Source organism: Chrysemys picta, chromosome 15 (genome assembly GCF_011386835.1).
Source record: "Chrysemys picta bellii isolate R12L10 chromosome 15, ASM1138683v2, whole genome shotgun sequence".
Classification (NCBI taxonomy): Eukaryota; Metazoa; Chordata; order Testudines; family Emydidae; genus Chrysemys; species Chrysemys picta.
The window spans coordinates 26953707-27079612 of record NC_088805.1 but is presented as its reverse complement, the minus strand read 5'-3'; the positions used below and the strand labels follow the sequence as shown (position 1 = coordinate 27079612).

Genomic DNA, 125906 nt, shown 5'->3' with positions numbered 1-125906 from the left:
ACAGATCTTATTAAAGAAATTAGACCTTCAGCGGGTCACACCCCCTATTTCATCATATAGACCTACCTCCTCATAGGACATATTCTAGAATGTGGTTAAGCACTATAGCTAAAGGGCACTCCAAACTGGGATACTAATCAAAATGATTAATACAAGATTTCTTGTTTCTTATTTTTCTTTCAATTTTGAGTAGTTCTTCTCTTCTTTACTTCCTGCTAGTGACAGATAGAGAAAAGAAACAAACAGAGAAGGCATTTTCTTCTTTGTCTTAAATTATCCATCTAACATATCCACCATTTCCGACCCACCCTATGTAAACAAAGTATTGACCAAGGTGGGGTTATGAATAAGTATCTAAAATTGTCAGAGCTATAAAAAGTTCAAGTTAACACATATTTGTACTTCCATAGCTTCTGTCATCTATGGATTTCAAGGTGCTTTACAAACATTTATTATCTCAACACTACTCTAAGCTCATTTACAGATGGAATTATTCAGGAAAAGCTATTCCTGAATAATTCCACATGTGGACACTCTTGTTTCAGGACAAAAGTGCCTTGCTCCTGTTTAGTTGTTAAGCTAAACATGAACAAGGAACTCTTGTTCCAGAATAAGAGTGTCCACACATGGAGTTGTTCAGGACTAGCTTCTTCTGAATAACTCCATCTGTAGACAAGTCCTATGGTACAGGTAGGTTACTATTTTTATACCCATGTTAGAGAGAGGGGAACAGGCATGGAGAGGTCTACAGTATGTCTTCACTGCAGGGTTAACTCAAGTTACCTGCACGTGAGTAACTTCTCTTGAGTTAGCCTAGTTTCAGTATAATCTTCAAACTGCTGTGTCTGCACTGGCGCTGCTGCACTCATGTGTCTGTGTGGTAGTAGGCCAACTTGAGTTAAAAGCACGACCGCATTGGAGCTAAGGGTTTCTGTGTGTGAAGGGACAATACTCAAGTTATAATTGAGTTAACTTTGCCATGAAGACAACCTTTTAGTGACTTACCCAAGATCACACTGTCAGTAGCAGACTGAGGAATAGAACCCAGCAGTAATGCCTTTCAGTCCCCTTCTCTGACCATTAGATCATGTACCCTCCCAATGTACAGGTCATTACAGTTTCAGAACTCTTTTCCTATCAGGAATTGGTTGGGGCAACTCTACCAGTCTCAATACCCTGAAGTGACAGTTTTGAATAGCTCCAGATCTGTGAGCAGAAGGAAAACAGCTTGCAGCAGATGGGTGAACAGGTTAAGATACAGGAAAAAAAAGTGTTATTTCATACTGCAACCAAATAACCTAAATGGGGAAAATGTCAAAGGAAAAATGCATCTTCCATCTGCTCAAGGCACAGACCTTATTTTTAGTTTGAGGCATTTTCTATTGTAGTGAGGTTGCCTTGCAATCTTTCACATGTAAGACTTTAAACAATGTTGAGTTTATCATGTCACCAACTGCAGTAGCCAATAGTTACCGAATATAAACTTGGGTGTCTACTTTCTCCAAGTCAATGCCTCACTAATATCTTTAAACATAATAGTCCCTGCCTGTTGGCTTGATTTTTCATGGGGAGGGAGACAGAACATTTTGTGTTCGCTTATCTTCTACAGTGATGAAACAGGAGGAGTGCCACAATGTGAAACCAAATCTACTGCTATTAATAAAACATTGCTTCCCAACCACAGAGAAGTAACTTGTTTATTTACCTAAGCTAGAGAGATGCCTCTCTCTGACCTTTCCACAACCTCTGTGCCTCAACTAGGAGCAGATTTCTCAGACCTGGGGACCTTTTTGGATAAACTAAATTTCAAAGAAAAAAATAACAGATCTAAGGCTGTGTCTTGAGTAATATGGAATGTCACAGAGAACATCAATATTCAGAAGAAAACCAGCCACTAAGAGAGTCCATGATCAGCTTTCATCACTTGAAGTTGTTACTGTGCCCTGCACAGGGATTACTTAACCTCCCATGGCCGATTTGCACTCCTTACTGCAGGACAGTGCCACATTCAACTGACCACAGCCAAATGGGGGCTTACTAATTGTCACTACAGAGTCTTCTTGCAGAATCCAACGGCGATGAAGGCTTTACTGTGTGTAGAATAAAGGGGAAGATTGGATAAGGAGGATTTCCTTGCCTCTGGTGGTATTCATTCACATCTATGGAGTCTCCCAAAGCATTCCTGCTGGAGTAAGGCGGGAGAGACATGATTTTTATCCCTGGCTCATAAAGAGATTGTTTGATTTGGGACAGCACTCCAAAACAAATTATGTTCAAAATATTTCTCCAAAGGAGGCGATCACCAAGCCCCATTAAAAAGGCATCATTCTCATTAACACCTGCAATTCATTCAGTCTGAACTCAGGCCAGTCTATACTAAAGAAAAGTTCCAGTTATTTAACTAGATCTTAAACCAGTGCAAACCATAATGTAGATGTAAATTTAAATTTGTTAAATCATCATTTAAATTTGTTTGGCTTAATTTGGTAATTTGCCAATGCCCGTTAAATTGATTTAAGTAAGGATTAAACCATTTAAATGCATCAACATTAGAGATTTGCATGTGTTTAGCTAGATGGATTTATAATTTATTTAGTTAAACTGGTGCAACTTCTCTAGTATAGACAAGGCCTAAATCAATGGGAGTTGCACCCACCTAAGCCACATGGGGGCCTGCATCTGACCCCATGTTTTTCTCAGATCCCTGGATCTTAACTTTCATGGATACAAATTCAGCTCTGTTGCAACAACAGTAACCTCAGTGGGGGTGGGAACAAGGATGGATTTGGTTCAGTATTTTCAGAAAATCAGATTTAACTCCCTCTTTTAGAATGAAACTACGTAAATCCCAAATTTACCTTAACCAATATCAATCACTTATTTATAGTTAAACACGATTTTCATGCATTATCTGTAGGGCCCTACCAAATTCATGGTCCATTTTGGTCAATTTCACAGTCATCGGATTTTAAAAATAATAAATTTCATTAGTTCAGCTATTTCAATCTGAAATTTCATGGTGTTGTAATTCTAGGGGTCCTGACCCAAAAAGGAGTTGTAGGGGGGTGTCGCAGGGTTATTGTGGGGCAGGCTGTGGTACCGCTACCCTTACTTCTGCGCTGCTGCTGGTGGCAGTGGCACCACCTTCAGAGCTGGGCAGCTGGCTGGGATACCTGCTCTGAAGTCAGAGCCACCGCCAGCAGCCGTGCAGAAGTAAGGATGGCATGGTATGGTATTGCCACCCTTACTTCTGCACTGCTGCTGGCAGGGTGCTGCCTTCAGAGCTGGGCGCCCGGCCAACAGCCACCACTCTCCAGCCTCCCAGCTCTGAAGGCAGCACAGAAGTAAGGGTGGCAATACTGCGACCATTCTAAAATAACCTTACGGCCCCCCCTGCAACTCCCTTTTAGGTCAGGACCCCCAACTTGAGAAATGCTGGTCTCCCCTGTGAAATCTGTATAGTGTAGGGTAAAAGCACACAAAAGACCAGATTTCATGGGAGGAGAAATGGTCCGTGGCACGTTTTTCATGGCCGTGAATTTGGTAGGGCCCTCATTATCTGTATCCTTGGCAGCACCCAATTCTACTTGCAAGAAACTTTGCCCTTACTTGGCCCATGGAGTGCTACAGCCAACAAGCAGGATAGATGCAAAAAACTTTTCCCCATCTCCAATATCTCCAGACTTCTTCATGAAACAGCAGGACAGAAGATGCTTTCAAGCTGGAACGAAACATACAGCTCCACTCATTCCACCAATAAGTCTAATGCAAAATTCTATTCCACTTGAGGGGCTACCAATGCTGGGACCTCTTCATTTTAAAACCACTGATTTAACTTTAAAAGCCTCCTCTTGCATTATTCTGCACCTGACTTCTCTTGTTTTAAAAAAGTTGATATAATTAAAAAAAAACAACTTTGTACTTTTCACCTGAGAATCAAAAAATAATTTAGAAACATCAGAGTAGTCTTGGGGTCACTGTGAGGTGTTTTTATCCTCGTTGTACGGATGGGGAAACTGAGGCCCAGGGAAGGGAAGTAACTTGCCCAAAGGACACAATGTGAATCAACAGCTGAGCTAACAATAACAGACAGGGGTCCTGATCCCCAGTCCACTGCTCTAATCATTAGACACAATACTTACTCTCCAGAAATAAAATCCCCCAAATACTGCCCTTAACTATACAGTTGCTTGCAGGGATAAAAGAAAATGTCATCCATTATTCTAGACACTACTTTATGCTTTTGTAGGCACTGGATTAGCAATGACACATCCCCAAATCCTATTTAATGGCTTTGGGCTTGGGCACCTTGTCTGCATTTCCCTGATACTCAAGTCTGTTCCCATCTGACTGATCCTGTCAGTGACTTTACAATACTTTTTGTGTCACCAGAATTGTTGCTAATACCCAATCAAATTTACCATACTAGCCTCTAAAACTGCACTCACTGCTTTGCATGCTCAGTTGCAGGGCCGGCTCCAGGCACCAGGCACCCAAGCACATGCTTGGGGCGGCACCTGGTAAGGGGCAGCGGGGGGAGCGCGGCGCAGCATTCCCGGGGAGGGGGGGGCGTTCCGGCAGCTCTCGGCGGGGGGCGGGGGTGGGCTCTGGCGGCGCGGGGGGGGCGTTCCGACAGCTCTTGGCGGGGGGCGGGGGTGGGCTCCGGCGGCGCTGGGGGGCGTTCCGGCGGCTCTCGGCGGGGGGCGGGCTCTGGCGGCGCGGGGGGGGGCGTTCCGGCGGCTCTCGGCGGGGAGCGGGCTCTGGCAGTGCGGGGGGGCGTTCCGGCGGCTCTCGGCGGGGGCGGGCTCCGGTGGCGCTGGGGGGCGTTCCGGCGGCTCTCCGCGGGGAGCAGGCTCTGGCGGTGCGGGGGGGCGTTCCGGCGGCTCTCGGCGGGGAGCGGGCTCTGGCGGTGCGGGGGGGGCGTTCCGGCGGCTCTCGGCGGGGGGCGGGGGTGGGCTCCGGTGGCGCTGGGGGGCGTTCCGGCGGCTCTCGGCGGGGGGCGGGCTCCGGCGGCGCTGTGCTGCGCGGCGCTCGGTGGGGGGGGGCAACGCGGGGCTGGGGGGGGTTCTGGCGGCGCTCGGCACGGGGGGCAGGCTCCGGCATGCGGCGCTCGTCGGGGGGGCGGCGCGGGCGCGGTGCTGGAGGGGGGTTCCGGCGGCGCTCGGCGGGGGGGCGGCGCTCTGGGGGGGGGGGTTCTGGCGGCGCTTGGCTGGGGGCTTGGGGGGCGGCGCTTTTTTTTGCTGCTTGGGGCAGCAAAAAAGCTAGAGCCGGCCCTGCTCAGTTGTTTGCATCTACAACCACACGAGAAAACTGGGAAATTTGGGCTTGTTTGGTTGCACAAAACATATTGGTACAATTTTAAAAGTTGGGTGGAGGCTGACTGAAAATTTGGAACATGGGGCAAATCTTTCTTTCCATGGACAAATTCCAAAGGGCACTACAAATCACCACAGTGATTTGGAATGGAAGGGGGTGGGGAGTGGATCTATAATTATATGGCTCCAATAACAAAATTCCTAAATGGCAGATGGAAGGCCCAGTGGCTGCGGAGTCTACTGTGGTCCAGAGGTTGTTGTAATGGCCACAATGTGGCTACACTGCTGCTCCTTGAGATTTGTCAAAAGGAGTATCCTCGCTCTGAGCCTTTTTATTCAGGTTGTATGCCAGAACTAGGTTTTGGTCCACAATGATGAATGTGATCTTGCACACTGAATTTTCCATTGTAAACTGGTTCTTTAGAGGAAGATGCCCAAACTGGGAAGCATGTGGAAAGCTCCAGGATAAGGATGAGGGTTGACAATTTCACTCCTTCAACACAATGGAACTTTCTACTATGAGGATAAAGCTCATCTGTGAAGGAGACAGAGCTTCCTCCAGGGCCAGTCCAAGATCGTGGAACAAACTCCCACAGAAACTAAGGACCATCACATATCTCACCACCTTTTGCTCTAACTGCAAGGCATACTTCTTCGACCTGCCTTCGCTAGCATAAACATATAGTAGCATGTACACCCCCCCGTCCCAATCCTACCAAAACAAAACATTACACTGCAAACGTAAGTCTCACCCTCGGGAATGGATGAATGAAAGAATGAACCATACATGCCAGATGTTAGCCATATCACTCAATGCACTACTGGAAGGACCGAGGGTAGAATAGAATAGAATGTGGATTTTTCTGGTTAGGATTCTGTGGTCTCAAAAAACCGCAGACTTGCTGCTCAGAGACTTTCTGGTGGCCTCTTGGCTGCCTCCAGTCCCAAACATGTGTTCATCTGGTATTGTGCCCACTCACAAGTTGTTCAGAACATTGGACTAACTGGCAAGTGCCAGACAGAGATGATGCTTTTAGACAGAATAAGAACACTGGTGACGTAAACAGGCTCTAAATCGAGAGGGGGTGGATTAAGGATAAATAGGGCACAGATCCAGCAAAATGTCACCATTCCCCTATGTCTGCTACCTGCACAAAGTTCTCCAGACAGCCCCTTCCCTTCCTCCTACTTCTGAGCTTCTGATCTTCCTTCCAAGTGAGACTGCCCAGTGTACCCCAGCTCACAAAGAGTTGTGACTGACTTTCTGAACGGGTTCTTTGGTTTAGCTGAAAATAATTACATGATTTTCTTTTGAAGAAGGTTGTAACTTTTTAACTGCACCTGGATTGAAACCTAAGCGTTTTATTTTTGGTCACAACAAAATGGGACAAACTCCTGGTACAACTCCAATGAAGTTAGTAGCGTTACCTCCTGGCAGAATTTGGCCCAACATGCCTAAAGCATCCTTTGGGATGTTTCAGCTCTAAATATTAGGCAACTGGAAGCATCTGCAGTTGCCAAGTGTTGTGATGTTTGGCACTGGCACGTGGAGCATCCCAATGGATTTTTGAAATGAGCCAGGTCTCTTCTTAATAGGTCTTATCGTTGTTTTCTTGGCTATTGCCAGGGCTATGAACTTCTGGATTAACTCCGAAAAGCCTGGGAACAAGCCATGTTTTCAGTGTTGTCTAAATGTCTTTGTCCAGTCAGAGGAAAATTAATCTAGTGTCCTCAGTTTAGAGTCTACAGATAGGAGGAGGAAAGCATATAGTTCTTAAAACAAATAATTTGTTAGCTAAGGATTTCCTGGATTTTTCTGCTTTATTTATACTATGTTCTGGCTTTTTTTAAAACCATTGTTTAAGTTCCAATATTATTTATGGAAGCCAGGCCATTGCTGTTTCCAGATCTTACCATAAAAAAATCAGGTCACAATTTCAATACCTGGTTTAAATTTCTGTCTCAAATTAATCAGCTAAAGAGGAAAAACATGCTATGGGTATTTAACCCTCTCATACCAAATTCTGAGCTGTGGACCAGATCCTTGACCCCAAGTCTGATAGCACAAAGGAGACAGAAATTTGTCCTAGAGAGAAAACTGAAGATTCCCCCAATGCAGGGGAATCTTTGGCTGGTGTAGAGCTAACTAACTATGCTTTCTTACCACCCACTACTCCAAACTGCATGGAGGACTAGAGGGGATGGGACACAGTGGTTCGTGCTCCAGCTGATCCTCAGCTGCCATAGCCGTCCATAGGAGACCACTACAGCCAGCATAATTTAGAACTGCCTTTAGGGGGCTCTATCTGGGGGGAAACTTCAGCCTCCAGCCAGACTGTCATCAAGAGAGCAAAAAGCTGGGTTAGACTTCCCTTCCTTCCATTGTCCTAAGCTAATTCTTAGCTCTGGTGAGGATTGATCCTTTTAAGTGTAGTGTAAGATCATCACTGTGCAATTAAAGCAGAAAGGTCCTGATTCACCGCTGCCTCACATCTTGGGCAGTCATTTACATCTGCACAATTGGGTGTCAAATGCTACTATTCAGATTTCATAGTGAATTACATCAAGATGCAAGGTGTTGGTGAATCAGGTCCAGAGAAAGTAACCCACTGCTCCTATCTCTGTATACAGCTTCACTAGCATGAGACCCAAAACATGAAACGCTTCCTGCATGGCGATCCTCTATGAATCCCAACTAAGCTGTGCAGAATTTGAAGTGTGTTTTCTTAGGCTCTGTGAAAGGTCACTAAATAGCCAAAATGCATATTCCTCTTTGGACTATGTTGTAGTAATTGAGTCTTTGAATCTGGAGAGGCAGTCAGTTTATTAACTCATAATAGACTCCTGGGTCCTCAAAGCATCTCTGTTGTGATCACTTAGATATAACCACATGGGGCCTGTATCTAGGTGCTCTAATGGTTCTTTCTTCATCTGCCACAAAATGGGGAGTTCTAGATTTACGGTTGATGGAAGAAACATATTTTATTATTACTTTTCTCTTTTTCATTCCTCATAATTGGCATTTTTTCAGAGGGACTGTAATGCAGGACATTTTCAGAAGGACTGTAATGCAGAGCTAAATCTTTTATTGTAAACAAAGAGGTAGATCAAGCAGTGTTTTTTTTAGCAGGAACACAGCCAGTTTGTTCCAGTACAACAGAACATAGACAGGGTCCACAGAGGAGAGAAAGAGGGTAATCCCATGAATTTAAAGATGCTCTTAACATAGAAAAAGAAGACGGGGAAGGCTGAGACCCGCTAATTCACCATCTCCTTGCGGATCACATGGGTATGGGATATATCCATCTGATCCTGAACAGATTATCTTGATTTAATTCTCCACAGGAAGGAGGGAAAATCCAAATTCCCTGCCAATATGTCCAGGGGCAAAATTCCTTCCTGTCAACAAGCATCATACACTGAGGAAAGTACATGTGTGATTTCCACTGTATTCTTTTTTTGAGTTACGAGTGTGGTTATAATCTGAACTTTCTGTTCCTGTTTCTTTAATATACAAGTTCTGCATTAATAATGATACTTTCCCCTTCTCTACTGCATGCCATCCATGGATCTCAAAGAGCTTTGCAAACAAAGAATAAGCATCACTATGCCCCTGTGAAGTAAATATTGTCCAAGTTTAACTCCAGAAGAAACTGAGGCACAGAGCAACTGATTTGTCAAAGTCACAAATATCTGTGGCAAAGCTGAGGAGAAAACACAGATCTCTTAACTCTGTCTTGTGTATTAACCACTAAACCTTGATCCTTCTTTCTAGCACAACATGAATGTATTCTCCTTTGAAAAATATATAAAAGAGCATACAGCACACTAAACATAACTTACATACATTTTAGAGAATTAATCTAACATCACCACAGATCAATCAAGTCACAGAAAACACATTTTCAAGATGTCAAGAGAACATTTAAGCTTTTGGCACTAGATGTTGGGATTTCCCAATGCTTAATTCTAGGACAAAACATATTAGTACTTAGTATCAGGAAATCCTGACTGCCAGTGTTGAGAGGTTAATGAGATAATTGTTTACATTAGCTGTTTATTACTCCAGTATCACTTCCTCACAATATTAATGGGTTATTTAATCCAGGAAGGTCAGTGAATGACTCTTTAATACTTTCCAAAAAAGTCTTGTTATTTTTTAAAATGAGTTTTATCAGTAAAGAACTGGTTCTACACCTATAGGCTTCCACTGACCCTCATCCTGAAAATGTCATATGTCACTGTAAATTCCTGGAGATATCCCCCACTGGTTCCTGATTACAACAACTAAGTAGAGACTGGCCCAGAGAGTTAATTCACAATTTGCACTGAGCCCAATGTGTGCTGGGCCAGGACTTCGGGAGTTTAGTTATTGCTGTGTGAATACCTATGCAGTATAGATATGAGCAATAAATATTATATTTATGTATGTCCCTATTCAATCTCAGTACCTTCATGTAAGGAGTGCCCAGAAACCTGAGACATAACATCCATTAACTTGAGAGTGAGATTCAGTTACATCAGTTCACAGGTGTTTGCGTTAAGAGCCTATTCAGTATCGATCCACTACATCACTTGCAAATGGTATGATAGGAAGAATTAGACCTAAACTGCATGTAAAAGTTGGATAAAAACATGCAGGGTATAGTGTAAACTGACATAGGCCCCAATCCCGCAAGCTACTCTCCACAGGTAGACCCTTACAGCCATGCAGAGCCCCACTGAAATCAATGGGACTCTGTATGGCTACAAGGATCCACTTGCACAAAAGCCGCTTGCAGGATTGGGGCCATAGGCAGAACAGGCCTGTATAACTGGCACAGCACTGGAAATCCTGGTATAGGCCCAGGATTTAACTTAGTGGGTAGTGGAATGTACAAACATGGTGCAGAGATAAGCCTGTGGAATTAGGCTGCTGGCAAGTAGCAGCTGAGAGCTGATTGAATACAACAGATTGAGCTTTCACAACTGGACAGACGGGCAACAGATATTTAAATGGAATATTAACAGTTTTGCTCCTAATTATTTCCAAACCTTCTAGCTCATGCACACTCAGCATGAAGTGTATTTTGGCCCCAGTTAATTATTTTCTATTTTTATATGATCCCAGCTAAGAGAAAACTAAATGGTTTGTTGGGCGTTTCAGCCTATTTTAAATTATCTTCACTTTTTTTTTAACACTCCATTTTCTTCAAACTGCCACTATTTAAACAATAAATAAACTTCCCATACAAATGTTTACTTCTCCCCATCCCATGTAGAATTTAACCTCAAAAATTAAAGTGGTCTTAGGTCCAGAATGGGTAATATTCAGTCCTGGACCAGTGACAGCTGCAAAGCCCAATATCTCATGACATTGTAAAGCTAAAAATGGAAACTTTATGCCATCTGAAACGGGAGATTCCTATCTTCCCAATGAGACAGCATTTGTTTCTATCCCTGCAAGGTCCTAAGATATCAGAGACTTTAAATCTATTACACTTTTATTATAGAAAAGCGTTTTAGAAGTTTATAACATTTTATTAGTTATAGATTTTCTTTACCACTGAAACTCATGCAGCTGGACTCATAATAACAAAAACACCTGGTCTGTAGCTGGAGGGATTAAAAAATTACCAGTGAAAAATTTAAATCTCTCTAAAACATCTATTTTTCTATAAAATGTGTTGTATGTACTTATTACATTATGTATGATATAGATTGTATTGGTACACATATGCGATGACCTGCATAAATCATTTGTAGATTCACCATGAATGAATAATGGAACCACCCCAGAATGATGCAGTTAAAATCTTTTCAACACACCTGTATTCCTTTATATAACAAGATTTGGCCCTGTGACATCCCCTCTGTATAAAGCACTGGAGTGGGATTCAGTAATTCTGGATTTTATTATAGTGTGTGCCACCAGTGGTCCCAATCCAACAAAACACAAGCAAAGTTAAGCACATGCTTAAGTACTTTGCTGGATCATGGCCAATTACATCAGTGTAATTTCAATCAGAATCAAGGGAAATTGCACTGGTGTGGCTGAGAGGATAATTTGGGCCTTAAATTCTCTGTGCCTTGTTTTCCCTGACTGTAAAATGCACACAATATTACTTATTTGCTCTCAGTGTACCTGTGAAAATAATTGCTTGTAAAGAACTTTGAGATACTTGGATGAAACATGCCGTATGACTGCAAAGTGTAATTATTGCTCACCATGAATTCAGTGAGGAAAAAATCAGAGAAAATAAAAAATGTTTCAGATATGTAAAAATAATCCTGACTCATGATTTGCTGAAAATCATCATGATAAGATGATAGATTTCTATAATTTATCTTCTCAGAAGTCAATAGTAGAGAGATCTACAGCAATGCCAACTAATCTGATTGCATATGCAATGAGTATATCCTGACTGGCTCCAGTTATTAGTCATCTCCCAAAAGGTGAATAATAAGGTTTGGTTTTTTCCCTTAATCTCTAAGTATATCTCCCCTTCAAAATGTTATCTTAAGCAGAATAAATGTTAGACTTTTGAAATTCATGACTATAATGGAAAAATGTGCAGATTTTTCTGATGAAAACATCCTGAACAGTTACCAAAATGCAGCTACACGTCCCCTATTTAATTTAGTATTTAACAAAATAGTTATTGTAATTAGAACAATTTTGACCTAGGTTGTGTAGAACCCTTGTACCAGAGCTCAGCACAGTTCGTGCAGATGGACAACATCATGACAGTCAACCAATGATTCTGTTTGTAGATAGCATGATGTTTGTACAGCATCTAGCACAATGGAGTCCTGGTCCATGGCTAGGGCTCCTAGGTGCTATAACAACAACAATAATAATAATGAGATTCAAGTTGGCATGCAGGAACTAGTCACACTGATGTGAGATATTAGTATATTCTTAATATACAGAGAAAGACCAGCCTCTTGCAGCAGGAGATCCATGAATCTGCTCCAGATGTACAGCAATTCCCAGAAAGCAGAGTTCCCTAAAATGCAGTGGTGATGCACAGGCCAAGATCCATAAAGTGTAACCCCCAAAAGATGTTGTGTGCCATGGCCCTCATTAAAAATGACATTTCCAGGAACTATGAAGTTCTGGGTTCTAGAACCTAAAACCTGGGCCAAGTCACTTAAAGGTGACCTGAAAGGAAAAAATAATTGGACTCATATCCTTTTTTGCTTCTTTATGATGTGTAAAGAGGGTTGGGAAGTTGGTTTTGTTGTTGCATTTTAAAAGATTCATTTTTCTGCTTGTCTTTTACATTAGCAATTCCAGTTTTGTCCACTCTGGAAGAATCTATGGCAACTGGAGAACTAGTGAAATTATGACGTTGCAAGAGCAAAGACAGTCAAAATAAAGCAATTAGGAGAGGAAGAAATTCTGAGTCAGATTTTTAAAAACTCTTTGTTTCTTGTTTGTTTTTTAATACCTACTTAACTTCAATGACATGTGTACTGCAAAAAGAAGTCTTTACTATTTTTCACTCAACTTCTGTTAATATGAGAGAGCACACAATAAACAAGCACCAAGCCAATCAAGAGGTCCTCCAGCAAAACAGGTGGAAGATCAGACTTGATTTTCCTGGTATTTCAAAGGAAAAAAACAAGCTTCATATTTTTAATATCCTTTGGAGGTTATATTTCAGTCTAAATTGTCTTCTCAGTTACTTTGGTGCAATTCCCATTTAAGTCAATAGAAATGACACCAAGGTAATTGAGGGCTTTATCAGCCTTTTATGTCCTCTTCACAGAAGGCAGCAATAATATATCCTTCCTTTAAGAAATCCCCAGGACTAAGAGATACTAGGACCAAGAAACATAATCCTCAAGATGGACCCTGCAGCAACCTAATTTTGATATTCACCACAACAGAACTCAATATCTGCTTGTTATTCCTTTGTTATCAAGAAAGGAAGAAAATCCTCTGAAGAGAGGATGGAATTTAAACGAGAATGTTAAATAATTATAGTAATTGAACTGACTCTTCTTAATTCGAAATAGCAGAAAATGAAACTACCAGCACTGCCTTTGCCCAGCACTCGCATCCAAAGGAAGAGCTGCAGGCCAGTTATTTGGATGGCTCAGAAGGAATGAAAATAGACAGAAACAGTAACAAGACATGATTTGAAATAAATCACTCAGAAGCAAACAAAGAAAAGACTAACTGAAGAAGGCCATGCTTTTGGGTGACAATCACAACTCCCTAGGCAAAGAATTATAGACATTTTGCAGCTAAGTGATCCCATCAAAGAGTCTGCCTTTCTAGGAAGGACACCTCTACCCCAATATAACGCTGTCCTCAGGAGCCAAAACATCTTACCACGTTATAGGTGAAACCGCGTTATATCGAACTTGCTTTGATCCGCCCGAGTGTGCAGTCCTGCCCCCCCGGAGTGCTGCTTTACCGCGTTATATCTGAATTCATGTTATATCAGGTCGTATTATATTGGGGTAGAGGTGTATATTGCTGTGACGGGTTGGATCACAGAAACCCCCTTGGGAGCTGCCACCCGATGTGCAAAGACTACCCCTGCTTCTGTTTTCCCTGCCAGCTCAGGACTCCAGCACCCTGTCTTGCTGAGCCAGACACTCCTGTTTGGCTCCAGACACAGATCCAGGGTCTGAATCACTTGGCCCAAAGCTGCAAGTTTACCTGAAAACAGCTCGCAGTAGAGTGCTTGTCTTTAACACTCAGATGCCCATCTCCCAGTGGGGTCTAAACCCAGATAAATCCGTTTTACCCTGCATAAAGCTTATGCAGGGCAAACTCATAAATTGTTCGCCCTCTATAACACTGATAGAGAGATATGCACAGTTGTTTGCTCCCCCAGGTATTAATACATACTCTGAGTGAATTACTAAATAGAAAGTGATTTTATTAAATACAGACAGTAGGATTTAAGTGGTTCAAAGTAGTAACAGACAGAACAAAGTAAGTCACCAAGCAAAATAAAATAAAATGCGCAGATCTATGCCTAATCAAACTGAATACAGATAATTTCCTCACCAGTTCCAGAGTGCTTCAGTAAGTTTTTCTCAGACTGGACACCTTCCAGGCCTGGGCACAATTCTTTCCCCTGGTACAGCTCTTGTTGCAGCTCAGGTGGTAGCTAGGGGATTCTTCATGATGGCTCCTCCCTCTCTCTGTTCTCTTCCCCCCTTTATATATCTTTTGCATAAGGCGGGAACTCTTTGTCTCTCTGGGTTTCCACCCCCCCTCACTGGAAAAGCACCAGGTTAAAGATGGATTCCAGTTCAGGTGACATGATCACATGTCACTGCAAGACTTCATTACTCACTTGCCAGCACACACATATACAGGAAGACTCACAGGTAAAGACAGCCATCTGCAGACAATGGGAGTCATCAAGATTCCAAACCATCATTAATGGTCCACACTTTACACAATTACAATAGGCCCTCAGAGTTACATTTTATATTTCTAGTTTTAGATACAAGAGTGGTACATTTATACAAATCACATGATCATACTTAGTAGATTATAAGCTTTGTAATGATACCTTACAAGAGACCTTTTGCATGAAGCATATCCCAGTTATGTTACATTCACTTATTACCGTATTTTCTCTAAAACCATCTCAGTTACATTATATTGACTTATTATCAAGTTTTTATAAAACCATATAGACTGCACAACGTCACAATTGCCACCTAGCATCTGTATAGGTGAATAGTAAACACCTGTATGTGGTATCTTCTAAGATACCAGTCACTCTCATAAGACCAAATTATTGGAAATGGAAATGGAGCACAACTTGAGTAAATGGACTTTGCTCTGCATAAAAATGTAACAATGCTGAGGGATGGAAACTTCTCCCTCTCCCCTAACCAGGGTGTCTGTGCCAGGCAGAAGTTGTTACTATGGAAGTAGTACAGGATATGAGTGGACTGAGGAATGAATCTCACTGTAATCTTCATCTCCATGGTGAGTCATACAGAATAGCTGTGCAAGGGGCATTCAGGTTTTAAGCTACTTCCATAGACCCAAGTAGCATATCTTAGGATTTGGCTCAGCATCTGATGGAGACCAATAGTGAGTATGACTTGAGAAAACTTTTCTGGTGGAAGATGAGTATTCCTCACAGTCTCTAAGAGAACTTCTTTAAGGAAACATAAGTGATTGCTACACCTTGGGCTGTGCATGGTTTGATGAGACTATTAACTGAACCTGCTTGTTTCTGTATGGATAAAGCTAAGCAATGGGTGTCATTCAACAAAAAATAATGGGAGTGTTCTGTACTGTAAGTATGAAGTAGCTCGTACTCGCATCCCATACTCCAGCTCTTGTGAACAGGTGCTGTATGACAAGTCTTTATCATCCATAATGAAGAGAATTTCTTTCTTTCTTTCTTTCTTTCTTTCTTTCTTTCTTTCTTTCTTTCTTTCTTTCTTTCTTATTAACATAATATGAAAACCCTGTGATGTGTAAAATAGTCAATTTCACATTTGGGAATAGTATATGAACTCAACATACTGCCCTAAGGCTTGTGCTTGAGGGAAAGTCAACTTTGCAGATAGATGACTGAACATGAAGAAGTGAAGTCAGAAATGTGAGGAACTTGTTGACATGGCTAAATGTGAAAATAGATGGGAGTTATTAGGTTGATAAAAATAGCATTAGGAGATAGATGTAGAAGTAAAATGATACCAAATCAGAATGGTGATGATTTACACTCACTTTTCACAGGTGTAAATAACTACATGAGCACTACGCTAGTCCAGTGCTGCCACTAGACTCCCCAAGTGGAAAGCAGGATAAGCCCACAGCAACAGCCAGTGCAGCTGAGTCAGCCTGCTGCACCCATTCAATGGGTGGGACTTCCAAGATGCCCTGGAGAAATCCTGTCTGTTCTAGCTGACATGGCCAAAATTCCTCTTTGGGTACGAATGCTCCTTCTTCACTCCCTGTGTGGCCAAATGAAGCTACAATCTGGCTCTAATTTTGCAGCTCGTCTCAACAGGTAAAGAGTTAAGAGTCCTAAGCTTTCCTGGTGCAGTGGAACATACATGTAGCAAGAGCTGTCTTTTGGCAGTTGTTTTCCAAGAGAGACAGAATAGCTTTTCCTGGGAAGACAGGCTGTCTGAATATATCAGTAGCTTACACCCAGGTTCACTTTCCATTTCAGCCAGAAATGTGAAACAGATCCCTGAACTTCCAGTCAGGATAAACCAGGACAATATTTCCTAAGGCCTCTTGCTTTGTGTTTCCACATACAGGAAAACAAGACCTATTTTCTCTGCAGTGAAGCAAATTCTACTCCTTCCTCCATTTTGCAATCCCATTGAAGTCAGTGATGTTGCACAGATGTAATCAGGAGCAGAATTTTGCATTGTCAGTTTACTCACATGCTTCTTCCACTACATATAATAGAATGAGATCACTGAATATCTCCATCCACTCCAGCTTTTAATTTAATCATCCTGTACTATCTCTCCATATTTATCTGTCTGTTTGCCTATCAACATAATGTCTGTGAAGGCTGTAGTGGACATATTCATATTAAATCAGCGCCTTACATTAATAAAGACTGCCAACACTTGAAGAAGGAGCCATAATAATCTAGAAGGAGTCTGCATCTGCCATGCATTTGAACTTGTTATTTTGCCCATTTTAAAGGTAATTAATTATGTAGCTTGTTCACTTTTTCTATGAGCTGTACAGTTACAGTACAAATGTGCTCATTTCCCATCTGAATTTTGTACGGAGATCAGAGATATACAAAGATACACATGATACATCCAGAACGAGTGTCTAGGGAAATCACAGAACACCTCATTTCCATTACACTGTTGTACATTAATTATTTAGAAAATCTTTAACTCCGTTGATTATCTGTTCTAAATGTATCTAGGGTCAGGATTAACTTGTGAAATATATGTTTTCTTGGCCTTGTCTGCATTCAGACTAAAAGCATTCCAGCAACAACTTGGTAGATTGGTGGTTGCTAGAACATGTTTTTTTAGCATAGTTTGCCTTACCATTGTGGACAAGAATATTTTTTTGAAAACCATACAGTGAATGTATTACAAAACCATGCTTTAGAGTATTTAGGGTGAATGGTGAAAGCACAGGATGAAAAGCCAAGAGACCCAGTTTCTGTTTCCAATTCTGCCATAGACTGTGTGACCTTGGAGACGTCACTTCATTTCTCTGTACCTCAGTTTCCCTTCTGTAAAATGGGGATGATAATAATACTAATCACCCTCACAGGGGTGTTGTATACCTTCATTAATTAAGGTTTGTAAAGTGCTTTGAGATTCTTGAGTAAAAGGCACTATGAATGCAAAGTATTTATTATTTATATTATCATATTATAGCAATCTTACTAGCATGGATCTAATTTTAAAAAAAGACTGTCTACAGTAGGAAAACCATACTAGAATACTTCTAGAAACAAGAATGTTATTTGCATGGTTTCAACCCTAGTGTGGAGAAAGCCATAGAGTTCTCAGACTAAGCGATCGTAGGTGGTGAAAATGAATGTCTTTTCAATAATGTTTTCTGACCCAGGAGTTATAAGTGGCTCCAGGAAAACCTAAATTCAAGAGTTTTAAAAGTGCCTCCAAAGAGGGTTAGGTATGACCCAACAGTGTGTTTTCCTCAAAAGAACTGAAAAAAGCTGGAGTAAAATAGTCTTTTGCAAACACAGATTCTTGAAATAGAAAGGGTACTGAAGGTCAGAATTCCAGTTAGCACCTAACTTCCATTGACGTAGATGGGAACTATGCACAAGCAAAAGAAAAAAACATGTCTCATAGTCTGGAAGCCCTGACCTCTGACAGATTCATATTAAGAATTTTGTTCTTATGGGGACCAAAAACTTCTGCTGGTCACTTATAAGAAGAAAGCCCCTGCAACCACCGCTTGTTATGAAGCACCTATATAGATTATAATGGAAGGTAGAAAAAAGGTCAGAAAATGGAAACACAGAAGATCAATGCAGCAGTTTTTCCACTGAAGAAAGATGCCCTTAGGCTTGGCCTGGGAAGTTATATTATTAGAGGTGCATAGCAGCCCAACAGTTCCTTATTATTTTCTGACCTGAATCAAAGTAGTTTGGAGACAGGTGCAATGCCCCCAGGAAAGACAGGGGAGGGTGGCAGAAATGAAGTAATTGTGTCCATTAATCTTACTACAAAAATGTTCCCTTTTGAGAGCAAAAATCATGTGTTTCATTATAGTGTCAATAATTCTAGCAAGGATCTTTGATGGATCAAATTGTTAGAATTTAATTATCAAACCAAAAAGAACATTTGTGCTGTGATCTCTGACTAATTGTATCTTATTTCAGGGGACGGTGGATGGAATAAAGAAGGTTTTTTATCTTTTGCATAATTTTTTATTAAAATATTTTAAAAATAGCATGGAAGGTTTAATTAATAAATTCTGTTGCTAATAAAAGAGACTGTTTGATGACATAGGAGGATTTTGTCTACATCTGAAAACCCAAGAATGTCACTTCATTATGGATTTCATGCCGCTAGTAAATAAATATGTATGAGTTTGAAGAAAATACTCCACAAAGTCCATTTAAAATTATTCCAACTAGTGCCATGCCACAACAATATAAAATAATAATAAATAATGTCCCATTAGTTCCCAAAGAATGACTGAAAATTATGCAATCTCCAGTGCATAGAAAGGCTTTTAGATCCTGCATTTTGCTGTTTGCCTATAGTAAGGGTACCTGCAAGTCCTTCTTTTGACCTGGAAAGCTCACAAGCAGTTTGAGTTTCCCATTTGATGTTCCCTATTAGGCCATTCTTTGTGGAGTGGGTTTGCTTGTTGTGTAGTGCCATAAGACTATGATTGGAACCTGTGACTGGGTAGAGAGTTGCTTGAAAAATCTTTTTAAGAGTAAGCAATTTTAGGTGATTCCTTATACCCAAGGATCTGCCCTTGAAAGGCTCAAATCTAAGTGGCCATGAAGTTGTTACAAAAATAATACTTTGCAGTTCTATAATGCCTTCCATCCAAGATCTCAAATCACTTTATAAACATGAATGAAGCCTCATACATCCCAATCAGGTAGGTAAGTATCACTTTCCCCATTTTATAGATTGTGAAACTAAGGCACAGAGGTGCTAAGGGGGAGCTTTTCAAATAAGAGTTAGGTGCCTATCTAATGAGAGTTACACACTTAACTGACATTTGTGCCTTTGATAATCTTCTCATAAGTGATTTACCCCAATTCACATGGAAAGTCCTTGGCAGAGCCAAGAACAGAACTCAGATCTCCTGAGCCTTTCTTGGTCCTCCTGGGCTTTTATCAAAAGACCATCCTACCCCCCATGGGCCAGTTTCTGGAGCTGTTGCACATTTTAAAGATAGCAATCAAGCTGATTTCCCTGTAAGAGAAATAACATGACCACAAAGTAAGGGCAAAATTCTCCTCTCAGATGTGTGTGACTGAACTCGGCTTCCTATATGTGCAGATCTCCCTTTGACATCAGTGTTAGAACAGACAACAAGATTTTTCCAAAGAGGAACGCTGAGGTGGCTGTGGCAGCTATTCCAATGGAGTCTTCAGTGACAAGCCACAAAAATAAATTAAGAAACCTATTGAGCCCGATTCTGATCCCTTACTCCCAGTTTCACTGATATTGGAATCTGGCCAACTGTCTCTCTTCTACTTACACTGTCAAGGAGGGAGACAGCTGTTCAGTGCAGGAACAATGATCCAGTTCTAGAAATCTCCTGACTGCAACTCTATCCTTTGTATTCACAGTCTTTGGGCCTCTGTGGTAGTGAAATCCTACCAGCTGCTGATCCAAGAATACGCACTGCCTACCAATAAAAATTATAAAGAAAGAAATCAACTAACTTAATTATTCAAATTCAAAATCACATTTAATCACTGATAATTTTTCTACTGGGTTTATATAACTGTTTCAGCTTAATATTTTAAGCATTTTGCTGTTTAAGCTATAAGCTATTTAAAGGGGGAGGAAAAAAATCCTTGACATATTACCATGAAATCAAAGAGCAAGCTAACTGGAAAAAAAATAGTTACTATATTTAAACTGCATTATCCTATCAGAGAATTGCAGTTCTCAAACCATTCCACTTCGGTATAGCATTTTTGTGGCATTTTAATATGTTTTGCAGATTTTAAGAGACTGTAACTGTACAACATTTTTAATAACAGTAATTTAAGAGGAAAAAAGTAGTACAGTGGGGGTCAATGCCCTTGTTTTTCACTCACTTGACTTTGAATCTAACTCAATAAACAAGTGAGATGAGTTTGGTGGCCTCTACCGAGACTCTAGTGGGCAATTAGCCAGCCTGCAAAAATATCACATAACTGGCATCGTTTAACACAGTGGTAAAACATTGTCCATGTCTGCTTAGGAGAGGCCCAGCCTAAAATAGAAAGGGTATTGCAGGTCAGGTCAGGATTCAGGTGCATTGGCTGAGCTCGCTAGGGATTTGTGTAGTACCCTCCTGCTCTATGCTTAGCTCCAGCCAAAGATATTAGTCTCTTTATTTGACATTTGAGCACCATAATGCACAGTGGTTTTATGTATGGAAAGGACAATCCTTAATATAACCAGCAACATCACTGCAACTCTGCCTTGCAGCAGTGTGGATGAGTGAATGTTACTGCATTTCAAGGGCCAGATCATGCAGTCCTCACTCAGGCCAAATTCCCATTTACTTCAATTAGTAAAGACTGCAGGAGTAGTTTTAGTGTTGCTGCCCTATCCCTAGGCTTCTTCTCCTAATATATTACAGTAAAAAAGATAGAGGGCAAAGTTCACGCATAGTGTACTTCTATTAAATCAATGGAGTTTCACCAAGGGTTAAGTTATCCCATTTAGTTGTGTTTCTTTCTAAGGTATCACTCTGAATACACACTTTAACTTCACTTTTTGTACATGGTGAAATAAATCAGTTTCCCTTTACCTTCTAGATGGATGGTGTTGCGCTCTGCACCTGCTGGACAAATTAATCCGCTTGAAGTCTTCACGTTTGCACTGCTTAAGGAGTGCTTAGGTGCCTCTCCACTGACTTGGGCTAAGATCACCTTCTACCATGTGAGGGGGATACATTTCTTGGAAAACTTCATGAGGTCCCAAAGTACGATCCTTTCAGAAGCTGCACCTCAAATGTGCAGCTATCCCAGGCTCTCCATGGATCTTGGGGGATCTGCACAGCACAGACATCCCCTCCATACTATTCTTTGGAGCCCCCGGTGCTATTTGTTCCCTTGCCACATGTGTACCTTGCCCATCCACACATGTGAAGGGGAAGGTAGAAGGTGCATAGATTGGAATTTGGTCATTAAAGCTGTAGTGAACCATATTCAGTTCAGTAGCTTTAGAGAAAGAGGATGACACACAGAGCCACCATCAACCCATTCATGTCCCCCAAAACTCACAGAGCCCCAACAGTCCACAGTTTGCACCATGGAACTTCCATGAGATCAAAGGAAGAAAGAATGAGGTGATGCCACTTGGGCTTTAGTCTCAGTTTTACATATATCTGTTTCCTAACGGTGCAAAAGAAATTGGGGTGGGGGGACCAAGTCTTGCAGTCATGTTGAATGGGGGATATCAACAGGACAGGTTAGGGGGAGCAAATTATACTTTAAATTAGTGAGTCCTATAGGACTCAGCATCACCTAGCAGGGCTAACACCTGTTAACAGGTATGGTCCTCAGAAGCCCACTGCTATCCTGTTACACTGCCCTTGCCATGTTTCAGGTTCATTAAAAGATGCTCACATGAGGTTTTTGGAGAAACAAACACACAAAAGGTAGTCTTATAACTACTTGTAAAGATATTTAACAGGGAGGAATCATTATGAAGTATGATCTGATTTTATTTTTAATATTTTTTTATTGGGGACATTGTTACTGATGTTACCTTTTACTGATCTTTGAAAGGGAGGTAAGAAAATGAAGTGCAATCTTTTCAGAGATTTTGAAGTGTTTCTGATGCGTGAAGGTGAGTGTGTATATCTAGTGTGTTGAGAGTACCTGTCATTCATATATATATATGAATGACAGGTACACTCAAGACACCATATATATAAAATACTATATATATATAGTACTTGTGGTCTGCGCCATGTGTCAGATTGCTATATGTTGGCATGCTGTGTTGGTGTGAGGTGTATTGTATTGGCAAATCGGTCAGTGTGTTGTGTGTGTGCCAGTTTGGGATGTGTTTACACATGTGGTTGGTGTGTTGTTTGGTGTCATTGGCGTGTGTCAGTATGAGTTGTGTATATCAATTGTTTGTATCATTCAGTATGATGTATGCACATTACATTGGGAGCATATGTTGTGGTGTGTTTGGGGTCTATGTTGAAATACAGGGGCATTGGCCTGTATCACATATGTGCATGTATGTGTCAATTGATATTGAATGGTGGAGTTTGTATCAGTTAGGTCTGTGTCATGGATTGGTCAGTGTATGTGTGTGTGTGTGTGTGTACTGGTGTGGGGTGCCGGTGTTTTGTGCTTTTTTTGGGTGTGCTGATAAGTGTCAAGTGTATATTGTGTGTTAGGTATTTGTCTTGGCTGGTGTCATGTGTGCATAAAAAAATTGAGGCAAGTAAAAAAGAACTGAATACAAGACAAAAAGTAAATTGTAAAATTGATACATTCTATATCTCCCTAACACCTCGTTTGTCCTCTGTCTGAACACTGTATATTTACATTGAAAACTTTTTGGGGGTCAGCTACACTTCTGCAAACAATGTGGCACATTTCAGCATAGATCAGGGGTCTCAAACACGCGGCCCGCGGGGTTGTTTTCTGCGGCCTCCCCGCTCCCCCAGGGTTTACCTAGAGTGGCTCCAGCCCAACATGCACCAGGGCAGGGCAGGGTCCCTGCTTGCCCTGCCCCCGCGCCGCTCCGGGAAGCGGCCGGAATGTGGGGAAGGGGGGCACAGGGGTCTGTGTGTTGCTCTTGCTTCAGGCAGCACCCCCAGCAGCTCCCATTGGCTACAGTTCCCCATTTCCGGGGAATGTGCCCCTCTTCCCCCAAGTTCCAGCCACTTCCTAGAGCGGCATGGGGACAGGCAGGCAGGGAGCCTGCCCTGCCCCCAGTGCATGTCGGGCTGGAGCCTGCCCCCTGAACCACTCCTGCAGCCGAACCCCCTGCCCTGAGCCCCTGCCACACCCCACAGCCCTCCTGCACCCCCTGGGAACAGGAAGAGGGCAGAGTTGGGGTGGGGATTTCGGGGAAGGGGTTGGAATGAGGGCGGGGCCTCATGGAAGGGGTGGAGTGGGGGCGGGGCCGAGGGCAGCGAGGGGGAGGTGTCGGTAATGCGGCCCTCGAGCCAATGTACTAGTCCTCATGTGGCTCTCGTGGTCATTTGAGTTTGAGACCGCTGGCATAGATATAATGGCTAGAGGAAATAAGGGAGACATATCCATTGCAACTTTTTATTCTCATGTTGACTTCCCCCTCAATGTGGCTGCAGGACTGAGGTATTTTCACTGCAGGTCCCACACAACCTTTCTTATGTGATTGCACCTCTGCACTTCGGGTGCTTCAGAATTAATAAATAATAATGTATTAGTGATGGTGCACATATTGTCTATATTGGTGTTGAGTATGTGTGTACAATGTGTGGTGTCAACTCGTGTGTGGAGCAGTTTTATGTATACATGTATGAATCAATATATATATATACATGTTATATTGGTTGGTGCTGAGTACTTGCAGGATGTGTACATTGTGTGTGGTTGTGTGTTGTTCGGCATGTAAATTCACACTGTCAGTATTGTGTGTCATTCAGGGTATGTCTATACTGCAATCACAAGTTGTAATTGTAGCTTGTGTAGACATACTAGAGCCAGCTTTAACTAGCTAGCTTGGATACCAGAGCAATGAACATGTGGCAGTGCAGGTTAGCCACCTGCATAATTACCCAGGGTTCTGTGCAAGATTGTCCAGACCGCGCTGAAGCCTGTGCGTCTGCAACGTCAGTGCTCTGATACCTGAGCTAGCTAGATTAAAGCTAGCTCACGTATGTCTACACAAGCTGCAATCATGCCCCGTGATTGCATTGTAGACATACCCCCAGCATCAGCTGGAGTTGGTGTGCGTCAGTCAATGTCATGTATTATATATTACTTGAAGTTGGAGAATTATTATGTGGTGTGGGTATCACTGTTAACAGTTAGAGGTTGGTTGGTGAGTGTTGGTCATTGATACTGTGCATGAGGTAGTTGGTGTGTGTTAGTTGGTGACACGTTGCACATGTGTGTCCATTTCTAGGTCAGTCATTGTTATGTGTGTACATGTGAACCAAAGGTGTATATGTGTGTGCGTTAGTGTTGGGATGGGAATTGAGGCTCTGTAAGGGGTGTTGAGTGGATTAGTGGGGACCTAGTTAATATTGGGATAATGGCTGGGGAGAATCAAGCTGGTGATGGGCTGGGGGCAGGGAGACACTTTTCCATCACACCTCCCTCTTTGCTCCACTGGTCCCCTTTCTCTCACCTGTGTTGCCTTCCACCCAAGCTGGGGATCCTGTCAGGATGGGAGCAGCCCCCCCCAACGTGCTGGGTGGGGCGGCAGAACAGTGGAGAGCCCCTCCACCGGGCTGGGAGCCTGACAGAACAGGGGGCAGCTCCCTGCACTGTGCTGGGGGGAGCCTGTCAGGACGCAGGGGGCTGTCAACACAGGGGCTGTCAAGACAAGGGGCAGTCTCCCCTCCCCCATGCTGAGGGCCTGACAGAACAGGGGGCAGCCCACCCCTGCCGTGCTGGGAGCACAGGGGCCGGTCAGGACAGGGGTCAGCATCCCTGCCCCACTCCACGCGGGGGGCTGAGTCCTATCAGAACGGGGGCATTCCTAGGGTGACCAGATGTCCCAATTTTATAGGGACAGCCCTGATATTTGGGGCTTTGTCTTATGTAGGCGCCTATTACCCCCCACCCCTGTCCTGATTTTTCACACTTGCTGTCTGGTCACCCTAGGCATTCCCCACACCGTGCTGTGGGGCTGTCAGGACAAGCCCCCACGTGTCGGGCCCCGGGTCCTATCAGGACATTAGGACAGGACAGTCTTCCACCCGCCCCGACCGTAATGAGGTTCACGCAAGGGCAGGGAGCTGCCTGGGGGTCACGCCGGGCCAGGCCGCCAGCCCACTGGAGATTGCTCCCGCCTCCCAGAGCAGTGGCCAAACGACGTTTCTCCACCCCGGCCTCTCTCCTGCGCCCGCCCGCATACTTGTACCAAAGGCATGGGATACGGCGCTCCGCAGAGTCGCGGTGCGGGCGGGCCCCTTTGCTTCTGGCGTTTCGGATCCGGGTTGGTGCGGGCGGGGCTGCTCCCTCCTCCCCGCTCCCTGCTCCCGGCCAATGAGCGGCGTCCACATGCTGCGGCCGCGAGAGGGGCCGCGGCGAGCTGGCTCCGATAAATTCTATTAGAGCAGCCGCCGCTGGCTCAGCTCGCGCTGGGGAGGGAACGGAGCAGGAGGAAAGCAGAGCACCGGCTAGCCGGAGACAGCGGCCTAGGCTCCCCCGCCCGCTGGAGAGCGCCGGGAGCGGATCCCACCCGGCCGGGCTAGTCACACTCTCCCCTAGAGGGACGAGGGGGCAGTTAACGACCCCCAGGGCAGCTACGCCCCCTAGAGGAGACAGGGCATTTCACACCCCTCAGAGGAGAGCGGGGGTGATAAATTACCTCATTACCCCTCTGAGCGGCGAAAGAGACAATTCCTCTCCGTCTGAGGAGAAAAGGGGACCGCTCAGTTCCTTCCACGCGCGCCCCACAGTGCCGGCGGGGGCGGTCGTGACCCTAGCACCCCCCGCAGCACCTCTCGGAGACGGGTGGGAGCAGGCGTTGGCCTGACGCCTGAGAGAAGGGGGGTGACTTTGTCTCGTGGCCCCCGAACGGCTGCCGGAGAAGGGGGTGCAGCGGAGCCCCTTGTCTAGCTCCGCGAGAGGAAGGGGGCGGTTGTGTTCCCGCGGGGTGGGGGCGAGTCCCCCGCCGGTACGGAGCCCAGGGGGGTGCAGGTGCTGTGACCGGAGAGGAGCGCTCCTCGGATCCCTATTGTTGTCTCGGTCTATGCTGGTAATCACCCGGGGGCGGCTGGGGACCCGTAGGGGGAGAGAGAGAGGCACCGAGCGGGCTGAGTGGCGGGTTTGCTGCTGCTGCTGAGAAGAAGGAAGCGGAGGAGAGACACCATTTGCCGGCCCGGCCATGGAGAACGCTCACACCAAGACGGTGGAGGAAGTTTTGGCTTATTTCGGCGTGAACGAGAGCACTGGGCTCAGCCTGGAGCAAGTCAAGAAGCTCAAGGAGAGATGGGGCGCCAACGGTAGGTGAAGCAGCCCCCGCGCCCGCCGCTGCCGGGGGGATGCTGCTGCGTGCTGGGATCCTCTCTCTTCCTCTCCTCCTCCTTCGGGCCCTGTTTCAAGGCCTAACCGATGTGTGCAAAGCCGGCATCTGACTCAGGACCCGGAATAGGAGCGAGGGAGAGAGAAGATGGCTGACTTGAACTCCACCTCGTGGGTTTCTTTTATATCCTAAGCGCTCAGGGCTGCTTCAGCATGGAGGGTGCCACCTCCGTTTCCTTTCACCTTGGTGGGAAATAAGCTTCGACCATTAAATAAAGCGCATGCTTTTTTCAATGTGCCCCTTTTATTATTTACTTGACCTTCATTTTCTTCGTTATTCCCAACCGTCCCACCCAAGCATCGTTCTTTTGACTTTTGAAAAAAGGTGGGTTTTTTTTGTTAAAAAAAGAAATGTTCAGAAGACCGCGCCGCAGAGCTTTATTTTTATAGCTTTCTTTTGTGCCAATTGTTTTGCAGAACAGGCTGACAGAAATAATAGCAGGTGGGGAGACAGCAATTCCTAAATAGAAAAATGAGATTGTGAAGTATTTGGATATACATCTTATATTTTGGTTAAGTGGATGTGGAGGGAAATCCGTGTTCTGCTGAAGTCTGAAAAACGTTTGAAGCCTGTGATCCTTTGTATGCAGCAGTACCAGAAGTAACATAGCAGGCATGAGTGATGACTTGGCTGAATTGTAACCTTACTAGATTGCTGCTAAAATGTATTTGACATAAATTGCGGCATTAGCGAGGCCCATTCCAATTCTTCTTGTTAAAAGGAGGTACTTTAATTACATTACTCAGCATTGCCTTAAAATCTGAATTTCCTATATACATAAAATCGGGTAGAATTTAGTTTTGTAGCATCTTAGCTAGCTCAGAAATAATCTTTAATGATGGATGCTTTATAGTAGCTAATGTAGTTATCTAACAGTCTTTTCTCTTTGACATGCTCCTTGGGAAAACCTATGCTTCCCGCAGAATTACCCGCTGAAGAAGGTAAGCAAGCTTGTACAATCTTCTAATGTTTCTTATCCATACTTTGCATCTTTCTGTGTATATTTAAGATGCAATATGTCTGCCTTTTATATCTTGCAGGAAAATCCTTACTTGAGCTTGTGCTTGAACAATTTGAAGACTTATTAGTTAGAATTTTGTTGTTGGCAGCTTGTATATCTTTTGTAAGTATAAAATGTTTGTTTTTTCAGACTTTTCACACATTGAACAAATGAGGCTACTGTATATATATATTGAAGGACAGGGTTATTCCTTAAGTTATTTTCTTGCTTATACTAGTTCTTTTTATGATGTGGAAAAATAAATTGCATGCTGAGTCTTAAATTGGTTATCTTGCTAAGCTTAACTTTTGCATGTTTTAGACATTGATTTTTCCATATTCACTTCATGTATGGTGTATACTATTCTCTTCTTTCTTGAATACAGTTAAACTAGACATACACAGACCTATGAAAAGCTTACATATAATCCATCATATTTTTTGTATACCTACTTGAAATGGGATTTCCCAACCTTTCTTTTTGTTGTTGGCTTTTAAAACCAACCTTGATTACGCATTTAATGGGTCATTCTTTTTGCTTTTGAGTTAATCCTTATCAAGCTAAATGGATGATCATTGGAAGAGGTTTTTGGATACAATGCAAACTGTAAATAGAATTTGCATGGGGAATATTTCAGTTGCCTTCCCTCCCTGATAATAGCAAGGTGACAGTTGTTGCTTTTGACAGTGACAAGAATGATGACGACAATGATGGCACCATTGTTGACCAAATTTGGTAACTGACCTTTGGATAGTCTTTTTGTAAAGTGGACCCCTCATCTTGCATACAGGATTGAAAGGACAAGAAACACTAAATGACCCTGGTTTTTGTTTTGTTTTTAATGTATGCTTAATTGGATAGTTTCTTTATGCAGTGTGTATGGGGTATATGGTTGCTAAGAAACTGGAGAAATGAATTGAAGACTAAATACAGGAGGAAGGTGATGGGTCTGCATATGTTTTTGACAAGTTGGAGAACAGAATGATTGGTTTCTATTTATTTAAAAAAAAAGTGCAGAACATTAGAGATTGTTAGTAAAGTCTACCAAATAGACTTTTACTTCCGCCTAAGGAATTGTAGCTTAACTCTGTGACCAGAAAAACAGGTGTTAGTCTTTTATAAGCTAAAAGAATAAAAACGTGGATTTTGTGCTGATTTCTAGTTTTCTGTCCTTCTGCCAAAGTTCAACTAATCATGAATATAGACTGAAGCAAATGATCAGTCTTAAACTAAGACTATTTAAAATAAAAAAAGAGGATGGTTATCCCCTGTTGTGCCTGATGCAGTATACTGCGTTGTTGATTCTGGGCCAGTGAAGGCTTCTGATATCACAAAACCGACACACCGTTTCAAAGAAGAGGGCCTCAGTTTTGGTATATGTGTATATAATTGCCAGCCGGCCAAGGACTGGCATTGAGCTTGCCTGTGGAGACAGACACATTCTAGTCACTTTGATATTTCCTTGGAGAAAACGTGGCTGGCAGTAGCAATTTTGAGAAATGGGTTAACATCTAGTTTTTTGGTGGGGGCTAGAGTTTTGTAAAGGGTCTGAAAGTTGCATCCCTCATGAGGGTAGAGGAGGAAAGAATGATCGTAATAAAGGGTACTGGAATTTTATAGTGCACGAGTTACTACTTCTAGAAATTTATATCCCACTTCATTTCCAACCAAACGGGTGAAGGTAAAGATCAAATTCAGCAAATAAGAAATTGTCTAGTGAGCTGACTCCATATTCAACCCTGTGCTAAACTGACACAGGTCAAATAATGTACCTGGCCAAATGTACTTTGCTAGTATGTTTACTGAACTTATTAAACAATTAGACTAGCCTCCTTTTTCCAGTTTGCTGAAATTATTCTGCTAAATTAGGCAGTCAGTGTAATACAGGGTACAATACTGGATATCTGGGTTCTCTCTTCAGTTCTACCACTGACCTGCTCAGACCTTGGGCAAATCACTTCAGTTTTCTATGTCTCAAATTTCCTCAACCTTAAAAACGGAGATAATCGTTATCCTCCTTCTTGGAAAACATGTTAAGCCCCTGGCCTGAAAATCAATAGCTAAAATAGAAATGCAGCTAATAATTTTTATTGGAGTTACTTTATAAGTAGTTCACTCTTTTTTTTTTTGTTTGCTTTTGGGTTTTGTATTGGGATCAAAGATAACTTGTAATTTCTTCTGTTTTTTCACTTGTGGTTTGACTTTGAGTTCTGGTAACTTTCACGCAACTGTGCTAAGTTCATACAAATTTAGAAATACATTTGTTTCTATAAAATATTCAAGGTGATCGACATAATTTAAACTCCGATATTCGTTCTGAAAGCACTCATTTTCAAGTGTGAAGCTTGTGGCCCATAACTGCCACCCAGGGAAATTTAAATGTTACGGGGAAAGATAAATTGTGTATACAGTTGAGGTAAAATGAACCTTTAGCATTGGATTGCTGCATCATGAGGATGATTTAACACAATTTATAATGTGTAATCATTGATAACTGGACGGGCTAAGTCTTGAAAAGTTAATGAGGCTTTGTAATACTACGACAACCACTCTACAATAATATGTGAAAATCACAGGTGTTTTTAGGTTATGAGGAGTGTACACAGAGCATATTAATTGATTTTTAGTTTTAAAATGAGGTGCATCAGGGTAGCTTTGGTCTTAAGTTAATGTGTAGGGCTTTGCTTTTTGGGATGTAATATAATTTTGGGTGTGTGTGTGGGGGGGTGTTTTTAGCAATTTTTGAGCTATATTTATATATCTACAAAAATTGGATTTGGGGTGGGCTTTCTCTTTGCATATACAGTACTGGGGTGAGTAATCTATTTGTGATTTTTCCATATTGCTCCTTAACGTAATACTGTATCAAAAACCACTACATTAAAATGCACTTGGGAACCTGTAATGCACACAAGCAGAGTCTACATGAACCAATTAATATGCAGCACATTCATGTGCTTTAGAAATCACACCTTTTGTAGTCTGCATTTCTGCTCCATGTAGGCCAGCCCTAAGATACAAGGAACCATTTCTGGTGTTTTTCCAACGTTTATTGGGTAAACACAAATTTGTTTCTTGTGTTGGGGATGCGTTAGGAATGTCTTTCAATTAAAACTGAAAATCAGAAGCTCTGGTTATGTATAGTTGAGTCTTTGGCAGCACTGTTGGGTTTCTTTTGAAGTTAATGGACTTCAGCAGGAGTAAGATCAGAACCAAATTGCACAAACTTGGATTGTGTGTTTTCAGTGACCCTAAAATATTTTCTGTAAACTTGTTGATCTGTGAGACTGTTACGACTGTAGTGCTTGGATAACATAAGGCCTTGTATAGCAGTAGCAATAAGTAAAGTTAAGGTTGCATAATATCTGCTGTTCTGATCCTTGTTTTCAGTTTGAAACTTTCACCTCAACTGAAATTTTATGGAACTGGTCTTTGTCCAAAAGTTAAATGTTCAGAAAGTTTTTGTAACAAAAATGCTTCTAATGCCTTTGAGTACATGTGTGAGGGAAGAGGAGAATATACTTTGCAAAGACTGTTGTTGTTGTTGTTTTTTTTAAATCTGAAGATTCTTGTTTGAATGGCATTAGTGCTGAATCACTTTAGAGATTGAGCGTTGGAATTGGGCATGGAAATAGTCCTGATTGTGAAGTGCGTTTGAGTGTTCTGGTGAAAATGGGTTTTGTGTTGAGAGTTGTCTTTGAAAATTACACCGTGCCTTCAAGGAGGCCTGGCAGGACATGTGTGCATAGCTAATTATTTGCGCAGTAAAATAATAGCTAATTATTTGTGCAGTAAAAACCTTAATGATGGCAAGTTTTAATTGCGGCAGAGCTCCAGAGAGGCCTTTGTTCATTCACTGCTCATCTTGTAAGGTTAAAAACTGCACAACTCCTAAAGTTACCTGGTGGACCTTGCAAGGTAGATGGGATAGTGGGTTCCTTACCATGAAATATTTTTTCTTTGAAGAGTGTGCATTATATATTGCACATGAACGTGTGCGTGCACATGCCATTTTAAAACTCGTTATGTTAAGGTTGCATGTGTAAGCACTCACGTAAGGAATTGAGAAAGTTAAGCTTGCACATGACACCTTGCCTTTGCACCTTTATGCAGGTGCATTACATACCTTTTCTTAAATATCATACAGTAACATTAGTGGTTCTCAAATTGTTTGTACATCAACTGGTGGTATGTGGGCTGCAGTCAGGCAGTACACAGGCTGCTGTATAGTATTGACATCATAACCCATTATATCTGTACTGATTTAAATTACTAAGATGGTATGACAAGTACTTATTGAGTTGTATATGTGGTATGCTAGATCTCAAAGTCAGAGAATTGCTGTTCTACAGCCTTAGATGCACATACTCTTGTAACATTTCATTCTTGTATTCGTAGACCATTTTCATTGTCCATATTCCTCCAGTATATCTCTAATGACTTAAAATACATGTCTTGGAGAGAAGAAAATTTAAGTTATACACCTGATCCTATAAAGGAAACTATAGGCATGGACCCTTCCCAGAATGTCTTATTGGAATCTGTAAGACTTCACAGGGATCCATGTAGGCAGCACCAGTGCCTTAGTTCTGTTGTGGTTGCAATTCAGAGGATGAGCCAGTTATTTTCTTGTGTATTTAATCTATAATATTTTGTATGAGACTGGTTTACTCTGTAATGTCATCTAAATGACTCTAATAGACTGACATACACAGATGAGTATGCAGTGCTTTTCAGAGTGCTAAACGTGTATCTAATATTGTAGAAACATGTTTGATAAATAGTAGATGATCACTTAGCGTATTATAATACATGTATACATACAAGAGAGCAGAGTTAATGTAATCCACACAACCCCAACTTTAGCACTTCCTGAGTTTTATACTTTGCCATGCAACCTTAATATTTTCCTAATGAATTGTGATAGTTTTTCGTACTGGACACAGTGTAGTCTAGGGAAAGTATTTATAACTGGTTGCCTAAATTAGAGGATCATGAAACAAGCTAGTAATAGCCCCTTTATACCAAATCAGACTTACAGGTGGGTGCTCTGGAAACTTGCTAGGTACAGGGTTAGATTAAAGTTGTATATTGTGAATGTAGCCCAATAAAGATGTTCCTTATACATACCAATCAGGCCCATGTATAGACTGATCTTTTAGTCCTCAAGCATGCAAAACTGCACCATTGAAGTAAATAAGAATTTTCTGTGCAAGGACTTCTGGGTTGTCCTAAAACATCCTGAGAACAAGCTAACTGTTAGATCTGGAATAGTAGTGACTAATATGTTGCATAAGATAGGGATAGTGTTGCTATATTACATTGGCATGCTGTCAGCAAAATTCAGATTACGCAGTGTCACCTAAGATATCATCTGATGGGAAAAGATCACAGAGATTTAAGAAGTAATTTATGTAGCTTTTAAAAATGTTCCCTTGTAATAGGGTGCTGTAGCTAGGTAAGAACTTAAATTGCCAGATGCTTCTGTTTTTTCTTCTGCTACCATTAAGTATATAGCAAAACAATTGTATATTCAGAAACATGGGGCAGCACATACTAGAGGTAGTTACAGTCTGTTAACTCAGTAAAACTTTTCAATTTCCCTTTATAATCATCACTGAGTTTTTATTTTTCAGTAACAGTTAGCAAGGAGAGTTTTGATCTCATGAGTGACGGAACTAAATTTGGGAGAAATGAAAGAATCTTAATCTTTGGTTGGCAATTCCTTTGTGCATGGAATAATTTCTTGTTGAGACTATTAAAAAGGGATATTTTATTTGTTTAATTTTAAATTAAACATATCCTATCCAGTAAAATAGACACATTTGAATCAAAATATGCATTTTTAACCGAGTCTAAACTGTACTCTAGAGAAATACAAAAAGGATAATGGTAATCAGGCACTGTTGGTTTGGCCAAACTATAGTAAATGTTAAAAATCTAAATGGCCTGGGAGAACAAGCTTTTTATTCCAGGAACATTGCATAGGTAAAAGGAACCCACTTTAATTGGTCTAAGACCTTTTATTGGTAGGATAACATTTGATTTTCATATTTTGCCTCTAAGCTGCCATTCTCAAGTAAAAAACTTGCCTCTTGGCCACTGATAACAGAATCCAGTTTGTCTAATGGATCAGTAGGTATAATCTCCCGAGCAATGGATTTCATCCCAGAACTTCCACTCTTTGTATACTGTATTCTGTTTTTGTTGTTCCCTCCATCTTTCCTAATATGTTTGTCTCAAATGTCTAATCTATGTGCTCTGGTATTAAAAAATACTGAAACAGTGAGGCTTTTTTAGGAGTACAAATGCTTGCATAGCATTATTAATTTAATTCTGGTTTTTCTAACTGTTTTCATGACCATTCTGTTTATTGCTGGCTGGCTTACTGGAGCATCCTCTGCTTCTCTTAGTCACCCTGAGCCACAAGCATTCTTTGCTCGTCATTGCATGTGTAATTTTTAGTCTTTGTGTATATTTCTTTTAAAAAGTCCCATGGCCCCATCCTTGTTAAACTTTGCTTAAGAGACTTCTGCCAACAGTTCAAACCAATTAAATATGGCTTGAGCAATCAAATGAAACATTGTTGAATCAGAGTTGCCCTCTAGATTTGTTCTCACCATTCAGGTGTCAGGGCAGTATGTGTATTAGATATTTCCCTTCGTCTCCAGACTTCCTTTCCACTTAAACAAAAAAAAAAGCAAAAGCACATTTTTGCTTTTCTTTGCTTTTTAGCCTCTTAGGTATATAGAATTTTTTTAAAATTTAAATTTTATCAAAAGTATTGTCTTAAAACAATACCATAATGGTTGATCTTAATCATGTTCATGGTTATGCGTGCTACAATGATTTGATTACCAGATTTCTATCAGTAAGGGTCATTATATCACTGGACCCTCTGTCTTTTTCTTTTTCTTTTTTTGTTTTGTTTAGTATATTGTAAGATCCTGAGGTTTGCTGATGGAACTATTTGCCACTATAGCAAGGCATTTGTACAGTGGCTAGCACAAAGGTGTCCTGGTCCGTGACTAGGACCCTAGGCAATACAATAAAACAAGTAATAAATAATTATAGATTCTGTTATTTTCCAAACTTTGGTTTCTGTTGTTCCTCTATTTAGTAAAGCAAAAAAGATGTTGGTAATTTTTTAAAAACTAATGTGTTGCTATTTATCTGTTCATCCCTGATCACTTGCTAGTGCTTATTAAATCTAGGCTACTATACAGTTGTTTCATCAAATGTACATAAAGTTATTTTGACACTCTCCCATAACCTGTTTTGACAGAAGATCAGATACTTGCAATTGAATGACTCCTGTTTTAACTTTTTATGGGTACAGTCACTAGAGCATCTTGACATACAGGAAAATTCTCTCATTTTTAGTTCCCAGCAATTATTCTTTGCTAACAAAAGTCTCTTGCTAATTGTAGTTTGAATTAATAGGTTCACTTAAATTTTACTCTTGTCAAATGTTTTTGAAAGGTCCATGTTTTGGGAACTGAAGTTGTTGGACTTCTAAAACATCTTAAGGATTTTGATCTGGCTATCGGCTTGATTTATGGTATCAGTACACCTGTGGTTAAGACTTAAAACAAGCTGTCATATTTGCTCTCTTATGATCTCTGTCTGAATTTCGGCTGGTCTCTTAGAGCAGAGGTTGGGATAGGCCTTCCTCCAGACATATCAGGTCCTCTGATGGCGTTGTGCATATGACTCTAGATGGCACTGTGCATTTTGATGGATTTCTGTTAAGCTTGCACAGCATTATACAAAGTCATTGCCATCTATACGTTAATCTGCTTGGTACGACATGGTGTGCACATTTAATTGTAAGCATTGGCCACAATCCCAGTTTTACTTTTGCTCTTATTACAATGGATTGTTGGCTTTGTTTGAATCAATGCCTTACTGTTGTTAATAGTCAATGAGAGTTGCATGGTTGTGTGTTTTTTGTTTGTTTTTAATCAATATATGTACTTGTGTGGTGGGGCTGTGTAAACTACTACAGACACAAAAAAAGGGGGGGTCCAATCAAATAAATTTGAGAACCACTGTCTTAGATACTTGATACTATTGAGTACAGGTGTACTGATACCATAATCATAAACCTAGAAGTTTCCCTTACAACATTATATTGGTTCTTCCTGAGACAGCCAGATCTCCATGTGGCTTATCTAATATGCTGAAATGAATGTTGGAAAACGCTTGCTTTGTCATTGCTTTATATCTTCAAAGCAGGATTAACTATTCCTCATAGGACCTCCGAGATGTATTTTTTTCATCGTGCATATGGTGGAGACTGACACAGATGCTAAGTGGCTTTACCAGGGCCACATACTGGCCTCATATACACTAGGATAATAACATGTTAACTAACCACTGTTGCAGTTCCACTGGTTGTAACAGTAGTGGAGGCTGTCTGTAGAAAGAGCTTGAACACCATAGTTAAAAACACTAGAGTTCCATCCAAACTGCAGCCTACACCATTGCTACCACTGGTGGAGCTGCAGCAACAGTGAATTACAGGTTGTAGATGCAGTCAATGAGTCCGTGAAAGAGCCTGGGTTAGAACTGAAGACTAGAAGCTAGGAACTCCTATGCTCTTTCCTCTAGACTATACACTCCTCTAATCTGAGCCTAACCCAATGCTGCCTTGCCAGTTACAATATTGGACATTTCCTCTATCCTAATAAAATCTGCTCTCATATTGGTCTTGCTTGGTGGTTCAGATTATTTCTGTTCAGGGCTCTCGTGCTGTTGATCCTTCATCTTTTTTAACATCCTGGAGTGTTTCACAATTGAGCAATAGTTCTAGTGCAGCATGATAGCGGAATGATGTTGTCTTTAGTAACTGCTTTTTGGCCTACTTGGTAAGGTGCTTCTGAGTTGGTCAGTGACTCATAATGGTGTTGCCTGACTACCGGCACTAATTATTTCTACACATTGTTCCCATTTATTGTCACTTAACAGGCTTCCTGTTGCTCAACATGTTGACTAAAGAATTAGACTCTGTCTCCTTAGTTATTGCAGAATTTTGCCTGAATTTATTCAATGAATAGGCCTTTTCCATATGTACCTGAAGTGCTTGAGACTGGTAAATAACAAAGTCTAAAGAATCCCCAAACTTCATCTGAAGCCTTACAAGTATAGAATCATTAGGTGCCTTGTCCTCCTGCTTGGGAATGTAATAAAGCTGAACTGAGGAAAAAGCCACATTGTTAGATCTTTACATAAACCTCCCAAGTTGATTTAGCTCCCATCCCTACCCCGCTTTTTAATTAGTTTTTTGCTTTCATGATCTGCCATTTTAATGTGACTGTTAGGTACCCTGACAGGAAAGCTTAAGAGGAGCACAATAGGCAAGCATCCCTCTAAGCATTCCCTCTAAGCTACACAGCTGTGCAGCAGGCTATCAAAGGCCTCTCCCCTGGTCCCAGTCCCGGAGCTGCTGCGGTTGGGGGGGAGGAGGGAGGAGGAGTCTCTCTCTCCCCACTGCAGCCCTGGGGCAGCCTGCACCCAAAGCCCTCATCCCTGGCCCCACCCCAGAGCCCACAGCCGGAGCCCTCACCCCCCCAACTCTCTGCCCCAGCCCTGAGCCCCCTCCCACATGCTGAACCCCTTGGCCCCACCCCCGCCACACATCACCTCCATATTGGTGCACATAACAAAATTCATTCTGCACATGGATGTAAAAAATTAGAGGGAATTTTGGCAGGCATGTTGCTTTTTCCAACTCTCTCCCGTTTTATAGTTCGAGTTTTTATTGAAATTCATCTTTATCACCTTTTGTGCAGTCCATTTTTTTTAAATGGGGAAGAGAGGCATTTCACTTTGTAGAATAAGTATTCGTAGAAAATCCCCACCACAAACTGATAATGACTAAAGGGGGGGAGGGACTACCATTCGTTGATATCGTCAATTAATGGCATGGTTCTGTGCCAGAATACAAACCAGTGGCCAATCAGGCAAAAAGTCCAATCAGATTAGAAATATAAAGTTGCAGTAATTTTTTAAAATATGTAAATACCTTGCAATGCCTCCTACAAAAGTGCCATGTGAATGCCTTTTCTCGCTTTCAGGTGGCATTGTAAGTAAGAAGCGGGCAGCATTATCTCATGTAAATGTAAACAAACGTTTGTCTTAGCGATTGGCTGAACAAAAAGTAGGACTGAGTGGACTTGTAGGCTCTAAAGTTTTACATTTTATTTTTGAGTGCAGTTATGTAACCAAAAAAAATCTGCATTTGTAAGTTGCACTTTCACAATAGAGATCGCACTACAGTACTTGTATGAGGTGAATTGAAAAATACTATTTTATCACTTTTACAGAGTAAATATTTGGAATAAAAATAATATAAAGTGCGCACTGTATACTTTGTATTCTGTGTTGTATTTGAAAATGTAGAAAAACATCCCAAAATATTTAATTAATTTCAATTGTTGTTCTATTGTTTAGCAATGCGATTAAAACTGCAATTGGGATTTTTTTTTAAATGGAATTAATTTTTGTGTGTTAATCACATGAGTTAACTACGATTTAATCGACAGCCCTGGTGATAACGGTATAGATATTTCTGTAAAAATTCTAAACTCCATGTTTTGTGTAATATTGTCGTGTGTATGTGTGTATATCTGTTGTATTTAGATTAACTGTGATTTCTCTTGCAGGTTTTGGCCTGGTTTGAAGAAGGTGAAGAAACAATCACAGCATTTGTAGAACCTTTTGTAATCTTACTTATATTAGTAGCTAATGCAATTGTGGGTGTGTGGCAGGTAAGCAAACATATTTTTATAATACCAAACCTCAGAAACCCTTTAGGCTCTTGATTAGTAGAAGTAGATGATGTCTGTACAGTACAGATTTTATAAGTAGTATAGGCATATGCCAAAAGTACTATATACATTCTTAACATTGAATTACTCGGAACCAAAATCATCATGTGAATTCCGACATGAAGTGTTGACCCAAAGCTAAAATGGAAGCTACAGAAATGTTAAACATGTGGGTAGACTAAAACACACAACACCGAATACCTTATGGATGTGTTTGGCCATAGGCTTGCTTTATATATCTTTCAGCATGTTAAGAAAGAGGTTGTTCATAGTAGAAGCCATTCATGAACATTGCTATTAAGTTTTAAAAATTCATGCTGTTCTTGAACATTTTTTATTTGCTGTTGAAACAAATATTAATCACTCTATCCCACTGTTCCCAGCCAATGGGAGTTGCGGAAAGCAGTGGCCAGCACGTCTCTGCAGCCTGCGCCGCTTCCTGCAACTCCCATTGGCCAGGAACGGTGAACTGTGGCCACTGGGATCTGCGGGCAGCTGTACCTGCGGACAGTCAATGTAAACACTGTCTCGCGACCTGCCAGCGGATTACACTGATGGGCTGCAGGTTGCCCACCGCTGTTTTAGAACTTAACCTAACTATGGAGTCACCACCAGGGTGCCTCCATAATATCGTAGCTTAAAGCCCATGCAGTTGATAGGTTTGGGAGTTGGACTAGGTAAACTACTATCTATGCAGTTTTTCTCATACAACCAATGAAATTGTTGCATACAAATAAGATGTAGAGCAAAGTTGGGGATTGGTGGTTACCTCAGATATACAATGGTCTAGGACTCTTAGGCATATATCTATGCCATGATTACTGGAGCTATACACCACACAGGTATAATTCATGAAGTCAAAATGGCTGAGAACTTAAAAAATTGGGCTCTAACAGACTGCAAAACTCAGTGATTCAACCTATTGATATTCTGAACAAAGATCTTTCAATCATGATTGTAGCAGTTTCCATCACTTCACACGGACTCTTATATTCTAGACTGCCAATCCTGGAATCTTATTGTATGGATATTTGCTATCTGCATTCTATTAAACATACAAGCTTAAATTTTAGTATTCTCTCTTTCAGTGATCTTTCTAAATGTAAGGAGAAATGTGAATCTATATTCCATACTACAATGAAAACTTGAATCTTCACATTTGTATTTAATAAAAAATATAGGTCCACTACACACAGTATGCATTTCTAAATGTGGTGTTTTGCATCTCTGAAGTTAAGTAGGCAGTATTGTTTTACTTGGATTCAAATAGCCAAACTAGTTTACTTTTTTATTTAATTTTTATTTGGCTTTGATTTTAAGGCTTTGATATGGAGAGTTGAGTAGTTACAATTTCAAATTCATGGTAGTATCTGACTAATCTAAACTTTCATAATTTTCAGGGTTTTGAACTAAATGTCCAAATTCTATTGGAGATCATCAAATTTAACAAAGAAGCAAAAAACTTGACTTCTTAGACAGGGATTTCAGTTGGCAGCACAACTCTAACTTTCTGGTTAAATGCTGCACAAAACAATTTATCTTAAATTACAAATGGGTAAACTCTTATTGGGTACGTCTTTATTTTATTTTAGAGGCATGCTCATAATAATATAAAAATATTAAATACATTACTTTGCAGCTGAAAAAATGTTCAGGGGGTCAGTGATTTTTGACAGTTGAAGGGAAATATTGTACGGTGACATGCAAATGCTGCTGCAGATTTTACCTTTGGTCCTTCAAACTTTTCCCTGCTAGATTAATTATAAAGTTTTGTAAACCTAAGTAGTTGAAATATTTTACAACTTTAAAGAGACACTGTAGTCAGCATGTCTCAGATAATGCATATTCTTGTGTGTTGTACTATGCCTATTTTTTTGTGATGTCAGATTTTTCAAAAATGTGAATATCGCAGGTGCCACAGTTGAATACATATGTATGCAACATCAAATAACTTATGTGGAACATACCAATAGAGCAGTTCCTTACACTTTTTCCTCTCACCCTCAAAGCTGACGTGATGTTAAATAGTGACATAGTACTTGTTCTTTTGGAAGCTTTGTTCAAGTTTGTCAAAATCTAGGGTCTTTAACTTATTTATTAAAGTAGTATCCAATTAAGTTTGTATAGGCACTGTACATAGAGGTAGACCAAAATCCTGCCACAAAGAACTTAGTCTTAAAAGAGTTCTTTTCCTAAAAAAAATTACCAGGAATATAAAAGCTCTTCCTCTAGTGTTGGATTGGAATAAATTAATACTTCATGTTGGTTTAAAACTCCCCCCACTAAATCTAGTGAAGATGGGGGAATAAAGTTTAGTGCAGGTTAACAAGGCAACCATATTTATGCTTTGTGTTTTACCCCACTGTAGAATGCATGCACAAGTCTAACTTAGCAAGAGAAAAAGCCAATGTGTAGAAGAATACACTTGTTTGTTTGAAGCATCCCTAGTAGACCAGCTTTTTCCTTTTAGTATACATTGCAACAAGGACTCTGCTATTAACTACACGCCTCAAAAGCAAGTATGACAAAATCAATTCAAAGAAAAAAATCCAAAGTGTATAATGGGCACTCAGCTGCAGGCTGTAGATCAGAAACCTACTGATTTCCATGCTGAAAGAATCAAAGGCATTCTTGGAACCATTTAGATATATTTAAATGGTTACACTTGTGTGATGATTTGTTTAAAGCTATTAAACCCCCAAGAGGCTTGCACTGAAGTCAGTGCACCTACATAATGCCTTTTGACTTAGATTTGTGAATAACTTGTACATTTGGAGAATTGTCCAAGAAAAATTAAATTCTCTTACATTTATATAATAGATTTAAAATAGCTCTCCATCATGAGAGCATTTACTCTAATGGAAAACAGCCAGTAAATTCTAAATGGTTTGTCATTGCTGCTATATTCAAACTTTTCCTGTGCTTTTATTTAAACAAACAAGACTCTTGTGAATATAAAGTCTTTTTACATATATAGTTCAGTAGATATGTTCATTGAAATTAATGGAATGTGTGGGTAAATCCACTGCACTGCTTTGAAAAACTGTCTTCAAAGTTAAGATTGTAAGATCCTGCGCATTATCAGCCTGACTCTGTCACCACAACCTCCTAACCAAAAAAACCCCCACAAAAACCCTTCTGATCTGCTTTCTCTATAAAATTACTTTCCTGTAATCCCTACCAAATTTTTTTTTTAAAATCAGTTAAGAGTTTACAGGTGAATCTTTTTAATTCACTCCATGCAAAAAAACTTTTCTTGTTTTCTACAGGAGTCCTTAATGAGAACTAGTGCATAGGACTACTTTGTTACCAAGTTAGAGTATAAGTGTTTCTAGTCAGTTAGAGCAGAACTATGAATGTATTAACTTCTGTGTGGCAGAGTAAATATTACAAATTCTGCATCATCTGCCTAATCTAAACCTTCTAAAATAAAATCAAACGCTCTTTCATGTGAAGAAATTCTTTAAAATATTTTTGCACTAAAATATGATGCCTCATCAGAGGCTCTGAGTTCTTGTTCTTGGCAGTTGGTATCTTTACACCTACACACCTCCCACTTTAAAAAAAAAAAAAAAAAAAAAAAAGTGTAGGGTACATCATGATGACAGTCATTGTGCCACCTTTCTCCTCCCCTTCAATCCCTGCTTTTGACTTCAGTAGCTCCTTGCAGCAGCATCACTGGAAGAAGGTGGCAGTCCCCCCCACCTCCCATACCTGCTAAGGAAATAGTCCGGGTGAGTAAGGCAGTGGTCAGGATGGAAAGAGCTGTGTCCTGCAGGTACTCTTGTATGCTGAAAAGTGAGAATCTAGGAAGGTCTTGCCTGGAGGGGAGGGCTATGGAAGTTGCTTCCTCTAGCCTGCTTCATCACAGCAGCTACTTTGTCTTGGAGTAAATCCCAGTGAGGCTAATGTAGTTCTCCAGTACAGAATCTCCATACCTCTCCTCCCAGTGTGGTCATTAAATACTAGACTCTTCACCCCCCCCATCCATGGAAAGGCAAGTAACAGAATAATCAACGTACATGCTATTGTAAGAGGGGGATAGGTAGTGGTATCTTCTGACCAGCCTTGGTACTGGCACTTCCTATCCAGTAAGCAGGGCCGGCTCTAGCGTTTTTGCCACCCCAAGCAGCAGAAGGGGGAGGAGGAAAAAAAAAAAAAGCCGCAATCGGCGGCAGCTCTACCGCCGCTTCATTCTACGGCAGCAGTTCAGTGGCAGGTCCTTCGCTCTGAGAGGGAGTGACGGCCCCCCCCACTGGACGTGCTTCCCCCCTCTTCATTGGCCGCCCCAGGCACCTGCTTGCTACGCTGGTGCCTGGAGCCGGCCCTGCCAGTAAGTTCAAGAGAAGGCCACTTTTAAACTGCCCCCTGTCCCTGGTAAACCAGAAGGGAGAGTTGAAGAGGAGAGATTTTTGAAAGCGAGCAGACTTTCAGAGTGATATCATTGAATTTTGATGTGAGGGAGCTGTTATGTTTTAGGGCTGAAACTTTCAAAGGTGCCTAATTGAAATTGGGCATCCAGTTCTCCTGATTTTAATGGTAACTGGGTCTCCAGCTCTCTTAGGTAGTTTTGAAAATCTCAGCCTTGGCTTCCACTTTTTGTTGGCAATTTATAGGGAAGCTAAAAATCCTCACTTGCTCTTTAGGTGGGGTAAGGGTTAGAGGGGCATTTATTGCCTTGCCTTTTTTTGTCCTTACTGTCACAAGTGGGGAGCAAGAGAAGACTGCTATCCCCCATAAAAGTAGTTGTTGCTTCCGCTAGATGCCATTTATAGGGGTAATTCTGTGGACTTTCAGTAACTTAATTTAAAAAATAGAACAACTTTGTGTACATTCTATCACTTGGAAATTTGATATTTTCCCCTTTGCAAAATCACTGCTGTGGGTAGATGGATTATGATGCTGTATTATTGATATGAATATTTACTCTAGAGGAATAAAATTTGCAGTTTAACTTCAAGATTTCTTTTTCCAGTGCATGTCTCCGATTTCTAGGTGCTAAAAGTCCAAAACCAGAAATCATTGGATCTGTTTGAGACCACGATAAAATCAGTGTAGGAAGAAACTTCATATGTGGGCGTGTCATCTGAAGTCTGACTTCCTGCTTCTCCATGTCTCCCTCCCCCACAAGCATTCTCCTTAAATGCAGAGAAAACTTTAGTTGGTGGTGGATATCTTTTTCTATGGAAGATGGAGGGATTATGCTATATACTATAATTAAAAAGATGAAAAATGTTTACACTCTTCAGTGCCTGTATCTGATTCTCGGTGATTCATTTATTCAAAACCATCAATTTCATACCGTTTTAAAATCTACAATATACTCACTCACATGCACATGTAATAAAAACTAGCCTATCCTAATGCAATAATCCCTACATCAAAACTTTTTCTGTTACTTGGTGATGGGTTGAAAAATTCCAGAAGTAAATGAACTTGTGCAGTCAGAAAAACTGCAAAAAGATTGAGTTTTTAAAAGAACAGAATAAAAAAAATAACTAAATAACTTTAATTCATTGTCCAATACTTGAACATTGTAATTCAACACAAAATAGAAATATAAGAGAATAAATTTGAGGCTATCCTGGGTGTATTGGATATAAAGAGATGTACTGGGTAAGGATGTAGTCACTATGTTCTTTGTTGGAAGAAACTTTAAATATTTAAATTAGTCTGTCTTTAATTGATTTTTAAAAAACATTTCCTCTTTCAGCCCTTTAAAGTTTTTAGATAATACTAACAGAGAATCTGGGCAGGAGCTCTGTCTTAACTCTCATGAAACTTTCTCTGTCTTGTTTTCTTTTTTGTTTTGTGGGTGATGGAGATGCAATTGTTGTCTGACTTTATATTAAAAAAAAATAGGATTCTGGATATTTCTGAGAAAACCAGCTTGGAGAACTAGATTTAAACTTTTGAAGGGCTGACTTTAGACCGTGAAGTAAAATTTCTTTTTGGCAATTTCAAATATTAGATTTGGGGGGGGGGGGGGGGGCGCTTGTTTTCTGATGTGGCATTTATTTATGTCTGATGACCCATGTATCTTGTTCTCTAAGATGGAATTCATTTATTGAGCTGCTAACTCTAAAGACTGAGTTAACTATGATAGCTTCTATATTTGATTTGATAATTCTTGTTTCTTTGCCCCTCAAATTTAATAGGGTCATTGAAACTTAATAGACCTCAGTGCCTATCTGGATATGCAGAGTTACCTATGCTCATGAGCAAGAGCTTAAATTCTGCTTTTCATCCAGTGGAGAGGGGAAATGCCATGGGTTTAGGCCATACTCCCCACCTTCCTTACACCTAAGGTAGCTCGTAGCTGCTAGTATATATGGCACCCCCATCTCTTCTCCTGCCAGTTATTTCACAACATTCACCAGATCAGCTGCTGTAACATTTGTAGTTCAAGGTATTTCATTGCCTGCTGGAACTGGTACTACACATGAGCAATCAGTTGTGTGTTACCAGCTGACAAATTAGGCTCTAATGGCTCATGGTTTGAATTTCCAAAGATAATTGTCTGCCTTTATACAATTCAGACATGTACTAGCTGAGAGAACCCTTGGCAGCTGGTGTAAGTCTGGAAAAGTTGGTTTAAGTTTTGTATACCCAAAAGCATCCTCTTTGAATTTCTATACTCAACAGGGCAGACTTAAGATGTCTGTACTAATCTTTTTCTTAATTTCTCATCATAGTACTTCCACTGGTGGTAACAGCAGTAGAGCTCAGGGAGATAGGCTGCTGGTGTTTTACTGGTTCTGTCATCTAAACCTAGACAATACTATGTTTATTGGTCAATCTGTGCTAGTGCCACCTGTGCTACTGCTACCTCACTGCTCTTTTTAGTGCACTAGATTGGTCAAATCTAGGACGTGTGTATCTATTGAAGCTGGGAATTGCGCCTCCCAGCTGCATTGTAGACATACCCATAGATGCTTTAAGAAAAGAATAAAGTTTAAGGTCCTTGTCATTTTTAAGGTCCAATCTTCTGTAACTCATTCATAGCTTAATTATGGAAAGAAGATTCAGGTGGGTTTTTTTGTGTGTGTATCGATGCTAAAAATAGTTACAATTTCTGCTCGTACTCTTAAGTGCGTTGCCTTCTTTTCTGGAGCTCCAGCTTTGGCACTATATCTGGGAAGTTGTAGGTACTTTGTTGGCAAGTAATGGGTGTGAAATGTCATGTAGTGTCCTTACTTTACAAGTGCGAAGAAAAGAGCTTTTGGACAATAGTTATTTCCAAGCTAGATAACAAAGGAGCTGTTGTAAGTGGATATGTCCATGCCTCTTAATCTGACATGGTTCAAATGTGGCACAAAGACCTAAAGGAGGGATACAAGAACAGTATTGGAGAAAGTTTAATGATTGGATTTTTTTTCACTATCTTAATTTCTATCAATAACTAGTGAAAACACCAGACTGATGTGGGATGGATGTATATTTGAGTCTCAGAGGAGGTATTCTATTTAATAAAGCACAGCTGAACTAGGGTAGAATCATTTAGTTTTAATAGATGTTCCTGCTGGAGTGTTGCTTTGCATCAAAACATAACCGTATGATCCCTTAATATATAGTTTGCATGATCTCCAGCTACCAAAACATAATGGACGTTCTGGAGAGGTAACTGCAAATTTCAAGGCAATGGCTTCTAGATGTTTAAGGGCTCACTAATATCTGAATTCTATTGTTGTGCTTTCCAGACTGCAACTTCACTTGGAAGTTGCAACCACATAATGGGGTGGGTCTAATAAGTATCTTCTATGTGAATGAACATAGAATAACTAAGTAAATAGTATTCATGTAATGCTACATGTGGAAAACTAGAAGGTGACTATTCTAGTTGTCAGAATTGACAGTACCTCTAGCTTTTAAAACCTCACATCTTATTTTTCCTCTTTCAGGAAAGAAATGCTGAAAATGCTATTGAAGCTCTTAAAGAATATGAACCTGAAATGGGCAAAGTATATCGACAAGACAGAAAAAGTGTACAAAGGATTAAAGCAAGAGACATTGTCCCTGGTGATATTGTGGAAGTAGCTGGTGAGATACCTTTTATTAATAATACAGGTTTACATATGTCTAAAGGGCCTTGGTTAATTTTAAGAGTTTGAGGCCCTGGGTGGGATTTTTTAAAAAGCACGCATAGTGCAAGTTAGGCACCTCATTTATGCATTATTGAAAATTCGACCTCCTCCATTCATCTGTAATTACCTTACATTAAATGAGTACTTCTGTCTTTAAATTGTCTTAGGTTACTATTACCTTTTAATTGGTAGACATAGTAGCAAGGACATCTTTTGCTTTTAACTGGATTACAGGTTTTTAATACGTTTGGTTGGTTGGCTTTTTTTCCCCCTCTCCCGATTGCTGTGTGGAAAACATACAAACTTTTCTCTAATCTTCCCAATGTCACCATTTTAAATGTTGTTTGTAATAGCTGGTAATTTTCAATTTTTTTAATCGTCCTTTTTAATGATTAAAAAATATCTGTAATAAAGCAGGGTGGCTTCTATTGAAACACTGGTATTCAACTTCTAATCTTGCATCACTTCCTAAAAAATACAAGTAACATTCTCTCTACTTTGGAGAGACCGCTATCTTGTAAGTGAAAATACATTGTGTTTTCTACTCCTAACTGGACTATCAATGGGTTTTTTTCTTTTCTCTTTTTTTTTTTTCCCCTTTGTTTTAAGGATTTTGCTACTTAGTTTCTGTGCAAAGTCTATAGGTGGATCTTGTTGAAAATACGTCACAAATAGTTGTATTCACATTTTTGTAGGCCTTACTGGCAGTCAGATGGTTATCCTTATAAGATAATAAATTGATATACAGCTTAAATTTGTTCTGATCTTTCTTCCCATTTTGGATTTAGTTATTAGAGTAGCCATCCAGAGGGGAGATAACTATGTACCCTTAAAGTTAACTATCCTGCTATTTTTAATATGCAGGGAAAGTGTGCTCTCAAAGTGAAGTTAGCATTGGCTCTTGGCCCAGCTTTTTCTCATTCAGAATCTTTAAAATTCCCCAACCCTGTCCTGAGCTTGTCTTGTATATGGTAGCATGCAGTTATAGTGATCTTAGTTAACAATAATTGATGTTTCTGTGGTATGCCGGAATCCCCAGTCTTTTTAAGTGCTGTCTTTCTTTCTGGGACCCTATCCCGGTCGATGATTGACATTCTCAGTGCCTCTATTTCGGAGACATCCATATATCAGCCAAGTGTAAGATCATCATCTCCTTCAAGAGCAGATCTCATAAAAACAGTACCCCATCTACCTCCATGTCTTGGTCACCGAAATCTTGAGGGATACAGACATTTCTTACATTTTGCGGTAGGCAGAGACCATTACCAGTATTGTGTCCTACCCTCAGCCTCTCCACCATGCCAAGGGTCTTATCAAAATCCTCTCAGCTGTCACAACCCATTTTTGCCAGTTGAGAGTACAGTTTTTCCCTACCTGGACAATTGCATCCTGAAAGGTTAGATTTTATCGGCATCACTGAGGACTCCACCACCACCAGAGCATACTTGTCCCAGGACAGATTTGCCACTATGTCCAACCTCATCTCAACAATACAACAGAGCCCACAAACCAAAACAAGGGCATGCCTGCAACTTCTGGGCCATATGATAGCCTTTGTGTTTGTGACACCCTTAGCAACACTACACTCTGGGTGTCCTCAGGCCTGGCTGAGAACTTTCTACCCCTCCAACAGGCAAGGCCTGTCCAAGGAGTATTTATACTTCTGAGGGTCATTGGTTCTCTAAACTGGGAGAAGGATCCACAAAAGGTGTGCGTGGAAGTTCCGTTCTTGGAGTCTCCTCCCACAAGGGTACTTGCTACAGACACTTCATGATAGGACAGGATACACACTTCCAAAACCTTTCAAGACAGGGCAAATAGATCCTTCAGGAGGTAATCTTCCATATTGGTGTATTGTAATGAATCACTTGTCAGCACTTTCGACCCATCATAAGGGACCACCCAATCAGAATACTCCTGGACAACAGAGCAGCAACATATTATATCAGTCTTCATGGAGGAGCAAGATCCCAGTCCTTTTGCACTGAATCCATAAAACTATGGAAATAGTGCATATCACACTGCATACAGATCTCAGCAGTTTATCTACCAGGACTATAGAACACAGTGGCGAACTTCCTTGGCAGGCTTTTCATCATCAACCATGAGTGTGCGCTGAATAATGAGGTATTCCAAGAGATGACTTACCTGGGGTCATATACAGATGTCTCTCTTTGTGACATCATCCAATGTGGCGTACAGAGGCTTCTGCTCAAGAGGAGGGCATGATCACAACTTGATGGGAGATGCTTTGGTCATTCTTTGGCCTCGCATATTGCTGTACTCTTATCTTCCCCCAACTCCCTTCCTGCTCAAGGTTCTGAAGAAATGGAAACACCATCATGGCCAGGACAGGTATGGTTCCCAGGGCAGGTTCGCATGTCTCTGTGACCGCACTCTCCATCTTCTCCTGACAGCAAATCTCCTCAGGAGTCAGGATCCATCACCATCCAAACTTCAGTGCTTCACCTCAAGCCGTGGCTGCGATATGGCTCCCTGGTGTAGAGCAAGACTGCTCCCCAGAGGTACAGACGGTATTGCTTCATAGCAGAGAACCCTTGACAAGGAAAACTTACCTGCATAAATGGAGACGCTTCCAGACTTGGTACAATCCCCGATCTGTGCCTCCGCTAGTCTAATGCACATTCTCAATTACCTGTTCAATTTAAAAACCATGGGATTATTGAGTTTCACCTAACTGCCATCACAGCTTTTCACTCCCCCATGAGAGGTTTTCAGACTTCATCACTACCCCCCAACCACTATGCGGGTTATCAAAGGCTTGTTCGACCTCTTCCCACATGTTAAGGAACCAGTTCTGCCATGGGACCTAAACTTAGTCCTCAATGTGCTGAGGAAATCCGCCATTTGAACCAATGAGGAACTGTTCCCTCCTTCATATGTCCCTTAAGACTTCATTCCTCATAACCATCAACTCTGCCAGGAGGGTTGGGGAGCTTGGAGTCTTTAGAGCTTCACCCAGGCTTTTCATCTCATTTGCAGAATGTATGAAAGGACAGACTGTCTCAACCAAAAGACTGCACCTTGTACAGTAACTGGAGTCCTTTGAGATGTGTGTCCCTATGGGTGCCCCACTTCCTTCCTTTCTGCCTTGGAGTCTTTCACTGAACTTTTGTGGTTGAGAAAGAATTGGACTGGTTGCAGGTCTGCCCGTTCTCTATATACCCTCATATCCCAGACATTGTTGTGCTCAGATGCAGGGACGGATCCCCAGACACTACTGAGAATATCTCCAATCTGGAATGCACAGGCACGCAAACTCCATGATGTGGAGTACCTATAGGGACACTTGGCCAAAAGCAGATACAAACGTCAAGTGCTGATTATATTAACTGCTTTAATAGACCATGAAGCAGCATACTGTCTCTGGATTTCAGTTAGTGTCACTTTTCTCTTATTTCACTTTCTGTACTTCTGGTGTCATTCAGACTTAAACAGAGGCTTTTTTGCTGTTAACCTCTCTTTTACAAACTAATTGGGAATGAAAAGTTCATGAAATTGAACATCTCAAAATTAATGAGTATGGTGCACAAGTGGGGCAATATGGTGCGATGCAAACTGATTTCCATTTCATTGACGGCATCAGAACATGAAGGGATGTCGATTTGTTCTTTGACACTGCTTTCCTGGTTTTTATTTATTTCTTTTTTAAACTTTCATTGGGAAAAGTGGTTCATATAACTGATTGTTCGTAAGATGGGTATTTGTAAAATCAAGGTTCTGTATTAACTTGTTTCAACAGCAAAAAGTCACTGATTTTAATTCTTTTTTCTCAGGGGGGGCCACACAAAAGTGATCTAGACTTTGGGGCTAGAAGCTTACTGCAGCAATTTTGGACCTGACTTGAAGTGCCAGAAATAGAATAGTAATCTCTGAAAGCAATTTGCTTTGTCAGGGGACACATTACTTTGGTATTATACTGTAAAGAATTATTAATAGAATTGCAAGTGGATAATCAGCCTGAGGGTATGTATTGTAGTTTGTAGCATAAGGAAATACTGACTGATTTTACTGTATTGCCAATTCACTGGAGTGCAGGTGAAACTGAATTGCTTGTTTTCAACTGAGCAACTTTTGTAAAGTGGAAAAGCCAGAGGGATCATGTTACTTGACTCTTTTTGTCCCTGTGAGGGGGGGGGGAAGGGGGACTCTCTGAAACTACACATGGAACACCTGCGGAGCCAGCAGGCTTTCCACAGCACTACAAGATCTCCTTTCTGTGCCTTATTGACTCTAGTGGGGGATTTCTCTTAATAGAAGGCAGTAGTTGCTAGATTTTTGCAGTTGGAACAAAATTAACTTTTCCGAATATGCCAACTGCTTGAGGATTCTTCAGGCAATACTGCTCAAGGCCATAAACATGTTCTAGTATGAAAGTATATATTGGTGGTTAAAATGACACACTGAAGTGCAACTTGAATTAAAAACAAAATATCTTCCTGGCTCCTTAAATGTTAAATTGTGCAATAATTAGTTTTATTGTAAATCTGGTCTGATTCATCTGACATTTGCAGGAAGGTTCACATCAATTTCAGGAAACCGAAACAGACATCAGTACAGGACATCAGTGTTATGGGAATGTTTTGAATCATTAGACGTAAAAAAAGCAAATAGTTTCGTACTTGTCCACTTCTCTCATGACATGTTGAGGTTTGTTGAAGATATATTTAAGCAAAGGCATGCATCATCCAACTCTGTCTTCCCTGAGCACTTCGAACTTTAAGTGAAAGTAGTCTTGCTAAACTTGATGTTGCTTGTTTCCTTGGCAATGATTGATGCACTCATACTCTGTTTGTTTATTACAAAATCTGTCTGGAGATCTGAGACTGGGCTGTAAGTGACGCTCTCATTCAAGCCAAAATATCAGAAATAATGGGAGTATGACAACTAGACTTTCTTGAATCTTTTCTTTAGCGGAGGACAGACTAGAGCTTTAAAGACCTTGCTTTCAAAAGGCATGATGTGCAAACACATGTATTTGCAAGCCTAATTCACGTACACAGTTGCCACAAATGTGCAAATTGGGTATTGTGGGCACAACCAGCTATGCATTTAGGGTCAGCTTTTCTAAAAGCATGCCTACTCAATGACTCTGATTGCTCTCGATAGGAGTTGCTGAGTGCTGGGCTCCCTTGAAAATCCAACCCCAATTATGGAGGCCGAGCCCTTCTGAAAATCTGGCCCTAATTGGCTAAATTTGTAATTGCAGGTGCAAACTAAGTGCTCAAGTACATACTCTTACAATTGCAGTTGTGTACCTGAACTGTTATACTTCTAGAGACCTATTTTTGCAGCAAACGTTAATCAGAAAATATGGTCACTAAATTATTTGAAGCTTTTGCATGTGTTCATGATACAAGATTACTGTGATGAATGTTTGGGTAGGTGGTTGTCTTTTATATGGAGGGTTTAATGGTGTGGTCCGGGTTTTGGTTTTGTTTCATTTCCTTTGTTTTTGTGTATGCCGTCCCCTACAGTAAAATTTAATCACTCTACCCAATCAAGAATAGCAGATTGGATACTGAGTAACTTTTTAAAGCACTGATTTAAAGTGCTAGCTAACTTAAGTCCTTTTTTGTTCCTTATAATAGCTTTATTCCAACCTTTGATACCTAAATAAACATAATTTCACTCCAGAAGCATGTTGTTGTTTTTTTCCCCTCCTAACAATAAAAGCAAAGGGCATGATATAATTTGGAGTTTAGGAGTAGGAACATCTTTTTAAGAATTATAGTAGATAATCTATTCAATTCAATTAGTGTGTCACTTATGAACATAATTGCACTAAATAGGCATAATTCGACAGTTATTTTGCATTTGTAGTTGGACATAAAATTGATATTTGGCTTTTATACATTGAAGATTATTAAAAAGGAACTTAAAGAAGTGATCTGGGAGAGCCAAGTAGCTGCAAATGTCAACAAATGTGATACCTTACTGCAACTACTGAATAGCATGCATGTACAGGTACCAACTGGAATACTGTTTTGTGCCCCCTTACTGTAGGAAACTCATGTTAAGCTTCTTGGTAGTTGTTTACAGAACAGTATATTCAAACATTAGCAAATGTTTTAAAATTTAGTCACTTGTCGCATGATCATATTGTTTAAGTCTGATTTGCAGAACAATCCTCTTATAAATTGTGACTTAAGTACTCTGAACTCTCAATGTGTCATATTTTAAACTACATGAACATTAGGCGTTAGAGTCTGTTCATAGAATCTTTCTTGACTAATACTGCTTTCAGCTGCTTTTCCTGGATATTAGCAAAAATTATTTAATACATTTTGAATTCAGGTGACTACAGTAGTTATGATGAACATCCAAGATCTCTCCCCTTAGGGCAAAGGCTTAATACAAAAAGCTGTAAGAATATTATATATGCTTCAGCATAATAAGAGTTCAGATATGGGAGCTATATAGTCTGTACTTTTAAATAGAAGAAAACAATGCATTAAATTGTTTCAAACAAGGGAAAGCTTTTGGGCGGGTAGACAAGAGCAATACTATGTTCCATAGTTAGTGTCAAGATTTGGAGGTGAGAGGAACTGTCTGCATGCCTCTGTCTCAAGTGTAAGAGTATTTGGATGGCCTTTGACATGGTGTTTGCAAAAAGATGACCATGTAGGGAAGTGACAGAGCACTTCATACTGGGATACATATCTGGGCATGGAATTCTAGGCAGAGTGCCAATGACATTTGTATGTCCAGGCAAGCGTGTCTCACCATTGAGTGGCGTAAATAACCAGGTGGTAGGTTTCTCCGATATGTCAGTGGCATCTAAATTAGAGAGACTTTCTACAGGTCTTTCAGTGTAGAATAATAATATAGTTGGCACTGCATGGTAGTGACTAGCTCTACAATATCCTTTTGTCAAGACAAGTTCTGACTCTAAACAGTCAGTTTATATTTGGGCCTGACTTGGACAGAGATCTTGTCAGGAAGGTGTAGATTAAAATAACATTTAAAAAAAAAAAAAAAAAAGGTAAATACTTGCTTAATTTACTTTATAAGAATGATTTGAAAATTTTGTAGAACTGAGGTGTTTAAATGAATAGTTCTCTAGTGAAGTTTGTTGTGGGCTAGAAGGTTACCCTAAAGACCATGAATGATAGATTACATTACCACTCTTGAATTAGACACACCTAGAAATAGATGGTTGAGGAGCCAACTTTTTTACAATCACTGGGAAGGATGGAGAGGTCACTTACCTATTCTTGTAATTTTTTTTTTTCTGTATTGATGGATTTCTGGAGTCACCCGGGTGTCAGTTTACAGTAGCTGAAATACGTTTGGTTTCTGATGAGAGGGAGGGGGCTGAGAGACTAGTTTAATATCCTTTCAGAATGAAATAAAGTGAGTTGAAGAAAAGGAAGGCAGCTGATTAAGTAAACTTAGAGGCCAAGTGAAGATGCTCTTGGCAGGTGAAACAGTGGAGACCATGACCCACATGTTTATATGCTTGAAGCCTCTACAAACATTAATTTTTTAAAGCAGTATCTGTTTCATGAAAACTACATCTTTCAGAAAGGGTTCAGCAGAGTTAGTGGAAAATAGGCGTAATTTTGTGAGACATGGACACATTTATGTGGGAGCCTTTTAAAAGCTCATTAAAAATAATAAAACTTTATCTTGCTCTATTATCACAGTAACTGAATATCAGATATCCGTAGAACTGAGTTAATGGGTTTGGGACATATGCCTTAAGGTTTATTCACTGACTTCTGGTGGGCACAGTTCTCAGTACTCAAGTGTTGAAAACAAACTTGGTGTAGCTTAGTAACCTAGAGTTGACGAATAGAACAAATATCCAGATGTTATCCTCAAATGGCTTTTCAACTTTACAGCTCTGCTATAGAACTTGTCAGTTTTAAGACAGTCAAGCTTCCTGGAAATTGCATCCTTCTTGCTGAGTAATTGCTGTCCATTTTAATAGACTAAAGTTTTTTTGTTTTGTTTTTTATTTTATTCAAAATGTTAAACTTAATTTGGTTTCACTATGCCAAGTGATGAGTCTGATGTTTAACAGGTGCATTTTGATACAACTACTTCAGTTGTTAAAGTTTGGGGTCCATCTGAGCAGAATCCTCCCACATGTTGCTCCATGGTTGCAAGAGCCCAGTAGTCCATCCACCTCTTTTCAGTATGACCAGTGGACATTCCACCGTGTTGTAAATCCACTCCCCCCTGCCCCCCATACTCCTGCATTCTCCCATGCATGGAGTCCCTGTGTGGGCTCCTGGGATTTCCTCTTCTTCCCTCACTTCTTACTTAACAGATCCCCCTGTGTTTGCTGTTGGGGATGAGCAGGTTTTAGTCCTTAAAACTTATAGCAGAATCAGTGAAATGGTTGATGTTCTTATTCAGCTCTTTTAATCCTTTATTAAAATAAAATGGACTATACAGAGAATACTACTGTGATGAGTTGGATTTCTGTGCAGCAAACATACTTTATCTATCCATTCCAGCATATTAAACCAATCTTAATATTTAAATGAATAAAATTAATTAAGAGATGCGTAAACTTGAATTGTATAAAAGTCCAATATTTTAAAAAGCTATTTCTAAGAATATCCATTCTGGAACAAATCAGATTACATCCTGCTAACTCAAATAACTCAATTAGTGTTTTAACTCTTGAAAACTGATTACTGATTGTAGTGTATGTACTATTTAGTGTATGTTTTAAAGTATGTTGTAAAAATGCCTGCTGTAATGAGTTCTCCTAAAAGCAGTCTCTAAACAGCTTTCCAGGTGCATTCAAACTGTAGTAATATGAAATGAATCCATCAATCTTTGTACAGTTCAGGGCATTTGGGAAAAGATTTGCAGTTCACCTTTTAACATTAGGAGTGCAAATCATCTAGGCTTTTGTGGCAGAGCATTTTGTTACAGCATTGTTGTGGGGTTTTTTTGTTTTTTGTTTGTTTGTTTGTTTGTTTTTTAACCATTTATCTTATTTCTGTAGAGCACTGATCTTAAGTCAAATATTTATTCTCGGAAGCTAAATATCTGTAGAATTGACAGATGTTCAGTGGATAATACCTAGAGTTGTCTGCACACCCTTTTAACAGAGCATTTGTGTCAAAGCCAAAATGTTCTAATATTTATGGGGCTGTTTTGATGCATGGGATTTGAACCTAACCTCATTGTCCACTCCCACTGAAATCAGTTGAATTGTATGAGGTTGAACCCATGCAGAAAGATTAGTGTCACTTCCAACACACATTATTTAAGAATTTATAAAGGGAATATTGAATTTAAATGCTTTTTCTAGGTCTTGCTGCATTTCCCTTGTGAGTTACTGAACTATTAAGCAGAGCTAGAGAGAATGAGGCTGACTGGTGAGATTCAGAACTTATCGGCACTCGTATACCCTGAATAGAATTGATGCTTCAACAGGGCACAAACAATACTAAACAAAATTCTTGAAAAATCAAGGTAACTGTTAATACCATAATACCCTGGCACGTTTTATTAGGGTAAAGAAAACTTGCTGTTCAAAACTTGAGTACGCTGATAAAATATCAGTTTACCTTTCATTGTCTGAACACATACAGTACTTTGTTAATAGATGTGACTACTGTTTGATGCTGCTTCAGTGCTGAGTTGTGCCAGTGTCATCCATTTATCTGGTCTGGCCTAAGGTGAATCTGAATTGTTCTCCCCTTCCTTATTCTGTACTTCCGAGAAAGTTAAGCGGTGACTTGATTAGCCTATAACTACCCGCATGGGTAACAGAAATTTGATAATAGAAGGCTCTTCAGTTTAGCAGACAAAGGTATAACAAGATCCAATAGCTGGAAATTGAATCTAGATAATTTGGACTGGAAATAAGCAAATTTTTGACTGAAATAGTAAATAACTATTGGAACAATTTACCAGTGGTGAAGAAAGAGGATTCTCCTTCACTGGAAAATTGAACTAGAGTATATCTTTTAGAAAAACATCCAGTCTCGATTTACAAACAGGAATTAATTCCGAGAAGCCCTCTGGGCGGTATACAGGAGGTCAGACTAGATGATCACAGGGGTCCCTTCTGGCCTGATACTCCTGAACAAACGAGCTGCTCTTCTGTCACTAGATTATATTGGTGATTGCTTTAGGGTTCCAGGTAATATTATATGTGGGTTCTACCTTCTCCCTTTCCCCAAAATCCCATCCCTTTTATATTAAAACACATACAGTACTCAAATAGGATAATCAAACTTCTGTATGCATTGTATAAGTTTAATTGTAGTATAATTTATAAATAACACAGGTAGAAAGCCAGTACAGATGGTAAATGAGAAATTTTTTTTTGGATATTATCCTGCCTGTATTATTCAACCTAAATGTAATCAGCACCTACTGCTATATCTCTGAAACATATGATGTTTTATTTGTCTGCATGGGTAGTAATTGCAAGCAATATTAGCATATTTAGAACTGAAGGGACTGTGATTGTTCATTATTGTACTATCCCTCCTTCCCCAAAAGACCACATTTTTGGTGGCCTTATTACTTGATCATAAATAGTCCAGGTTCAGTCTTGATATTCCCTCTGCTCAGACCTTCCATATTCATACATGACTTTTCTTTTTAGGAATGAGGGGAATAATTAAGTTCACTCTCTTGTGAAAGGTTATTGTACAATAGTGGGCAAACTTAAGTTTTCTGGTTTTGACAGTTTCTGCAGTTTAACAGCATTCACTAGTCTGTGTATAGGAAATATTTTGCAAACAGCTAGAATATGCAAACATGAGAGACTAAAGCTGTTCCCTATAGCGTGTAGGCATAGAATTGCTTTTTATACAGTAAAGACCACAAAGATTTTTTACTTCTAAAAGCTTAAAGATCCCCACACATATTCTGTGATTGTTAGTTTTAGATGAAACCCGTAAGAGGGAACAAATTTTTTTTTTTTTTTAATTGATACCATGGACGCTTAAACAGTCAGAATTAATATGGGCCTAGAATTGTTAACACTGAGTATAAATAAAAAAAGAAATATTTATGATGGTACTTGGCATATTTGAGCTTCTCTGCCGAGACTGAAATGACTGAACTATTTACACTTAGCATTGTAAATAAGAGGTATTCTTTTCAAAAGGCTTCTTTTTATTCCATAATGAAATCAGTGTTGCTGCAACTTCAGGGATTCAATATGCTGTTTTGTCATTAGTGCACTCAGACTAACTGGCCATTCAACTTTGAGGATTTGTGGGATTTTTTTAATATTGTATGAAGTACCTAGGCATGCAAACCTTGATTCTTCTTGGCAAGCTTTCAATTCCGGGATAAGAGACATCTGGTTAATTGAACACATTAACAGCTCTGACTATGTATCTTAAAATTCCCTAATGTGTTTGAAGATTGTCTAAATACATAAAACAAAATCGCTTTCTTGGGGGCCATTATGTTTTGTAATGGTGAAATGGCTGTTCCTAAGGTGTTTTGAACGTCCAATCCCTTTTCACTGTAAACCAACGCTAAAAATAGAATATCTGTCTGTTTAAAATATGCAGAATTTGGGAGATAATCATGGCTCCCCCACAGTCTAGTGGAAGTTTATTAGCTTGACTCCAACTCAGTATGTACCCCAAAAGTGTAATGTGGGTCTGGAATTCAAACTACAGTTCAAATAGTGTTAATATTCCCTTTTAGGCACCATCTATATTGAACTTTAAACCTGTTCAGACTAACTGTTAAATACATGGTTTGCTAGGTGATATTCTAGCCTAGAATACTATTAATCTCCGGTTTGAATAGACTGGAATTGGGAATTTTTTTATCCAAAGCATTGCATTAACGAAAATATTTTTTTCTGGGTAGAACATGAAAGTGTGGTGGTAGTGGGAACCCTCAACTGATGATGGAATACTTCAGTGCTGGTTTTACTGTAATCCAAATTCATAGTGACCTACAGATGTTACAGTTGGTGATCTGGATTATGTCTGATTGATTGGTGGTTTTAGTCCAGTTCTCAGAGGAGCCTTCGCATTGACTGTGAACAAATATGCCAATTCTGAATGTTTGTGGAAACTGGAAAAACCCTCTCTTCCCGCAGGGTGGCTCTTCAGGTTGAGGTACGTTGGCGGGGAAGTCCGTACACTCAATTGTGTTGTGCGTAGAGACATTCGCTCTCTACGTTGGCCAACCTGGCATCTTTAAATTGTGTTAGTTCCGTACATCTTTTAATTTGTCTTTAAACAACACCCAAGACCTTTGGGGTTAAGGCTGAAAAACTTTGTCTGGGGGTGTATCAGTAAAATTCTATGTCCTGATTTGAAAATCTCTCAACGTAATAATGCTGCAGTCTTCAACCAATATGGGCCTGATTGAAATTAATGGAATGTCTCCCATTGACTTAAATGATATGGGATTGCAGCTTGTATCCTTGATCATCCCCAACGTACCTAGATATTGCAATTGATTATAGTTGTTACTGTTTATAGAGTCAACATTTTTACTTCTGTCTCATAGAAAGTCCCTTCTCTATGATCTCAAAATCAGAGATCCCAAGCCTGCAAACATTTGTTTAATTTGAAACATGGGAGTAGTCCCATTGACTATAATGCTTAAAGTTACATTTGTTTGTAAATCTTTGCAGTACTAGGCCCAAAGTTAATCTGACTATACACAGACAAAGCAAAGGGAGGGATGAGGATGAGATGCAAAATAAACTAGGTAACCTGAAAACCAATTTTAAACTTGGGAATAAAATACAGTAAAAGCAAAATAGATCAACTGTTACCAATAATTTTCTCACAATCTTACATTAATGAGCTGAAATACTCAGTAATTTCAGGTACTTAAAAGTTAGAACCAGATTCTGATTAAAGCTCCAGGATCTGCATATCTGATGAATCAATATTTTTAGTTGCAATATGAATTTGAAATTAAAGCTGGCCCAAAAGTTTTGTATTTAAATCTGAATGTCCTAAATTGTCCACCTCAGTTCAAAACACACACACACACACACACACACTGAGTTTAGAGCAGTACTTAAACCTCTTATTATTTTGGCTAATGATATGTTTTTAAAAACAAGTTTCTTTATTGCACATCAGAATTTGTATTAAAACTTTGCTGGAAAATATTCCATTTTTTTGGTGGCACAAAGAGTAATAAACTTCTGAGCAAAATCCTGCTTTCTTTACTTATAGAACCCATTTTGAAGTCAATGGGACTGCTTGTATGAGCCAGGAAAGCAGGATTTGGGCCAATATCTATAAAGAAATGATGCATAAATCAGTGGTCTAAAACCACTATCTCTAGGTCTAGGTAATCTTTCAGTCTTCTGGAGTGAGGCATTGTAATCCTACAATCTACTTTTGGAACTAAAAACCACACACAACTGTAATTCTGATTTTCTTTCTGGGGAAAATAATCCAATTAAATATAATAGTAGCTTTAGATGTTTGGAGGAAATTTAGTGGAATTCCTCTCTCTAACACATAGCCTAGTCATTTCTATGTCCTCTCACTTTGTGGCAGTTCTGTAGCAGCCAAAAACTGTTCCAAATACTTTGTGTTCAGGTTTTTGTTGGCTTGCTTCAACCCTAGTTTATGGCCTAGGTTTATATCTTGGTCCTTCTGAAATACTTGTATTGTTTCTATGGATGATTTGAAACCAGCTTATTAAACTTGGTTTCTTTCCAGTGTTGAATGATATAGAGGAAGGAAGCTACCAGTGACTTTGAGACATTGTGTATACTAGACCTTTTTTGCCCCAAAAAATTCTTGTGATTACTACCAGAGTTTAAGTTGCACTGGTGGTAGTGTAGTCAGTGCTCCAGATGGCTACCAATGTCTTAACTATCATGTTGACTAGAACAGCTCAGAGGAAATGCCTAAAAAGGTTAATTTTATCATAAAAAGGTTTTGCATTAGTGTCCTTATGTAAACTGGTTTGAACCTTGATTGTGGTCTTCACTGAAAGAGAGTAAGAATGGGTGAGTGAGAAATGCAGTCTTGTAACTTGTTTGGGGCTGTCCATCGGACTAATTTTGTGTAAACTGCATTACATATTCAGAGATGTGACTGTGGTCTTAAAATGCAACAAGCTTTGAATCACTTCTGCTTGTAATCTAAACTTCCTATGTTACTGGCCATACAGGTGGATTTGAATAGATGGAGATATGGACACTGGATTAGGAATTGAAGTCCTGAGTTTTAATGTTGGCTCTGCCACTACTGGGCTATGGCGTAGAGCAAGTCACTTCGTCTTTCTGCATCAGTTTTCCTGTCTGTAAAATGGCAATAATACTTGCCTATCCCATGTGGATGTGTGCAGATTCCAAGTTCTGCACCATCAATCATCAAAGAGCTATGTCAATTCTATGTAATTTTTAAAATAAATCTTTTAGCTTACTTGCAGGATAAAAAAGTTTGTGCTCTAAAGGAAGAGGAAGAATTGGAGGGTTGGGTTGTGACTATAGAGGAGGAAACAGAACTCTTCTAAATCTATGTTCTGTATTGTGGCACCTAGTACAACTTCAATGTTTTGTGCACATGGTGTCTGTCTTAAATTCATTTGGACAGGCTGGCAAACTATAGAACAATGAAATGTTAACTTGGTCACAATACCTTTTGCCTAAAACAATTGTTAGTGACTAGAAGTAAATATTTGTTTCATGGATTAGCAGGTCATTGGATATCATTAATCTAGCAGACCAAAGCTCTGTCCTGACCAGTTTGCTGAACAGTTTATAGAACTTCAAAAGCAGTAGATAAAGATACTTCTTTAAGTATATTTTCCTTCATGTTCTTTTCAATTAAAAGAAAATGTGCTGTCTTGTTTTTGTTTTGTTTTTTTAAGTGCTGCTTTAGATGGTTACAGTGACTTTCTGTGTACATGTAAAGTTCTGGGTAAAGAGATCCAGTCTTCTAATATAGCCTTGTCAAATGTATTAGTACATTTGAGATACTAGTAGATGCTCAGCTGTTGAAAGTACAGCAACAGTGTACGCATACAGATTGACGAGACCTATACTACTTTGTACTTCTGTTCTTGTGGAATTGTGATAGCTGAAAACCAGCTGCTATCAAATGTCTACATATAAACCTCATCACGACATCCGGGGAGCATATTCAAATAGTTTTCCCATTTTTGGCCTTGGTCATTGTTTGTCTAATGCTATTTTCTCTCACTGCTCAAGGGCACTGTAGCTTAGATTAGTTTTCACATGCAATAATGGTACAAAATGGAAAATGAATTTAGCTATTTATTGGCCTTTTTCATATACACAGATGTGATGGACTTTTTGTAAATTAGTGTAGTTCTTCTAAGTTTGTCACCTGAAGGGAGACTTTTCCAATTAGCATTATTTTTATCCTTGTGAGCAATCATGGAGAATATAGCACAGAATTAACTTTTTTTTTTAAATTGGGCTTTTACAATTAAAAATAGTGTTCATTTAGTCCTCCTTCTCAGATCCTACCTCTCACGCATGGCCTTTCTGCTTATTAACTGGTATACACTGAGTAAGGTTGTAACGTTCTTGCTGGCTTATTGACACTGTTACTCTCTTTATGTGCACTATTGCTTCTAGTTGCATAAGCAGTTCCTGCAGGAATTGCAGCCTGCTTTTTTACTGCAGGGACATACTAGAAAGGGACTGTTGTAATGATTCCATCCACTGACAAGATCAGTTCTAACTAGCTAGTAATCAAAGCATTCAGATTCTTCGTTTCCTTCAGAACTTGTATGCTTTATTTCACAATAAATGAAATTAGAGACTTTCCACATTAAGAATAGAAATGGACTTGATACAAGTATTATACTAACCAATTAGAAATTGTTAAACACAGCATATAAAGAGATGTACAGAAATGTGAGTTAGATTAACAAGTTTCAACAGGTTTATTTGCCTCCACAAACCAATTTCTTGGGCCGATTCACAAAATGGTGGTGGTGACAGAGCAGCTGTTCATTTTGCTGTGACTTGAAAACCAGGAATAACAGAATAAGAGGGAGTAGAAAGGGGAATGAATTTGGGATTAAAAAACCCAATGAAGATGCTGGGGGGGGAAACAATGAAGATGCTGGAGAGAATAGCCAGCTACATAGCTCTGGGCTCATGCTTATTCTTTAGCATCTTCAGGAGCATCTTCCCTATTTACTGTCCTATCTTTGGCTACATTTTTGGAAAACTGTTCCTGGCATAGGATGGAAAGGATTTTCTCAAATGTTTGCATTAATATCTAGTAGGTAGAATATATAAAGTCAATCCCAGGACAGAAAATATCTCATGTGAATGTCATCACAATTCACAAATGGGGATTCAGAACTTGGTATCTTAATGGTTAGCTGATCATATTGTTATGAGGCTATGGAAAAAATAAGCCAATATACTATTCAAATCTAAAATTGACCTCTGCACTGTATGACCATGTTTAGAATATAGCATTAGAACTTTGCAATGACTAGCATATTTGTAGGAGTGCATTACATTCACGATTGGTCCCTAACAAGTGGGTACAGCAGTCTTTGTATTAACTTCAAATATTTTCTTTTAACTTTGAAAATTCTCTGTATTTTTCCCATCTTTGGATTGCTGAGGACTAACTTTAGCTATTTCTTTTGTGCCAAATATGATACTGTGTAAGCAAAGAATTTCTGGAGGGGAAAGTCAAAGCCAGTAGCCAATATCGGTGCCTGAGAACCACAGTAGTTTGTGGGTTTTTTGATACATGGAAAAGTTTTGAAATGTATATTCTCCAGTTGCTTCTGGAACTCATTCAGCTTCTAGTAGGCCATGTTCTGTCCATACTATCTCAAGGTGTTCTGAGAAGTAACTTCATGGAAACATAAAATGTGTTCATTTCTGTTTTTCAGAGACTTGTACCAAACAGATTTATTTATTTAGTGCTTATACAAGTCTGAATTATTTTAGCAGTTCAAAGTGAATTTTATAACACATTTGTAGAGAATATTGCAACTTACAAAAGCTATAGGAAATGCTGATAGTATCATTTAACTGAACACTTACTGAGCAGTTATTCAGCAAACACCTAAAAAACTTGTTGATATAGAGTGATTGCTTATAAATCATTACTGAATAACTAAATTCTCTAACTTTGTTTTGAATCCATAGTTGGTGACAAGGTTCCTGCTGATATAAGACTTACTTCTATCAAATCTACAACTCTAAGGGTAGACCAATCAATTCTGACAGGTAGGCTGTATCATTTTTGAGTTATGTAAGTATATGTTTAGAATTGGTTTTGATTCACTGTCAGGCCCAAGTTGCTTAAGTAATGTGGTTTGCTTGGTTACTGTATCATAACGGCCAACGGCTGTTGAACAATATGATCTTGCAATCTCATATTGCAATGATGAACATATACTACTAAATACTTGGCTATATAGACTCAACTTGTGGGAGACTAATGAGTTTTCTTCTTTATGGGGTTTCTGAAGTTTTATTGGGATTGTTGGCAGATACATTTATGTAAAATGAAACTACATCAGAGAGGATACCATAATTGGGGCTACTGATTTGTGGCCAATCATATATAAAAATATGAAGTACTGGGTTATACTAGCAATTGCTTTGTGCAGATGCAAAACCTTCGGGTATACCTCCACTGCTACAATGATCAACCCCCTCCCCAACACATAACACCCCTTTCAAGATCCATGGGTTCTACACATACTTACCACAACATGTGATGTACTTTATCCAGTGCACTAAATGCCCCAATAGCAGTTATGTGGGTGAAACCAGACAATCATTACACTCTCAAATGAACTCTCACAGGAAAACAATAAAAGACAAAAACACCCTATCACTTGTGGGTGAACATTTCTCACAAAACAATCACTGTATCTGACCTATCCTCAAAGGAAACCTGCAAAACACTTTCAAAAGACAAGCCTGGGATCTTAAATTCATAACTTTGCTAGACACTAAAAATCATGGACTGAACAGACACACTGTTGTAATAAGCCATAAATCCAATCTGTAACCCCCTAACAAACCCCCACCCCGTTCCTTTCCTCTGGAGGAGTGTTAACAGGTCACTTCACCTTGAATGTTTCCTTGAGGTCTGTTAATTACTTATGCTAATCTGTTCAAACCTTGTATTTAGCAGTGATACTTTATGCGAGGGTTTCCCAGACCTGAAGAAGAGCTCTGTGTGTAAGCTCGAAAGCTTTTGTCTCTGTCCAACAGAAGTTGGACCAATAAGATATTCCCTCACCCACCTTGTCTCACTAGCAATTGTTTGCCATTTATGGAGTTCACTCGGTTTGAACGATCAAGCATTTTCTGTGTATTACCCAGATATAAGTAACTTTTTTTTTTTAAAGTTACGGAAGCTCATATTAAATGAAGTATGTTATGCAACATGTGATACTGTAGTACTCTTAAATGCTGAATCTGCCAAACATCAGTTTTCCTCGTTTATAAAAGCAAATCTGAATTTATTTTTTGTTTGACTTCAGGGGCCTGTCTTGTGCATGGTTTAACAAAATTGTCTTATTGACCTTATGATAGCAAACATACAAAAATTCAGAAAAATGTGGTCAAACACCCTGAGTTCTGAAGACCCTATCACTTGTTTACACCTCTCCTTTCATGGCTACACAGTGGTCAAAACCCTTTGTTTGAGGTATGGGGAGTTTTACATAATATATAAACTTTTTAAGACTTTGTTATCCAGATTGACCTAGGATGACGAGAAGCAGAAACTGGGGCTTAGTAGAAACTCTTGCTCAATTTCTCTTCAAGAGACCCTAGGTTTCAATAAAATGAATTTTTCCTGTCTGGGTGAATTTCTAACTACTAAGGTGGTTTTTTCTTTTCTGGGTTTCTAATTTAGCAGAGCAGCCAGACTTAAGAAATTTCACCCTGATCAGGGAGATGAAGGGGAGTGTCTTAATTAAATGGTACTGTAGTGTGTTTCTTCAGGATTCACACACAGTGAGAAGCTCCTCTGAGCTACAACTTCTACTTCTCATTGACCTAGCTGTCAGTCTTGTAACTGAAAGAGAAAGTGGTAAGCTTGGAAGTGCTGAAAGCTACATAAACTAACGCTTTCAAAACTTGCTTTGATACTCAGTCCAAACAGTGGCTTGTAAAGATGTTTTCATTTTGAAAATGTGTACTGAACAAACCTTATATAGTATGCTATAATCTGCTATTAGTATGGCCCTGGAATCCAGATATTACACTCTACCACCTGAGGCTTGTGATAAGCCAGATTTAACACCTTAAAATCACAGGTAACTCAATAAATGCAATAGCAACATGTGGCTTTTATGAGAGATTGACCTTGCAAAGAAGTGCATTCAGCCATGTGTAGATTTCAAAAACATACTGTCTAACTAAGGACACTGTTCTCGTCCAAACCTTCCCTCCCCCCACCCAAGTACTGATTGCGTCCTGTGCTCTTACGCCCCCTTAAAACTGTTTTAAAGTACTTGAAAACTTGTACATTCTAATCTATAGCTTTTGTGGATTAATTTAAAATTAATAAGTGGGAATAATAAGTAATAAGAGGAAAAAGGAGGCTAGAGTGTTTCTGGCAGATGCCTAGACATCTGGACATGAGCCCCACTTGTCCATAGTCCATTCAAGGCATGTAAAAATGATTTGGTTGTCTTTTCTCAACAGCAGTGAATGATTAGACAAATGAATTAATAGTTTATCTTCCTTTTATTTTGGATTTCAGTTTTACCTAATGTCCCTCTTAATCCTTCCCAACATTCATAGCTTCATTATTTCGGCCTCTGTAGTGACTATCATCCTCTGAGGCTGTAATGCTTTTCTCTAGGCTGTTCCTTTTCCTCCTCACTCCCAACAAAGATGATAGGCTCTTTATGCTCAAGGACAAAGTCCTGGGCTATAATGAATAGCATTGGGCAGTCTGGTAGTTTTGATTTGTAACACCATTAAGGGGGAGAGGGGAAGGGTAAATCCTGGAATATAAATGTAACCTATTAACTGTCACCATTTTCTTCTTCATTGGCCCCTTCCACTTCTCTCTAACATATTTTATTTGATCAGTTTCTCAAATTTGAAGGCAACTAATAAAACTTAATACAGAAATTTGAAAATATTAATATTAGCCAGTCTGAAATATGGCATAACACAAAGTTACTGTAGTGCTAAACTGGCCTCTGAAATTTGGATGATTTTTTTTTTTCCAGAAAACTCATTCTCTGTTTATCCTATTCCACCTGAGATAAATATAGAAAGAAAACGAAAGCTTTTTTAAAAAACAAAATGTTGTTAGTGTCAGCTACTTAAAATGGGCTGTTTAGCTCCCTGCTTTCTCTTAAAATAAAGAGCCTGGCTTAAACTCTAAATGTTACTTAAACTTTGGAGGTACTTATTCCAAAAATATGAATAGCTTGCTTTATGTATGCTTTTTTTAATGTGAATTCTCATGTCACTGAAGTATATAGTATTGTATCTGTCTGGCTTTTGATTATATTAATCAGTCCAGTTACTTTCCTGATGCTTTACAGGGAATTATTCTTAATTATTTTGCAGCCTTTTATAGAATTTTATATCGGAACAGCAAGCAAGAAATTTCAGTTGGTAGATCTTAGTTGAATCACTTTTGCAGTGTCCAAATTCAGTGTGTACTTTTGATTAAGGAAAAAAACAAACGAATTTATTTATAAAGAGACCAACTGTTCCTCTTTTCATAAACAGAGGATTTATCTTAAAAATAAGATGCTAAATGTAACTAGAAACCTTTCGTCATGAGGAAACTGTTCAGTACCTAAGTTTAGTTTACCATCTAGAATTTCTGGGCAGGAGATCAAAATGTACCTTTCAAAGGTGGTAATGAAGAATACAGTAGATTTATATGCCCTTTTCTAGTTAGTGTCTTAGATCTTTTCTTTGACATTTTATATAGGCAAGAATAAGGTCAGATTAGATTAAACTGCTCTTGTTCAGAGAACCAGCAGACAAGTGCATTCTTTACTGAAGTTACAGAACCTTTAGGGCTAAGACTAGGAAGAAGAATTGTAGGAAAGAGAATGGACCTTAATCTAACAGGATCTTGTATGGACTCCTACCTTCCATTGGAATTAATTTCTTATCAATATTTTCAGACTCTATCTGAAAAATCTTTTCTGGTAGTATTTGTTGTGTAAACCCACATCAGGCATAGGGTCTGAATGTTTTAAAATCTTAAAAATGGATGCTCCACTGAAGGAAAACCATGAACTCACTTGTGTATAAATTGTAATTCTTCCCTTTGAGTCCTTTTTAATAAAGCCTTAGATTTCAATCTACTTTAAAAGAAACAGGAAGTGTGGCTATGGAAACCATTAAAACTTTATTGAAATGCTATAAGAAAAGTATATGCAAGTGCCATGACAAGATAAATACAATTTTAAGGAGTTTAAGCTTATACCATATTTTCTATTAGATCAGTTTACAAGTAAAGTTAAAATTACACATACGAACTCCCATTAACACTATAACCTTTATTTAGGTGAATCTGTATCTGTCATTAAGCATACTGATCCTGTGCCTGATCCTCGTGCTGTGAACCAAGACAAGAAGAACATGCTTTTTTCTGTAAGTAATTTTTTTTAAGTTATGAGAGTTAGTGACTTACAGCAATATAGAATTTACCAAATGAACGCTAGTGGAGCTTTTTAAGTCTTAGAATTTCAAGAGTTATTCAGGTTAAATAACACTATAAATAGTATATACATGCTACCTTTGCTGTACTCTACCAAACATAAACTGCTGTCTGCAGCAAGCGCCTCAGATTGATTAGAAACCAAGAGGAAATCCTGTCTGCTTTATTAAAATGAATCCTTAAGGAAAGGATTTCTCAATCCAAATAAACTCGAGAAATTTAACTTCTACTTTTGGTGCAGAAATTTGCATACATCCTAGAAAAACATTTAAAAAAAAAGACTTTTACCAGTGTGTGTGCACTTGGAAACTAATTGTGAAATCCATGTCATTTCACCTCTTAAGAACTAGCAATATTTCATAAAGAGGAATGATTTGAATTGAGCTTCCCTCATTTGTATACTGTGTCTGAATATTCAGTGAGAACTAGAAGCTTAATTTTAGTCTATGCACCATTTCATTGCTTCATACAGACTGGACAAAAAATTTGAATGCTTTAGGATGCTTAAGTATTAAATAGTAAATGAATGATTATAGGTTATTGGTAAACTTTGCTTTTCAAGGTCTGATTCTGCCATTCTTTCTCTCTCTGAATATATTCATGAAGGCACCCATTTGAGCCCAGGAATATTCGGTGCGTGTACCAGGTGGCAGAATTGGGCTCGAGTTAGCAAAATATTAAATTCTTTCCTTGCGATTTAAGGGTGACCACTACCATGGCTGTAAGCCCATTGACTTGAGTGGAGTTGTGCTTGCTTACCCAAGGACTGAATTTGGACATAGGTCTTAGAAGAATTTTGTCATGCTGCATGTTATGAGTCAATATTAATAGTTCTTCATTGGCCCATCCTTTAAGGAAAGTCTGCATATTTGGATTTATTGGGGAATATTAAACTTAAAGAGAAATGTAACTGAAACTCCAAGCAGTCTGGACTTATTAAGGTGGTTCTTATGAAATATAGAAAAATAGATATTGTAGGTACAAATGGCTAGTCTGGACATAGAAATAGATTGATTCACAAATGTTAACATGGTTAAGGGAGGCAACATTTTTTAGTCTTGCCTACTTAAGGTTTTAGGACTTACTGGTGTTTGATGTAACATTTTAAACTTTCTATGCAAAGAATTTTTTCACTCACTTCCTACCTGCTGTTTTAATCCTCTTTCCTAACTTTCAAAACAGTAAGGAAGCTACTCTGGTGTTAAGAGCACATTTGATTTACTGATGATCTCTTGGTAAACGTGACCCTGCTAACATTAACCCTTCATAACACTATCACTCTGTATTTCCAGTACTATACTGCATGAACTAGATCTTACATTTACATGATGGTGATGGCAATTAATGTTTGTAGTAGGCTTTTTGTAGGTGGCTATCTATCTTGTACTCAGAGCAGGTGGCAGTGAAAGCATTGGGGAATCTAGCTTAATCTACTAGCAGCTTCTCTGGAATTGAGTCTTGAACAGTTTAAAAAATTAGAAAAGCAGGTGTATTTCAAACTGATAGCATAATATATACAGGTCTCCCACTCATTCCTCTTCCCCCATAGAAGCTCTTTTGGCTTTGATGTTTAGCTAGAAACAGACACAATTGTTAATGGAAAGCTCCTTGACTACACAGTACTTTGGCTTTACTTTTAGTTTCAAGCTTAAATGACTGTTACAAATTGTTACATTAAATGACTAAGATTTCTTTAACTAAAAGAGTAAAAATTCTTCAGTGTATCCATTTTACTTCATATTGTGTTATCACTTTTTCTTATATAATTAGCTTCCCCTTTTGTTTTATGTGGATCTTCCACAGGTTAATAAGGAACATACCTTTTGGTAAGGGTACTCGTGCCCTTTTAAGGACTAATGTATACCACCTTACTGACCTCACAAAGAATGGCTGTCAAAATAGAATCCAAAATAACTTATCAAGAACTGATAACAGTGAAATATGTGAACCACATGAGCATTGCATCTTAAATTAGCCAAAATCAGAGAACAAACTTTCAGATAGAACTTAATGTCTTAGCAGAAAAAGTTATCTGTGAATCTGATATGCAACAGCTCTACTTCAATATTGTCACAGAACGACTTACGAATCTCTTTTCCCTTCTTTTTTTGATTCCATTTTAGGGGACTAACATTGCTGCTGGTAAAGCTATGGGAGTAGTTGTAGCAACAGGAGTGAACACTGAAATTGGCAAAATTCGTGATGAGATGGTAGCTACTGAACAAGAGAGAACACCACTGCAACAGAAACTGGATGAGTTTGGAGAGCAGCTGTCCAAAGTCATCTCACTCATTTGCATTGCTGTCTGGATAATCAACATAGGTCACTTCAATGATCCAGTTCATGGTGGCTCCTGGATTCGAGGCGCTATCTACTACTTTAAAATTGCTGTTGCTCTTGCTGTTGCTGCTATCCCTGAGGGTCTGCCTGCTGTTATTACCACATGCTTGGCCCTAGGAACCCGCAGAATGGCCAAGAAGAATGCTATTGTTAGAAGTCTGCCATCCGTTGAAACGCTGGGTTGCACGTCTGTTATTTGTTCTGATAAGACTGGTACTCTCACAACCAACCAGATGTCAGTTTGCAGGGTACGGTGAATTGATTAATTTATTCTGCATTTCCTTTATTCCCCCCCCCCCCCCCAGGTTCTCTTATTAAACGTTGCCTAAATTCTATTCCTATATAAAACAATGTAATCAGCTTTGCTTTTATGCCGTCAAAATCTTGCTTTATTTGCTACAGTACTATTCCACTTTCAGTTCAGCTTTTCACCACGTAATGTTTAAGATTTTCATCTTTTCTTTATTTAGTTATGGCCAAAAATAGCTGTACCCACGCTTGATGGGAACGTTTTTCATTTGCAAATACCTTTCTCTTAACTGTCTTATGCCACACAGTTTTAAAAACAGGGCCATTTTCCTTAGGACAATCTGTCCACACGTCCAGAAGTATAGAACAGGTTGTATATCAGAAGGCAAGTGAATAGACATCTTGCTTTATGAAGGTGGGCCCTTGGAGATCTTTATAGAGTGAGAGAATGCTACAGACTATGAAGTGTTTAATATTCTTATACAGTCTGACTGTACGCTGTTGTTCCTTTTGATTTACTTCATACTGGGCATTGTTGCTCCTAACTCTGTACTGACTCTCAGACATCCACTCTAGCAGATAGACATGAAAAAAGAAAAGGGGCAGCGTCAATGGGAATATGACCAAATTACAGCAACTTCCATGTCCTATTAAACTGTCCCCTTTACCCCCTTTCTAACTTTCACCTCAGTTCTGTAATTCATCAGCTCTTCCTCACTGAGGTTGCCTGCACTAGCAAAAATGGGATCCATAATTCACCACCATTGCAACTCCAAAGGTGGAAGCTGTAATATAATAGATGGGGCTCAAGTGAGCACAGGAGTTTTCACCACCATATAGCATCAGATCCTATGAAAGGATGTACCTCCCTCTGTTTATCCCATCTTCTCTAGCTTTATACCTGAATATTTCAAATCTATGCAGTATTTCAAGTACACTGTATTGTAAGATTCATTTGGTAGACCAGAATTCAGATCTGAGATGCCTTCAGATATGAAAATCATGCACTGATTCAATTGCCAATGTCACTTTTGATACTAGACGGGAGTAAAGCAACTGACTGATTTTGTTCTTCAAAAAATAGTTTCTAATGTTGATTAAAGTAGTATACCATAGGGTTACTATCCGTCCGGGTTTCCCCGGACATGTCCGGGTTTTTCAGCTTTAAATGGCCGTCCGGGGGGAGATTTCTAATCAAGAAGAAATGTCCGGGATTTCCCCTTTCCCCTCATGCAGAGTGCGGCGTGGCTGATTGGACGCCTGGCCTGATTGAAAGCCGCTCACAGCCACTGGGGCCTCTAGCAGCCAGAGTCCCTCCCCCTCCCCCACTCCCTCCTGCCCCACAGAGCAGCACGGCAGTGTTTGAGTCCACGTGGAGCCCACAGTTCTCCCTCTGCCGGGTGAGTGGGGGGAGCAGGGCAGGCAGCGGCGGGGGGGCGCAGAGGCTGCAGGGGCAGGGCAGGCAGGAGGCGCAGAGGCTGCAGGGCGAGTGGGGAGCAGGGGGCACAGAGGCGGCAGGGGGGTGCAGGGGGCACAGAGGCTGCAGGGGCAGGGGGGTGCAGAGGCTGCAGAGCGAGGAGGAGCAGGGCAGGCAGGGGGTGCAGAGGCGGCAGGGCAGGCAGGGGGCGCAGAGGCTGCAGGGCGAGTGGGGAGCAGGGGGCACAGAGGCGGCAGGGGGGTGCAGGGGGCACAGAGGCTGCAGGGGCGGGGGGGTGCAGAGGCTGCAGGGTGAGGAGGAGCAGGGCAGGCAAGGGCATAGGGGCTGTGGGGCGAATGGGGAGCAGGGAAGCACTTAGCAACCCCCAACCAAGATCAGAGCGGGAGGGAGGAGGGGGAATGCGGGGTGCTCAGAGGAGGGGGCAGAGTTGGGGCAGGGACTTTGGGGAAGGGGTTGGAATGGGGGCAGAGAAGGGGCGGAGTTGGGGCAGGGCCGGGGGCGGGGCCAGGGCCCCGTGGAGTGTCCTCTTTTTTTTAAATGTTTGAATATGGTAACTCTAGTATACCATAACTGCGTATTATTGTGCTGCATGTTCAATTTCCAATCTTTCATGCAGCCCTGCCACTTGGAATTCTGAACAGGAATTTACTGGAAATAGTATTTTACAAGTTGATACGTTTCTGATTCTGATGAAGATATTTCTAATCTTGAAGGGTAGTTAAGTGATTATCAGATATTAGAGCTACTGTGCTGGCTGCATTACATGACCTCAAATACTGTTCAAAATTACTGTACCAGACCAGAATTTTAAATGTATAAATGTGCTATAAAGATTTGGGGAACCTCCCCTTCCCCCCCAAAAATCCAGAAACTCTTAAACATTATTCTATTTATTTATTCTCACTTGATTAATGGCAGGTTTTTCTTCTTTCCTTTTTAACAAGATTGCTAGTCTTACACAGAGTTAAGTATTGTAGTGTAGAGACAAAGCAGCTGCTCATTAGTATTCTGGAGGAGGTTACTTGCAGTGGTATTGCATAACTGCCCTAGCCTTCATAGGGGTCATTTCATCACTCAGGTGCCAAAAAGCAGAGCGCTTCCATGTTCTTAAGAACATCCAGATACTTTCAGATTCATTTATAAAGGTTTCTTTTGGAATGCAATATGAGTCCTTTCTGATATTTAGAAAGCGGAGTGTTTTGGATCCTATGCACCATGATTCATTCATGTTTTCAGAAGAATCAAAATCATTAAAATTTTGCAACTGAAACTTGTCTACATTAAAGTATGGCAAACAAGTGGTACGGCTACCTCTGACTTCACTTAAGGAGGCACTATGCTTAGCTTTTCAAGAAGCCTTTGCCATGGTAATTCCATGTGAGATTTATATCTTCTATATAGTGTGCTGTTGCTGAGTTGTAGCCTGTACATGTTTGTAGGAATTTAAAGGTTTGTATGACAGATTTAGGACAAGAGTTACTGTCTTTTCAGTCTGATGCAGTTTCATATTCTCTGGAGTGACTTTCAAATTCACCCACCTGTCTGCCTTCTGAATTTTAAGTATTTTGTAAAATTTTCAGCCATCATGAAGAGCAGTTATTGACTATCTTGTTATTAAGACTTCAGTTTTTTCTACCAATGGGATTAGAGGCTTAACTAAAATGCAGTGTAGAGTAGATAAAGTAAAAGCGAGGCATTACCGAAACATGACTCTGTTTTTAGATTAAAAACAGTTAAGCAGGCAATGTCCTGTTTCTCTGTCATATATGTAACGGCATGACTTTGTGGGAAAGTTTGTGACTGGTTCATATAATGGTGCCAATTATGTAATATATTATGTAACCAATTACAATCACATTTTTCCACAATGCTATACTATTACTTCAGATCTATAAAAGAATGATTCTTGTTTCTCCACCATGGCCACTCTATCAGCTGGGTAGTTTATCAAAAGGCATTTGTCATTTTGGAATATCAGAACTTCAAGCACTAGATTTTTGACCCCTTATCTGATTTTTGGTTCTGCCTGTGGCTCCTCTGCTGTGGAAACAGGATTAAAGGATGCAGATGACTGAGGTGGGGGAGCATCTGCATTCCTCAAACACTAGTTTATTCTCTACTTTAGAAATTACGCTCCATTATATGTTGCAGGGGTACTTGAGCTATTTGAATGCCCTCCAAAACAGTAATACACTGGAAACAAATTTCTTTAGTAAAAAACTGAAGATAGGAATGCTCTTACTCAAAGGCTCATAGGAAAGGGTCACTTCCCTGGAGTGGGACATTACCTATATTCTCTTGGTCTCTGATATCTAGAAGCAGACTTTACTGCTCTGAAGTACTTTGTGATTCTATCTTACCTGATATGGTCTGTACAGATAAATCCACTCCGGTCTTCAAACTGGTTATTTTTTTCTTGCCTTGGGACTACTGTGCTTTTAACAAATTCATAGAAAATTAATATCTGAATTGTATGTATCTGAAGCCTAGGAACATACCTCCAGAAAGATCTGCTAGAATTAGAATTATCACCTGGGTACATGACTAGGTCAGGCAGTTCGAATTGGGACAGTCACTTTTAGCCCTTTTGATCAACGTGCTCCACTGTTACCACAGTTGATAGACTAACAATCCTGGCTTACATAACAGAGTAGTGTTGCATGCACACATGGTTAAATATCTGGAGCAAATAAAATTATGTTGTCAAGGATGAATTTTAGAATTGGTATCTATCCTTTCTGCCTGTCTTAGCTTTTCTGTGAACGGATTGCTCCTTCTTAAATTTTGTCTTATGTATATATAATGTGACAAATTCAAACTGATTTCAGTCCATTTAAATTTAGTGTCTGATTATACTAATTTAATATTTTAAAACACTTTTTTTTCTTACAGATATTCGTCCTGGACAGAGTAGAAGGAGATGCCTGTTCCCTGAATGAATTTACTGTAACAGGGTCAACATATGCTCCCATGGGAGAAGTGTAAGTGCTTCATTCATGTTAAATGTCTGCCAATTTATCCATTGGTTGTACATGTACATACTGATAGGCAGCTCAGTATATTAAAGTATCTGATAACATTTGTTAATGTATCAGAGTTTCTCAACCATTGTGTATATAAATTTGAGGTTAGAGACGACCTGTTTTAGCCTAGAATAAAACTTACTGAAAGGAAGTTAAATTCTGCAAAGTCTAAATCTAATGAAGCATCCTTAAAATATACATTTTATTTATTTATTTATTTATTTATTTTTACATCGTTCACTTGACAACTAATCTTCCAGAAATGATGAATTAGGGTTGTGGTATTTCTCTTGTTGAAAGCTTTCTAGATTTAGATTTAGATTTCAAAAAAAAAAAAAAAAAGATTTTAGTAGTTTAATAAGTATCTTTCAATGATGCTGCATGGGACCTACATTCCCATTCCTTTATGGAAGTTATAGTCACCTGTTTTAAACTTAAATCTTAAATTCTTGTAATCTCTCAAATAGTATTGCCCCCTATGAGGACAGTTGAGGAATTCATTGACTCTTTGGGTTGCTCTCTGTTCTGGAATTCACCTTTTTCAAGACAAATTTGAATAGATGCTCAGGACCTGCAGTACCCTTTGAACTCTGTAGATCAGTGCTTAAGGATTGGTCCCTTACTATGTATCTACAGTAGCTTTGGTCTTTTTCTAAAGTTGTACGCTGTAAACCAGAGTTTCTCAACAACTGGTCCATGGACTGGCTCTGGTCACTGAGATTTTTTTGACACAGTTTAGGAAGGCAGCAAGCCAGTCCCTGATATCAAAAAGATTAAACACTGCTCTAAACCACTGACTTTTTTTTGAAAAGGCTGATAGCTTTATTGTCTCCAGTGGAAATGTTAATAAACATAAGGTTACACTAGTGGGATGGAGATTTTTTTTTTTTTTTTCATCCTTAGAATTCTGAGAATCCTAGGATCGCACCCCAGAGAGAAAATATCTTTCATTAGAGAAAAATTGAGAAAAGGAGCTGTAATAAATAACTCCTTCTTGGGCGGGGGAAGGGTATGCTTTTTCAGATATATTTAAATTTATGAGGATTTATTTACAAAATTTCCCTATACAATGAGTTGAAATATATACTTTAAACATCTCTTTACAGTTTGAGGTTTGGCATATGTTGCTCCAAAAAGTCAATAGGTTTTTAGCAATGTCCATAATGATAATCCTCATAGCAGTGAATAGAGTTCTCAATATTTAGAATTATTAATTCTGTAAATTTTCTTTTTTGTTTAAAAGTTAATTGCAAATAAGACTTGAAATTTCCATGTCAAGAAATAGGTTATTTTGGGCCATCCAAAAGACTTTGTAGCAATTTCCTTTTCATATAAGGAATCTTCATGTACCTATCTATTTACACTTACCCAATACCAGTCAGTGAAGATGGAATGTTAACATAAATTGATGACTGATGTCAGGCCCTATTAATAAAATAAAATTATAGTCGTAATTCCATATTCTGTTTACTTAGAGTCCTTGAGCTCGTGTAGGATACTGTGCTTGTACATTTCATAGTGCTACAGTATGTCACCTTGCCATAAAAAATTCTGGTAGTTGAATCCTCAGGTCCTTAAGGCAAATTGATGATCTTCATCTTTGCTTGGAGTGGATTTAGTCATTCAGTCCACTGGGTTTTTTGTTTGCTTGTTTGTGTGGGGTGTGTGGTTTATAATCATTTGGATCAATAACTGACTGACTTCACCTTGGATTTAAAATATTTTTAAAGCAAATAATTCTCCAGTACATCAAAATAATAAAATCATTCCTCTGTAAGTCGAGAATTAGTTTTTTGGGGTTTTGTTTTGTTGTTTTAAGGGCTAGGAAACCATTATTTTCCATGTAGGTGGATGGAAGGAGGCACTTATGAAAGTAAATGTACATGTAAACACAAATGACCTAATTTATAGTAAGTAACAAAAAACAAGTCTTGGTACTTCATGAAGTTTCTCTATCTCAGGAAACACGTTAGCGCTTTCAGAAAGCTCAAAAAAATTATAAAAATTCATTGAAAGTATGAATTCAAAAGCAACATATATGTTTTCTATTGGAACAGTAGAATCAGTTAGAACCAGTTTTTCTAATGGAATTGACTATGCAGCCAAAATATTAAAATGTAATACTCCTCTTGTTTCTCTGTTGGCCCCATACCATTTCTGATGAAACCTTATTCTGTTCACTTCACTCTGCACCCGTGTATATGGCCTATGCACACCTTCACTATCCTTGAGGGAGTGATCATGCCCAAAACTGTCACTTTGACTCCGAACTTTAAATTACTCACATTTGACTTTAGGCTCTTAGATTAGTGAAGGAGATTTCAAAGGGAGAAATTGAAAGTGCCCTAGACTCTGCACAGAGGCTACTTGTGCACACCATGACTGAGTCTCAGAAACACAGGGAAGAGTAAGGCAAGAAAAAACAGTACTGTTAAATGACAAGGTTCCAGAGGTTATCCAAACAGTTATCCTCAGAAAATAGAAATCCAACCCAAATGAAGACAATAGAAAAGAGCATAACCTATGACAGGTAAAATGAGATGAAAATTAGGAGGGCTGAGAGAATTTGAAGTAATTAACACAAATTCTTGTTATCTGTGTGTGTGTGTGTGTGTGTGTGTGTGTGTTGCTTGTAGCTGTAACTTAATATACAAAATATTTAACAAGGGATGATACCTTACATTTAGATTCTTTTTTTTTTTTTTTTAATATGGACTTCTAGTTATTTATATGGTATACAGCAACAGGTTCCAGTATTTGTATAATTTATAATACTACAAAATAACTGGGAAAAAGCTTGCTATGTAGCTACATTTGCTGTATGTTTACAGTAAACGTTGTACTATGTAGCAGTAGTCTGTTTTCCAATTGAAGTACACAGGAGAAAAATGGACCCATGCTGGTGGACAGCCTCTGTTTAGGGGGTAGTCAGTATTCACTGGCTTATAAAAAAAAAAAAAAAAAAAAAGTACCAGCAGTAGTTGTCATAATGCCTCAATAATTATTTCATGCTAATCTAGAGGTATGCTGATGTTGTATAAAATAAGTCTCTATAAGTAATACCATTCTAACGTGAATATCTAAGCGTGAAAAGTAAAGAGGGGATGTAGCTCTAATATATGAAGTTAACATTTGCAAAATTAATCTTATTAATGTCATATACCACCGTGAAACTGTTTGGGTGCTAATGTCCATAATCAGGAGTGGGTCACTCCTGGAAAGCAAATAATTTCTCTCTACTGGAAACTAGAAATAGAAAAGAGGATAGTCTTGTGATTAAAGAAGTGACAGGAGAGAGTCCCTGTCCAATCTGTGTGTTCTGTTCCCAGCACTGCTATAGATTTCCTGTGGGACCTCCTACAAATCACTTAAACTCAGTTCCTCCATTTTCTTACTGTAAAATGGGGATAATACTTGTAAAGGTAAATCATTAATATATATGAGGGGTGGGTGGGTGGGGGTGTGTGTGTGTACTCCAAAAGCCATAGTAAAACCTGTTAATAATCATCATCCTTTTTCCCACACTTGCTTATCTCCTTTTCAAACTCTCACCTTTTTTACTTTTACTCTTTTTGCCCCTAAGCTTCAAATCTCCTCCTTCTGCTTATTTAACAAGCACCCTCTCTTCTCCTTCAAGTTCTTCCTTATAACAGTACTTCCGGGAATCCTTCCAACGCTTGTTTCCATCAATACTCCCACACCTTCTTTTATCTGAACTTTTGATCCATAGCTGTTCTTGTCTTTGGTCTTGTCTATCTTAAGCTGTGAACTCTTAGACCCATTCCTTGCTCCTATCTTATTTAACACCATAAATGTAGATTGTATCTTAAAAACTGAGTGACACAGGGAAGAAACAACAACAAAAATCTGTTGCCATAGTGAGCCCTTGTGGGAACATAAAATGGTGAAATATGTCACTAAAACATAAGTCCTTATGAAAAGAGGAGCATAAAATAAAATCCAGAAATTTGTATCCATACTCCTTATTTAAAGCCTAGTTTAACGGTACAGTGCTCTCATTTTTAACTCTGCCTTGCATTTTTCAGGATAGAATGTTTCTTTCGTGCAGATTCTGTAATGCCACGTCTTATAACTGAGAGAGAACCATTGCTTCAGAATCTTCACTAAACAATGAATTTGCGTTGTTTTCTATCATTCAGTATATAGAGGGATTAACTAAGGAAAAAATGGGTGAAATGTAAGAGCATAGTTAACTGACTCAGTAACTTTTCACTCAGGTCCTTACGTATGTATTTATTTATTTATTGACAGGCATAAAGATGACAAACTTGTTAAATGTCATCAGTATGATGGCCTTGTAGAACTAGCAACGATCTGTGCACTTTGTAATGATTCTTCTTTGGATTACAATGAAGTAAGTCAATCTTTTTTACAATACAAGAGGAAACCAGAATGAAGTTAAATGCTTGTTCTTGTCTAAATTTACTTTGTATCTTTCCCCAAAGTTGGGAGGTGCCTCACATTTTTTGAGCAAACTCTCAGGGTGTTAGTGACTTCCTATTCTATTTCCCATATAAACACCTATAAAGCACAATGTTATAACCATTATTCTTCTGGTTAAGGGAGACCACTTAGTCCCTTAAGAAACAGTTAATGCCACTCCTTATTTGGCTAGAGAGGACCTTTGTTGAGCAACTTGAGTTAAGAGTGAGACTAACTTGGAACTCAGACCTGTCTCCTCCTTAACAATGTAGAGGGCACTGTTGCTAGGCTTTCCTGCTTGTCCTAAATCTCTATCTTGAAATGATACATTGCAAATATAAATTAGGAAAATCCAGTAAAAGCTTTGTTATCCAGCATGTTGGGAGAATGGGAGGTGCTGGTAAGTTTAAACAATATGTGTGTGTAGGGGGGGGGGAATCCGGTTAACTAAGAGGGGGAGGGAGTTTGGGTGCAGGAGGAGACGGGGTTGCGACATGGGAGGGGGGTACTGGATCTGGGTGGCACTCACCTTGGGCAGCTCCCCGCAAGCAGCGACATGTCCCTGCTGCTCCTAGGTGGAGGCACGCCTAGACAGGCCACTGGGAGCTGCAGAGCCAGCGCTCGAGACGGGATGGGGCAGTGTGCAGAGCCACTTAACCGCACCTCTGCCTAGAAGTAGCAGGGATATGTTGCCACTTGCAGGGAGCTGCCCGAGGTGAGCACCACCCGGATCCGGCACCCCACACCCCCTCCCTTGTCCCAATAGAGCTTTCTGGTTGGTAAAGTGCTGGATAACACAGCTTTTACTGTGGCAAAAACGGTTTTCCTTTTAAGATGAGGAAAAAAGATTGGTGAAATCTGACATTTTGGAGAAACTCATTTCTTTGTTTTTTTTCATTATGAACTGCAACAAGATCTGCTAAGTATTGTTTCCAATCATTGTATCACTTGAAATTTCACTGTGGTGACTTGCCAAAGACCAAGGTTTTTATAGCAGTAATAATTCTCCATTTTTTTTAATGAATTGAAGGCTAAGGGAGTGTATGAAAAGGTTGGAGAAGCTACGGAGACTGCACTCAGCTGCCTGGTTGAGAAGATGAATGTATTTGACACAGAATTAAAGGGGCTCTCCAGAATTGAACGTGCAAATGCTTGCAGCTCGGTCAGTACTTCCAAAATACTGTAAACCGTATGTGATTTCAGTTATGTTGTTGTTGCAATCTGAATGAAATGTTAATAATGTCTCCTTCATAGGTCATAAAACAACTCATGAAGAAAGAGTTCACTCTGGAATTCTCAAGGGACAGAAAGTCCATGTCTGTCTACTGTACTCCAAACAAACCGAGCCGGACATCCATGAGCAAGATGTTTGTTAAGGCAAGTTCAGCATATGAGAAGTATAGTTTTGAAATGGCTACAAAGTAACATGACTCTTGAAGTTGTGCTTAGACTAATTGTAGCTGAACCATGAGCATAAAGTGTGCCTAGTGTTATCAGTTTTGGAGATGGACTGCTTTCTTATCTTGTGTGAAATGATTCTGTGATGGAGAACAAATTTGCTCATTTCTTGCTTTGCTTCTGTAGGGTGCTCCTGAAGGTGTACTTGACAGGTGTACGCATGTTCGTGTTGGAAGCACTAAAGTACTATTAACTCCAGGAATTAAGCAGAAGATCATGACTGTCATTCGAGAGTGGGGTACTGGTAGAGACACATTGCGTTGCTTGGCTCTAGCAACACATGACAATCCACCAAGAAGAGAAGAAATGAACCTTGAGGACTCTGCAAACTTTATTAATTATGAGGTTAGTTTAGTAAAAGGCTTGCCACTCCTTTGTTTCAACAGTTTTTCCTGTAAGAGTGGTGACTTTTTTATTAAGAATGAGTTGGGTTTTTTTGTTTTTTTTTCAGAAGACAAAACAGTAAAGGGCAATGCTTTTAACAAGTTGGATTCTTTTCAAACATAAATATAACACTTCAGAAGCTTTTTCTGAATTAATAGATGTGGTCTGACTCAATGGCTTAGCAACAGCAAGTTGTGCGAGATATCCAGGGGACCAAAATTAGGAGCATCCTTTGGGTTCTTAAATTCCCTCACCCCCTGGCATCACTCCCCCAGCAGAGTCTGGACTAAAAGTTATTTGTTCTTGGTGCTTCTGGTGGCTGATCTATACATAGACACTTGATTATAAGTTTTTAGTAAGGTACCATTCAGGCTGGTCTTTTGCAATTAATGCTAATGTTGTGGTGCAGAATACATATATTTCTCAAACTACCTATAGTTCTCATCAACATAGTATCTGAGACTCTTTAAATTTTGGTTCTGGAAAAAGTAATTCATAAAAATCGCACTGGGGAAATTGTGTATTGTGCTTCAGTTACTTACTTTAAGCCAGTGGTCTCCAAACTTTTTGTCACTCCCCCCTCGGAGCTGAGAGCAGAGGCCAGGGTTGTGGGCAGAGCAGGGCTGAGGGGCGTTCCCCATGGGGGCTGGCCTGAGCCCTGCCGCACCTGCTCCGAACGTTCCTCTGCGCCCCGCTTTTCCCTCTCCCCCAGGAGGGAAATGCTCCACAGTTTGGAAACTACTGCTTTAAGCTCTTATTTTCTCCGTTTACAAGTGTTTCCTAATTGCCTGTCCTACAAACTCACCTTGGAATCCGAGGGTCAAGCTGGGTTCTTTCCCTTCTCTTGTATTTTCATTAGTAAAGATTCTGCCCTCAACTATCTGAACAACTCCATTATATTTCAGTACAATTACATGTATAACTAGGACTTCATTTTTGAAGACAGTTGAAGTTGCAGATTATTTGGCTTGGAGAATCTCTTGCTAGCAGTATGCATGAGAAAGAAAGACTTGACCCTGAGTGCAGGTGGCATCTGCAAGGCGGCAATTAGATCACCTTTTAACTTATGAACTGAGCACTTTTGAGCTGAAGGCAAAGAGACATAATACATTTGGAAACACAGAATGCCATTTTTAGTCACTTCTCAGGGTAGGAACACACTTTAAGTTGCTCCATATGCTTAACTCATTGAGACTCTTCTCAGTGTTATGTTTCAGAACCAGAGGATGCTGCATAAAATGCTGCACTAGAACAAAGTCAGGATTACAGAGACAAAACATTCTTCTTCGAGTGCTTGCTCATATCCATTCCATTAGGTGTGCGCGCGCCGCGTGCACGATCGTCGGAAGATTTTTACCCTAGCAACACCGGCGGGTCGGCTGTGGAGCCCCCTAGAGTGGCGCCTTCATGGCGCTGAATATATACCCCAGCCGACCCGGCGCCCCCTCAGTTCCTTCTTACCGCCCCTGACGGTCGTTGGAACTGTGGAGCGCTGCTTAGCTGTTCTCCACTTTCCCTAGCTTATCTTGTTGTATCATAGTTGTAGTTATAGTTATAGTCCTAGAGTTTGTTGTAAATTAGTTAAGTAGTTTTAAAGTTGTTCTAAGTAGTCCAGGGGATTAAGGGGGTCGTCTCCCCCCTTTCTCCCCCGGCCGCGGGGCCGGGCTCATGCCCAACGCTCCCGGCTTCAAGCTGTGCGCCTCCTGCGCTAAACCTATGCCCACGAGCGACCCGCACGAATCCTGTCTGAAGTGCCTGGGAGAGTCACACCAGACAGACAAGTGTAAAATCTGTAAGGCCTTCCGTCCGAGAACCAAGAAGGAGCGGGACTTTCGGCTCAGGCAACTTCTGATGGAGGCGGCTCTTAGCCCGGACACTCCTTCCACGAGCAAGGCCCCGGCACCTAGCACCTCGGTGCGCAGTGCCCCGGCGGCACCGGCTGCGACGACCACGCGAGTGGCGTCAGACAAGCCTCCCCGGCACCGGACCTCGTCGGCACCGCAGACACAGCAAGTGCCTCGGCGCCGGTCCTTATCCCCAGGGCATAAAAAAGCCCATAAGACGGGGACATCAGTGCCGAAGACGCCAGCTCCCCCAGTGCCGGGGGTAGAGCCGCGTCCACCGGTGGAGCAACGAAAACAGGTGCCTCCGGCACCGTCGACTCCGGCGCCGAGGCCGTTGAGTCCGGTGCAGATAGCGTCTCCCCCCAGGCCGGCGGTGATACAGTGCCTCCCGTCGACTCCAGAGACCTTCGCGGCAGCGAGAGACTTAATAGCTCTCACGGAGCCGGCACCGCCTCAACCACCGGCACCGATTGCACCGTTGACTCGCACGGTCCAGTCGAGGGGGAAACCTGCCTTGATGCGCCCGCCATCACAAGGGCTGGAACCTCGGCACCGATCCAGGTCCCGAAGCAGGTCCCCACGCCGCTCGCAGTCCCGGCACCGAATACCGTCTCGGCACCGGTCGTACTCGCGGCCAAGATCTTCTTCGCGGCACCGCTCTTCGTCTCGGCACCGATATGATCGTCGGCACCGATCAACGTCGAGACGTAGCTCTCGGCACCGCTACGGTCGACGCTCGACGTCGAGGGGTCGCTCCCGGCACCGGGCATACTCCAGGTCCTCGTCGAGGTCCAGATCCGACTCCCGGCACCGACGAGGTCATCGGCACCGGTCGCGATCCCGGCACCGATCGCCGGCACCGCGCAGAGATAGATCATCTCCGGACCGGCACCGTGCGGCACCGCAGCCCACCGGGATGGTTTCATCTCTCTCGGCACCGCCATGGCCGTCTAGATCGGTGTCTCGTTCCTCGGAGGACCTGTCGAGATCGGCATACCCCCCTCAAGGGCACGCCGAGGAACAAAATTTCGGCCACTGGCAAGAGATGGCAGAGGACCACTCTCATGGACCATCTCACTGGTCGTTTTGGACCCCGTGGGCGTACCACCAAGAGCAAGGGGCTCCAATACCATCGACCTCTCGCTCGGGTCACTCGGTCAGAAGGGCCCCAGAATCCACCATCTCTCGGCCTCCGCCAGGAGGCATGGAGGCTTCGGTGTCCACGCCACCCGACACCAGGGACCCAAGTGCAGGTGATGCCCCGGCCCAAGAGCAAGGGGATCAGGACCCCCCCTTGGATCCGGTACCACCGGAGGCATCCTCTTCCTCCTCTCCGGACGAGGCAGTGGCGGGCACTTCATGTACGGGTCCCCCTCCGATAGATCTTCGGGCTCACCAGGATCTCCTGCGTAGGATGGCCCGTAATATGGACCTGCAGGCGGAGGAGATAGTGGAGGTGCACGACCCGATCGTGAACATCCTTGGAGCAGATGCCCCATCGAGGGTGGCGTTACCTCTGATCCGCACGATACAATCGAATGCGGATACGATATGGCAAACTCCTGCCTCCATTCCACCCACAGCGAGAGGGGTGGAAAGAAAATACTTTGTCCCCTCTAAGGACTATGGGTACTTGTATACCCACCCCCAACCGTGTTCACTGGTGGTGGAATCAGTGAATGCACGAGAGCGCCACGGCCAGCAGGCTGCAGCGCCTAAATCAAAAGAGGCTAAGCGGCTCGATCTGTTTGGCCGTAAGGTTTACTCAGCCGGAGGGCTACAACTTAGAGCGGCGAACCAACAGGCGCTACTGAGCCGCTACAATTTCAACTCCTGGAACTCTATGGGGAAGTTTAAGGAGTTGATTCCCCAAGAGTCCAGGGAAGAGTTTGGAGCCATGGTAGAGGAGGGCAAGAAGGTGGCTCGGACCTCCTTGCAGGCCTCCTTGGACATTGCAGACTCAGCGGCGAGGACCCTGGCTTCGGGTATCGCTATGCGCAGGATCTCCTGGCTTCAGGTTTCGGGTTTGCCTCCGGAGCTGCAGCAAACCCTACAAGATCTGCCTTTTGAGGGTCATGGATTGTTCTCGGATAAGACGGACTCCCGCCTGCAGAGCCTCAAGGATTCGAGAACAATCATGCGCTCCCTGGGGATGCATGTTGTGGGCCCCCAGCGCAGGCCGTTTAGGCCGCAGCCTCAGCGCTTCTACCCCCCCCCGCCTCGTCAGAGACAGGACTCGGCCCGGAGGCGAGGGCGAGGTGGTAGAAGAAGGTGGACCGGCCCTCAACCTGGCCAGAACCAGGGGCCACCTAGACCACCTTCAGGCCCCAGGCAGAACTTTTGAAGGTGCGGTCGAGGACGGCGCCCCAGTCATCCCCCAGGATCCAGCCCCCTCCTTTCGGGATCGCCTCTCCCACTTCCACCGTGCTTGGTCCCTTATAACTTCGGACCGTTGGGTCCTCCGCACGGTGGAGAGGGGATACGCTATCCAGTTTTCTTCATTTCCCCCCTCCTCCCCCCCTTCCCCGTCCCTCTTCAGGGACCCTTCTCACGAGCAACTTCTTATACAGGAAGTCTCTACGCTCCTCGCCATGGGGGCCATAGAGGAGGTTCCGGTGGATTTAAGGGGCAGGGGATTCTATTCCCGTTACTTCCTCATCCCCAAGTCCAAAGGAGGTCTGCGACCCATCTTGGACTTGCGCGGACTCAACAAATTCGTAGTAAAGTTGAAGTTCCGCATGGTCTCTCTGGGGGCCATTATCCCTTCCCTCGATCCTGGAGACTGGTTTGCCGCCCTCGACATGAAAGACGCATACTTTCACATTGCTATTTACCCGCCTCACAGACGCTTCCTCCGATTCGTGGTAAACAGGGTGCACTACCAATTTGCAGTCCTTCCCTTCGGCCTATCTTCGGCCCCACGGGTCTTCACGAAATGTATGGCTGTCGTGGCAGCGTACCTTCGTCGGCAAGGGATACAGGTGTTCCCGTACCTAGACGACTGGCTGGTACGTGGTCGCACCAAGGAACAAGTTCGCGATCACGTCCACATAATAGTGCGCACATTCAACAAGTTGGGTATCCTACTCAACAAGGACAAATCCACTCTAGAACCTACCCAGAGAATAGAATTCATCGGTGCGGTTCTAGACTCCAGACGCGCACAAGCCATCCTGCCAGACAATCGCTTTTGCACCATCACGAGCCTCATCCAAGGACTCAAGGCCTTCCCAACTACCACGGTGAGGTCGTGCCTTACCCTCCTGGGTCACATGGCTTCCTGCACGTACGTAACCAGGCATGCCAGACTTCGGCTTCGCCCACTCCAGACCTGGGTGTCATCAATATACCGCCCACATCGGGACAGCCTGAATATGGTGGTCACAATCCCGAACTCGGTCCTGACCTCCCTCACATGGTGGCTAGATCACAATGTGGTTTGCGAGGGGATGCCGTTTCACGCCCCACAACCCTCTCTGCACCTGGTCACAGACGCTTCATCTCTGGGTTGGGGCGCCCATCTCAACGAGCACCATACCCAGGGCCTGTGGACTGCACCTCAGCTAGCCCTACACATCAATGTTCGGGAACTGATGGCGGTGCGCCTGGCGTGCCAGGCATTTCTCAATCTCCTACGGGGCCGCTGTGTGTTAGTTCTCACCGACAACACCACGGCCATGTTTTACATCAACAAGCAAGGAGGAGCACGTTCGTCAATTCTATGCCAAGAGGCCATTCGCCTGTGGGACTTCTGCATCGCCCACTCAATCCATCTCACGGCATCGTTCCTCCCTGGAGTCCAGAACACTTTAGCGGACCGACTCAGCAGGTCCTTTCAAACGCACGAGTGGTCTATCCGTCCGGACATCATACATTCCGTCTTCCAGAAGTGGGGGTTTCCCCAGATAGACCTGTTTGCATCTCGAGACAACAGGAAGTGCCACGTGTTCTGCTCCCTGCAAGGTCGAGCCCCAGGCTCCCTCTCGGATGCGTTTCTCCTTCCCTGGAAAGACCACCTGTTTTATGCCTTCCCTCCGTTTCCTCTGGTCCACAAGGTACTGCTCAAATTGCGCAGAGACCAGGCACAGGTAATTCTGGTCGCTCCAGCGTGGCCGAGACAACATTGGTACACCACGCTGTTGGAACTCTCGGTTCAGACACCGATCCCGCTTCCGTTGTATCCGGATCTCATCACGCAGAACCACGGCCGGCTGCGTCACCCCGACCTGCAATCACTCCACCTCACGGCGTGGCTGCTCCATGGTTCACCCAGGCAGAGCAACAGTGTTCACACTCTGTCCAACAGATTCTGCTGAGCAGTAGGAAGCCCTCAACACGGACCACATACTTGGCCAAGTGGAAGCGCTTCTCCTGTTGGTGCGAACAACGAGCCACGTCCCCATTGCACGCACCTATTCCTCTTATTTTGGAATATCTCCTCTCCCTAAAACAGCAAGGGTTGGCGATATCTTCAATTAGAGTTCACCTGGCCGCTATATCGGCCTTCCATCCAGGGGAACTCGCGTCCTCGGTATTCTCTAACCCGATAGTCGTTAGATTCCTCAAGGGCTTAGACCGGATGTACCCACAACAACGTCAGCCCGTTCCGACGTGGGACCTCAACCTGGTTCTCTCCAAGCTCACAGGTCCTCCATTCGAGCCACTGGCCACCTGTTCACTTCTGTACCTGTCCTGGAAGACAGCCTTCCTCGTAGCCATCACCTCAGCAAGGCGCGTTTCTGAACTCAGGGCGCTTACATCCGAGCCCCCTTACACAGTTTTCCATAAGGATAAAGTGCAGCTCCGCCCACATCCTGCCTTTCTCCCTAAGGTGGTTTCTCCATTTCATATCAACCAGGATATATTTCTCCCGGTCTTTCACCCTAAACCACATGCTTCTCGCCAGGATCAACGTTTGCATTCCCTGGACGTACGCAGGGCCCTGGCCTTCTACATTGACCGCACAAGGCCCTTTAGAAAGACGACGCAACTCTTCGTTGCAGTGGCCGACCGAATGAAAGGCTCACCGGTCTCCTCACAACGCCTATCCTCCTGGATTACGTCTTGCATCCGGACTTGCTATGACCTGGCAGGTGTCTCAGCACCGCACCTCACCGCTCACTCCACGAGGGCCCAAGCGTCCTCGACGGCTTTCCTGGCGCAAGTTCCGATCCAGGACATTTGTAGAGCTGCGGTTTGGTCGTCAGTCCACACGTTTACAGAACACTATGCACTAGTGCAGCAGTCCAGGGACGATGCTGCCTTTGGATCAGCGGTTTTGCACACAGCAATGTCTCACTCCGACCCCACCACCTAAGTTGGGCTTGGGAGTCACCTAATGGAATGGATATGAGCAAGCACTCGAAGAAGAAAAGACGGTTACTCACCGTTGTAACTGTTGTTCTTCGAGATGTGTTGCTCATATCCATTCCAAACCCGCCCTCCGTCCCCACTGTCGGAGTAGCCGGCAAGAAGGAACTGAGGGGGCGCCGGGTCGGCTGGGGTATATATTCAGCGCCATGAAGGCGCCACTCTAGGGGGCTCCACAGCCGACCCGCCGGTGTTGCTAGGGTAAAAATCTTCCGACGATCGTGCACGCGGCGCGCGCACACCTAATGGAATGGATATGAGCAACACATCTCGAAGAACAACAGTTACAACGGTGAGTAACCGTCTTTTCCCAGTTCTATTTCAGTTCCTCTCCTTTCTCAGTGTCGCTTGTAGTCTGCTTTTCAAAATGGTCTGGATTCAGACCATAGTACAAGAAATGAACATTTGAGGCAAGATACCATGAAGACTGAGTATGCCAAAATACAGAGATGAGTCTGGAAGAGCCCCATAAGTGGGGGAAAATCTGACTTGATGTGCATTGCATGCTTGCTGAACCTTGTCACATACTAGTTTTGAACAAACATCGAGGTAGGGTTGGCGGGGGTGGCATGCAAGTTTATAGAGGCCTGAATTAAAAACTGTTAGATACTGTAGGATAAAAATGCTATTTTCCTCTTATAAATTAATGTTTGAGCTACTTTGGCTTGTGAAAATAATTTGTGTACTGTCCTACCAAAGAAATAAAAGCGTCTCCTAATATTTTGTGCTAAAGCTCAATGTCCTCTTGTTTCAGACCAATTTGACCTTTGTTGGCTGTGTGGGTATGCTGGATCCCCCAAGAACTGAAGTAGCCTCATCCATAAAGTTGTGTAAGAAGGCTGGTATTCGTGTTATTATGATTACTGGTGACAATAAGGGCACAGCAGTAGCCATCTGTCGTCGTATTGGTATCTTTGGAGAAGATGAGGATGTTTCTTCAAAAGCCTTTACTGGACGTGAGTTTGATGAACTTTCCCCAGCTGTCCAGAGAGATGCTTGCCTACATGCTCGTTGCTTTGCCCGTGTAGAGCCTTCCCATAAGTCTAAGATTGTTGAGTTCCTCCAGTCTTTCGATGAGATCACGGCTATGGTAAGTAATTAGAAGCTTGCATGGCTGTAAAAGAGATTTTACTTTTAAAACAAATTATATCCCGTCAAACTAATGCCTAAATCTGACAAATTTCAGTTGTTGTTGTTTTTTGTTTTAAGCTCGGCAATTACAGGCTGGTAAATCTGACTTCAGTACCAGGCAAATTGGTTGAAACTATAGTCAAGAATAAAACTGTCACACATAGGTGAACATAATTTGTTGGGGAATAGTCAACATAGTTTTTGTAAAGGGAAATCATGCCTCACCAATCTACTAGAATTCTTTTGAGGGTGGGGGGGGGTCAACAAGCATGTGGACAAGGGGATCCAGTGGATATAGTGAATTTGGATTTTCAGAAAGCCTTTGGGCACGTCTTCACTACCCGCCGGATCAGCAGGTAGCGATCGATCTATCAAGGATCAATTTTTATCACGTCCAGTGTAGACGTGATAAAATCAATCTCCGATCGCTCTGCCATAGACTCCGGAACTCCACCGCAGCGAGAGGCGGAAGCGGAGTTGACGGGGGAGCGGCAGCGGTCGACTCGCTGCCGTCCTCACAGCCAGGTAAGTCGACCTAAAATACGCAACTTCAGATACGCTATTCGCATAGCTGAAGTTGCGTATCTTAGGTCGACCTCTCCGCCCCCCCTACCCCCAGCCCCCTCCCGTAGTGTAGACCTAGCCTTTGGCCTGGTCCCCACTAAGCCCCCACTTCGGACTAAGGTACGCAAATTCAGCTACGTTAATAACGTAGCTGAATTCGAAGTACCTTAGTCCAAACTTACTGCGGGTCCAGACGCGGCAGGGAGGCCCCCCCGTCGATGCCGCGTACTCCTCTTGCCGAGCTGGAGTACCGGCGTCGACGGCGAGCACTTCCGGGATCGATTTATCGCGTCTTAACCAGACGCGATAAATCGATCCCAGAACATCAATTGCCTGCCGTGGGACCCTCCGGGAAGTGTAGACATACCCTTTGACAAGGTCCCTCACCAAAGGCTCTTAAGCAAAGTAAGCAGTCATGGGATAAGAGGGAAGGTTTTCTCATGGATTGATAACTGTTTAAAAGATAGGAAACAAAGGGTAGGAATAAATGGTCAGTTTTCAGAATGGAGAGAGGTAAATAGTAGTGTCCCTCGGGGGTCTGTACTGGGCCCAGTCCTATTTAACATTCATAAATAATCTGGAAAAAGGGGTAAACAGTGAGGTGGCAAAATTTGTAGATGATACAAAACTACTCAAGATGGTTAAGTCCCAGCCAGACTGCAAAGAGCTACGAAAGGATCTGTAAGTGAACAAAATGTTAGGAATCATTAAGAAAGAGAGAGCCTATTGCCTCTATATAAATCCATGGTAAACCCACATCTTGAATACTGCGTGCAGATGTGGTCACCCCATCTCAAAAAAGATACATTGGACTTGGAAAAGATTCAGAAAAGGGCAGCAAAAATTATTAGGGGTATGGAACGGCTGCTGGATGAGGAGAGAGTAATAAGACTGGGACTTTTCAGCTTGGAAAAGAGACGACTAAGTGGGGATATGATAGAGGTCTACAAAATCATGACTGGTGTGGAGGAAAGTAAATAAGGAAGTGTTATTTACTCCTTCTCATAACACGAAACTAGGGGCCACCAAATTAAATTAATAGGCAGCAAGTTTAAAACAAAAGGAAGTATTTTTTTCACACAGCGCACAGTCAACCTGTGGAACTCCTTGCCAGAGGATGTTGTGAAGGTCAAGACTATAACAGGGTTCAAAAAAGAACTAGATAAATTCATGGAGGATAGGTCCATCAATGGCTATTAGCCAGGATGGGCAGGGATGGTGGACGTCAGAAGCTGGGAATGGCTGACAGGGATGGATCACTTGATGATTACCTGTTCTGTTCATTCCCTCTGGGACACCTGGCATTGGCCACTATCGGAAGACAGGATACTGGGCTAGATGGACCTTTGCTCTTAAACTTTGAGGGACCACCCCTTGTATTTTTCCTAGGACAATGGGTAAATGATTGCATGTATTGGAGCCTGAAAAATTAGAAATTAGAATCAGTTTTCACCCAACTAGTGATAGCTTTCATCAATTGCTCTTTCCATTTTTTAGGAATGTTGTTCAGCAGTGCATTGTTCAAAAAATTACTTAAAAATAAGGTATCGTGGGCATAGTTCAGCATCAGAAATATCTTACTGGTTCACACCAAAACGTTGACAAAATATGGTACTTGTAATTTACCCAGTTGGTAGAATTGGGCTTTTTCCTTCCTTCCCCCTCCCCCAAAGCATCTGAGCACATCTCTGATCACTTGGGACAATAAATCAAAGGCACTGCCATCTCCCTAAGGCAGAAACTTCTTCTCTTCAGCCTAATTAGAGTAAGAGATGGGAAATCAGCAAACTGTCTTTTGGTTTGGGCACCTAAGTGTATGGCCTGAAGAACTAAGATAGTTGACCTCTGAGTCAGTTTTGTTAGACAAGCAAGGAATATTGTGTAGTGGTCCCCTTGATTGTGGATGTTTGGGTGGAGTAAATAGAGAGGTTTCTCTTGAACCCAGTTTCCTTGCACTTCAGCAATCAGTCTCAACTAGTTGCATTGTGTGTGTATTGTAATGTTCACATGTTGATTATAGGCATAATCAGAATAACAGCATTGGAAACACTGTTGCTACTCAGGTCATCTTCTGTGCCTGTCAGTTCAATCAAGTTTAAACTTCCTGTCCTTCACCTTAACGGCCCCATCTCAATTCTGCACCTCCTTACTCACCCACTTTAGATTTTTGTCCCCTGTGTAAAATCATCTTCCAGTCCCCGCATATAAGTGCCCACGTTTTCTGTTAAACTTTGTATTTTAGACTGGTGATGGTGTAAATGATGCCCCTGCACTGAAGAAAGCAGAAATTGGGATTGCTATGGGGTCAGGTACTGCAGTAGCTAAAACTGCTTCTGAAATGGTATTGGCTGATGACAACTTCTCAACCATCGTAGCTGCTGTGGAAGAAGGGCGTGCAATCTACAACAACATGAAACAGTTTATCCGTTATCTCATCTCTTCGAATGTTGGAGAAGTTGTCTGGTAAGTTTTAAGAAGTGGTTCTGTTTTAATTTTGCACTTCTGTAATGGAAGCTAGTCAGTTTTAACTTACAATATTGCTAGATGCTATTTGGGGAACACAGGTTTATTAGAAGTAATAACTATGTTTAAAAGAGATGAGCATTGCAATGCATATAAATACTTAAGGGAATTAATTATATATTCACTATGTTTTGAGAAACTTCTAGTCAGATGTTAAATATTTCAAAGAACTATTGGATGTTTTCCCAAATTCTAGTTTTCAGACTGTAATGTCCACTAATATAGGTCCTTAATGCTTCGTTTGGGCAAGACTCCTTTGAAATAGACAAATCTGCATTCTACCAGTTGGGAAATCTAACACACAAGTTGACTCTTTCCCAAGACCACAGAGTGAGTTGGTGTCAGAGCCAGGAATAAAGCCCAGATCTCCTGAGTCCCATTTTTGTATTTAAGCCATAAGACTCTCCTTTTTCCAAGGGCTTAATGTCAGTTCTCCTTCTGACGGTTATTGCTACAGATCCCTACTTCTGTAGTTCTACCCTAAACCATGCTGACTCAAAGGGAGGTTGCATTCCCCAATGCATGTGTGCAAGGACTGGAGGATATCTAGTTCAATGGAATCTTGCCCCTCAGTTATATTGTAATTCTATAACAGTTGCAGACTTTTAGGGAGTAGTTTGCAAGCCTCCCTTTATAGATGACTTCAAGAAGTGGCTCCACTAGGTGAAAACTGCTTTTTAATGCTCCATCAGGTCCATTTGTTTTACCAAACAACTCAAAGAGCATAGATCTGTAGAAGCAATATCCTCCAAGTACTCCGGAAAGCAGCCTAGTGCTTTGTGAGGGTTACTCTGGTAGAGAGTAATAAAGCTCCTCAGTCTACCAAAACAAAATGCACCTACTTTAAACATTATTCAATTATTGTTGGCTATAAAATGCATGTACATTCCTAGCTATCTCAATGTGAATATTTAGCTTCCAATATTAAATAATGAGACACAGCATAATTTTTCATTGCCAGTTACTAAGGAACAGAATTATTTAAAAACTAAACGTAGATGAGTATTTATAATATGTTTGGTTTAACATGGCCACAGACAATTTTGTACTTGTTCCTTTTTGTAGTATCTTCTTAACTGCTGCTCTGGGTTTCCCTGAGGCTTTAATTCCCGTCCAGCTGTTATGGGTAAATCTTGTAACGGATGGTCTCCCTGCCACTGCTCTGGGCTTCAATCCTCCCGATTTAGACATCATGGATAAGCCACCCCGTAATCCTAAAGAGCCCCTGATCAGCGGATGGCTCTTCTTCCGTTACCTGGCTATTGGATGTGAGTAGCTCACTAGCTTTTCTTTTTAACTGTTTGTAATGTGAATGACTTGTTGGAATTTATATGGTCTTCAGTTATGTTTTAGGGTCTTGAAGGCTAGCACAGTGTACTGCTGAACTAGCACACTCCTTTTAATCTTTGTTCCATCAATTATCCAATAGATTTACCAGTACTTCCAGTACACCTCCTGTAGTCATAGTGCCCTCGTTTTAAGTCTTATGGGTATGAGGCAAAGCAGTGCATGTATGGGCTCCTTAACACTGTCATGTCATGTGTTACTGCTGGTTCAAACTTAAACCTTTTATAATCTGATCTCAGAATGTAGGAATTGTTGTTACATTGGATTAGACCTGAGGTCCATCTAGTCCAATAGCCTGTCTATGGCAGTGCCCAGTGCTAAATGTTTCACAGGAAGGAACCCCACAGTAGACATATGTGCTCAAGCTAAATTAGAGTTCTCTGTCCAGAACACTTGTTTCCACCTAGATAGCGCACACTCTCCTCTCCTACAACATTCCCTTCCCCTTCCTGTGACCCATCCCAATCTTTCCGTCTCCACCCCACATACTCTCTTCCAGCTGAGGACAGGTTGGGATTGCTACTTAACTGTCTTCAGGGATTGAGAAATGCAAGATGCTTGTTGACTTAGTAATGAAGAAGCCAGATCTGGAGCAGAAGGCCACCCACCTGGTATCTAGAACCTTTCTTTCAATCAGCAAATGACAATGGTTTGGCCAAATCTGTCATGAATATCTAACCAAATTGTTCTGCAGCACATTCATATTTGTACTTTGTCTCTGTAGAACAGAGTTAATTACTCATACTTTTTTTAGTGGAAAGTGAGAAGTTAGATTTATTTTCTGCTAAATATACTAAATGTTTAACTTTCCAGAGCCATGCCCATGGTTGAATTCTCTGTATGCCCTAAATTACAATAAACACATAAAAGATCTTTACAGTTGGACAGATTCCAATTATGGTGACTTGGCAGTTTAAAAGCAGATTCCTTCTACGGGAAAGGGGCAAAGGCTACATTGTGTATGTGTGTGCCCAAGTGATGGTAGAGGAGGAAGTTCAAGTGAGGTTAACAAGACTGTGTCATACGTACTATTCATAATATAGAAAAACAAATTGCGTCTCTTTTCTTTAAGGTTATGTTGGAGCTGCGACAGTGGGTGCTGCTGCATGGTGGTTCATTGCTGCTGATGGTGGCCCAAGAGTTACCTATTACCAGCTGGTATTATTCAGTTTAATTTACTTTAGAAAGCCTGCAAAAATATATAAACTCCTACTGAATGTAACATGTGTTGGTACTTACTGTATGCTCTACATTTTCATTTCAAAGAATAGCTGCAGAAGGACCATCTTTAATTGTATTAAATAATCCTGCTTATTCAGAGTTAATAGCTATAAAAAGCTGAAAGGTAGAATACCAGAGACTTTCTTTAAACTGTTTTTGAAGGAAATAGGTGTCTTTTTATGGAAAGTTTCTATACATATCAAATTTATGTGAATTGTTTGAATCCGAGATGAAGTCAAAAGTAATTCTTCCTGATGTTGGCCTCTCTAGGCACAGGCTTTTATAATCCTAGTGCTGGACTGCTGCACCATCCCACTTTAATTTTTTTGTAAATAGGTAATCATCATTGTTGAAATAATGAGTGCTTGTTTTATTCTGTTGTAGAGTCATTTCCTACAGTGCAACGAGGACAACCCAGAATTCACAGATGTAGACTGTGTGGTCTTTGAGTCGCCATACCCAATGACAATGGCACTTTCTGTTCTGGTCACAATAGAGATGTGTAATGCTCTCAACAGGTTAGTTATGTCTGAAGTAGAAAGCTGAGATTCACTCGATAATTTCAGGCAAAAAGCTCTAAGTTTTAGATAGCAAACTGTCTATGCATTAAGAAAGGACACATAAGTAATAGATATCTAGAGATTATAGTGAGGGAATGGTGAATTCCTGAGTTTGTATATTGAAGGCCAAAGGATAGTTTTTCCTAGATCACATTTGAGATCTTGTGCTCTAAGCAGAGGTATCCTTTTAAATCCTTCAATTCACACTTGGGACTTTGGCATTAGACTGCTAGGATATTTTCCACTGTTTAATTTAAGCCTCATCAATCAGATTATCCCTCATACTTCTGCTATAGAGTGATATTAAGGAGACCTAAAATAAGACTGTTAAATATATGGGAAATAGTTTTTCCTGCCCTAAGGGAGCGTGCCTCAGCTAATTAATACTAATTTATAAATGGAAATCTCTAAATAGCACAATATGCCAAGGGTATTTGAAGAAACAAATTGGAGGTCAGTTAAATTAAAAAAAAAATCATAACTTGAAAATTAAGGATGGTACATTAGCTCTACATTTAAAATACTCTACATCTGAGATTCCTCTTCCTAAACTCTATATTGCAGCACAAAAACCTCCTCTGGTATAGCCAAAACTTAAATTGAACCTGCACAGAAAACGGATTTAAACAAAAGTGTTGTTTGTGTTTGTTAGATGTATTAAATAGGCCCATTTTAATATTCTTGTGCTAACTGTAATCTTGTATAAACTCTCTGCTAATTACGATGGACAGTAATTTTAGTTTAAAATGCAGTCTAATACTCAAAGCAGTATAACCCTGTTAGCTCTTTGAAGTATTGTGTAACATCTTTTTATCTAATACAGCAACTATTTACTTTTAAAACCACCTTTAATAATCAGAACACTGATTAATGACCAAAAGTGTCAGCAGCCCCCTAACTGTCTTGTTCTTAAATACTCTTACTTCATGGGCACAGAATTATGGCCTGCTAAGATGCCTAATGTGCCTTGTTGAATGTCCTATTCTAATGTCTTATGTATGCATTGTTTCTGTTACAGTTTATCAGAAAACCAGTCCTTAATGAGAATGCCTCCATGGGAGAATGTCTGGCTGCTGGGTTCTATTTGTTTGTCCATGTCACTCCATTTTCTTATCCTTTATGTAGAACCACTGCCGGTAAGTAAACGTGTTAATTGGGTGCAAGCTATGTGCAAAGACAAGATTGGCAAAACTACTTGTCTGTAATACCTTAAATTTCAAAGAAGAAAAAACAGAGTTTTATTTATTTATTTTGTGTGTATAAATAAAAGGATTTAATGTTTGGCTTCTCTTCCACAGCTCATCTTCCAAATCACACCTCTGAATGTGACACAGTGGCTGATGGTGTTGAAAATCTCACTACCTGTAATTCTGCTGGATGAGACCCTTAAGTTTGCGGCCCGTAACTACCTGGAACCTGGTAAAGATTACGTGAAGCCTGCAACCAAACCATGTTCTTTGTCAGCATGCACCGAAGGGATTTCCTGGCCATTTGTGCTCATTACTATGCCCTTGCTTATCTGGCTTTACAGTACAGACACTAACTTTAGTGATATGTTCTGGTCTTGACTGACAGAGTGATGCTTTTACATAAAGATGTTTAACTTAATCAATTTTTTTATTGTTTAAAGCAACTGTCGATTTCTGCTGAATTTTCACATGAACATATTTGCCGGTGATGGAGGTTTCATACTCTAGATTTTGTGTTTTGCTTTTTCTGACTCCAGTGGGGGCAATATTTTCCTCTTTTATACACAACTAAAGTGTCCATTGACATGTACAGAGAACTAACACTATTTTATGCAAATATTTTTTTGTAGATGAAAAGCATGTACAGTGTTCTGTTTAATAGTCTATTCATCCTTGTAAAAAAACAAAACAAAACTTTTTTTTTGAGCCAGCAGACACTATCAAACTAAATTGGTAGCAGATTTTAGGGAATGAATGTGTTTTCTAAAACTAAAAAAGCATGCAACTGTCTGTCTCTTGCATGATCATCTGAACTTAAGTTGATATCAGTTTATTTTTTATTCATAAGCCGATTTTTCTGCACTGGGCAGAGAGTACTGCTACCTCAGTCAGTGGTTTTTTTGTTTTGTTTTGTTTGTCCCTCCTTATGCCCCCTCATCTTAGGTTCCTGACTGTCTTGTTTCTCCCAGTCTTTGTAAGAGGTAGAGTATGCCTAGTCATGCTTGTGCAGAAAACATAATTCCAGGTGGAACCTGCTGGGTTCTTCTGTCATCCCTTCAACACACGTAGTATTTTAAGGTTATTTATTTAAATGTCTAATGTATTTTATTATAACAAACCTTGTTTTGCCAGTGTTGCCCACTTTACTGGGGGAGAGGGGGCACTACTTCAGTCTAGCTTAAACTTTTAAATGGACAAAGAAAATTCTATTTCTTTTTTTTTTTAACTCTAAAAGATGGCTTAAGTTCCGTTTTTAATACCTTATTTACGTGTGTCAGATGTTTTTCAGTCTTAGATCAAGGCTTTTGTAATGTGACCTGGAAAAAATAACTTGCACTGCATAGTTAGAAATTGGATTTCTTACACTTTTAGTTGGGGCACTGATCAGTTACACATTTTATGAGTTACTCTGCTGGCCTTGTTCTAGCTTGACTTAGAGAAATAACAAGCTCGTGTGTGTTTTTGTAAAATCTGTAAATAGCACATGACCAAATGAACATATTGTATAGAACTATTTTTATTTTAATGTGGCACTAACCACCTTCATTATATTATGATAAATGTTAGAGCATGTTTTCAAATTCAGTCCTGTATCAACAATGTGTAAGTCATTAACAGTCCTAACTGTGGTGTTTTTCTCCAATGCCTTCCAACGTTCATCGACTAAAGTGAGTATTTCTCTTCCATTTCACCATCCCAGTGGTGACTTGCTGTAAAATGGCATATGCTGTATACATGTCAAAGAATAAATAGTAATTTCTTTCATTCCATGCTGTGTCTTGTCAGCCTCTGCTGTGCTACATTATTATCACCATTTTAGACTATGCATCCTATAGTATGAAGCCCAAATTATTGAAGCAAATTGCTTTACATTCAGGATCAGTTCTTTTTGGGACCAGCAGCTTCAGTGCAGCAAGAAATTAGAGATCTTGCCCAACTTTACCCCACACTTGGGTCAAGTCAACTGTAAGCTTTTTCAAACCCATTGACAGCTGCTCCTGAATTTGATACCCAAGCATTAATGCAAAATATATTGATGCTTATGATCAGACATTGCTTTATTCTGAAGACATACACCCACCATAGAAAATGTGAAATGCTGCTTCCCAGCTGACTGTATCCATTCCAATTATGTTCTCAGGTACCTAGAGTGCTCACTGTGTAACAGAACAATCCATTGTTTCCATTGAATGGAAACGCTTTCTTTGTACAATGTTCATGTGAAAAGACAAAAAGGAACATTCCTGTTCACCTCAGCCAGATCAGTGCAGAGCTTTTGAGAGCAGCACTGGGGGCATAGTGGCTTTGTCAAATGGCTGATGGTGTGTTGGTTTAAATCTGTTTAATAGCAGTTGGGCCACTACTTTTCAACTTACTTTGCTGAAGGTAACTGATCAATTAAAGGCACCAAAGAACTCTGAGCTGCTCCAGAAGGGCATGGATAATGTAGGTTCCATGCTTTCACCTGGTTTCAGATGCAGAAGCTTAAATGCCCCCAAAATACAATAAATATAAAATAAAACCACTCTGAAATCACAGCACATGAGTCCCAACTAGTTGTTGTCCCTCCTATATGCAGACCAAGGGCTTGTCTACACAGTGTGGCAATGTGCATCAGAGGGTGTAAATTGCAGAGCACTGTGTACTGTTACTCTTAGCTGCCAGTGTAGATCATGTTGACACCCTCAAGCTTTCCTAGCACGCAATGATTAGGGCCTTCCAAACTCCCCACCTTGAAAAACACGTCACGACCATGAAATCTAGTCTCTCCCTGTGAAATCGGATCCTTAGTGTGCTTTTACCCCATGCTGTACAAATTTCACAGGGAGAGACCCGTGTGTCTCAAATTGGATGTCCTGACCCAAAAAGGAGTTTCAGGGGGGTTGCAAGGTTATTTTAGGGGGGTCATGGTATTGCCACCCTTACTTCTGCGCTGCTGCCTTCAGAGCTGGGCACCCAGCTCTGAAGCAGCGCCCCACCAGCAGCACAGAAGTAAAGGTGACAAATACTATACCACACCACCCTTCTGCACAGCTGCCTTCAGAGCTGGGCGGCTGCTGACTGGGAGCCCAGCTCCGAAGGCAGAGCCATGGCCAGCAGCAGCGCAGAAGTAAGGATGGCCTGGTAGGGTATTGCCACCTTTACTTTTGCGCTACTTCCTGCAGAGCTGGGCCTTCAAAGGGGGCCATGCCATGCCATGCCATGCCATCCTTCTGCACTGCTGCTGGCAACAGCTCTGCCTTCAGAGCTGGGCTTCCAGTCAGCAGCTACCACTCTCCAGCTGCCCAGCTCTGAAGGCAGCACTGCTGCCAGCAGTAGTGCAGAAGTAAGGGTAGGAGTACTACAAACCCCCTACAATAACCTTGTGCCCTCTTCCCCCCCCCCCCCCCTTACAACTCCTTTTGGGTCAGGATCTACAGCTGAAATTAAATTTAAGATTTTTAAAAGCCTATGATCATGAAATTGACCAAAATGGACCATGAATTTGGTAGGGCCTTAGCAATAATGTAGTCCTGTTTGAAATAGTACTAGTGTGCCAGCAAAGCCTCTTCTATTTAGTGTGAGTGGCTCACTGTGGGGTGTTTCATCAGATCAGTGTCATCTGGTAGGAGAGTACAAGTCCCTGAACACTTAACTAATGTACTTTTTAGTATTGTGCTGAATGCCGTTAGTGTGGCTGATGGAAGGATCTCTCCTTGCAGCGAGATGCACATCCTTCCCAAGAACTAGTGATTTACAACTACATCCATGGGGCAGTGTAAACTTAGAATGCCTTATCAGCATTCACAATTCAGAAGGGAGTACCTGCTTCTTGGAAGACAGGGAACAGTTTTCCACAGCAATTTCCCTAATATAACAGATGATCTTCTCTGGATTAGGCCTTTAGGACGCACACTGTCACTAAAACCACTAATCTGGACTGCCTTATAATTAAAATTACAATTAATTAACCCCATTTGCTAAAGTTTAACTTAATGTTATAAAGGTATTTAGTTATAAAGATAGGGCCTGTTTCCAGAAATGTTATCTGCACCCAGAGCTTCAGGGGGAGCTATAGGTGTTCAACCTTTGGAATGTCAGATCCACAAATCCTGGAACAAGGGGCACATACAATCCAAGCATTTTAAGTACAAGCCAGTGGCAGTGGGTTGTGTGTGTGTAACTTCAGGAATACTATTGATACAAAATTTATTTGCTTTTGGGACAACTTTTCCATCTATTTCACCAAACCATCCTCTGAGGACATGACTGGCTTTTACAGAAGTTAATAGGCCATTAAATTGTTCTGGTCACTTAAAACCAAATCCATTTGAGGTTTACATGTGGGGAGGGGTGGTGTTGGGGGGCTTTTTTGGGGGGGGGAGATAACATTTAAGGTTTTCTGTAGTGTCAGCATCTTTAATATTTAGATAATAGCAAAACTTGCCTTTTTCCTTTAAACATTGTGAATTTAAATAGTGCACCAACAGTGAACACTTTAAGGGTTTCAAAGATTGTCCATTTCAAAACCAAGGATTTTGAAAGGTTGGTTGGTGGGGGTTGTGGTGTTGGGTTTTCTGGGGGGTGGGGAGGGGAAGCTTCTGTTTCTGAAGCAGACTGCCCACCATCTTAAGGGAGTTTCATGCATCTCCAATGACCTCCTTGCATGATTTTAGAAGCAGTGTGCAACCCTGCTCCTGCACAGAGAGCAGAATGTAAACTGGGCACCTAAGGGTGAAGGTAGGAAATCTGGATTGTGGGGTGGAGCAGGCTGAACAGAGGAGGAAAAACCTGGGTTGACTTCAACTTTTTCTTTAAACCTGAGGTTCTATGCTCTAGCAATATAATTGTTAGGGGCATCATCTAAAGTTGGAGCACGAAAGCACACTCTACCAGTTAAATGAGTAAGCATTAATTGTGAAAAATGTAACTTGAAGCAAGTGCAGATTCTATCCCATCTCTGCTATTTCAAAGGCAGCTGCTATTATTAAAGCCTAAGGAATCTTACCCTCTATCCTTCCAAGAGTTGTCACCAGAGAGGGACTTAAGCTGCCTGAGGCCTAGGTCTGCCAAGCTTCAAGGTCCATCAGACTGATTCTTCTGCTGGATGAATGTTTGCCTTCATGCTCCTGAGTGAGCCAGCTTAAGCAGATGCCCAACAGGGAGCTATTGTTTGTGCTCTACAGCCTCTGACCCTGGGCTTCAATTTTGAGAATGCTTCCTTAATCCACACTTGACAATGCCCAACTTAATCTTTAAGATATCTTGTGTCAGTAAGAGGCTGCTCAAAAGTTAGGATGGCTCAAAGCCGCTTGAATGCTGAATTAGAAAGGGAGACGTTAGGATACCATAGTGAACTATCTTGGTCTGCTGGCCGCCCAATTTCCCTTTGCAAGTGTTACAGAGGGAGCAAAAGTAGCATAAGGAATCAGTGAGGAAGAAAGGAGGGACTTGTGAGACTACAGTATTCCTCTCTAGCTAATTAAAGTAGGGCCGTCCAGTGATTTAAAAAAATTAATCACGATTAAGCGCACTGTCACACAACAAAAGAATACCATTATTTAAATATTTTTTGGATGTTTCCTACATTATATTGATTTGAATTACCACACAGAATACAAAGTGTACAGTGCTCACTTTATATTATTTGTATTACAAATATTTGCACAGTAAAAAAATAGTATTTTTCAATTCACCTCATACAAGTACTGTAGTGCAATCTCTTTATCATGAAAGTGCAACTTACAAAGGTAGAATTATGTACAAAAAAATAACTGCATTCAAAAATAAAAAAGTAAAAGTTTAGCACCTACAAGTCCACTCAGTTCTACTTGATCAGGCAATCGCTCAAACCAGTTTGGTTACATTTGCAGGAGATAATGCTGCCTGATTTTTGTTCACAATGTCACCTGAAAGTGAGAACAGGCATTCTCATGACACTGTTGTAACTGGCGTTGCAAGATATTTTTGTGCCAGATGCACTAAAGATTTGTATGTCCCTTCATGCTTCAACTACCATTCCAGGGGACATGCATCCATGCTGATGACCAGTTCTGCTCAATAAAAATTGAAAGCAGTGCAGACCAATGCATATTCATTTTCCACATGAGTCAGATGCCACCAGCATCTTTTTTGGTAGTTTGATCCTGTAGTTTCCACATTGGAGTGTTGCTCTTTTAAGACTTCTGAAAGCATGCTCCACACCTCGTGTCTCTCAGATTTTGGAAGGCACTTCAGATTCTTAAACCTTGGGTTGAGTGCTGTCTTTAGAAATCTCACATTGGTACCTTCTTTGCATTTTGTCAAATCTGCAGTGAAATTGTTCTTAAAACGAACATGTGCTGGGTCATCATCCGAGACTACTAGAACATGAAATATATAGCAGAATGCAGGTAAAACAGAACAGGAGAAGTACAATTATCCCCCAAGGAGTTCAGTCACATTTAATTAACACACTTTTTTTGTAAACGAGTATCATCAGCATGGAAGCATGTCCTCTGGAATGGTGGCCAAAGCATGAAGGGCATATGAACGTTTGGCACATAAATACCTTGCAATGCCAGTTACAAAAGTGCCATGTGAATGCCTATTCTCACTTTCAGGTGACATTGTAAATAAGACGACAGCAGCATTCTGTCCTATAAATGTAAACAAGCTTGTCTTAGTGATTGCTGAACAAGAAATAGGCTCTAAAGTTTTACATTGTTTTGGTTTTGAGTGCAGTTATGTAACAAATCTACATTTGTAAATTGTACTTTCACAATAAAGACTGCACTACAGTACTTGTATGAGGTGAATTGAAAAATACTATCTTTTGTTTCATTTTTATAGTGCAAATCTTTGTAATAAAATAAAAATATAAAGTGAGCACTGTACACTACACTTTGAAAATGTAGAAAAACATCCACAATGTTTAATAAATTTCAATTGGTATTCTATTGTTTAACAGTGCAATTAAGTGTGATTAATCAATGTTTTAATCACAATAATTGAGTTAACTGTGATTAATTGACAGCCCTACTAAAAAACAGCATTGATATGCTTGGATCTTGTCTCTAGTCAAAAGGATGAGACATGGAAAGGGTTCTGACAACCACAAAGGAATAGCTTGAGCAAAACAAAGTTGCATTAGTTCTAAGAAAGTAGAATTTCTTGCCAAAATGTAAACTTTCATATTAGAAGAATTCCTTTTGAGTCCCAATTATGTGGGTCAACTGCATGTTTATTTTTCTAAAAGAGAAATTTCCACATTCTTTCTAACCAAACTTGGTAGATTTTGTAGAGGGGAGAGGGAAGGAAATATGCACAGGTCTGTGAAGTGTTCACTCATAAGGGATCCATTTAGCCTACTTCATAATCCCATGGACAAATATCTTGTTGAAGCTTGTTAGTAATTAGCTGCAAAGTAACTTGCATTTCTCCTTTCCAGACTCTGCACCAGTGTTTCTTTGAACACTTCTGTGCCTTTTGACTCTGCTTCCATTTTCCTTTCCACACTTCTGAGCTTTCTCCATTGCACCCTGGGTTCCTTACTGCTCTCCTTTGGTAATCTTAATCTTTTGGATCCCTGATGCACGAGCAGCATAGGGGAACCTCTGTTTGTAGCAGGCCAGGTGAAAGAGAGCTGGATGAAAGAGGTGCCTTTCTAAGGCTTATGCTGGAAAAAAGTTTGTCAAAATCTGAAAGCATCCCCTTTGGTTGGGACAAGAGCACCCTGTGTGGGATGCTGAAAATCTTACCTAATGTTGCTTCTAGCTGGAGGGAAGATGCTGGTGAAGTAACTTGTTCGGATGCATCTAGTCTAGGGCTACTCGGATGTCTTGATAGCGTGGACTCTTGTCGCTATTTCCTCTCAATAATATCTGCTATCCAAAGAGCTATTCCTGAGCCATATTTAAATGGCGGCTCCATTTTACCTACACAAATGGAAGATGAATGGTATCTGATTACTTTAGATAACACTTCAGGAGACCAAATATGAAAGATACTGTATAAAACAATTCCATTCTATACAATTGCTATATGGCTAATGTTTGTGGGAAGGCTGTTTCATAAACATTTAAATGTAAGAAAATGAGGTTTTAATTGATGGTGATAAAATGCAGTACAGCAGGCCTCTAGCTTCTTCCAAGAACACAGCTGATAAGTGGAATATAATAGAAAACAGCTCAAACAGGAAGGATGATGGAATTTGCTGAGATGGGAGGGGGAAAGAGGTAAATCTGATACAAAATTGTCTGTTTCTCTTGCACTAGTCTCATTTACCTTTTGCACTTCTAACCATTGTTTCCCTAATCTCTGCTAATCACAGCTTTAATTGCATTAATATTAAGCATACTCTGAAAAATCTCAGCAGCATAGCCTACAATGTACAGGGGCTAAGTGCAGTGTTTTACAGTGCAGTCCTAAGAACTCTGTAGGGAATTAGAGTACACCTCCGATATAACGCGGTAAGATTTTTTGGCTCCCGAGGACAGTGTGTTATCGGGGTAGAGGTGTATATTGTTTTTTATCCTTAAATACAGGGTAAAGTAGTCATTTTATTACAAACCCTCTTATCTATATAGTTTAATGACTTTTCCCAGAATTAGTTGCATAACCTGGATAATTCAAGGGACACTTAGGTCAACTTTGAGCCAAAACTTACTTTAGCAACTTTCTGAAATTATTATTTTTTTTTTTTTAGAGACACTTCCATGACAATTTTTTTTTAAACTTTTTAAAATTCATGCAGGGGTTAGTTCAAATATTAAAACCTTAAGTCAGTGCATAAGAACCTGAAAGTGAAAAGAGCCTTGTCTATTTCCATTGGCCAGACAGAGAAATGCAAAACTACATGAAAGGAAATTAGGTTTTAACTCTTTCACCTTCAATCTTTTGGTGATTTCAATAAGGGCAGGATTTCACTCACGGTGTTTAAGCTCAGGTATTTTAAACCTGACAGTGTCCTTTCAATTAAAACATCAGTTATCCAACTTAACATTCTCTCTTCTCTCACTATTGATCTTACAAGTCTTGCTTTTATAATGATATAGCATTATTCATCCTTTCACTAACTGATGCCTTTTTCTTTCCTTTTCAGCATTGCTGGAGTAATCACTTCCTAAACAATTTTGCAGAAATGTAAGGTTGTTTTGTTGCGTGCATGTGTCTTAGCAACACATCTGGCAAAACCTCTGCATGTATCATGTAAAAAAACAAAAACCTGCTTTTCCTAAAACAAAACTCATTGTGTGCTCTGTGGAGGAAGTGTGTGGTACCATTAGGGCTTCAGTTATACAAATGTACAAATGTGCAATATAGCTTAACGAATCAGGAAAAAAATCTCCAGAGAAGTTTGGTTTCTTTGCTGCATGGAGAAGACTGTTTATTCTTAAACATTAGGCCAAAATTAAGGAGCTGTCAGCCAAGTTTCCATATTTCTCTGTATAAAATGTATAATAGACTAATGCATGCCTTCAGTTGTAAGTAGCCAAATCTTTCTGTATTGTATCATCTAAACATACTACTTTATGAACAGCTATGTACAATATGCTATACTATTTATAAATTCAGTAAAAAAATACAGATGTTGAATGTTTAAACTGTAAGCCTCCGGTTCATAACTTCAGATTTTTTATTTTTTGTGTGCAAAGATACCTCTCTTGCACTAATGTAACTTATTTAATTAAATCTAAAGCAGTAGACAGATGTTGGTGCAATACAAGTGTTTGTGTGATGCATTTATCTAAAAAAGTGTCAGTTATAACAACTGCATGTGACCTTTAGAAGTTGTTAAGAAGATCAATTGTCTATTTCAATGCTGACAATAAGCATCACACCTAATTTCATTGTTTCAGGTAAATAAATTTATTCTACAATATCTACTTGGCGTGTTATTTTATGCACTTTGTTTTCTGCAGGTATAAGTGTACATACTTCAGCACTGTCTTATATTAATGCCAGGATGACAATTACTAGCAGCAACAGCATTGCAATCTTTCCTACTAGAACTATGCAGATGCCAGCTGCTCTTCCTGCAGTATTGACCTCCTTGCTGGTGTGACTTTTTTTTTTCCTCTGTGCAGGGGCTAGCGTGTAGTTAAGGGACACTGTTGAGTACTTTGATCACTTAATTTTTTTAAATGCTCTCCATTGTTTGTAAAATCCCTCTGACAAACTTCAAAATAAACATTTTTCCCAACTCATTTTTTACTTGTTGGTCCTTTTCTATCTTGCAAATAAGGATTATCCTTACCCCCAAATTATATAGGGCCACTAATATTCCCCATGAGCCACAGATTAAGGCCAAAAGGGTCCCTTGTGATCAATTGTACTTGCCCTCTAGCCCCCAACTGACTCTGACCTATGAAACTCTTGCCTCAGCTCAACTAGCTGGATTCCTAGCTTCAAGTTGTGGGCTCACATCAGCCATTATCTCAACTAATCTTGGCCTCCACAAAACTAGGATTCAAGACTCTTAAGGCTATTAAAGAACCTCGCGCCCCCAAATGTCCTAGAATGCTCTGTTGCCAAGCCAACAAACCAGGCAAAGTTAGAAAGACCAAGGGGTAAAGGGAGAGTGTTTCTTTCTCTAAGGCAGTTTCCAAAATGAGCTTCAGTAACCTTTTAAATGTAATGCCCCCTAATCTCCATCTCTTGACACTCCCGCTCATCACTAGCAAGCAAGGCTAAACAAATGTGATCATCATCATTTGGGATTTCTCCATTCAAACAGTGCAGTATTTAAAGCTTTACTGCCCTGAGATCACACTGTTCCAATAATACTTGTTATAAAATTCTGCAAAAAAACTCGTGTACATTTTTAATACATAGGGAGACTTAGAAATAAATTGTTAGCAGTCTTTCTGCTTATGGAATTATTTCCTACTATGGTAGTGTTGTTGTAAGTACATTAAGCACTGTAATTCCGATTCCTGGAGTTAGAAAACTACAACAGTTCATCACTCAGCTCTAATCTACAAAGTGTCTGGCTTCACTCCCCTCTCCTATAAACTAATTTCAGAGCACAGATACATCATTGCATATAACAGATGCTTCCAAGTTGCTATATTTCTAATACATTGCATTTACATGGTGCCTTTCAATCAAGGATCCCCAAAGGCAAAACTAAAGCTAAATGGCTAGATTACTTGGTCAAGGTAACTAAAGACCTGACTGCTGTCTTGGCTGGACTAACTCCCAGGCTGATGTTTTATCCTCTAGATTGGAAGTAAGTGGTAAGGAAGTAACAAAGATAAGGATCACAGTTTGTTAAACTAAAACTGCTGTAAGTTACATACGTGTGGTACCCCCATGAGATGTATCCATTCAAGACTACTGTCCCTGGATGGCTTGGAACAGGACTGATCAGTAGGGGAGATGTGGTGCTCCCTTTTTACACCTTGGCCCTCGGACTAGTACACCCAGAGACGAGACACATTTGAAAAGCTAGTTGCCAGTACTACAGTGGGTGGCACATATAAGAAGTCCTTATACTGAAGACAGCTGGTTCAAACTCTGCACTGCTATTGTTATGGCAAGTTACATTCCAAACATCACATCAACATTCTTACAGACAGACACTAATCTGCTGACCAGAACAAGATTGTCAAACTCTTAAAATTAAATGCTTTTAAAACAAGTTAAAAATAAATGTTAGCTGTGGCCCTCCTACATTGAGTCCCATGTATACTTAACTTTGAGCGAGTTAGCGCTAGTTATTCACATAATGAATAGATGCAGAGAATGCACGGACACGTGCTAGCAAGGCTGCAGGATCCTAGCTCTCAGCGCCGCAGTGAGCTTGGTCAAAGATGCCTACAAAACTCAGCCTGACTCATTCCAACAGTCGATCCTACCACGTGCTGCCATGGGGCTGGGTTTTACAGTTTTGGTCACGAGAGACAATAGAAGCTGAACAGTAATTAACTGTAAAACCGTCTGAGGGGGTGAAGTTCATTCCAGTGCAGAGATCACACCACACTATATCCTAAGGGCTGAACAACACAGCCTGGTGTGGCCTCTCCACAGGGGTGAGTTTCACCTTATAGCACTGGCTCTCAACCAGGGGTAAGTGTAGACAGGGTACGCAGAGGCCTTCCAGGGGGCACATCAACTCATCTCGATACTGGCCTAGTTTTTCAACAGGCTACATAAAAAGCACTAGTGAAGTCACTACGAACTAACATTTGATGCAAAGAGTTATTTATATGGCTCTATATACTATACACTGAAATGTAAGTACAACATTTATATTCCAATTTTATAATTCTATATTAAAAATGAGAAAGTCAGCAATTTTTCAGTAATGTCCTGTGACGCTTTTGTATTTCTATGTCTGATTTTGTAAGCAAGTAGTTTTTAAGTGAGGTGAAACTTGGGGGGTCCGCAAGACAAAGACAGCTGAAAGGGGTACAGTAGTCTGGAAAGGTTGAGAACCACTGCTTTATAGAACTGAAAGTTACACATAAACCTTGGATTGGGGGTAGGGGTGGGAGGTAAATGCAGCCAGAATGTCTCAGGCCTCGACCAACCAAAATGCAGCCAGAATGTCCCTGGAAAGTTCAAGGGAGGAGAGGGGCAGGAGGAAGCAGTACTCCCCTTTGGTGTGTTTAGCTTTGGCCAGGGTCTTAAATTAGAAATCTTTAGCATTTTACCTATATTACCATTAAGTAGGACACAAGAAAATCTAGCCCTGCTATACCAGCCTGACCCAATGCAGGGTCCCCCGTAGGTTAGAACAGACTGCCTTACAGAGCAAAGCTTCACCTCTCTGATTATCAAGTGCCTGCTGCCATAGCATCTAAATCCCAAATAAGGTCTTCTCCAAATTATTTGCTCCCTGTGCTAGTTTGAGTCCAGGCTCTGTCCTCAGGCGATACTCTCAGTAATGTGGAACTGCCACTTGACATTGGCATGTGGACTTTGAGAGAAATGATAACCAGCAGTTAAAACTAGAGCTGAGGGAAGTTGTTTTTTTTATTTTTGACAAGTTGCATAACTGCATTTTTTGGCAACTAGACAAGCTGGGTGAGGTAATAGCTTCTGTTGGTGAAAGAGACAAGCTTTATAGCTTAAGAGCAGCTCTGGAGCTCAAACGCTTGTCTCTTTCACCAACAGAAGTTGGTTCAATAAAATATGACCTTACCCACCCCGTCTCTCGAATATCCCGGGCCCAACACGGCAGATACCGCTGCAAATGAAAAATGCAGTTGTCAGCCAAAATGACTCGAATTCTACACGAATTCACCAAATATTTTCATTAAAAAATGTGGGAGAAGGGCTAGATTCAGAAGGGGAGTTACATGCCATTCACAAAACTGAGGAGAGGTGGGGGGGGGGAAGGGTGTCCCCCTTCTATCCCAGTGTTTGGAGCACTCACCCCAGAGATGGGAGATCTGAATTCAAGTCCCCACAGCGTGAGCAAGAAGTTTTGTTTGGGTTTTCCACATCCTGAGGGAGTGCTCTAACCACAAGGCCACACATGCCTTATGGGCGGGGTCTCAATCTCTCCTGTTGAAGCTCTTTGGTGTTGTATAAATAAATATTAATTGTAACGGGGACAGGAACCAGCGTCTCCTCATCCACAAAAGTGCCCTGCCACCAGGGTGTAGTCTCTCTCCCCCAATTCATATTTAATTATTTCTACGGAGCAGAACAGTTTCCACAGCAGAGATTAAGAACCCCACCCTAGAATACACTACAGCCCAGCGAGTAGGACACACTTGCAATAGGTAGGTGAAGTCCCTGCTCCCAAGGAGGCAGAGTGAGAATTTGAAGCTGAGTCTCCTACGGCCCTGGTGAGGAGCTATATTGCCGTAGAAGAGACAGGCAACACCTCCACTTGGACATGCCAGTCACTAAACTAAAAGTGTTCTTTGCTTTTCATACCAAACAAAAGAGGTTGCTAAAAATGCCTGAAAACAAAAAAATGTAAAATCACTTTGTTCTGACGTGCTGAGAAAAACCAAAACGTTTTAATTTTGGGTCAATCCAATCTTTTTTTTTTTCCCCAGTGCAGCCAGCAAACTGAAAAAATGATTCTTCACACAGCTTTAGTTAACACCACAGAGGGGGTCAGGGATTCTGACTAGAAAACTTGCACACAAGGGTTATTCGGACAAAAGGGACAGGTTCAAGACTGGCCACAGGGGAGATTAAATGAAAGAGATCTGATGCTTTGCTGGAGTTCACCTTAGAAAGAAGGGCTACAGTGTGTTCTGTTTTCGAACCCGCTGCCAGCAGGATCTGTGCCACACTGCCTCCTGGTTTGCTACCGCAGGAACAAACTGCAAGTAGTGCCAGATTCAGTCTCCTCTAATCCTGTCCATTCCATGCTTGTGTCCAGGTAAGAGTTAAAATGGGGAAGGGGAACCGAATAGATCAGGGGATTGGGAATGGCACACTGGAGCTCTTCCCCCTCTAACTTGCCAGCTCAAACACAGCCTATCTTGGTAGTGATCAGATATGACCACGGTAGCGTAGGGCTGCATCGCTGCCTTTGTGACATTAATAGGGTGAGGTACAGCCAGTCCCCAGCTAACAGGTGCCTGCATCATAAACTGGCTCCCTTGGTATCAGCCTCAGTAGTGGCGCCAAGGATTGAACAGATTGTGGTGACAGAACTATCCTCCCCCACCCCCCACTAGAGCAGTTCAAGGTTAAAGGACAATAGCAGGAGAAAGTAGGGGAAGCCGGCACTGCCGCAGCCTGTGTTTGGACCTGTTCTAAACAGAGGAGTTCTCCAAACTACCTTTACAACAAGGAAAAGATGAAGCTGCCCTTTGGAGCTGGCTAAAGGGCTGAATTTGTGAGAATTTTATTCGACTGCCTTTAAAAGCATAACAGCTGAGCCTGAGGGACGGGAAGCTCGTTGTACAGGCAACCTGAGCCCCCATGTCACGTGTCACAATTGTGAGCCTGCAGGAGTCATCTGTGCCCCTGTAAATTCAGAGCATAACTCTGAATGATGGACGGATAGGCCATTGCCAAAGAAATGCTTCGCATTGTCCAGTTCATTATAGTTTCTCTCTTGGGTTAGTTCCTGGAGGCAAGTTGAGAGGCAAACCAAATAAATGGAAAACAAATTTGGGAACCACAACAAAAGCCGTAAGCCTCATGCTGTTTACGCAGGTGGCAGGCTCACTTTTTCCTACACAATGAAGTCAAAGAATATCGCTTAATAATGGAGCAAGATAATATCACAGGCAAGCCATAAAGTACGCAGCGAGCTGGTGCTTTAGTATCCAAGTCACACAAATTCAATACGTTGGGATGGCAGAAGAGGGAACATTTCAGTCTCGCTCCCATGCCCTGCCCAGCAATCATTGGGGCAGGACGCCCTACACAGAGTTTATAAACTTTGAAGAACATTTTTTTTTCCAACGTGAATTGCATGCTGGTAAAAATCTCCAGCTTACTGTTCCTAGACCCTAAACACACCTACACAGATAGGGAGCCTCCTCCGACCTCCATCTCTCTCTCTCAAATGTGCCTCCACCGTGCCCTGGAAGGACCACCTCCAGTAGGAGAGAATAGGTCACTGGACATGGCCCCGCTGAACCCTGGCACGAAGCCAACCATGGAGCCAGGTGGGGGTGGAGTTCTTTAACTTCCCAGGAAGTCCTGCCAAAGATTCTGTCTTACCACATTTCCACTAGCAATTTTAGTACCTCGTTTTTACAGTGGCCTCCTTGTTGTGGATGCAATTTAATTCTGGGCCTAAATTACAGGCACAAGTCTTACGATTGAGAAATCTCAGCCGCTGATTTGTATGCACAATGGGCTGCTTTCGATCTCTCAGTGGGAGGGTGTGCACCCATAATGATTGACAGAGACAAAACTACAGTTGCACTTCATTGCAGACACAAACCTATGCCCACAAGAAAGAAGGCAGGTATTAGAAACCTGGCCCTTAACCCAGAAGGCAGTGAATTACTGTGGGCAGGTTTTTCTGCATTCACCTTTTGATCTCTTTCCTTGAGATCCAGTGACCTTTGCCCCTCCTAGTGCGGAACAGTTTAGGGGTTGAGGGGTCGGCAACCTTTCAGAAGCGGTGTGCCGAGTCTTCATTTATTCACTCTAATTTAAGGTTTCGCGTGCCAGTAATACATGTTAGCATTTTTAGAAGGTCTCTTTCTAGGTCTATAATTTATAACTAAACTATTTTGTATGTAAAGTAAATAAGGTTTTTAAAATGTTTAAGAAGCTTCATTTAAAATTAAATTAAATGCGGAGCCCCCGGACTAGTGGCCAGGACCCGGGCAGTGAGAGTGCCACTGAAAATCAGCTCGTGTGCTGCCTTTGGCACCCGTGCCATAGATTGCCTATCCCTGGTTTAGTGTAACCAGTGTCTTTACAAGCTCTACATTGAGAACCTCTACGCTACAGATTAGAATACCTGGCACCGGGCTCAAGCTAGAGGCTTGCTCCGTGTCTGCACCTTGGGAGGTTTGTGATTAAAGGTGCTAAACAAAGGCTGATTGTGGATAAGGGAGGTAGCAGTTCCAAAGCCCAAACTCCCCTTGTGTAAACAAGTCGTGAAAATCTTTCACTGTGCAAAAGAAATCCGATCAGTGACAAATTCGCTGCGGTTCAGACCCAGTCTTCAGTCAACTTGTCAATACCTGAAGCAATAGGAGGTGCATAAAAATGAGGCCAAGTTTCCAAAGGTCCCAGATCCTGTTACAGCCTGTCCTCTAAGTTATAGATTTGCTGCAGCTGAACTACGGAGCTTTGCTTTGGGAGGCTGCACGATTACCAGCCACACCCATGTGTTATATCACTCAGGCTCTGCAGTCCTACAACAAAAGGCTAGGTGCACATGACTGAGCAGGCCTTGGAAATTCCTGGGTGTGGGCAGCTCAGAAACATTTCCCACTTAAAATCATTTAACACTAAACCTTGGGTCCCATTTGAAGCAAACGTACACCGTGCTGGAGCTGAACAGGCCGGACTTTCGGGGTGCAAAATCCAGAGCCAAGTCTATCGTTTCCCAATTTCAGGGTGATTGGAGTGTTTCTGATTTACCTTTATAATGGGCCCAGTTTGGCCAATAGACTTTGAACCCAACACCAAAGATAAGTTTAGCCAATAAACTGGTTCTTCTTCGAGTGCTTGCTCATATCCATTCCATTAGGTGTGCGCGCGCCGCGTGCACGATCGTCGGAAGATTTTTACCCTAGCAACACCGGCGGGTCGGCTGTGGAGCCCCCTAGAGTGGCGCCTTCATGGCGCTGAATATATACCCCAGCCGACCCGGCGCCCCCTCAGTTCCTTCTTACCGCCCCTGACGGTCGTTGGAACTGTGGAGCGCGGCTTAGCTGTTCTCCACTTTCCCTAGCTTATCTTGTTGTATCATAGTTGTAGTTATAGTTATAGTCTTAGAGTTTGTTGTAAATTAGTTAAGTAGTTTGAAAGTTGTTCTAAATAGTCCAGGGGATTAAGGGGGTCGTCTCCCCCCTTTCTCCCCCGGCCGCGGGGCCGGGCTCATGCCCAACGCTCCCGGCTTCAAGCTGTGCGCCTCCTGCGCTAAACCTATGCCCACGAGCGACCCGCACGAATCCTGTCTGAAGTGCCTGGGAGAGTCACACCAGACAGACAAGTGTAAAATCTGTAAGGCCTTCCGTCCGAGAACCAAGAAGGAGCGGGACTTTCGGCTCAGGCAACTTCTGATGGAGGCGGCTCTTAGCCCGGACGCTCCTTCCACGAGCAAGGCCCCGGCACCTAGCACCTCGGTGCGCAGTGCCCCGGCGGCACCGGCTGCGACGACCACGCGAGTGGCGTCAGACAAGCCTCCCCGGCACCGGACCTCGTCGGCACCGCAGACACAGCAAGTGCCTCGGCGCCGGTCCTTATCCCCAGGGCATAAAAAAGCCCATAAGACGGGGACATCAGTGCCGAAGACGCCAGCTCCCCCAGTGCCGGGGGTAGAGCCGCGTCCACCGGTGGAGCAACGAAAACAGGTGCCTCCGGCACCGTCGACTCCGGCGCCGAGGCCGTTGAGTCCGGTGCAGATAGCGTCTCCCCCCAGGCCGGCGGTGATACAGTGCCTCCCGTCGACCCCAGAGACCTTCGCGGCGGCGAGAGACTTAATAGCTCTCACGGAGCCGGCACCGCCTCAACCACCGGCACCGACTGCACCGTTGACTCGCACGGTCCAGTCGAGGGGGAAACCTGCCTTGATGCGCCCGCCATCACAAGGGCTGGAACCTCGGCACCGATCCAGGTCCCGAAGCAGGTCCCCACGCCGCTCGCAGTCCCGGCACCGAATACCGTCTCGGCACCGGTCGTACTCGCGGCCAAGATCTTCTTCGCGGCACCGCTCTTCGTCTCGGCACCGATATGATCGTCGGCACCGATCAACGTCGAGACGTAGCTCTCGGCACCGCTACGGTCGACGCTCGACGTCGAGGGGTCGCTCCCGGCACCGGGCATACTCCAGGTCCTCGTCGAGGTCCAGATCCGACTCCCGGCACCGACGAGGTCATCGGCACCGGTCGCGATCCCGGCACCGATCGCCGGCACCGCGCAGAGATAGATCATCTCCGGACCGGCACCGTGCGGCACCGCAGCCCACCGGGATGGTTTCATCTCTCTCGGCACCGCCATGGCCGTCTAGATCGGTGTCTCGTTCCTCGGAGGACCTGTCGAGATCGGCATACCCCCCTCAAGGGCACGCCGAGGAACAAAATTTCGGCCACTGGCAAGAGATGGCAGAGGACCACTCTCATGGACCATCTCACTGGTCGTTTTGGACCCCGTGGGCGTACCACCAAGAGCAAGGGGCTCCAATACCATCGACCTCTCGCTCGGGTCACTCGGTCAGAAGGGCCCCAGAATCCACCATCTCTCGGCCTCCGCCAGGAGGCATGGAGGCTTCGGTGTCCACGCCACCCGACACCAGGGACCCAAGTGCAGGTGATGCCCCGGCCCAAGAGCAGAGGGATCAGGACCCCCCCTTGGATCCGGTACCACCGGAGGCATCCTCTTCCTCCTCTCCGGACGAGGCAGTGGCGGGCACTTCATGTACGGGTCCCCCTCCGATAGATCTTCGGGCTCACCAGGATCTCCTGCGTAGGATGGCCCGTAATATGGACCTGCAGGCGGAGGAGATAGTGGAGGTGCACGACCCGATCGTGAACATCCTTGGAGCAGATGCCCCATCGAGGGTGGCGTTACCTCTGATCCGCACGATACAATCGAATGCGGATACGATATGGCAAACTCCTGCCTCCATTCCACCCACAGCGAGAGGGGTGGAAAGAAAATACTTTGTCCCCTCTAAGGACTATGGGTACTTGTATACCCACCCCCAACCGTGTTCACTGGTGGTGGAATCAGTGAATGCACGAGAGCGCCACGGCCAGCAGGCTGCAGCGCCTAAATCAAAAGAGGCTAAGCGGCTCGATCTGTTTGGCCGTAAGGTTTACTCAGCCGGAGGGCTACAACTTAGAGCGGCGAACCAACAGGCGCTTCTGAGCCGCTACAATTTCAACTCCTGGAACTCTATGGGGAAGTTTAAGGAGTTGATTCCCCAAGAGTCCAGGGAAGAGTTTGGAGCCATGGTAGAGGAGGGCAAGAAGGTGGCTCGGACCTCCTTGCAGGCCTCCTTGGACATTGCAGACTCAGCGGCGAGGACCCTGGCTTCAGGTATCGCTATGCGCAGGATCTCCTGGCTTCAGGTTTCGGGTTTGCCTCCGGAGCTGCAGCAAACCCTACAAGATCTGCCTTTTGAGGGTCATGGATTGTTCTCGGATAAGACGGACTCCCGCCTGCAGAGCCTCAAGGACTCGAGAACAATCATGCGCTCCCTGGGGATGCATGTTGTGGGCCCCCAGCGCAGGCCGTTTAGGCCGCAGCCTCAGCGCTTCTACCCCCCCCCGCCTCGTCAGAGACAGGACTCGGCCCGAAGGCGAGGGCGAGGTGGTAGAAGAAGGTGGACCGGCCCTCAACCTGGCCAGAACCAGGGGCCACCTAGACCACCTTCAGGCCCCAGGCAGAACTTTTGAAGGTGCGGTCGAGGACGGCGCCCCAGTCATCCCCCAGGATCCAGCCCCCTCCTTTCGGGATCGCCTCTCCCACTTCCACCGTGCTTGGTCCCTTATAACTTCGGACCGTTGGGTCCTCCGCACGGTGGAGAGGGGATACGCTATCCAGTTTTCTTCATTTCCCCCCTCCTCCCCCCCTTCCCCGTCCCTCTTCAGGGACCCTTCTCACGAGCAACTTCTTATACAGGAAGTCTCTACGCTCCTCGCCATGGGGGCCATAGAGGAGGTTCCGGTGGATTTAAGGGGCAGGGGATTCTATTCCCGTTACTTCCTCATCCCCAAGTCCAAAGGAGGTCTGCGACCCATCTTGGACTTGCGCGGACTCAACAAATTCGTAGTAAAGTTGAAGTTCCGCATGGTCTCTCTGGGGGCCATTATCCCTTCCCTCGATCCTGGAGACTGGTTTGCCGCCCTCGACATGAAAGACGCATACTTTCACATTGCTATTTACCCGCCTCACAGACGCTTCCTCCGATTCGTGGTAAACAGGGTGCACTACCAATTTGCAGTCCTTCCCTTCGGCCTATCTTCGGCCCCACGGGTCTTCACGAAATGTATGGCTGTCGTGGCAGCGTACCTTCGTCGGCAAGGGATACAGGTGTTCCCGTACCTGGACGACTGGCTGGTACGCGGTCGCACCAAGGAACAAGTTCGCGATCACGTCCACATAATAGTGCGCACATTCAACAAGTTGGGTATCCTACTCAACAAGGACAAATCCACTCTAGAACCTACCCAGAGAATAGAATTCATCGGTGCGGTTCTAGACTCCAGACGCGCACAAGCCATCCTGCCAGACAATCGCTTTTGCACCATCACGAGCCTCATCCAGGGACTCAAGGCCTTCCCAACTACCACGGTGAGGTCGTGCCTTACCCTCCTGGGTCACATGGCTTCCTGCACGTACGTAACCAGGCATGCCAGACTTCGGCTTCGCCCACTCCAGACCTGGGTGTCATCAATATACCGCCCACATCGGGACAGCCTGAATATGGTGGTCACAATCCCGAACTCGGTCCTGACCTCCCTCACATGGTGGCTAGATCACAATGTGGTTTGCGAGGGGATGCCGTTTCACGCCCCACAACCCTCTCTGCACCTGGTCACAGACGCTTCATCTCTGGGTTGGGGCGCCCATCTCAACGAGCACCATACCCAGGGCCTGTGGACTGCACCTCAGCTAGCCCTACACATCAATGTTCGGGAACTGATGGCGGTGCGCCTGGCGTGCCAGGCATTTCTCAATCTCCTACGGGGCCGCTGTGTGTTAGTTCTCACCGACAACACCACGGCCATGTTTTACATCAACAAGCAAGGAGGAGCACGTTCGTCAATTCTATGCCAAGAGGCCATTCGCCTGTGGGACTTCTGCATCGCCCACTCAATCCATCTCACGGCATCGTTCCTCCCTGGAGTCCAGAACACTTTAGCGGACCGACTCAGCAGGTCCTTTCAAACGCACGAGTGGTCTATCCGTCCGGACATCATACATTCCGTCTTCCAGAAGTGGGGGTTTCCCCAGATAGACCTGTTTGCATCTCGAGACAACAGGAAGTGCCACGTGTTCTGCTCCCTGCAAGGTCGAGCCCCAGGCTCCCTCTCGGATGCGTTTCTCCTTCCCTGGAAAGACCACCTGTTTTATGCCTTCCCTCCGTTTCCTCTGGTCCACAAGGTACTGCTCAAATTGCGCAGAGACCAGGCACAGGTGATTCTGATCGCTCCAGCGTGGCCGAGACAACATTGGTACACCACGCTGTTGGAACTCTCGGTTCAGACACCGATCCCGCTTCCGTTGTATCCGGATCTCATCACGCAGAACCACGGCCGGCTGCGTCACCCCGACCTGCAATCACTCCACCTCACGGCGTGGCTGCTCCATGGTTCACCCAGGCAGAGCAACAGTGTTCTCACTCTGTCCAACAGATTCTGCTGAGCAGTAGGAAGCCCTCAACACGGACCACATACTTGGCCAAGTGGAAGCGGTTCTCCTGTTGGTGCGAACAACGAGCCACGTCCCCATTGCACGCACCTATTCCTCTTATTTTGGAATATCTCCTCTCCCTAAAACAGCAAGGGTTGGCGATATCTTCAATTAGAGTTCACCTGGCCGCTATATCGGCCTTCCATCCAGGGGAACTCGCGTCCTCGGTATTCTCTAACCCGATGGTCGTTAGATTCCTCAAGGGCTTAGACCGGATGTACCCACAACAACGTCAGCCCGTTCCGACGTGGGACCTCAACCTGGTTCTCTCCAAGCTCACAGGTCCTCCATTCGAGCCACTGGCCACCTGTTCACTTCTGTACCTGTCCTGGAAGACAGCCTTCCTCGTAGCCATCACCTCAGCAAGGCGCGTTTCTGAACTCAGGGCGCTTACATCCGAGCCCCCTTACACAGTTTTCCATAAGGATAAAGTGCAGCTCCGCCCACATCCTGCCTTTCTCCCTAAGGTGGTTTCTCCTTTTCATATCAACCAGGATATATTTCTCCCGGTTTTTCACCCTAAACCACATGCTTCTCGCCAGGATCAACGTTTGCATTCCCTGGACGTACGCAGGGCCCTGGCCTTCTACATTGACCGCACAAGGCCCTTTAGAAAGACGACGCAACTCTTCGTTGCAGTGGCTGACCGAATGAAAGGCTCACCGGTCTCCTCACAACGCCTATCCTCCTGGATTACGTCTTGCATCCGGACTTGCTATGACCTGGCAGGTGTCTCAGCACCGCACCTCACCGCTCACTCCACGAGGGCCCAAGCGTCCTCGACGGCTTTCCTGGCGCAAGTTCCGATCCAGGACATTTGTAGAGCTGCGGTTTGGTCGTCAGTCCACACGTTTACAGAACACTATGCACTAGTGCAGCAGTCCAGGGACGATGCTGCCTTTGGATCAGCGGTTTTGCACACAGCAATGTCTCACTCCGACCCCACCACCTAAGTTGGGCTTGGGAGTCACCTAATGGAATGGATATGAGCAAGCACTCGAAGAAGAAAAGACGGTTACTCACCGTTGTAACTGTTGTTCTTCGAGATGTGTTGCTCATATCCATTCCAAACCCGCCCTCCGTCCCCACTGTCGGAGTAGCCGGCAAGAAGGAACTGAGGGGGCGCCGGGTCGGCTGGGGTATATATTCAGCGCCATGAAGGCGCCACTCTAGGGGGCTCCACAGCCGACCCGCCGGTGTTGCTAGGGTAAAAATCTTCCGACGATCGTGCACGCGGCGCGCGCACACCTAATGGAATGGATATGAGCAACACATCTCGAAGAACAACAGTTACAACGGTGAGTAACCGTCTTATTCATTGCTACCCCTCTCCCCGGGATTTCGGACCATCACTGCAGTAAAGTAGAGGTTACAATGTATTTAACTTCGTTTTTGTCAATTTAGCACCTGTGAAGAGCAGCAGCTTGACAGCACTGCAAGCCTGAGGTTCTCTATCTACAGACTTGGTGCAGCATGGGGAGCTGCAGGGAGCATCTCCAGAGGGGAAAAGGATAATTCAATCTCTATGGTCTATTCAGCCCACAGCTTCTCAGAGGAGAATGCCAGCACATAGGGCAATTAGTGCCAGTGGGAGGAGGATGGAGGTTTGGACTAGAAGCTGGCCTAAGAACCCTCCAACTCATTTCACAGGCTTCTGAACAGCTACTAGGCCTGGATTTGATCCGATAGCATCCAGCTGGAGGGTTCTATATCCCATCTCCAGTCTTTTGAGCCACCCAGTCCCCAAACACCACAAGCAGTGTGAGGAGCAATGGATGGCCCATGGTGCACTTTCAGCCTGACACCACTTCTGAGCGCCCCTGATCCTGCCACAATGAAATCTGGGCCTAGCTGGTGGCAGCATTTCCCATGGGGAGAGCTGCATGTGCATTGAGGGTTGGGCAGCTGCAAATCCTGGAGCACTGACAGCTTGGAGTATCCCAATCTCTCTACTGCTTGCTGGCGATGAGCGCAACCAACCCATGATGAGGGGAGGTTACACGGAGCAGAGGAAAAGGGAGGGTGACTGCATCAGGGAGGAGTGATACCTCAATTGGGCTAATACTTAGCTGCCCAGACATTTATCAACATAGTACCCTTGTGAGGCACCCTCACCCCATGACAACCACCACCCAAAGGTATCCATTAGCGGCATTTGTTATTCAGCCCTGGGCTAGAGCGCTCATCACTGGGCCACCCCTGAGAATGGCCTGGGCTGAGGTAGATCACTTCCTTTTCTTTCGCCCCAGAGTGAGCACGGATTCAAGGCGCTTTGCCTGTGAGAGGGAATGTTTCATTTCACATAATGGCCACGTGCCCAAGAACATGATTTCCTATATGAGGCCAAGAATTCTAGTAGCAACAGCAGGGTTAGCCATCGTAAATGTCTCTTCCCCTATATGGGGCCAGATGATGGATGTTGTACCTTCTACTCTGGAAAGGTTTTCTGAATTTACAGTCTGAACAGTAAATCACCAGGACTCAAACTAGGTTAATAGCTCACCCTGCTTCCTGCCGTGCTTTCCAAGCGATGCTGCTGCCAGAAACAGTCTGGCAGCAATCAGGATGCAGCAAAGGAAGGGTTAAACCTGTCTGTCTCTCTCATACACATTCTCCCAGCATTCCCTGGGTCTGAGTGTTATTGGCAGAAGCATCCCAGGATTGAGATAAGCAAAAAAAAAAAAATCAGCATTGCCATCGGAGTAAGAGAGGAGTTAACATTTGACAATCCTCTAGCCACACCTGGCAGGCTAGATGTATTTTTTGCCTTTTCACAGATGGGGAAATTAAGTCCAGAGGCTAGGCACCACCTCCAGTCACAGAAAGGGTATGTGGCAGACCTGGGTTACAGTTCAGCCCACACATCTGACTACTTTGACTTTAAATGGAGATGGGGGGGGGGGGGGGAGAGAAAAGTAGTCAAGACTTTACAAACCTTAGCAGTGTGACATTCTCCTCCACAGAACAACCATTGGAAGATTAATTGGAGCTAGCTTCCCACGCACCTATTAAAAGCCCTACTGCAGAAAGGATCAGAGTTCCATCTCCACATTATGTTCTGCACTTGGTAATAGTTCTGGGCATTCAGTCAGCAGCAGGGCTGGAATTCAGATCCAGCTGTTCCAGGCCAGTTAGCACCTGCACTAATGGGAGAATCATTATTTCCCAGAGTAATACCAGGACTTATACCTTCACTAAGCCTCCAACACCACCAGAGGGGCAACAGTCACTTCAACAGGCCTGACATGCTGGCAAGTAGATGTCACTGATACACACACACTTGGGCCAAGTTCGGCCTGGATCTTACACAACTCCATTGACTAGTGGATTTGCACAGATAATTATGTGTCCTTAGATACTACAACCTTATGCTAAGAAAGGAGATCCCAATAGAGGTTAAACTACGTTAACCCTCCCAACCAGTTTGACAATATATTGATCAAGGACCCTGTCAAGATTTGTAAGATGAAAAAAAGCCTGAAGAGCAATTTCTTACCAGTTTTCTGATCAAAGTTTGCAACGCCCATCAAATCTCCAGCTGGAACGACACTGATTGCCGCTTACACACAAGAGCACAAGGAGGAGATATGTTTACAGAGCTTTTCCTTGCTCTGATAGCACAGTGCTGAAGTTTACAGGAACACTGCTGGGCTCCATCTTGCTCCTGAGTTACCAGCTTCACCTCCTCAGCCAATCGAGTGTCTCAAGGGAAACTACCTACATTATATGCTGAACATGAGGGGAAAATAATCATGTAAATTAAATAGTTACAATGAAAAGATGGCATTGTCACAGTCAGCACGGCAATGTACTGTACCTCAAGCCAAAATGGGAAGAGGGCCTTGGGTTGATACAGGCAGCATAAAGTTCTTGAATCAGCTGCCAACATAAGTATCTCACTTGTGCCAACTGTTAAGCTCTTCTCAGCTGGGAGCATTCCAAGTTTCTAAACCCCAGTGAGCAAAGCAGTGTGCTGCTGTTACCTCCTGGTCAGGCCAGCTTTGATGGAAATAGGACTTTTTGTTCTTTGGCTCTATTTTAAGATATAGATCAAGTCCTTGTCTCAGGACAGGCTATTTTTCTCTCCCCCCCCCCTTGATGCTAGACACATTCTAACGCTCACTGGGGTCCTGGAATGCACAGCTGACAAGCTGGAAGAGTTCAAGACATTATCAAGGCAGAGCTTGAAACACAAGGTCATCACTTCCTTTCATGCCACAAACTGACCAAACAAACCTCTTACACTCTGCAAGAAAAACAACCTCCAGGACATCAGATTCAAAAGATGTTATTCAACTTCTCTTTTTCTTTATTTAGAAGTGTTACTGCCTGTAAAAGGACTGACACTTGTGGAGCACAAAGTCCTTTCAGTTCCACATATCAGATACAACGGGACAGTAGCAGAGCAAGCTCCAAACAGCATCCTACCAGCATCCCTCATTCCTTTGAGAGCATAACCCGGGGAGAATAAGATGGGGCTGGGGGAAGGAAGTTTGTTCTTAAAACCCTTTCAGTCCTTGGTCTCTCATGAGCTTACTAACAAAGCAGGGGAGCACTTTTAATAGATGTTTACATTGTGAAATCCTCTGTCAGTGGCTAACCTCACTGAAACTTCCGACGCTCATTCCTCTGAGACCACTAAAGCATTAGTGTTAAGGCTAGTGACAGAAGTAGGCTAGTGATGGGGGCTAATTTAGCTACAACTAATCAGGAAAGAGATCTTGGAGTCATCGTGGATAGTTCTCTGAAGAGGTCCAAGCAGTGTGCAGCGACGGTCAAAAAAGCAAAACAGGATGTTAGGAATCATTAAAAAGGGAATAGAGATTGAGAATATTTTATTGCTGCTTCAATGTCAGCTCCAGAATCATGAAAAGGGAAGGCTTTAACCATCACTATGTGAAACAAGCCTATGGAGGAAGCTGATTATTAAGGAGAAAGCTACTAATTACACAGAGCTCTCTATAATTTGGAATGACAGGAAAGGAAGGGTAGAAAGAATATGACACTTTAATTGGGTAAATAGCACCTACATAGCACCCTATGGTTTTCTAATCATTGTATAATCTTGGCTTAAAATTCTCACATCCTTGTGCAGTAGGGAAATAAGCACTATCCCCATTTTACAGACAGGGAAATTTGGCAAGAGGTTCAGTAACTTGCTGCAGGACAGCTGTTATTTGGCAGCTTCAGGACTGCCTGACTCCTCCAACACACACTGCCTTGAGGTGCTGGCAAAATAGATTTGTAATGCTTACACGACTGTGGGGAGGAGCTCTAGGGTTGAAGGAACTTTGGTCTCCTCGCATCATAGCAGGGTCTTTCCACCACAGTAAAATGCGATGTTAATGAAGTTTGTGATTTAATGTCAAACAGCAAGGACTTTAAGCAAATACGCAGATTTTCTTTGCCCTTTACTAGAGACTAGCAATTGCAGGTGGTCTGAAAGAGTAGATAATCTGCAAAAAGCAGTTGGGTAGCTATGACATTCCAACCTCACCTATGAATTGCATCGGTTTAGGGAGTTTACATCGCACTCTTGACATGGGTTGAGCTTAATTTTAGGTTTCATTATCTCTTGGTGTACACAGCAAAGGATTAAGGTACTGAATGACGACAACTACTTGTTATGGGCTAATTGTGTTAACTATATTCCCTAAACTAGGAACAAATCACAGGATTCAGGAGCACAAGGTTGTAAAAACAGCTCACATTCTAAAATTAGACTGTTAATGAAGGGTCTTTAATAGACCAAGGATTCCCTTAGAATTGAGATAAACCTGTTAAAATATTCTTTAAAATAATTCCATATCCATCCACAGTACACTCATTAGCAAACTCATAGAAATGATACGATCAATACAGCTCTACCATTATTAAATGCCTTAACAGAGGTACCCATTACTGCAGAATCTGGCTGAGCTTTTCATATTTTAGATAATGAGCAGAGCGCGCTCTCTCTCAAAAAACAGGGGGCCATATTCTTGGATGTTGACGTTGTTTTATTCTTGGATGTAAAAAGGAGTCTAAATTAAGCTTTCCACAGCTGCCCATAAAGGAAATCTACAAGGAAGTTTTTTACAGCAGAAACTCCTCTTGAACTCTGGTCTCCATTCTTGTCAAAGAGACTGTCTTAACAGAAGTCTTACCCAATAACAATTTGCTTGTATATGGATGCCAAGATCCTACTTTAAAATAAGCAAAAATGCAATCTAATTTTACCTCTCCCTAACATTTAATTGGGTTCCTTCCATCAATTACTAAGGGGATCAAGGCTGGGCCTTGCGTGAAATGAAAGGACCAGCCTGCAGGAGCTGGTTTATGCTACTACAGGATAAAGGTTTTCAAAACTCTTCATCATTCACCAGCACTTGCTGTAGCTATTCAATAGTTAGATCATTCTCTTTGGTTAGATGTAGCCTAAGGTGAGAAAACTAACAGACATGTGTTCACACTTTCCTACCTGCAAACACTCTGAACCATTCTATGATTGGGCTCCAGCCTTCAGGTTTCTTGTGCCACATAAACCTTGCTTTAGAGAGAAAGAAGTGTTGCAATGCATGGTGCTAACAAAGCTGGAAGCTATAAGAGCAGCT

At 42.0% G+C, this 125906-nt stretch overlaps 1 protein-coding gene and 1 long non-coding RNA gene across 3 annotated transcripts; one reads left to right on the top strand and one right to left on the bottom strand.

Annotated features, from left to right (window-relative positions):
• Positions 1-25567: 25567 nt before the first annotated feature.
• ATP2A2 (ATPase sarcoplasmic/endoplasmic reticulum Ca2+ transporting 2) lies at positions 25568-107164 on the top strand. 2 transcript variants are annotated; one of them, XM_065568074.1, is made up of 21 exons: positions 25681-26625; positions 27629-27646; positions 27746-27828; positions 38373-38477; positions 46439-46577; positions 63723-63803; positions 68086-68171; positions 70362-70826; positions 75158-75246; positions 79561-79663; positions 80762-80893; positions 80986-81108; positions 81316-81534; positions 89542-89877; positions 92725-92945; positions 94071-94273; positions 95425-95510; positions 95958-96091; positions 97152-97269; positions 97432-97552; positions 106385-107164. In XM_065568074.1, exons 1-21 carry the CDS (start codon positions 26508-26510, stop codon positions 106396-106398), a joined length of 2994 nt encoding a protein of 997 aa, XP_065424146.1. In that variant the 5' UTR covers positions 25681-26507; the 3' UTR covers positions 106399-107164. The 2 variants fall into 2 exon arrangements, with proteins under 2 accessions (XP_008161767.1, XP_065424146.1); XM_008163545.4 differs by lacking the exon at positions 106385-107164 and having other exon boundaries at positions 25568-26625; positions 97432-99092.
• LOC122173946 (uncharacterized) lies at positions 89730-91892 on the bottom strand. The gene is made up of 2 exons (XR_006175020.2): positions 91754-91892; positions 89730-89901 (listed from the first exon to the last, which is right to left on the bottom strand). It is a non-coding gene; the product is annotated as an uncharacterized LOC122173946 (long non-coding RNA).
• Positions 107165-125906: the final 18742 nt, after the last annotated feature.

Excerpts from the sequence above, each read along its gene's own strand:
- ATP2A2 (XM_008163545.4), top strand. The coding sequence starts at position 26,508 with ATGGAGAACGCTCACACCAAGACGGTGGAGGAAGTTTTGGCTTATTTC. Across the intron at positions 68,172-70,361 it reads AGAAGAACATGCTTTTTTCT|GGGACTAACATTGCTGCTGG; the intron begins GTAAGTAATTTT and ends ATTCCATTTTAG. Across the intron at positions 94,274-95,424 it reads CCGTTACCTGGCTATTGGAT|GTTATGTTGGAGCTGCGACA; the intron begins GTGAGTAGCTCA and ends CTTTTCTTTAAG.